The sequence below is a fragment of the Microtus oregoni genome, unplaced genomic scaffold (genome assembly GCF_018167655.1).
Source record: "Microtus oregoni isolate MIOR12 unplaced genomic scaffold, Mior012 000005F_ref0000423, whole genome shotgun sequence".
Classification (NCBI taxonomy): domain Eukaryota; kingdom Metazoa; phylum Chordata; class Mammalia; order Rodentia; family Cricetidae; genus Microtus; species Microtus oregoni.
In genome coordinates, this window is record NW_024543064.1 from 41,571,248 (window position 1) to 41,687,601 (window position 116,354).

General features: G+C 44.9%; 3 protein-coding genes across 10 annotated transcripts; 1 reads left to right on the forward strand and 2 right to left on the reverse strand.

Moving 5' to 3' along the window:
* Positions 1-452: 452 nt before the first annotated feature.
* On the reverse strand, positions 453-52,754 carry Ndc1 (NDC1 transmembrane nucleoporin). 4 transcript variants are annotated; one of them, XM_041652596.1, is made up of 18 exons: positions 52,520-52,754; positions 51,492-51,612; positions 48,030-48,131; positions 45,337-45,511; positions 44,501-44,639; positions 41,483-41,591; positions 40,530-40,581; positions 37,252-37,387; positions 35,425-35,517; positions 33,187-33,268; positions 29,300-29,455; positions 28,433-28,480; positions 28,229-28,344; positions 25,575-25,625; positions 23,669-23,732; positions 22,734-22,834; positions 6,367-6,527; positions 453-2,846 (listed from the first exon to the last, which is right to left on the reverse strand). In XM_041652596.1, the coding sequence occupies exons 1-18, from the start codon at positions 52,574-52,576 to the stop codon at positions 2,783-2,785; spliced, it is 1,827 nt and encodes a 608-aa protein (XP_041508530.1). In that variant the 5' UTR covers positions 52,577-52,754; the 3' UTR covers positions 453-2,782. The 4 variants fall into 4 exon arrangements, with proteins under 4 accessions (XP_041508530.1, XP_041508529.1, XP_041508528.1 ...); XM_041652595.1 differs by having other exon boundaries at positions 28,433-28,669; XM_041652594.1 differs by having other exon boundaries at positions 28,433-28,672; positions 52,520-52,752.
* A 2,953-nt stretch (positions 52,755-55,707) lies between these two features.
* On the reverse strand, positions 55,708-86,667 carry Yipf1 (Yip1 domain family member 1). Of its 3 annotated transcripts, XM_041652186.1 has the most exons (11): positions 86,530-86,617; positions 86,219-86,287; positions 85,415-85,493; positions 82,960-83,120; positions 77,386-77,466; positions 77,079-77,166; positions 72,889-73,005; positions 67,601-67,767; positions 67,092-67,274; positions 61,648-61,764; positions 55,708-55,936 (listed from the first exon to the last, which is right to left on the reverse strand). In XM_041652186.1, the coding sequence occupies exons 3-10, from the start codon at positions 85,443-85,445 to the stop codon at positions 61,675-61,677; spliced, it is 918 nt and encodes a 305-aa protein (XP_041508120.1). In that variant the 5' UTR covers positions 85,446-85,493; positions 86,219-86,287; positions 86,530-86,617; the 3' UTR covers positions 55,708-55,936; positions 61,648-61,674. The 3 variants fall into 3 exon arrangements, with proteins under 3 accessions (XP_041508120.1, XP_041508118.1, XP_041508119.1); XM_041652184.1 differs by lacking the exon at positions 86,219-86,287 and having other exon boundaries at positions 86,530-86,667; XM_041652185.1 differs by lacking the exon at positions 86,530-86,617 and having other exon boundaries at positions 86,219-86,523.
* Positions 86,668-94,321: 7,654 nt separating this feature from the next.
* Positions 94,322-107,690, forward strand: Dio1 (iodothyronine deiodinase 1). 3 transcript variants are annotated; one of them, XM_041652925.1, is made up of 4 exons: positions 94,322-94,658; positions 101,205-101,348; positions 103,922-104,121; positions 106,858-107,690. In XM_041652925.1, the coding sequence occupies exons 1-4, from the start codon at positions 94,322-94,324 to the stop codon at positions 106,948-106,950; spliced, it is 774 nt and encodes a 257-aa protein (XP_041508859.1). In that variant the 3' UTR covers positions 106,951-107,690. The 3 variants fall into 3 exon arrangements, with proteins under 3 accessions (XP_041508859.1, XP_041508861.1, XP_041508860.1); XM_041652927.1 differs by having other exon boundaries at positions 94,322-94,466; XM_041652926.1 differs by lacking the exon at positions 101,205-101,348.
* The last annotated feature ends 8,664 nt before the right edge of the window (positions 107,691-116,354 follow it).

Sequence of the window (116,354 nt, forward strand, 5' to 3'; positions counted from 1 at the left end):
ATTGGTAACTGATGAATATGTAAAGTGATTTGATTTAAAAGATGATTGAGAGTTGGAAGAGCAAGACACCTCTACCGCCCAGCTCCCTAGAGGTGAAGGTCAAACTAATTAAGTAAAGCCGACAGAAGGAACTGTTAGCTGGGGAATCAGGTCTGTTTAGAAACACTATTCTGGCAAGAGAAGAAACCTCTGTTAAGAGACAGCTTTCAGCACCTGCACTCTTTGTTTAGTTCTGTAAGAAAGCCAAGACAAAAAAAGGAGAGAGAGAGCACGCGCAGAATGCATGCTCTTTGAAAGTACTAGGAAACGCAGATCACCCAACAGACCAGCTGGTTAAGGGCAAAAGCTGGTTACTCAAAAAGTTAAATCCTGTGCAGGTTTTATACCAAAAACTCCGAGGCTAACCTGCAATGGCTAAGGAAACACAGAGATTCAGACTCCAATGAGCAGTCTCAGTTAAGAATTGTCATTTTATTCTTCAACCAATTCAGTATCAATGACATACAAAAGGATATAAACAGATTATCATAAATAGTAACAGGAAGACACACAAACACTCATGAAGAAATCCAGCACAGGATCCCAGTGTGCCTTCTCCATGTCTACTCTCCAGTATAAGGTTTATTCTACAAGCTTCCCACGACTCGGCAAAAGCAGCTTTGTGGTTCTCAAAGTCCCATTAGAGTCGCCAACACAGGTGCTGATAAAATCATGTTTGTACTCACAGCCAGAGGAAGGTTTTCAAAGACTGATTTTTCAGGCCATCATATCAGTAGACTTGTCATCAGGAAGCAACTTCACCAAAGGAAATGATTCTCTCCTCTCGGCCTCCCTCAGGTCCTCCTTTGTGCAGGAAGAAGGTGCCTTTTAAGAATACCCTCGCCCACCAACAGAGAATGGAGAAAAAGGCTGACCCCCTGCCACCTTCCAGATGCAATGCAGATCTGAAGGGAAGGGCAGTGTTGTGGTCTCTATCTCATACACAGCAAGCACATCCAGAAATATTCATACTGCTATCAAATACATTTTCACCCAGAAGACGTGGAAATGGGAAGAACCTAAACCGAACCAGACATTTTGTAGAAGTAAGTCAAAGTTTAAAGGAATCGCTCTCTTCTGTGAGTTACATGTGAGTTATGGAAACAGAAGATTAAGGGCTTGTCTCCTGAAATGCTGCCGTCAGAAGCAGTCAGGGAATATAAGAAGCTTATGGCTTTAATTCACAGAACACAACAGTTCCCCATTATCTAGCCATGCTTCTCTGGTCATCTCTAAGAAACTAACACACTGGAAATCCAACTTTCACACTGAAAAAAGCATCAAGCAACTTCATACACAAGGTCGAAGGATACTTTAAAAACCCCAAAACCTGACAATTGGGGAATTGTTCCGTAAGGAGTCTTTTAAGCCTAGCAGGGTTCATTTATAATTTGCCGTGTGCTGTTTGAAGGGGTGACAAGTTTTGGAGTTAAAATACACTACCATAAAGACATAATACGTCAGTGACAAAGGCTAGGCATACACATCACATTTCAGATTCATTCACAATACAGTGCTGACTTTAAAGGAAATCTTTTGAGGACACTAGAGGGAAAAGATAAGAGGAAAGGATTTGATTTATGAAGGAGGATTTAGTCCAAAGCTAGTCCAGTGAATATCTACCAGCAGGACCTCCAATGTTTTATCTCCAAAGAAATGATCTAATAAGTCATAAAATGAGCACATGCACATTTGGGACATACACGCTCCTGAGTACAGTGTGCCTCGGACATACTGGCTTCACTCGTCACTTGAGGACTGTGAGTTTCTGGCTTTAAAGATTGTCCTATTATATTTTAATTAGCCAGTTAACACGGCTGAGGCTGCTCCCTGTGTGAAGACAGACTAGACTTACAACATAATTTGATCTGGTAAAGACAAACAGTAGGGGAATGAGAAGTTTCCAAGATCTTCTTACAAAACCTTTTCCCTCATTTGAAAACCTCTGCCAATCGTCTAACGGTGTTTCAAAAAAGAAAGCAAAACTGGCTGGAAAATGCCCATATTCTCATCGTTTACTAGCATAAAACAAATGAATTCATAGATGTTGCTCAATTATTTCTCAAAAACCAAATGTGAATGTTTAATCGTGTAACTTAAGAACTCGATTTTTCCACATTCCTTTATATAGAGTTAGCATCTGTAAATTGAGACTCTTTTTTTGGACAATCATGCAAATTTAATTTGTCCCTGGAAACAAAAACACAACCTAACAGATTAACAAAATATGTCCTGTAGACAATATTTTTACTGTGAATTTTTCTCCACTGTTACCATTTTTATCCTTTAGTAAACAAACTAATCTTAAGTTTACGTATTTTGAGTTTACAAAGAGCTAAACTCTTAAAGCGATTAGGAAAGACTGTATCAAGTCACCCCACTTTAACTTCTGAGCTGGCTCCACTCTTTTCAAAAGTTAATTCTAAAAAAAAGTGAATAATTATTATCAAGTTATATGAGCGAGAGACAGCTCGGCTGCCATAGATGCTCCTGTAAAACTGAATGAAGATTTTATTATACCACACACACAAAAAGCATTTGGTACAGAAAAGGCAGTTTTCGGTTATTCTGCTAAGAATTTCTTTCCATGATTTCTCCCATTAAAGTATAGTTTTCAAAGCAAGCACCACGACAAAGGAAGCATCTAATTAGTCCATTTTCTTCTGATCCAAGAATGCTGAACATTTACTGTCCCATCTGTAGTTGTATCAGCAGGGTAATGAACACAGTTTATATTACTTAACTATTCTTTGAACTCCAAGAACTGTTGAAGTCTTTTCTGATGTTCTGCAGATGCTTGCACAGCACTAAATGAAACATAAATGCAAAGCATAAGCTTTATTTTACATTAAGCATATTAAGTGAACCACAGAGCACAGAGTCAATATTTTTCAAAACAATTAAAAATGAATAGAAATCTTCACTTATTTAGTACTTCTGAAAAGGCTGGATGAAAACCTTTTTCAATCTAATGAAGGCAAGGGCTTGCATCGGGCAATGGCATGTTTCTACCGTCTGAAAGACCAGAGCAAATTCAGACTGACAAGTGCAGGCATCGCTCTAACCTGCTCTACTATGGAACCTGCTGTGCAGAGTTCCAGGCCCTGCAGTAGATTTTCTGGATTTTATTATTTTATTCAAACCAGATTCAAACATTATCTTTGAATTGTGGAGTATTTGAATTGCCTTTAATATAAAATCCTTTAAACTAAAATGTTTGGTTAAAACACAATAGATTCCATTAATCGTTTTCAAAGGTAACAGCTTGGTGGCTTGGATTTATTTCTCCCTTTGAACATACACTATGTTATGGATGGGGACTCAGTTCTCCCTCACAAAAGCATGTTATCTTGGCAGAATGCAGGCAAATACACCCTACAACTAGTACACAACTTCTTTGTAAACTTTTGAACAAAAATTGAATATAACAAAAATGTTGATTTTTCTAGTTTTTTCTTGTTGTTTTGAAACAGAGTTTCTCTGTGTAACAGCTCTGGCTGTCCTGGAACTCACACTGTAGACCGGGCTGGCCCCAAACTCAGAGATCTGCCTGCTTCTCCCTCATGAATTAAAGATGTGTACTGCCACGACCAGTGGTTTTCTAGCTTCTTTTTTTTTTGGGGGGGGGGGGATCGAGACAGAGTGATAGGGTTTCTCTGTAGCTTTGGGACCTGTTCTGGTACTAGCTCTTATTGACCAGGCTGTCCTTGAACTCACTGCCTCTGCCTCCTGCCTGAGTGCTGGGATTAAAGGAGTGTGCCCATCACCACAACCGCCCAGCTTCTAGTTTTCATTAAGATTCCAGACACCTGAAGATCACCCTTTTCAGTACCAAAGAAGTCCTGTTTTAATGCCTTTGCTACAGATTATCCTACAATGCCTCTTTATCATCTCTGCTTCCTGATCCCCAAAGAAACTCCAATGGAGCCACTTCACTGTGAAAAATGCCACCTAGGGAGGTACTCATGAGGTGGCTGTCACTAACTAACCAAGATCTTGCCCCTTAACTCTCCCTCCACTAGAAGGTAGAGAGTTGTTCTAAGCTCTGCCACTCAAGTACAGTTTGATGCTATAAGCTGGAAGTGAACCAAATTTGCCTAATTATGAAACAATGGAGCTGGCTACAGTGGCTCACATCTGTGACCCCTGAAATCAGGAGGCAGAAGCAGGCAGAGCTCTAAGTTGGAGGCTGGCCTGGCCTACATAGCAAGCTCCAGGACAGACAGGTCTACATAGAAAGACCCTATCTCAAAAACCCAGCTTCCCTCATCTGTATCTGGTTCTCAGGGCAGAGCTCTGGGTGAACTCACACAGGTAATTACACAGGCATAACACATATTGATGCTGGGCTTTACATAGATAAATGATCCCATTTTTTTCCTCTATCAACAAAAAAACAAAGCAAAGTCGGAGCCTAATACCATCTACCGGTTCATCTACAGGGACCACATGACTCTCTAGTTAAGAGTGCAGACACTAGTCGGGCGGTGGTAGCGCACGCCTTTAATCCCAGCACTCGGGAGGCAGAGGCAGGCAGATCTCTGTGAGTTCGAGGCCAGCCTGGTCTACAAGAGCTAGTTCCAGGACAGGAACCAAAAGCTACGGAGAAACCCTGTCTCAAAAAATAAAAAAAAAAAAAAAGAGTGCAGACACTGCAGCTAGAACCAGAGTTAGCAAGATCTGGTCTGAATGCTGGCTCTATAACTGGCTACCTGGATGACCCAACCTTGGCTAACCTGCTTCAGGAACTTCCCCACAACGACAGACAGCAATCCTGTAACCAGACATAAACCCACATGTTTTCGCAACTCCAGAGCTAAGACTCTTCCTATTGTTCGGCTCTGTCCTAACTTTGCTCATCGGTGTCAGTGACATAAAATATAGCTTTCCTCAGAGGAAAGAGAAAAACAGAACTTCATCCTCAGAACTCTCAATCAGCCACCTACCTACCTTTCTTAGCTAATAAACTCTTATCTCCACCCCTGTGTGTCCACTTTGGCTGTCAGTAGACACACACACACACACACACACCTACTCATCTTCTATCACCAGTGAGGACATTGGGAGCACATCCTATATGCCAGCTCACATCCTAGAGGCAGACTAGTGCTGTAAATGGAAAGAGGGCAGATTTTGGGGGAAGGTGAGAAAGGGTTTCCCTGTGTAGTCCTGACTGTCCTGGAACTCACTGTAGACCATGCTGATCTTGAACTAAGAGATCCGCCTGCCTCTGCCTCTCAAATGTGGAATTAAAGATGTGCACCACCACCTGGCCTGAGAAGACAGAATTCTTGGAGCAAGTATGACCGCCTTTCAGATTCACATTCTGGTATAAATGTGCTATCTGACAAGACGTAACTGTTCTGTGCCTCCGCTGACACACCCATGTAATTAGGATAACCCCTGTCCCTCACAAAACTGTTTAGAAAAGAAACAAAAAGCTACAATCCATGCCATCATATTGGACAGCAAAGGTATGGAAGTTAATACATAATTTTTGTTTGCTTTTAAACAAATAAACGTCTCAATGATCATGGGTCATTTACAGTTCTTTTCTATTCTTACACAGAACCAACGTGTGCCAGGAATATTTGCTACTGCTACTCCCTTGTGCCGTGGAAGCAAAAGAAAACCAAAGCAGGCGGTATACAGTATTCTGTTACTGACTGCATACAGAAAGGCGGGACAACCTCTCATGCCCTCTAGAACTAATTACAATAAACACGGCTTAGTTAGGAAACCAGTATCCTTCATCCTGTCCAGCTAGAGCATTTCATGAGAGCGAAGCAGTAAACATCAATGAAAACTAACTATAAACAGGCCTGGCATTTGTGGTTTCTCTCTGGTTCAGTTTCTGAAGGTGTTGTGATCTGCCGGTGTTTTTCCAGCATGATTCACAAAGCGCCACAGCCTCATTTATGGAATATTCTGCTCACCCAACTACCCAAGTCTTAGTTTCCTGACCAAAATGTAAAAAGAGAATTATTTTTAATATGCTTTCTGGAAAGGCACTCAGTATTTTTTTTCTCCTTTAAGTATCTTTTGGTAACTTAAATGTATCAAATATATCATTCATATATTTGATTTGATTCATATATATATATATATATATTTGTTGCTTTTACAACTTTCTATCATTTGAAAGACATTCCCAAAGATAATCATAAACAAAAATTTTAAACATAAATACCAAGTCTATATGTAAGCTCTACTCTCAGAGAACCATCAAAGACCTATAAGAAAACTTTCAATCCGCAAGCCTTCTTGTAGCCAGCTCTCAGAACTCCTGAGATAAGCTATCAGAGTGGATCAGATGGGTAAACTTACTTCAGATGGTCACCAAACGTTGTAGCTATGCGGTAGATAGCAGTTTTCAGTGAGGCCCTGAAGGCAAATCTTAATGTTTTGTAGGAGGAGTCCACAAGGCTTCCTGAAATTCGGGGTGGTTTACTAGAAGCATGAGGCAGCTTGAAGTACTTGTCGACAGCCTAGACCAGGAAGAAAGAAAACACAGTTCGGATCATTGAGAAAGCCAGGGTAGGCGAGCCTTGAGATGTCGCAGTGGGTAAAGGCACTTGCTGTAAAGCTGCATGACCTAGGCTCACTGGAGATCACTCCCCAGGACCCACACAGGAGAGAAATGACTCCTACAAGTTGCGCTCTGACTTCCTCATGCCCTGTTCACACATATAAATGTAATAAATAAATGAATGAGTGAATAAAAATTTTAAAAGTTAAGTCAGTCTAACAAAATTTTTATTATAGATAATGTACACATCTACAAAGTCATGTATGTTCTTCAGTGAATCAGTCACAACACTTTGAAAACAGCTGTCCAGGACATCTCAGGTTTCCAGGGCCCAGCGAAGTCGCAAGACCCCATACTCTGCTTATCACTGGTGACGGGATGGCTTTAATCCTGATCTCAGCAAAAAGGACCAGAAGAAAGCCATGAGTATGCTACTTTTCTCTTTCTTTTTAATTCTAAATTAGGTTTTACAGTTCTAGAGGATGAGCGCCAGTGAGCAGTAGTAGTACATGGGACAAGAGAGCGTACACAGTGAAACTCATTTTATTTATGGTTGATACAATTAAAAAATGAAAGCGTAAAGTCTTTGAAAGGCCAAGAGCAAATAATTTAATTTTTTTTAAAGATTTATTTATTTATTATGTATAAACATTCTGCCTCCATGTATACCTGCACGCCAGAGGAGGATGCCAGATCCCACTACAGACGGTTGTTAGCCACCATGTGGTTGCTGGGAATCGAACTCAGGACCTCTGGAAGAGCAGTCAGTGCTCTTAACCACTGAGCCATCTCTCCAGCCCCCAAATAATTTAATTTTTAAAATTTATTTTTATTTTATGTGCATTTATTTTATTTTATACTTATTTTATGTTTTGCCCATATTTTTGTCTGTGTGAACTTGTTAGATCCTGGAGTTACAGTTGTTAGCTGCATTTGGATGCTGGGAATTAAATCTGGTCCCCTGGAAGAACAGTCAGTGCTCTTAACTGCCTCATTTCTCCAGCCCAAATAATATAATTTTAAGATAGCAGTTATTACAGTAAGAGGAGAGAGAAGCACAGCTGAAGGATGTTAGCCTACGGTGGCCAGAGTGCTCGGTAAGGAGGACGTCATGGGCCGGTACTCACAGCCACAGACAATCACCAGGACTGAAGTAACCCCAGCCATCGTGTTTTGAATTTCAAGAGCCCTTGTATGTCATCTTGTTGTTCTTTCTTATTTTAGCACCCTATTTTTGCTCAAGGATATGCTATCCCTTATTTCTGTGGATGCTGATGATAGTTCTTTGGTTTTTGTTGGGTATTTTTAATACTTTCTTCCCTTGGTCTCTATCAGCCATATTAGAGCCTCTCCTCAGAAAGCTGGAGCTGTTTGGCTCCTGAGTGCAAGTGGAACTTCCCAAGGAGCTGACTAAAGCTTCCCGGAGCTGACAGGCTTCCTGGAAGGTGATCAGCATGGACTCTGAGGTGAACGCCAGACTCAGTCATCTCAAGTCTTTATCCCTAGATCACCCCGAGAACAGTCGTCTACTATCCTGTGTGAAGGGCTGGGCCCCAATGTTCAGTGGAACTCACCTTGTGCACAGTCCAGGCCCACTTCTGGCCTCTAGAGGATGGCCATCAGGCTGGGGTGGGGAAGGAGCAAATAGCAGCAGAGAACCTAGGTCCTAACTGGTTGGTTTCTGAACCTCCTTTGGGTGCCTGACCTTGGTTGCAAAGGTAACAAGTGCCCGTCCCACTGCCAACTTAGGACCCGCCTCTGGGGTCTGCTACACCTATCAACATCTGCTTTCCAGCTCCACAAACTGAGCTGCTATTGATCCTGCCACTGCTTATGGATTATGTATTTTAACAACTCTTTTACCATACCCTAGGATTTTGGAAAAGGAACAAAATTTAATGCACATGTTGAATGTATCCTGGTAACTTCAAGCCCAATCATTTGTTCTTTCACAATGGTAACTTATAAGAACTATTTCCTAAGACTGGGCATAGTTCAAATACTTTTAGGCAGCATGGGAGGTGGTATTCAGAGAAACACTTGAGCAATATTAAATAACACTGAGTTATAATGGAGAGGTTATTCTCGTTATAATTTCCTCACACACTTGATTTCATGCTGTTTATACCAAGAAAAAACGGCCATCATCCTTTACAACCTGGATCCACTGAACTTGTGACTTTTACAGTCTACTTACATCACCTCCTGGATTCCATTCCTAGTACCATCCACACGTAAGCATGTATGTGCAGGCACTTGCACACGCACACACAGGCACACACAAGCCTTTAATACACCAACAGAAGAATGACATGATAATGTGAAATAACTATGCAAACTAAGTCAGAATATAGAGGTAGCAAACTCAATTTTTATCCCATATTTTACGGTTTTAGCCTAAAAGCAAAAACAATTCAGGGTGCTACTATACAATCCTGACAGTCCTGGAACTTGCTGTGTAGACCGAGCTGGCCTTGAACTCAGAGATCACCCACTTCTGCCTCTTGTTTGCCGCTAAGGCCTGGGCTCACACACCTGGCTCATTTTTCAGGATGTAAGATAAGATGCACCTGAAATGGGAAATACCCTCTGTAGGCGATTAGCTGCCCAACAGCGGCCATGCAAAATCTTGTCCGTAAGTGTCGATTTTTTTTTTTCAGGGTGAGGTTGAATATTTATTCAGGGGGCTATGAAGGGGGAAGGGAGAACGGGGGCAGAGAGAGAGAGAGAGAGACAGAGAGACAGAGAGAGACAGAGACAGAGAGAAGGAGAAGAAAAAATCCCTTAAGTGCTGATTTAAAATCTAAAGCATATCCCTAATAGGACCAAGTGCATCAAATAGTTCTAGCTATTGTGTTTGTAGATCAAAATACAATTATAGTTCAATTTCAGAATATTGAAGACATCACAGACATTTCCTTTGCAATATAATTACAAACAACTTCACTGTGAGGTTTATAAATACAAACCCACAAGACCCATACAAGGACTGCAATCACCTCATGATCGCCCCTTTTCTTTTCTGAACAACTGTATTATTTGCTAGGCTCTTGCAAATTATGTTAAGTTTGGTACACAAATATTATATAAGATGAAGGAAAACTATCATGTATCATCTTTGCAGAACAGATGACTACTTTATAAAACATTGTAAGACCAGAAAAAAATATAATGGGATGTTCTTCCTGTTGAGTGACTCGCTAGTGAGACTACCATATATATTCTCCATTTTTCTTAAAAATATATTGTTCTGGGGCTGGAGAGCATTGCCTCCTCTTCCAAAGGTCCTGAGTTCAATTCCCAGCAACCACATGGTGGCTCACAACCATCTGTAATGGGGTCTGCTGCCCTCTTCTGGCCTGCAGGCATACACACAAACAGAGTATTGTATACATAATAAATAAAGAAATATTTTGAAAAAAAAAATATATTGTTCTTGCCAGGTGGTGATGGCACACGCCTTTAATAGCAGCCCTCAGAAAGCAGAGGCAGGCAGATCTCCGTGAATTCGACACCAGCCTGGTATAAAGAGTGAGTTCCAGGATAGGCTCCAAAGCTACAGAGAAACCCTGTCTCAAAAATAAAATAAGATGAAAACAAAAACTATTCTAGACCTCACAATATAGTCCAGCAGGTAAAAGAACTTACAACCAAGCCTGATGAATGAGTGCAGTTCTCAGGACTACATGGTTAAAGTGGCATAGACACCTCATATACGTACACAAAAAGTGCAATAAATTTCCTAAAATATAAATTGTTCTAGAGCCAGGAATAGTGACACAAGTTTATAATTGTGTAGACAGGTGGACTCCTGGAACTCAATGGTCATTCATGCCAACAAAGAACCCGTATCAAAAAGAAAGTTGAGGATATCCTCTGGCCTCTACAGTGTAAACATATCACTCACTCACTCACTGACACACACACACACACACACACAGAGAGAGAGAGAGAGAGAGAGAACACCATTCTGTCTGAAGTCTTTTTCATGTCTAAAATGACACATATGACATGGTGTACTTGTGCAGGTCAGAGGACAGCCTCAGGTGTCAGACCACACCTTCCACCTGAAGACAGTTGTTACTGTAAATGCTAAGTCAGATGGCCAAGGGACTTTCAGGAATGTTCCTGTCCCTGCCTCCCATCTTCTCATAATCAGACTGAGATTAAAGATGCAGACTGAGGCTGGAGAGATAGCTCAGCAGTTGGCAAGCACTAGTTGCTCTTCCAGGACCAACGTATAATTCCACACCCATACAGCAGTTCATAACCTCCAGTTCCAGGAGTTAACACCCGCTTCTGGCTTCTGCAGACACCAAGTATACAAATGGTATACAGACATAGATGCAGGCAAAACACCCATACACACAGAATCATTTCTTAGTAATAATGAAGAAAGTGATGTGCACTACCATGCTCAGCTTTACACGGGCTCTCAGGATCTGAACCAGGCCCACATGCTTACACAGCAAGTGCTTTACCCACTGAGCCATCTCCCCAGACCTGTCTGTCATTCCTGGAGAGGGTCTTTCTATGCTTCGGAAGCCCATCCGTAGCTCATGAGTGGTGCTGGCTGGCCTCAAACCAGCATTTCTCCTGCATCAGCTGCCCAAGTGGTAAGATTACAGGCTGCACCTGCATGCCTGCTTTCCAATTCGTATAAGACCAGTGTCATCAAAACCATGAGATTTCAGAGCCATGCTGCCAAACCCAACAGCCACTAGTCAGCCATAGCTGCCGAGAACTTGGCTATGACAGCACGAAATTGAGATAAGCTGTACCATGAGCAACACATGAGATTTCCAAAGGAAGTGTGGAAAAAAAAGAACACAAAATACCTGCCAGAGAGTTGTGCCACACATCTGTAATCCCAGCATTCAGGAGGCAGAGACACGCAGATCTCTGAGAGTTCAAGGCCAACCTGATCTACAAATCGAGTTCCAGGACAGCCAGAGCTATGACACAAAGAAACCCTGTCTCAAAAAACCAAAATAAATAATAAAAAACCCACACAAAAACAAATTTATCCTGATTACAATAAAATGACTGAGCTAAGTAAAATAAATTAACACCAGTTTCCATTATTAACAACTACAGCCTGTTTATGTAACTACTAGCAAATGTAACCTTACAGAGATGAGCTACTCCTGCCTGGCTCTGCACTCTTCTGGTCTGTCTAAGTAACTGCTGCAATAGAGTGGCACTATCCTCTGCCATTCTCAACACAAGGTTTTGGCTGCTGTTTCTGAAAAGAAAGAAAATTCTTTATTCAGGATAAGAGAGATGGCTCAGCAATTACAAACACTAGCTGTTCTTGGAGAGGACTGAGGTTGGTTCTCAGCACCGCATAGCAACTCACAATCACCTGTTACCCCAATTCTAGGTGCTCCAGTGTCCTCTTCTGGCCTACATGGTGCTCATATACTCATGTAGGTAAAACATTCATACACATTTAAAAAAAAAACTCTAAAAATTTGGGGCTTTTTGTTTGTCTGTGAGACATGTGATACTGGCTATGCTGGAACTTGCTATCTAGACCCTGCCTGCCTCTGCCTCCCATGTGATGGGACTAAAGAGATGCACAGCACACTCAGCTAAAGAACTTTGTAAAAGCCATGGGAAAAAAAGCATATTCAACAAATGGTGCTAGCATAACTGGATATCAACACGCAGAAGAATGAAAATAAGACCCATATCTATCACCATGCACAAAATTCAAATCCAAATGGATCAAGGACCTCAACATAAAGCCAACCACACTGAACCTCATAGAAGAGAAAGTGGGAAGTACACTTGAATGCATTGGCACAGGAGATCACTTCCTAAATATAACCCCAGTAGCCCAGACACTGAGAAAAACAATTAACAAATGGAACCTCCTGAAACTGAAAAGCTTCTGTAAAGCAAAGGACACAGTCAACAAGACAAAATGGCAGCCTACAGAATGGGAAAAGATCTTCACCAAACCCACATCGGATAGAGAGCTGATCTCCAAAATATACAAAGAACTCAAGAAATTGGTCATCAAAACAACAAATAATCCAATTTAAAAAATGGAATACAGACCTAAATAGAGAACCCCCAACAGAGGAATCTAAAAGGGCTGAAAGACACTTAAGGAAATGCTCAACATCCTTAGTCATCAAAGAAATGCAAATCAAAACAACTATGAGATTCCATCTTACACCTATAAGAATGGCCAAAATCAAAAACACTGATGGCAACTTATAGTGGAGAGGCTGTGGGGAAAAGGGAACACTCCTGCATTGCTGGTGGGAGTGCAAATTGGTACAGCCCCTTTGGCTATAAGTATGGCGATTTCTCAGAAAATTAGGAAATAACTTTCCTCAAGACCCAGTAATACCACTTTTGAGTTTATATCCAAAGGATGCTCAATTGTGCCACAAGGACATGTGCTCAACTATGTTCATAGCAAATTGTTTGTCATAGCCAGAACCTGGGAACAATCTAAATACCCCTCAGTCAAAGAATGGATAAGAAAAATGTGGTACATTTACACAATGGAGTACTACAGAGCAGAAAAAACATCGACAGCTTGAATTTTGCAGGAAAATGGATGGAGCTAGTAGAAAACATCATTTGAGTGAGGTAACCCAGACACAGAAAGACAATTATCACATGTACTCACTCATAGGTGGTTTTTAAACGTAAAGCATAGAAAACCAGACTACAAACCACAATCCCAAAGAAAGAAAGAAAGAAACAAACAAACAAAAAACTCTGAAAACTAAAATTTTTTACCACTCCTTTGGTGGCAGAAACTGACCTGAACTTACCTCGTGTGGCAGAAAACCCTGACCCGAGCTGACACAGGTTATTTATAGTCCTCATTCCACACCCCACCCACTACACGTGCTCAGCTACTTCATGGGAGGAAAAAACACTTAGTTTTCTTCTTAGGGGATCTACCTCAGACACTGTAAGGAAGGTAATATAGTATGTTTAACCCTAAAATGGCACACTTCAAAGGAATTTTAGAGGCCGGAGAGATGAGCAGAGCTTGATTCACAGAATCAACACAGCAGCTCACAACTGTCTGAAACTCCAGCTCCAGGAGATTCTATACAGACATACATGCAGGCAAACCACCACTGCACATAAAATAAAAATAATGATTAAAAAAAAGAATTCTTAATCTAAATTCTAAAATATATAATATGGCTTGGGATACCATAGTATCTTAGACCTGTATTCTACCTATGGGAAGTCAAACTAGATTCCTCCTTTTAACAATAGGTATGTTTTCTTTAAGTAATTAAGCTAAAAGGAATGACTTAAACTACTAAATAGATAAAAGCTCAAGTGACTAAGGAGGGCTAGAACAATGAAGAATGTGGTGAGGAGCGACTACAGTCAAATGTATGAAGGTGGCTTAGCAGCAGGTTCAGCACAGACAACTGTGGTTCACAACAACCAACGCGCTACCTACAGTTAGAACTAAACTTTCGTCAGCCATGACTCGCATGAGCATCCACTGAGCACGTCTTTTATGCACTGAACATGGTCCTTGCTCTCCACTCAGATGACTACGAGTATCTCTGATGAAGAAGAGTGAGCAGTAACACCTAGAACAACATCCTTAGAGAAAAGTTTAAAGCTGCTTACACTTTGGGCCTAAGGAAGCCTACAGAGAGGCTACTATTTTGAAAGTAACTGCCCACTTAATTTCCACACGGTTGTACATGAGCTAAATGTCTCCAAGAGGACAAAAGGGCCTTGGACTGAAAAGCACTCTTAGTACTGACTTGGCTAAAATATGACTACAATTACTGTGTGCCAGCACCTGAGGGAGTGCTTCAAAAGTGTCATCTCAAATAACAATGTGCTATAGCAGTTAACAAGCTATGCTCACACCAAACCATACTCTCAGCTCCTCAATAAACCATTCTAGACCCCTTATAGTTATTTCTGATAATCCTCATGATTATGTAAAGTACAGAAATAGGAATATCACAATCTAAAATTTAGAAGTCCAAAATATTTTGAAATCCTGAAATGCTCCAAAATGGATTTGGGGCTATTTCAGATTAGAGACCCTCAACCACTAAAGTCTATCCAAATATTCTGAAATCTGAAAATCTCAACCTCAGGCGGCATTCCTCAGCCACTGTCTACCTTGTTTCATGGGGGTGTGGGGGGGCTCTCAAGCGGAGTTAGGAGGACCAGTGAGCCCCAGGATGTCATCTTTGGACTAAAAAGCACCACTGGCTGTTCTGTGGTGGCTGAGGATCAAGTTCACACGCTCACACTTGTGTGAGAAGCACTTTACTGACTGAACTATTTCCCCTCCAGAACCTGAAACCCTTTCAGTACCAAGCATTTCAAAAGTGAGAACTGACATGAACAAGGCACTGATCTCAGAAAGCAGTGAACTCTGGATATGAATGTGGAGCTGTCCCATGCTGTGTCTCCTAGACTGCTTCCTTATAGCAGTCTCTATACCAAAGGTTCTTGGGAATTTAGAGAAAAATGTTCTTTTTAATTCAAAGCACTTTTCCATAGAGAGCCCTGTCCTCCAGCAGAGGAGTGACGACAGCACAGTGGTGGGCACAAACTGAGTGGCTGAGCCCTATGCAGGGGTGGTCCATTTCACCATCCACACCTCGGGAACTACTCACATCATCCAGATATGTACCCTGGGATACACCAGTCCTAAAATGTATCCTTTATACATTTCCTAATTTCTAACATGGATTTGGAACCTCTAATTATTAATGGAGTCTTGTCTTTGGTTTTGTTTTCCTGAGACAAGAGTTTCTCTGTGTAGCCTGGCTATCATGGAACTCATTCTGTAGACTGTCCTAGAACTCAAGAGATTCCCCTGCCTCTGCTTCCCAAGTGCTGGGATTAAAGGTGTACACCACTCCCACCCAGATAATGCAATCTTAAATGCAAAGAAATGCAAAAAACATCTTTTCCAATAAAACCCAACTATGTTTGAGTCCAGATCTGACACTCTGGCACTTGTCTTAAGAAAAGAAGTGAAGAAATGTATACCTCTGCCAAGCCTTCAAGAGGGAATCTGATATGTTGAGTCCTAAGCCCAGCTGCCAATTCTGACTCAACCACTTACTGGGTATGATCTTGATTGAATAAATCATAGCAATATGTCTTTCAAGAGGAATTCAGTCGTGCAAAACAAGCCCTGTTTCAACTTCCCAAGCTGTTACAAACATTTTCATAAAGCATTTCTTTTTGGAGTATTACACACAAGTTAGGACAAACTGCATAAGATCCTAGAGAAATGAGATATACACCCTCCTGGTGAAAACTCTCTGGGCCTTTATGAAACTGACATTTCCACTGTCAACTTGATTGGATTAATGATCACCTAGGTGACACACCTCTGTGTGTGTATCTGGGAGGGATTTCCAGAGGTTTAACTGAGGAAGGATGACTCGCCTTGAATGTGGGTGGCACCATCCCAGAGACACAGTCATGTTCAGACTAAATAAAGAGGACAAAGCGACTAACAAATGACCACTGGCGTTCTCTTTTGCTTTTTGGTTTGTACCATGGGCAAAGCTGCTCCCACCACCATGCCTTCTTTGCCAAGATGGACTGTGTGCCTCTGAACCCAAGCAACCCCTTCCTCCCTTTAAGTCGCTGTTTGTCAGAGTCACAGTAATAAGAAAATTAACTAATATACCTTCAAACTTAAAGCTCTGGCCTGCAAGAATGTATATTTTTCCACCTTTATTTCTTCCCAACTTTTTTGTCTTGAAGGAAGCCATTGGCCACTTTAATCCATTTCTTTTTCTTTTTCTTTCTTTTTTTTTTTTTTAGTAATTTTACTTTATTTTATGTGCATTGGTGTGAAGAAGTCAGATCCCCTGGAACTGGAATTACAGACAGTTGTGAGCTGCCATGTGGGTACTAGGAACTGAACCTGGGTCCTCTGGAAGAACAGCCAGTGCTCTTAACTGCTGAGCTACCTCTCTAGCCCCCCCTTAAATTCATTTCTATGCCTCATTTCCAAAACTATCTTAGTTTAGGGACAGCAAGATGGATCGATGGGTTAAGGTACTTGCTATCAACCTTGTTGAACTTAATTTGGTACCTGGGACCCATATGGTAGCAGAAAAACAACTCCTGCAAATTGTCTTCTGACCTGCATCATACAGGCACGTATGCAAGCATGTATAAATACACATACTCAAACGTAAGACCCCCCCCATCTTAGTTACATTCTGTCACCATTCTGCATTTCTATGAATAGAATCCTTATAACAGTAACTAGGTTTTGCTGTTGTTTTTGTTTGTTTTTGTTTTGTTTTTCAAGAAGGAATTAATCTGTGTAGCCCTCCCTGACTGTCCTGGAATTTGCTCTGTAGACCAGGCTGGCCTCAAACTCACAGAGATCTACCTGGCTCTGCCTCCTGAATACTGAGATTAAAGGTGTCCCACCACCACCCAACTTCAGTAATCAGTTCTTGGTGTGGCTCTGTTTTAGCCTGCAAGCTTCTGTTGAAAAAGAATCATGTGTGTCTTTTCTACTCTGTATGTCATTACATGGTAACTCCTAGATAGTTAAGTATCTGTTAGATAAAAAGATCTGTGAATGGAATAAATTTTAATGTCTAAAATCAAAATATAACTTGCAGAAGATGAGGCAAAAAGACTATAGGACTGACCTCCTGTATCAAAGTGACACTGTCTTTTCAGAATGAGGCTCTCTGAGACTGTTAATGTACCATGCTCTCCAGATGAACCAGACCGGGAGCTTGATGGTGCAAGTGGTCACACAGTGTGAAGAAATACAGTCTAGACACACAACTGTCCACTGACTCTTCTCCCCCGCTACTGGGGAATGTAGCTCAGGGATTTGAACATACTAAACAAGTGCTCTACCACTGAGCTAATCCTCAGCCCTCTTGATACTCTTATTTTGATAGGGTCTCATTAAGCTGCCCAGGCCAATCTTGAATTCATTTTATAGCTTAGGTGAGCAATAAAAGTTGCAGTTCTCCTATCTCATCCTCCCAAAGAACTGAGATTTTGTGCCTGCACCAATAGGCCCAATTTGACCAAAAAGAAGAAGAAAGAAGGAAGGAGGAAGAAAAAGGAAGAAGAAGGAAGGAGAAGAAAGAAGAGAAGGAGGAGCAGGAGAAGAAGGAAAAAGAAAGACGAAAAAAGAAGACGGGAGGAAGAAGGAGGAAGAAGACAAAAAAAGAAGGAGGAGGAGGAAGAGGAAGACGACGATAAAGATGGTATTTTTTTTTTAATTTTATTTTTTTTATTGAGAAAAGGAAAAAAAAGTATCTGCCTCCTCCCAGCCTCCCATTTCCCTCCCCCTCCTCCCCCCTTTCTCCCCCTCCCCCCCCACTCCTCTCCCCCTCCCTCTCCAGTCCAAAGAGCAGTCAGGGTTCCCTGCCCTGTGGAAAGTCCAAGGTCTGCCCCCCTCCGTCCATGTCTAGGAAGGTGAACATCCAAACTGGCTAGGCTCCCACAAAGCCAGAACATGAAGTAGGGTCAAAACCCAGTGCCATTGTCCTTGGCTTCTCATCAGCCCTCATTGTTCACCATGTTCAGAGAGTCCGGATTTATCCCATGCTTTTTCAGTCACAGCCCAGCTGGCCTTGGTGAGCTCCCAATAGATCAGCCCCATTTTCTCAGTGGGTGGGTGCACCCCTCGTGGTAAAGATGGAATTTTTTAAAGGCAGGATGTCACTATGTAGTCTTGGCTGTTCTGGAACTTGCTATACAGACTAGGCTGCCCTTGAACTCTACCTCCAGAGTGCTGGGATTAAAAATGTACACCATCATGCCTGGCATCAAAATAGTTCAATGGTGTATTTTATATTATACATTACCATAACTTAAAAATTTTATAATTAATAAATATTCATCTTGGCCTATAACATTTTACCTCTAAGGACCCCTTTCAAAGACAGCAACAAAATGACTGAATTTCAACAAGAAGACTATACCCATTGATAACAAATTACCATGAACTCAGTAATGCTCTCATAGGAATTTCTATTTTAACTAACCAAAACTGCATACAAAAACCTCTGGGAAACAACTGAGTATGTTAGGATACATGTTAACTAATTCAGATGGCAAGGATGTGTATGAACTTGTGAGTCACTTGAAGTAACCGCAACCTAGAAGGATGGTGTGGCCACCAGCAGGATGCTGGGTACCCATCTCTCCACTCCTTGCCCTCTGGATAGCTGGAAGAGTGAGAGCCTCCCCATCCTTTTCATTTGGCCTTTAATGATTCATAGCTAAATGACTGATACTATTGACTGTGAGAAGTTAACAATGCCACACATACCTCCCTTAGTAAGAGCCAGAAGCTGATACTACACAACTTGCCTTACATTACAGAGACACTTAGAAATTGCTCTTTAGTATGAACAACTATCCCTTCAAGATCACAGAACATAAAATAGAACTAAGATGACTCACATAACATCTCTGCCTCCTCAAAGTAAAGAAGCAGTCATTATAATCAGCCCACTGCATCAGAAGTGCCACTCAATTCAAGGCCCTGAAGAGATGACGTCACTCATTTAGCCAGCAAACAAGCAAATCAACAGGCATTCAACAAGTATTCTAATAATAAGCACCTATCACTTGCCAGGTATCACATGCTAGGAGTATGAAAACGAGACAACATCAATCCCAGCCTTTATTCTGACTTGGCGTCTTGGCATGGGAATTACAAAGTGGAGACAGAAGAAATATGAAAAGCATGTTTTAGACAAAAATAAATAAATAAATATAACAGAAAATAACAGTCATGTAAGAAAGGAAGTCATCCTTGAAGAACGGTCGTTCTATAGCAGATGGCTCAAGGTGGAAGGGCAGAATCTAGTGTCAAAATGAGAGGGATCCCAGGTGAGAAGCTGAAGTAATAATGCAGGGCCTGAAGAAAAGTTGGGTCAGGAATGATGGTTAAAGAATTGATGGGTAGCAGACATAGGAATTTTGCAGTGTGGGAAGGGACTTAAAAATACAAAGATCTAGTACTAAAGCAGTTAAAGCATCAAACTAGGCCTAACCTAGAAAGGAAAATAAGCTGAAAGGCAACGAGAGGGCAAGGAACCAGAGGAAGACGGCTGTGCTCAGAGTAAGGGCTCCCTCCCAAAGCTCTAAATTAAAATTTAGCATTGGCTTTAATTATAGGGACATCAAGTCACAGTAACTCGCAGTTTCTGTATCAAATCTGAGTCCCGCTGTTGCAGTTATCCTGAAATACCATTCATCTTATTACTGCTTCAAATGACGACAAAACGCTAACTCACGGACAGAACACCTACTCAATGAAACAATCAGAAAGCACACAGCGCTACAGCATAAACTCCTATCTTGATAATTACAACGCAATATAATTCTTTCCTTTCTAACTCTATGAACTTTGAGGACATTCTTGGACTGGTCAGATGGCTCAGCAGGCAGGAGTGTTTGGGTGCAGGCGGAGACTCTCCGTGAGTACGACAGAAAGACTGTCTGTAATACACGAGACTCACAAAGGAAGTGTCCTCTGATTCTCAACTGCACAGCACGGCTTCTTTGCCTCTTTCTGTTCCACCTTTCAACAGTATTTTCCATCTCAACTCCTTTGTTTTCAAGGAAAGGACTGAGATTTGACAAATCTGGGATTTTCATCCTCCCACCCAAATATACGAGTAACTGCAACCCACATAAATAGACTGGTCTCCAAGTAAACTCTGAAGAGTAGGGATTCTGACAGTGGGGGAGGGGTGAGCAGTGTAGCTGCAGCACAGAACACTGGTGGGCAGTGAGAGATCTGTGCAGTCAGTGAGGTCATCTAGTGCACTTGTGGCAGCATTTACTCAATTACAATGGGTTCCAGTTGGCACGTTCTAAGGAAATTAAACAAAAAAAATATTAAGATACGTTGCATACTTAAAGTTAAGTACTGTGCCAAGAATCTTGTTCCTATTACACACATACACATATAAGTTGTACATAACATACTATAGATCATGAGCCAAAAAGTTTCAAGAATAGAATCATTCTCTCAAGAATCCTAAGTGGGATTCCCAGGACACGATGCCAGACAGGGTCAAAGACGAGGGATGTGAATCTGCTACTCTCCTTGAGGCCTCTCCACTGTCAATACCATGCAGTTAGCCTGCGTTCAGGATCTAGCTCTGCCATCTCTGAAGTTTGTGTGTAAACTCAGACATGCGTTACTGTACAAGTGAGTCTCCCATATGTGTTCAGAGCTATCACTGACTTCACAAGATAGAAATGAAGATGTCTGAGGACAGAAAACATGCCCGAGTCTCTGCTGCCCTGCTGTACATTTAAGCACTGCTGGACTGAGAGTGGGTGGTGCATAACTTGGATGGCAAGGGCAACAGGATTAGGACTTTATCGGGACATGTGTGCTACCTAATGAGACCCTATCTCAAAAGCCCCCACACCACACCCCAAAAAAACTCAAACAAAATATTCAAAGCAACAACAGTAATAAAAAGGGGGGGAAAAAAATCACTGGTTTTATTATGACTTCTTAAGTGGTGATATGAACTACATTTTAAACAACACACTGTGGAGCAAGCTTTTCCCTCCTTTCCAAAAAGGTTCCCAAGACGGAAAAATGCCAACAGTTGTTACTCTTCAGGCCCAGCTAAGCAGCTCCTACAAAGAGCCTACTGCACCCAAACACTATTTCTAAAACCCCCAAGCTCTCTGTTTATACTTCCCATGGCCACAATAACAAAAGGTAGCACAAAACAAATCATTTAGATTAAGAAAGAAAGGGCTAGCTGTGGTGGCGCTTGACTTTAATCCCAGCACTGAGGAGGCAGAGAGGTGGATCTCTATGAGAACTGGTTGCCAGGAACACAGAGTGAGATCCTGCCTCAAAACCAAAACAAAACAAAAAATGTAAAATAGAACAAAAAAGAAAGGAAGCCTTCTGGGCACAGCTCTCAGAAGCAAAGTTTGAGGCCAGGAAATTCAAGACTACATAGCAAGAAAAAGAAGTAAGAAGGAAGAATGGGAAGGAGGGAAGAGGGGAGGAAGCCTGCTGGAAATCAGGAAATATGGTTTTGTTGTTTCTGCCTTCCTGTAAGTACAGGACTAAAAAGGCCTGTGGTGAAAACCAACTACCACACCTTGAGATGGACACCCAGTGGCCTTAGCTGTTGAGCCAGTGGTCAACAGGGAACTTATCTGATTGGATGACGAAGTCACATGCCACTTTCAGCAGCTCTTGGCCTGGGGAATATACCTCCACTGGCAAAATGCTGGCTGATCATATATGAAGCCCTGGGTTTGATTCCCAGCACCACACAAAACTGAGTGTGGAGTGGAGTATGACGGCTTACACTTAGTACTCCAGCATTTGGGAGGTAGAGGCAGAGGATCAGAAGTTCAATGTCATCCTTGGCATATAGTGAGTTTAATTAAGGCTAATCTGATGATGGAGGAAGGTCACTGGCTAATAAAGGAACTGCATTGGCCCATTTTATTGGTTAGAACATAGGTAGGTGGAGTAAACAGAACAGAATGCTGGGAAGAAGAGGAAGTGAGCTCAGACTCCACAGCGCTCCTCTAGGGAGCAGATGCCTCAGAGAGACGCCATGCTCCCCGCTCCCGGGAAGATGCACGCGATGAAGATCTGACCCAGGATGGACGTAGGCTAGAATCTTCCCAGTAAGACCGGTGCTACACAGATGATAAGAAATGGGCTAGTCCAGGTGCGAGAGTTAGCCTAGAAGAGGCTAGATAGAAATGGGCCAAGCAGTGTTTAAATGAATACAGTTTGTGTGTTGTTATTTCGGGCATAAGCTAGCCAAGCAGGCGGCCGGGGTGCTGGGGACGCAGCCCCGCAGCTCTTATTTCAACAATCTGAGATATATGAGATCTTGTCTCAAAAGCCAAGACAGAATCCAACTTGTACAAAATAGCCTATCTACCAGATTCCAGCAGTCTACCACAGAGTAGGCTTCTTTAAAAGTTTCCAGTTTCTTTTTAAGTTTTAAGCAAATGAAGTTGTTCTTCTTGTTCTCTCTTTTAGATTGTAATTTCCTAAGGGTGAAAACAGAACCAGGATCTTACTTTCTAAGACACTTTGTTACTGGACTGGAGAAACAAACAGAAACACAGGACACTGGAGGAGAGCCTGCACCCACACCCAACATGGAGACATATCACTTACCTCCTGCAGGGTCAACAAAGTATTAAGGATAGCTGGAAGTGTGGTCTGAACAACTCCAAATCTATCTTCTGTAAAAGATGCTGCTACTAAGTGAGACAGACCTCAAGGGGAGGAGAAAACAGAAGCAAAATTAGACAAACCCACCTGACTATGTCTATTTGAGAAGATGCTGATAGTCTAGATATAAAGAGAACTACAAAGAAGAGCTGTAACACAAAACTGGACAGGTCAGGCAGTGGTAGTTCACGCCTTTAATCCTAGCACTTGGGAGGCAGAGGCAGGCAGATCTCTGTGAGTTCAAGACCTGCCTGGTCTACAGAGTGAGTTCCAGGACAGCCAGGACTGTTACACAGAGAAACACTATCTCAAAAACCAAAACCAAACAAAACAAAACTGGAAAAAAGATGAACAAGCCCTAAAAAGTATTCAACTGCTTTAGCATCAAAGAACAAAACATACAAAAAATCGAGGCCTGACAGCCCTTAGGACACTTCCCATGGAGTGATCTAGACAGGTCTGCCTGGCTCCTTGAAGCACTGAGAAGGTAGTGTCTATAAGGTGAACTAGTTCTTTAACAGCTAAGTTTTCATATTTCAATATAAGAGACCATAAGGTAAACACTATCTACTGGTTGCACTTTAAGTATAGAAAGACATCGTTATTTACATACAGGAAAAATTCTACCCAAATCAAACCCCATCTAGGCTTGTATTTGCGGCTCGGTGGGAGCACTGGCCTAGCAGGTATGAAGCTTTGGGTTCTGCCCCAAAACTGGCAAGCCAGGGAGGAAGAAAACTATCCATATAAAAAGATAAATATATATCTGAAAATTCAAGGATTGAGAGTCAAATCCCAGAAGTAATCACTCATGAACCAGACTTCAAAATTAACTGATTAAAGTCAGTTATAGATTATAGTTCAAAGATGCTTCTTACCTTCCAAAGCCCAAATATGCATTTGGGCATCTGAAAAAACAGCCTGAATGGAGGCCTCTGGGTGCTACAAATAAAACAAAAATATTTAAGTAAAGTTCCCTGTGCAAAAACTGCCATTTTACCAGTTGTATGATCTGTAACAGTAAGACTCACAGCTGCTCCCAAAATTTAAAAACTGAAATAATTTCTTATATAAATTTTAAGTACAACAGAGCATCCAAACTTACTGTGTAACCCCAAGCCTCAGTGTCTCCTACCTATGATCGATCCGGTCCACCCCAGACGATCAGCACAGTGATCACTCAAGGAGAGCTGCTAAAGCTCTTTTTAAAACAAAAGAACCTCGGAACCATGGGTTACTTCTCTTAGACTGTCTATTCCTCTCAACCCAATACAAAGAAAACCTATGAGACTTCCTTTACTATGCTTTGCATAGGCAGCATGGAACAACAACCGGCCTAGCTAAATAATGCTAGCAGGGCTGTGCTGCAAGAACTCTAATCCTAGCTACTAGGGAGGCACAGGCAGAAAGGTCAAAAGCCTACATGTGGTTCAAGACCAACCACAACTTATTGAGACCATCTCAAAACCCAAAGTAAAAACAAGCACGCTGGCTTATGAAAGTTCCCAGTGGAGCCTGGGCTCATTACAACGACTCTCAATTGTCGGCATCTTCACTATACAGCACCGCCCACAGCGTTTCACAACAGCTCTTACAGAACTAGAATCGAACAGATACTCACTCACAGAGGAAAAGACTCTGCTCAGAGCAGAAACTTTCTTCTCCATAAAATGAGGCCAGCGGACCACGGTTAGAATTACAGGAGGGAGTTTAAGAAAGTGCATGCCACACGTAAGACACTCAAAGTAAGTTTGCTTTCCCCTCTGGAGACCAAGAACAGTAAAACTCCAGAGAACTCTCATCCCTTCATGAAGGGTAAGACACTTGTTGCTAAAAGATGGTCCTAGGTAGACTGTTTTTGGAAAGGCAATTGACCATTAGGCAGATCTCCCCTTCGCTTGTAGTGAAGAGGCTGAAATGGCTTCTGCATCAGGGCTGCTCAGCTCTGCTGCCATCATCATGTGGCTGCAGAGAGTACAAGTGGGTGATGATAACCTTTGCCTGTATGTGCTGCAGGCTCCATCAGCCCGTTCACTAATCCTGCAGTACGTACAGACAGAGCGGTAAGACTTGAACACTAAAAGCAAAAGTACTCAGTCCTCTATGTGGACAAAGGTTTGGTTTAAGGATTGACACAAAACCGCTACACCTGGTTTCTGCAACTGAGATTTACTACCCAGGGACAGCAAAAATAAGTGGCAGGACAGTTGAAAGGGCTGTTTACTTGTTTGGAAATTTTTAGGTTTTTTTTTTTTTTTTTTTTTTTTGGTGTTTGGACTTTTTTGGATAGGGTTTCCCAAATTGCCAGGTCTCACTTCAAACTCTCAATCCTCCTGCCTCAGCATCTGGAGTGCTGGGATTACAAATGTAAGCCACAATGCTAGCACAGAATGCAACTTCGTGGCCTGAAAGGTAACGTTTTAATCCACCAAAAATTCAACCTAACTCATCTAATTCAGTCTCCTCTCTTCAAATACCAAATAGACCACAAAGATGTGAACGGGAAAATGAGTCATGAGGCACCAGAAAGCTCAATTGCTCACCAGTAAGCACGGAAGGCTCAAGGCTGCCAGCAGCCACAAAGTTTCAGGGAAATAACTATCGAGTCAAGCCCCAGGAATCGTGGTGTGACATGTGTGCCTAGAGAGAGGGCTGTCCAAATACAGAGCAGTGTTCTCAGCACGGCTTGCTGAGACTGTGTCTATAAAATACAAGGCAGATCCTCCCTGCTACCTCCCACTTCATTTCCTCAACCCATTCAACTCTGTCATTTTCTATTCTTACCTTGCTAAAAAAATACATTATCAGCACCCGTTTTGACAAGAAATTCTTAATCTGAGTTGGAAAAAAAAGAATTAAATGGTTATTCTTTCAAGTCTACTCAAGCATCATATACATTTCTAAGTTCTTCCTGCAGAAGAGTTTTCTAAATGGAAATGTAGCAGTGAGCAATATTTACAATGCCCTATGTAAGTAATAACTCTGTGCTATGGACTGGATAAACATGAGGGCCACCTAACCTCAACTGTGTTTCCATGTACAGGCACTGAATACCCAATTACAGCCTTGCCGTAATAGAAGGAAATCTAAGATGTTTGGGTAGAACTTTTTAAAACCTATTTCTTTTCTTAGTTCAATACAACTGCTATCTTTTTAACACCCCCTCCAAGACATTTTTCTAAAGGTGACATTTACAGAAAGTAAGTTCTCTTATATCAGACTCTAAATCACCGAGTTGAAAGTCAGTCTATGCCTTGTCATACTCTCACCCAAAGCCACACTAAGTCACAGGGATGTGGGAGGCAGAACTTGTCCAGTTACTATACTAACTAGCAGGACTGTACTGTGTCTCATCAGTTCCTTTACTCGACATAACCTCATCATCTCATCAGCAAACATGTTTCTATGTCTCCCATTTAAAAAAGTAGATTCTTTCAAGTCCTTGACCCTTCAACTCCTTCCAGTTACTGGACATTTTCTCTCCATTTAAGGCAAAAGTCCTTGAAAGACTGGCTTCTTAGGAGGTATTCTCCCCTAATCCCTCCTGGCCCACCCTTCTCTACCTAAGAGCTCCTGTCAAAACTCAGCAAGATGGTTCAGACCTATAGCCTCAGAAACTGAGATTCAAAGACTGCCTGACTGGGCTACAGAGAATATTTGAGGCCAACTTGGGCAACTTAGGAGAACTTACTTGTCCCAAATGAAATAAAAACGGCCGGGCGGTGGTGGTGCACACCTTTAATCCCAGCAGAGGCAGAGGCAGGCGGATCTCTGTGAGTTCGAGGCCAGCCTGGTCTAGAAGAGCTAGTTCCAGGACAGGAACCAAAAAGCTACGGGGAAACCCTGTCTCAAAAATGAAAAATAAATAAATAAATAATAAAAATAATAATTAAAAAAATAAAAATGGGCTGGGATGTAGCTCACTGGGTTCTGTTCCCAACAGTGGACCTGGTAACCCACTCCCTTGCTCCCCGTTACCCCGTCACTCCTACCCCATGCTGAGGCTGCTCTGAGAAATGTGCTTTTCTCACCTCAGTTGCTGCTCCTTAAGAGTCTTTTGCTATTCCCTCATCTCTTTGACCCTTTATCAGTCAAGGGTCCAGCTTAGAGCTCTTTCCTTAGTGGCCACACTCAATAGCACTGAATCTTGAGGCTCTGAATGCTGTCTGTACCCTGATGACTTCCAAAAGCACATTATCACCCCAGAATCTTCTATGTTCCAGATACACATCTAATTTCCACTTGCTTTTCTAAACAGGTATCTCAAAGTTGCCACATCCAAAACCAAACCCCTAAGGTCTCCACTTCACCTCTATTATCTCTTCCTGCAGTGGTAAACTGCCCCAGTCATCTGCTACTATGCAAGTCCAGTGCCTCGGCCAAAAGCCTTGGAGTGAATACTGACACTTTCTCCTGCATACCAAAAGCACATTATGGGCAGGTTCTATTAAAACATGTATCCAGACCTTGATCATACCTTACAGCTGCCATTATAACCCCATGAACACACACCACCATTCCCACTATATGACTGCAGCGGCTTTTGCACTGGCTCTCAGCTCCCATGCCTGCTTGGCAGTCAAAGTCCAGAAAAGGATAATCTCACCTCAACCCACTATGTAACAGCTCCTTCACAATGAAAGTGGCATTATAACATCCTATGAACAAAACAGTATGGCGGTTTTCCATCTCACTGAGGGAAAAGGCCAGTTTCAGCACCATCAAGCGCTACTCTGGAGCCTGCCACCTCTCTGAGTTCACCTGCGTACTGACCACTGTCCCTCACCCTGCTCCAGGCACACTAGTTCCCGCTGCTCCTCACACAAGCCAAGCACACTTCCTCCCTTGGGTCTGTGAGTCTTCTGATCCTCCCTTCTGCTCTCATATTGTCACCTTTTCAATGAGACTTCTCTAACCAGACCACATAAAACAGTACCCCCTCCTTTAAGTACTGTCTTACCTGCTCTACTTTTTTCTATATAAAACTTAAGACATCAAAATTCTTTTCAAGTATACTTTTCCTATCTTGGTCCTGCTCTATCAGGATGCAGCTTAGTGTTAACAGCATGTCACAGTATGAAGCAATGTTTGCCCTTAATAGATCCCAGAACGGCTCTTACATTAACCCAATTAGTGGCATTCTACATTAAAAGAAATATAGAGTAATATATTTTCTTACTCATCTATTTCCTTTACTAAGATATAAACATATGGGAAGGACTTTAATTGCTGTTTAACCCGGACCCTAAAACCCAACTATCTCTTAAAGAATTAAGTCATGTGAAATGCATTATAACTTAAAACACTCAAACACTGGTGCTTTCACAAGTCAATCTGACACTTGAAGCATAAAACAAACAAACAAAAAGCTATTACTGCTGTGAGATCCTTAATGTTACAGTGATGCAACTATGAAACCTATAAATCTATCATCCTACCTGTTCACGTTTGTTCTGAATCCATGAGTAAACCACACTGGGCTGTCTCACTGTCTTACGCTCAGCAGTGACAGAGGTACAAGGAGAAGGATTAGAAAAGTCAGACATTTGCTGATCTATTAAAAAGAAAAGTTAAGATGAGAACTTAGGCTGATGACCCTGCAACTGTGAGACTTCACATTTTAGAAAATAAACAGCTCTCACCAGAAGCGTGAGTCCACAACCGCGGCCCTCTTCTTATCAGCTGAGGACCTTGGGGAGACCCATAGCAGGTGTTCACATCAAAGATTCCAGCCATTCGGTTCACTACACTGGAGCCAAATGGGGTTCCAAAAGGATTTGAAGCATCGGGCGTGGATAATTTTGGAGAAAACAGTGATGTTTTAACTAACGGTGGCACTGAAGGCATCTGGCTAGATTTTGGTGTCTGAAAAGTGGTTTCTTCTGTAAAAGAACAGATGCAATGCAGAGGAGGCAACATGGCCCAGGCAGGCCAACAGAGGGTCTCAATTACACACCCTGCCCCCTTTAAAGCATTAAACCAAAGCACAGTGGACGGCTTCTGTTTGGATTTAAGTCCCAATGTTCAGATTTTATTTTTGTAATCCAGGAACCACTGCACGATTTTTAGATTTGTTTGTTTTATGCATTATTATTGTGTGTGTTTAAGAACAGCCACATGTGGAGAGGTCAAGCAACAACTTTTGAGAGTTAGTTCTTTCCTTTCACCATGGGCTCCAGGGTCAAAGCCAGGTTATCAGGCTTGCGCAGCAAGCACCTCTACCTGCTGAATCACCTCACTAGCCTATAGCCACATAATTCAAAGCATTTTATTAACTGGAAAATGAAAAACTGTATCTTTTTTAATGCTCAATGACTTGCTGCTTTTCAATCTACAATATCAAAGGTCTATCTCTTTTAGTCCCGTATGACATCTGGGATTTGCTGTCATGTTGGATCAATCTCAGCTAAACATATAAACCTCATGCATGCAAATAACCAGGAATTAACTACTGCACTTTCCTAGAAAATAGAAACGTTTTTCTCCTCCCGTTTAGAACTAGGAGTCACCTGGGGAAGTCAGTTTCTTGGGCTCCACTGAGTATGATGAAGACATCCTCCCATTTGTAGCAGCAGCCTCTTGGTAGAGAACCAGCTTCTGAGTCATATCATTTAATAGACTCAAACACTCCCTCGAAATGGCAGTCCAGTTATGAGGATGTCCACCTAGGATAGCCAAACAACAGCTTTTAAAATGTAAAACACACTGTACTCACTTCTCAAAGCTCGGACCCACTTTCCTCAGTTAAGCTACTATTGGTAGTCATGACATCAACACACAGCAGCTTAACAACTGCTTGGTTCAATCGATTTGCTCAGAAGTCTGCAAACAAGAATTTGGATTTTACTCTTAAAAGCTCCCAAATTGGCTGCCAAAACTAAGTCAAGTACTAGGCCATGTTTTTTTCAAAGACCAGAGTTACTTCACTAGAAATGCTGAAAACTGCTAAGTCTGTGAAAAACGAACTAAGGCAAAGAAAGCTAGGATGCAAAATACTCCAGTGGTCGCTCCACTGGCTGGTTGTTTGCTGCTTCCTTACGTTTTCATTCATAGGCGTTCTTCCTCATCCACAGTTGCACTATGTGTTTCCCCAGTCAACCACAACCCAAAAATAGAAAGCTCAAAAATAATTTTTAGGTTTTTAAATCAGGTATTCTGAATAACATTATTTAATCTAGTGCCATTAATGATAACTAACTGCCTGGGACATTAACCCAGCTCACACCTGCTACCAGAAAAAGGGGAAGTGATGTAGGAGGGTCTTCTGTTTTGTGTTGATTTCATTGGTTAATAAAGAAACTGCCTTGGCCATTTGATAGGCCAGCCCTTAGGTGGGTGGAGTAGACAGAACAGAATGCTGGGAGGAAGAGAGAAGTAAGGCAATCGCCATGCCTCTCCTCTCTGAGTCAGGCAGATGCCATGAAGCCAGCCGCCAGGTCAGACACGCTGAATCTTTCCAGGTAAGCCACCACCTTGTGGTGCTACACAGATTATTAGAAATGGGTTAGTCAAGATATGAGTTAGCCAGTAAGAGGCTAGAGATAATGGGCCAGGCAGTGTTTAAAAGAATACAGTTTCCGTGTAATTATTTTGGGTAAAGCTAGCCGGGGGCCGGGAGCTGGGAGGCGGGAAGCAGCCCGCAGCTCCCACCATTAGTTTCAGCCTCTTATTGGCTAATTCTCACATCTTGCCTTAACCCATATTTAGTAATCTGTGTAGTACCATGAGGTGGTGGCTTACCGGGAAAGATTCAGCATGTCTGACCTGGTGGCTGGCTCCATGGCATCTCTGCCTGACTCAGAGAGGAGAGGCATGGTGATTGCCTCACTTCCCTCTTCCTCCCAGCATTCTGTTCTGTCTACTCCACCCACCTAAGGGCTGGCCTATCAAATGGCCAAGGCAGTTTCTTTATTAACCAATGAAATGAACACAAAACAGAAGACCCTCCCACATCACACATTTATGCTGCATACACCACCTGCTAGGCAGTCAATAAGTAATCATCCAGATGATCTGACTGAGTGTCATGGTATCAAATGCTGTGTTCAAATACCCCTACTTTATTTAACAACGGCTCCACGGTACAGGAGTAGCAACAGTACCAATTTTACCATAGTATATTAGTAAAATTATTCTCTTTTCTTATTGGTGTTCATACCTTAAAGTGCATAATTTATACATTTTATCATAGGTATACAAGTATATATACATTGGGAAGCACATGGTACAGAGGGCTCAGCACCATCCACGGTTTTAGGTACCACTGGGAGCGTTGGAACATGTACCATTGATAAGAGAGAGACCACGTATAAGAGCCAGTATTTGCACCAGGTATGATGGTGTAGCAGGCGGATCTCTGAGTTCAACATCAGCCTGGCCTACAGAGCTAGTTCCAGGACAGCCAGGACTAGAAAGGGACCAATGTTTCAAATATTAAAAAGAAAAAGGAGAAAGAACCAGCATTTGTTATTATATCTCTAGGAGTGATTTGGCTATTTGATAATGATCTTTTTTGAATTTTTAAAATTGATTTTAAACTTTATTATATTAAAAAAGAGGCCAAAAAAATCATACACAAAGAACAAGCAGACCCAGACTCTACAACTCAATTCTGTGTACTTACAGAGTTTACAGATGTGCTATAATGCTATTTAACATGAACTAACAATTCTCATTATTTAAAAAATAAAAATATCTTCTCATCTATCTGTCTTTGATTTTCCAAGACCTTTGTCTACTTCAGCTATCACATAAAGACCAAGCATGGTCCATTACATGTTAAGAACAGCAAAAGCAATGTAAACTTCTCTCATCTCATGTCATTCCTTCCCTTGTCACGTGGATTACTCTTATGCTCCTTTCGTATCCTGTAAGGGGACCATCACCTAAGCAGCAGGCACACATGACATTGTCATCAGTAGACTGATGCACTGCACTGGTAACTCAGGACAGCTGGGAGCTGTGTAATATTCTAATTAGATTTTGATCACATGCCCCAGAACAGTTCTCAGCAGAACACATGCTATTTTGTCAGTCACTTGGATCTCCAGAAAAATAACATATGGAAGACGAACCCAAGTGTGACGGAAAAGCAACGCAGCCGCCTGCTCTCCACAACAGCAGCCCTGGATTTCTCACCACTAAAAAGAGAGCAGCTCTAATCAACTATATTTTTATATAACTCTTTTACAATCTGGAAATTGGCGAGTTAAGCAAAATAATGGAGAGCTAGTTAGAAAGTAGATGAAGGTTACCCAGGCTCTTTCCCATTGGGGCTGGACCACTTCCCTGCCAAGAACACAGCAAGAGCTCTAGCACAGTCAGTCTTGAGCTGCCTAGCGAGTACAGGAGAGAGTCACTTGCCACTATGAGAGCCAGTCTGTCTACCTTTTCTTCTAAGGGAGGCAGAGTAACCTAGCAGGAGCAGAGAGCTCTGTCCATGGAACCAAATAAAAATCTTACTCCAGTTCTTACTCCCATCTAGGAAGGAAGCCATCTGGTTCTTAAGGTCCTCAACAGCATTAAAACAGCTGAGATTCTTAGCTCACTTTTCTGCTAAGACACTTAATACATAATTTCCTCAGGTTCAGGTATTTAAAAAGCTGCAAGAAATGAATATCCACAAATAAATAAACATTTTTCCTGGTGACATAAATTCTACCTATAGCATATAATTCATGTAAGATTTCGCTCATTCTTCTTCTAAGGACTCAGGATGTGTGGTGTGGATGAACTACATTTCTCTTCCAAAAGTTTGGAGCACTCTTAGTGCTCTCTCACACTCACACACACACTACACTAACACTCACACACACACACACACACACTCACACACGCGTGCGCAGTGATATTTTGTTTGTGGTTTAACAAATAAAACTTGCTTGAAGATCAGAGTGTGGAGCTAAGCCACTAGTCAGTCAGAGGCCAGGCAGTGGTGGCACACACCTTTGAATCCAAGCACTCAGGAGGCAGAAACAGACAGATCTCTATGAGTTCAAGGCCAGTCTGGGCTACGTGAGATTGATCCAGACTAAAAGAGAAACAAAGCCAGGTGAGGATGGCTTACACCTTTAATCCTAGTACGAGGAAGGTGAAGACAGGAAGGGATAAGGCTGGGTGGAGAGAGGAATATAAGGTGGGAGAAGATAGGAGCTCAGTACATTCAGTCTGAGGATTCCTAGATAAGATCGTCCATTTGGCCTTAGGATTTGGTAGGGAGTAAGAACTGCTCTGCTTCTCTGATCTTTCAACTTACACACCCTAATATTTGACTCCAGGTTTTATTATTAAGACCAATTAGAATTCACACTACATACGCACACACTACACACACACACACACACACACACACACACACACCTGTGCACCCATTTAAGTCTACTACTCTCAGCAATACCTGGTTGACTGAGGCTAAAAACTTCTTGCCTTCGAGAAGGAGAATATTGAGAAAGTAACATCAGGTCTTGTAAGGCCAAATACTAAAAGGAAAAAAGAAAGAAAGATGTTGAAACTTTAACAAAATCATACGTAAGAACTAGACTCATTACATAACCAAGGAGAAATCAGATGGACTTTTTAAAAAAAGAAATATTACAGAACCACAACCTTCTTTTCTGGATCCCTGGAACTCTCTTGCCTCTACGTCCCTATACACTGCAAGCTCCAGCTACATACAAGAACTACAAAGCTCTATAATTTTATACTCTGTAATGGAAAACTCTGATATAGTTTCCTTCTGTATAAACTGAGTTTCTATCCTGCCTGATTGTGCAGCCATTCAGTCCCAAAGAAACATAGGGAGGCTTAAATGATTATAAACTGTTTGGCCTAATAACTCAGGCTTATTATTAACTAGCTCTTACAACTTAAATTAACCCATAATTCTTGTCTATGTTTGGCCAACTGTTTTGGTAGCTTTTATCAGAGAGGCATCTCATCTTGCTTCCTCTGTGTCTGGCTGGTGACTGACTCTATTTCCTCGTCCCAGAATTCTCCTAGTCTGCCTGCTCCACCTACACTTCCTGCCTGGCTGTTAACCAATCAGTGTTTATTAACCCAGTATGATTGACAAATCTTTACAGTGTACAAGAGCAGTTTCCACAGCACTTCTGGAACTTTCTCTGTCCTCCCACACATACTCACAGCTCTCAGCTGTGGCACTTCCACCTGTTGCTTCTTCTGCACCTACTCACCCCACTATGAGACCCACAGGGACATTATCTTGCTCACTGCCAAACACAAAGGCAGAGCCTAACACATAAAACACATAGCTATTGCTTTTTACTGAAAATCTACCTTCTGCCTGGCAAGCTTCTTTATTAAAGTATTCCAAAGCATTGTTCCTTCTAAGAAGCAGCCTCGGATTGGAACCACGGGGAGTAAGTGGCACCATTGCATTTGCCAGTATTAATTTAGCTGTGCTGTGTGTCTGCCTTTTCCATTAGGTTATGCTATGTCTTAGTCATCGCTCTACCCAATGCAACCAGCAGTGCCTGACACTTGCCTACTAATAAAGATTTAGTGAGTAGCCAAATGAGTAGCTAACGCTTACAATTAGTGCCTCAAAGAATCACCTTCTTATTTGTCTATAGCTTCTCTAAGCAATGACAAAAACAATGGGTTTCAACCATTTTTTTAAAAATATTTGTAAATTAGTAAGCCAGCTGGGCATGTTGATACGTGCCTGGGTCTTAGCACTTAGAAGGTTGCTTAGGCAAGACAATTGAAAAGTCAAGTCTAACCTGACCTACATAGCATGATCCTGTCTCAAAAACAACCAAAATAATACAATAAATAAGGCCCAATGATCTTTTAGCAGGATAAGATATATACTGTTAAATTTTTCTCATTTAGTTTGATTTGTAAATTTCCTTAACTTTTATGATTATGATTTGTTTCAGAATTATCAGTAATTTAAATATCAATATACAACTAAGCACACTATCTTGGAGACGACAAACACCGCATGAATAAGTGTGTCTTGGACCTGCAATGTAAAGACTCACCAGTGTTTTTGTGTTATGGCCAGGAATGGTTTGTGAAGATTATGTATTTAGCTGGCTACCACTGCTTGAGAGAATTGTACGTGTTTTATAAAAAGTTAGCTAGCTTAGCTGAGTGTGGTGGAGCAGGCTGGTGGTCTCGATTACTCAGGAAGCCGAGACAGGAGAACAGGATAAATCCAGGAGTTCAAAGCCGTCCTGGGAAACATACGCACATAGCTGGTGCATACACAGGGCACTTTACTCTTGTATTTAATCAGTTGAAATAAATTTTTTTAAAAAATGCCATTAACAAGTAGGTAATGTTTATAATACCAACACTAGAATATTCTAGACCAGTGGTTCTCAACCTTCCTAATGCTGAGACACTTGAATACAGTTCCTCATGTTATGATGACCCAACCACAAAATTATTTTTGTTGCTACTTCATAACAGTAACCTTGCTATTATGAATCCTAACATTAAAAAAATCTATGCTTTCCAACAGTCTTAAGTGATCCCTGTCATTCAACCACAGGTTGAAAACCTGTTCAAGGTGCTCAAAAAGTCTATCAAAGGCTTAGCTGTCCTAACTATTGCCTCAAACTCTCTAGGTAAGGCAAAGGAAACTGAAGCTGCACACTTCTGGTACCTTTATGATGAGAGGAGGACTGCTGTTCAGGACTTTCGGGAGGCAGTCATCCGATTCCTCTGCAAATGGAGGCTGAACAGGGAACACATAAGCCTGTTGGATACAATCAGATACAAAGAATGTGAAAGGAATTCGTTTCATGACCTTGTTATAATCAGCGAGTGCTGACTGAGATTACAGAGACAAATACAGTCAAATCAACATCTTCAGTGTTCCTTGCAAACAAAGGCACTGTTTAAGTAATGTTACTGTAGGAGCTGAGAGATGGCTCACAGTTAAAGCACTGGCTGCTCTTCAGAGGATCTTGGTTTGATTCTCAGCAGGCATACTGCATGGATGTAAGTGTCCTTAATACCAGTCCCAGGGGACCAAATGCCCTCTTCTGGCCTCCACAGACCCCAGGCACTCATATGGGATGCAGGTATACATGCATGCAAAACACACTTATATGTACAAAAAGTTTTAAATAAAAAATATATTTTCACTGGACAGTAGTGGCACACGCCTTTAATCCCAGCATCCAGGAGGCAGAGGCAGGTGGATCTCTGTGAGTTCAAGGCCAACCTGTTCTAGGGAGTGAGTTCCAGGATGGGCTCCAAAGCTACAGAGAAACACTGTCTCAAAAAATGAAAACAAATAAAACAAAATAAAGATAAAAAATAAATATATTTTCTAAAGTATCACTGTCCTGATTTTATCAAACTGATATCTATTAACAGAAATAAATTCCAGGAACAAAAACTCTGTGACGTCACTGAAAATGACCAGAGATGGTAAGATCAAATAGAATACTTCTTTTCTGTGACAGATACATAGATGATTTTTTTAAAAAATGGCAATCCTTCACTTAAAAAGATTTTTTTTTTTTTTTTTTTTTTTTTTTTTTTTGGTTTTTCGAGACAGGGTTTCTCTGTGGTTTTGGAGCCTGTCCTGGAACTAGCTCTTGTAGACCAGGCTGGTCTCGAACTCACAAAGATCCGCCTGCCTCTGCCTCCCAAGTGCTGGGATTAAAGGCGTGCGCCACCACCGCCCGGCTACTTAAAAAGATTTTTGTGGAGCTAGAGATGGCTCAATAGTTAAGAAAACTGGATGCTCTTACAGAGGACCCAGGTTCAATTCACAGCACCCATAAGGCAGCTCACAACTGTCTGCAACACCAGTTCTAGGTGATCTGATATCCTCACACAAACAAAACTCTAATACACATGAAATAAAAATAAATTAATTTAAAACAAAAATTTTTGTGAAGCTGGAGGAATGGCTCAGCGGTTGGAAGCAATGGCTGCTCCTCTGGAGAACCAGGTTCAATTCTCAGCCCCCACATGGCAACCCACAACTATCTGTAATCCCAGTTTCATGGTATCCATAGCAACAGACATGCATGTGGTACACATAAACGAATGCAGGCAAAATACCCATACACATAAAATAAATCTTTTAAAAGTATTTTTGTGAGAATTGTCCAGATTAATTCAATTTTCAGAATTTCTTAATAAATTTCAAGATGTTTTTCAAAAAGCAAATATTGTATAACTGCACACTTAAACTTTGATAGTATCTATTTCAATAGCACGCAAAATTAATTTAAAATCTAGTCCCAACTTGTACTCAAAATAACCAGGAAGAAAGCCAGGTTTTAAGTAGAGCATAGCAAATACTATCCTGTTTAAGCCCAGTTACTCTGTGAGCACCAACTCTGTTCCTTAGAAACAGAGAGTCAATGACGAAACTGAAACTAGCTAAGGAACACGGCTCTGAGCAGTCATCTGCTGGAAGCACAACTTCCTATACTCTGAAACACAACATTAACAAAAAACAAATACTGACCTCTGTGGCATAGATTTTGAAGAGTATCCATGAGATGTACCAAGTCATCAAGAGGAAGACACCACAGAGCCAAACATGGTAGAGTAACGAGACATTAAGGAGGCCGCCTATCGTGTCAAGAGGCCTGTGAGCCTGCCTATAAAGACAGTAAGTACCATTAATTCCCACGGCAAAGACAAGGACTCCATACTGAGAAACACACCCTATTTGTTGGTACCCTTCTAGAGCTATTTCCCTAACATTTCCTCAGAGGTATGTAGGGGAGCCATAGGGAAAATGCTGGCAGGAACTGGCCTTGCAGGTCCCTGAGTTCTAAATCTGCAGTACCATTTACTATGGAAGTCAGAGCCATGTCTATAAGCCTATTTAGCACAGGCAGAAACTTATTAATGCTAATTCATGGCTTGATTCTTTAACCCATTACATGTCTGGGGAGCAGATATGACAAGAGGATTTGAAGGTTAAGGCCATCATAGTCTCAGAAACTTGTGGATCAGATATCAGCTCTGTGTATATGGCATATAAACAGTTTCAGAGTATTGCACACGTTACAAAAACAATGATCTCTGCTTTTTAAACGACTTTAGAAACTATTAGAATGCTACAAATCCTTAAGTGATTTAGTTAGTACTTCTATAAATCCTATAATCACAAAACTAGCAATTGTACAAAAACAGGATTTGAATCTGACCACAACCTACACACTGCTGTTAGATAAACCGCCACCTATAACCATATGTTCATCTTCATTTTCCTTATCCATAGAACAGAGTCTAATGTCTTCATTCAGACTCTTCAGGCGCTCACAAGATGTCATCACCTTACAACAGGATTGACCACCCTGTGCTTGGTATTCGTGCGGAAGGCCAATACATGACAGAATTATGTTTAGCAAGTAAATACTGACTGAGGAGGGTCTGACTTGCACGAAAGAAGAATGTTAGGAGAATAATTGACCATATTATAAGTTTTTTTGAGTGAAAGAACAAAAACTTAAATTTCTATTAAATATTGTTTTTCTCTTTCCAGTTGACTCAGGCTGCACAGAAGGCTAACCGAATACATGGCCTGTGCATTTGGTTTCTCATCTAGTAACTAAGCAGAGGACAAAACTAAATTTTACCTAGGAACTTTAAAACTAATTAAAATCTGGGGATGGAGAGATAGCTCAATGGTTAAGAATACTAGCTGCTCTTCTAGAGAAGGTCCTGAGTTTAGGTTCCAGCACCCACATGGTGGCTCACAGCCATCTACAATAGGATCTGATGCCCTCTTCTGGTGTGCAGAGCACTCATACATAAATTATAAAAAAATAAAAAATTTTAAAAATTATTTTTTAAAAATTGAAATGTACAGTACCTCTAAAGTTTCGAGATATGTCAAAATCCCAACTCTCTAAACTCGAACCTAGTGAATTCCACATATGATACAAGTCTCACAGTGAAATAACCAAAATCAAAAGGACGCACAGAGAAGCTGATTCTATCCAGCAACGACACGGTAAACCCTTTATGGTCTGTTTATTTGAAACAGGATCTCTCTGTATACCCCAGTCTGACCTCAAACTCATGGTCCTCCTGCCTCAGCCCCGACAGACCTGGGGTCGCAGGTACGCCCCTCCACCCACAGATGAACCCTTCGGCTGTGGGCAAAGCATGCGTGAGGTAACTAAAACAGTGCACTCCGGCGCTCCGTCAGCTGACACCTTGCTCAGTTACGGTCGTGTCATAGGCAAAGTGAAAGAATGACACATTACTAGTGTCTAACTTTTTTCCATATTTATTTGACGATTAAACCATCGTTATATCATTAAAAGTTCTGAGAGAGCCGGTGGTAGGGCTCAGTGGGTAAAGGCATCACTACCAAGTCTGACACCCAAGTTTCATCCCCAGACCCCACATGGTAAAAGGAGAACATTGTGGAAGGACAGAACTCCCAGAAGATGCCTCTGATGGGCACACATACTCACATTAAGTAAATAAATAAATGTTAAAAAAAAAATTCTAAAAAATAAAAATAAAAAAAAATTCTATGAGGAAAAAAATTGCATTTATTTGTTTATTTATTTACTTATTTGTGGTTTTTTGAGACAGGATTTCTCTGTGTAGCCCTGGCTGACCTGACACTTGCTCTGTATATCAGGCTGGTCTCAAACTCAGAGATTCACCTGCCTCTGCTCTGAAAAACTGGGATTAAAGGCAAGCACCACCACTGCCCAATTTAAAAAAATAAATCCATTTATTTTTTAAATAAATCATAGACAAGATGAACAGAGTAAATTTTATGACATATAATAAATGACAAAGACAGACATGGGCCACACAACTCAGAAAGCCCACTTTCCTTTAGTATGAAAGATTCCTAACAGCAGCAGCAACAAAATGGATGGCTATTTCTTAGGACAAAGAAGGACAGGAGTATTCTTTTGGTTTTAGGATCTTGAGACAAGATGTCACTATGTAGCCTTGGCTGGCCTTAAACTCACTATGTAGACCAGACTGGCCTCAAATTCATAGAGATCTGCTTGCCTCTGCTCCAGAGTGCTGGGATTAAAGCTATGGATTATATCCTTAAACTATGGGAACCACATGCATTGAAAAATAAATGCACTTTTTTTAATATGAGAACTGTATGCATGTGTAAATTCATGAATCTTGCTCTGTGTAATAAGCTGGCCTGGAACTCACAGAGATCTGCCTGCCTCTGCCTCTGAAGTGCTGGGATTAAAGGTGTGCGCCATCACTGCCTGGCTAAAAAATGCATTTATTTTTTAATAAATTATAGATATGATGGGCAGTAGTCTCACTGTGTTGATATGGGTGCATGACTCAGAAATTTTATGAAAATTAATGATTTAATCTTAAAGCCTACATTGGAAAGATTAGGTAACTTCTAGCATCTTTAGGGGGTTATAGTGAAGCAGATAAGCCCAATGGGGCACAATATATGGCACTAAACACCCAAACTTAAGTATGAGGAGCTGAGACATCTAGCTCAGGAGAGACTGGTGGGGAAGCCAGAAAGGGGACAGCAGCAAGGTAAGCTCAGCCTTCACCTGACCCCACAGTGGCTGCTAAGGGGTGTGAGCAGTAGTGTGGAGTTTCCAGCCTCCATACAGGACAGGGCATGAGTCAGCACCTTGTTACACCAAGCACCTACATCTTTTCTGCCATTTCTTATTTCAATTTAAAGAAAAAATTAAAGGAAAAACCTAAACAAAGCATCTAGAAAGTAGCAAAATTTAAAAGGAAAGAGATGTAAAATTAGACTTGGCTTACTCATCTATGTGAAGGTCCATAGCGGTGCTAATCCAAGCTTTGGGAATATGGCCTGCAGAGAACAACACCAAGACAGGAACATGAGAAGTCAGAGTAACAACTCTTCAGCATGCTTTAGACTACGAGGTTCAAATACACAAGACCTCAGTTAAAATGTTAGGCTGTCTGATTAGAGATGGAGAGTTAAAGAGAATTAATTCCTAAACACTGGAAATCCTTCCACTGTACAACTGTAAGATATTCAAGTCTTAGTCACCATGGTTATTAAAAACAAAGAAAGGCAAGACAACTGTGACGAACTATATGTAGCACTTCCAACTCTTCAGTACACGATACATGTGGCTAACAGATGCATGCCATGAACTGCGACCAATTCCATCACCCCATCTCAGATCCACAGGTGAGCAGTCACTCGTCCGACTCTCACTCACACAGAGCAAACTGTGTAGCTGTGTTGCTTCTGAGCTGGTGAGTGGCTCAGCAGGGAAGAGCTCGGCCCCAGAACCCACACGACAGGAGACAACCAACTCTTGCAAGCGGTCCTCTGACCCTGCCAAGTTTACTATCTTTAGCTGTGCAGCAGAGCTGTTGACTGACCACTGTGCAACAGATCTCTAGAACTGTCTCACCGCATGCACGCCTGAACACTTTGCCCTTAACAGCCCCTCCCCTTTCCCCAGCTTTCAGCCTTCAGAACCACTGTTCCATCCTGGCTGCCTTGTGCAGCATCTGGTTTTCTGAGATGAACACAATAGTGAACAGCTTATGTTGTTTTGCAACATAAGAGATTTCTCTGTTTAACGAATATTTTACATGTATATATCACATTTCCTTAAAATTCCCTTAATTGATCAAGCACAACTATAAAAAATATTAATTCATTAAAGAGTAACTTTGCAACTGACATTTTATATATATAATAATATACTATATTAGAAGGTAGAAATTCTTACCAAAAAAATAATACACAATGCAGAAATTTCTGACCACAAACAGGGACTCCACACAGCTATGTTTAATTAGTAAGAGAAGCGATCTTCTGAAGCGCAAAAATTTATACTGCTGTGGAAAACGAGAAAAAAGTAAAGGACACATTCAGTATCATTCTGGGATGGACACTCCAGCAGAGGCAGAAGCTGAAACACAATCATTAAGAGTGAGGGTTGCAGCTAGACGGTACAGGAGCATGCCTGTACTACCACCAGAAAGAGTTAAACCTCAACAAAACAAACTATAACTGGGAGCCCATGAGATAATTCAGTGAATAAAGCCGCCTCCTGCCAAGCCTGATGATCTGCATTTTAGGCCACAGGAGACCCATATGGTACAAGTTGTACACACACACACACACAGAAATAAAAATGTAATTTAGAACTTAAAAACCCACAATAATTGTGCAATAAGACAAACTATTCTAGTGTTTAAATAGTTAATTTTTATACTCCATAACTAAGATCAGAAGTAAAAACACTGACAATATCAAGGAAACAGCTAAAGTATCTCACCACTCTTTAGAGGCGGAGCGGAAAAGGAATGGGCCTGTCTTCTCTCGTTTCCTATCAGCTCACCCTGCTCTGATCACCAACTCAACACGCACAAGACAAGACCACTGTGCATGTGCAATGTTCTCAGACAGTGGAAAGCCTAAGCCAGCGTGCTCCTTCGCCTCAGCCTTTCAGGAGGAAGACAGCTCCAGTCACCCAGATCCATCATTTCAACTGTTATCACCCTATCTTCGCCTCTCTGACCCCACTGTCCTGCCACCCTCAAAAAACGGTGCCCACCCAGGCAGACAGCTATACATTTGTAGCTGTAAAAGATGTCCCAAATATACATTTTGGCTAAATATTAAGATTTTAAAGCTAGGTATGGTAGTAGTACATGCCTGTCACTAGCACTTGGGGAGCTGAAGCAGGAAGAGCCAGAGCTCAGGACTAGCCTGGGCTATGCAGTGAAACCCTGTCTAAATATATATATATTCTTACAAAGTTACTGTGAAGTGAGAGTTTATTATTTCAGAATAAACTTTTGATCAAAAGAAATTACAAAAAGTCCTAAAATTTAGCATTATATGGTAGAAACAATCATTTTCAGCATTGTCAACTATTAGCTCCTGTGTGCACTGCACATCTGTGAGGTGAAGTAGACGGTCGACGTCACCTGGAGGTCCAGCAAGACGATCAGAAGAGTTTTCTCTGACACTTAATTTTTTTCTCTTTCTCTGAATTTGCTGTATTTGGACTTACGGTCATGTACAACAGAGTGTTCCTGTATGGAATTTTCAAGATGTTCTGGGTGCACCCCTACTTTTAAAATCCATCTTCACGAACGTACAGAGTTCCTAAAAAGGAAGCTCTTTTTCACACACAACCTCAGGAAGGTAAGGATCAGATCCTCTGAGGGACAGATCTTCTCACAGATGTGTTCTCAGCAGTTCCTGATCACCGATGCAACAGGCGTGTGACACGTTAGCTGAGAGAACCCTCGTACGCGGTTCTCAAGGACGAAATTCACTTTAGCACATGATTGCTTTACACCTCACTTCTTTTCCACCAGTGAGGGAGCCAGTGGGAAGAGACTGGGTCGAAAGCTAATTCCAGTGCCCAGGCCTCACAGCCAGGCCCAAAATGAAGTGCATAAAAACACAAGCAGAAATAGCGGAAACACATGCCTCAGCTCCAGGCTGTATTCCTATAGGTGTGGCTTTTGTTTTTTAAAACCTCTGTGTATGTGTCTGTCAGTCTGTTCATCTGTCTGCAAGCAGCCATGTGTCAAAACGCACATTTGGAGGTTAGAAGATGACTTTTGCAAGATGGTCCACTGTGGGATCCAGAGTCAGTGCAGATCATAAGATTTGTGCTCCAAGTACTTTTGCCTGCCGAGTACCTCACCTGCTTCAGATTAAATTTTTTAAAAAACTTAGTGAATGAGCAGGAAAAATGGCTTAGTGAGTCACTTGTGTGTCATCCAAGCCTAAGGGCCTGGGTTCAGATCCCCCACACTCATCATCTAGAGTCAGAAGTGGCAGTGTATGCCTATGGGCTTAGCATTACACAGGCCAAGACAGGAGGGTCCCTGGAGCTCAGGGGCAGCTACTCTGCCAGAAAATAAATTCTGGATTAAGTAGGGGATCTTGTCTTGAAATCTAAAGTCAAAATCAATTGAGGAAGACATCCATCTTCAATCTCTAGCCTCAACACATGCAAGTGAGCAAGCATACACATGTATGCATTTGTGCAACACTCACACCCTAACTGAAACTACACCTTACTACACCACTCAAACCAGATGAAAGAGTTGTATTTACACATCCATGTCTTATTCTAAAAGGGTCTTAAATCACTTGCACATCCCTAAGCAGATGGATACCCCATGCCCTTCACATGAATGTTGTCATCCTCCTCTAGCCTGCTGGACCACAGCAAGCGTTACCACTACCAGGAAAGGCAAGAGCAGGAGCAGCATGCTCAGAGTGGCAGCAGGAAAGGGTGGCTGGAACTCTCAAAACACACCGAAGTCTCACAGACACAAAGGTCTTCCAAACTGCCTTTTGAAGATTTTGGCGCTAAAGAGTGTGTGTGTGTGTGTGTGTGTGTGTGTGTGTGTGTGTGTGTGTGAGAGAGAGAGAGAGAGAGAGAGAGACAGAGACAGACAGAGAGAAGACAGACAAATTTGGGTGGGAACAGGTATTTGTGGAGTCAGAGGACCACCTCTGTGTGCTGTACTGCTCACCCTGCACCCCAGGGTAGCTGACCTCTGAGCTTCGGGAGTCCTCCAAGCAAACTGGGATCAGACACCTATGCTACTGCACTCTCATGGGATCTGAACTCGCAGTCAGGCAGTTTTACGCACAGAGTTTTATTGACAAATTCCAGTTTTACTGATCAAATCTTGACTTAATCAGATAAAGTTGGCAATATGTATAGACATATTAGTACAATAGGTAAGGAAATGCTCAAATTATATCTTACCTGTATAATGGGAAACGGGAGATAATTCATGTTGTTAATGAAATACAGAAGACTGTAGCTATAGCCCATGAATGCTCCAGCCAGGAGGAAAAACAGGTGATGTTCATTCATGCAGGTTTGGGCAGCAGGGCTATCTAAGCTGAGGGGAAAAGTTAAGCAATTAATTCAACAGTCAAAAACACATTATTGTTTTAAGGCTACTTGCCAGAAGGCAAGATTCCAAGTTAATCACTTAAGAAATGCCTCAATTCTAACAAAATGACTCACTTTAGGTAAACAGAAGCAAAAGATTAGCAAAGCATTTTCCCTTGACGCACGAGATCCTGACTATTATTGTTTCCTTGGAAATCTGAGGTAAGAATGTGCACAACAGTCATTTTGCTTCCAAGGCAAGTTGACTTCATCTGCATGCACCTAGTGGAGGTGTTGGAGCTCTGGGCTTCTCATGGCTCTAACTGGGCATCCCTTTCTGGGCCTCTGGACGGTGTCCTTAAAGTTCCCGGGAAGATATGAAATCAGGGAGCACCACACTGGACCTTCTCCCATTATATCTCTATCTGCATCCATGGCTATCATTCGCAACGCTCAAGCAGCTGACACTGTCCCTGAATCACTCCCAGAGACCCCACAGCACCTCACAGCCCCTTCCACATACGAATGTCTTTAAAATTCGCTAATTTCCCAAAACATAAACTATCACTAACACTTCATCCACAGAAACAGGAACTTCTGTGAGAGCCTAGAAGGCAGAGCGTTATACTACTGATCTCCACAGGGCTCCTTTGACTTGGTAAGCAAACACGGTTCCTAGAAAGAAGAAAAAACACTTACTATACCTCTCAGTCACAGTACAGGGAACCACGAGAAAACTGTACTGGCCCTTGGAGATGATGGCCGCACACCACGCCACCACCATTCCCATGGCAGCATGGATGAAGGAGTGCATGAGCTGCTGAGGGTGAAGGATCCTCCCTATCAGGGCCAGTCGGGAGCTGGGGATGGTGGGCACAACTGTAGAGAAAGCACAGCACTGTGGCTTTGTAACCGCAACCTGAAGCTGGAGGAGCTTCACTTCCCTCTCACTGAGAACACCCACCCAATGAAAATCCAGTACAGGAAGCTCTTATGCTAACAACTCTAGCTTTTAAAAAATTGAAATAAAAAGAGGCACACATACAAGAAAAACCAGGGAATCTAGAGATGAGGACTTAAAGGGACATAATTAACATTTTCCATTTTTCTTGTTTTTGTTGTTGTATAGATGGGGGTCTCGTGTAGCCCAGACTGGCCTCACACCACCTATAGAGTGGAGGATGTATCTGAACTACTGATATCCACCCTTGCCTGTCTCCTGATTACTGATGTGCACCCATACATATGGCCTTTTCACTTCTTTAAATTACTATTCCCAAGTAACTAATATAATGCTAATTCTGACATTTTCCTAAGTGCTATAAAATAATTTAAAGATAGCTCCAAACTGCCTTTATTTCAGCATTTGAAACTCACTATAGAGTTCATCTCTGAAAAATAAGCCACAAAGACAAAAATCACAATAATGAATATCAAATGCTTATAGTTATTACAAATTATTTATTTGCAAGGGGTCTATGTAGAGGTTAGAGCCAGCCCTCTCCTTTCCCCACTAAGCCTGCTGACGAGCTTCTATATGGATATTTCAAGAAGTTCTCTGAAGTGCCCTGGAGGACAACTGTGGGAATGTCTAGGCTGCCTGACACAGACACAAAGAAAAGAGGTGCTGCAGATGCTGTGTGCTCAAGAACGAAGTGTAATGGAAGGGAGCTGCCATCATCTCCTCTCCCCACTAAAACTGCCCAGAGCCAACTATATGAACAACTTCCTACTGTGACAAACCCTGCCATGACACTCAACATTCTTTCAAGTTCCATCTTCTCCCTAGAAAATCATTTTTCTTCTTCGTCATCTGTTTAATACAACTCCTCCTTCAAAGTCTGGTCCAGCCATTGGCTCCTCTAGGCCGCTCCCACACTGGGTCAAAGATGGCCCCCTAGACTCTGTCATACCTGCCCAGTGTACCTGTGAGCACATACACTTCACAGACCCTCTGGAGCAAGCTGGGAGCACATGATGCTTAACACACAGTACAAGCATAAGCCTACTCCTACAGCACACGCCAACACAACCAGTGAGGCCTTGAAAACATGGTGCACACCTTTGACCCAGCACAGGCAGGCAGATCTCTGAGTTTATAGCCAGCCTAGTGTACAGAGCAAGTTCCAGGACAGCCAGGGCTACACAGAGAATCCTGGTGTCAAAAAACACCAAAAAATAAATAAAATAAAAATACTAACTTGAGCGCCCTCACCTGGCCCACCTACATACAGAAGATGACCCAGGAGCATAGGAGAGAGTGTGAGAACACGGCCCATCTGTCAGGGAGCTCTGAACAGGATTAGAATGGACAGAGACCCAGTCAGCAAGAAACACTACGAAAGCAAAGAAAAACAGTATGGTGCAACATCCAGTCAGGACTTCAAATTTTACATACTGCTTTTTTTAAATATAGAACTTTCTTTTTAATACTAAAAGCTAAAAGGAGAGGAAAGATGTCATGGAAAACAAACAAATAAATAAATAATCTGAATAACCTTAAGTGACAAATTCAGGAGTCTAAAAAGGTAAGAAAGGAATAAACTGAGTAAAAAATGCCCTGGAATCCAGGATTCTACCAAGGCAAAGCCCATTTTTTTTTTAAATTAAATATTATAAAACTACAGACTTTGTTATTTGGTGGGGGTGGGGGGTGGAAGAACCTCACAAAGCCAGTGACATAAGCTTGTAATCCTAGTATCCAGGAGGCTGAGACAGGAGGATTATAAATTTGAGTTCAGCCCTGATTTGGTTCTGTACCCCATAAGGAATTATTTCATAATTCATTTGCTAACTCAGAGCTTTAAGACTAACTGTGAACTATTAAAGGGGTTACGTCCATTTTTTCAATGTGGTTAAAAGTAAAATCGATTATAAATACCCAGTTTTGAGACATGAGGACACTCACTCTGCTGGCAAGCAGTCCAGCACCACCTCCTGACCCTTTCATCCTCCCAACAAACCTTACCCAGTGGCCAATGACCTATGGCCTGCGGCCCCTGGTGCCACTACTCCGCTCTGTCTTTATGACTGCCCAGTGAAGTGTCTATACCCAACTTCTGTAAGCAGACTCACACAATGTCTCTCATAAAAGCCCTAAATGTATCTTCAAAAGAGAAACACCAAGATAATAGTAAGTGTCACACTGAAGAAATAATAGGACATGACTAGGAACACATTGTTAAAATTCTGCCCTGGGTAGAATAAATTATTTTTGTTTTGTTTTGAGACAATGTCTTGGCATCTAACCTAGACAACTGTCTAACCCAGCACATGGCTACAACTGGCCTCAAACTTGTAGTGACCCTCCTTCAAACCTCCTTAGCGCTAGGACTGCAAGCACATGCCATACCCCTGATGTTCAAACTTTTAAAAATATTAAAATTCAGAAACCTACCTGTATAGAACTCCACATTTAAAATACTTATTATTATAATTACCACTGACAGCAGCAGGAGGTAGAAGATGACACGGGAACTACATAAGTCATTGAACGAATCTAGAAGACAAGAAATGAATTAGTGCAGCCCATTAGGTCTTACAGTTCTGTCAGTGCACGGCAATACAAGAGCTCAAAGTACAACCAGCGCTTTTAACTTTGTGTGTGCCGAAGTCTGTGTGAATGTATGTGTACCTGTGATACTTGTGTACCTGTGCACACAGCACAGGACAGAGAGCATGAATCCCTCAGAGCTGGGGTTACAGGCACCTATGAGATACCACCCTGGTCCCCATGATTACACAGCAAGCACCCTTCACCACTGAGCCATCTCAGAAGAATCCCCAACTGTAGTCTTAACATTAAAAGTCTGCCTTTTTTTTTTTTTGTTTTTTTTTTTAAGCATTTATTTGTACACTGCTGACATGTCCAATAGGACACAAAAACTCCAAAGGGAGTTATTTAGACTTTGTTCTGGGTACTGGAAAAAAATAGTATTAGAATTTCTTTTAAATAACACAGATGTCAGTAACAGAGAAAATACAACCATATGCAAACATCTCACCACGAAGAACTACACAGCAACATACCAAGTTTATTTTCAAAACATAAACAGAATTTTTAAACTCTACTTAGTAAATGCAATTAGTGCCTACAGCTAAAGTCAAAGTAACATGGGAACAGTGTAATTTAAAAGTAATCTAAAGGGCTAAATAACAAAGACCAGCGATGTCCCCGTGAAAACCAAAACACTTGCATTTCAGAGTAACCCAGCAACCAACGTGCCTCCAAGTTCAAACTATGCATGTTACTGTCTAAAAATAATGAACAAAAGAAAGAGACATGGGACATGTTTGCTGAGCAGACTCACTTAATAATGAAAGCAATTACTTTTCAAAGTAGAATTCAGAGACCAAGATTAACTGCAGCATTTCTTAGGCCTCCACAATTAATCAGCTGCCATCCACTAGCTCACGGGTTAGTTTCGTCAGTCCGGTGTGCCTTAGCAAAGGCTGACACACATCAACAAAAGCATGGCTCTACCGATTAATAGCAATACTTCCAAAGGCCAAACAACACAAAATTCTAACTCCTTGATGGCTGGCAGTTTCTTAGAAGAGAAGAAAAAGAAAGGAACATATTCTGGAAAAAAAATTCTCAAAGTAATTTGTGAATTTGTGTTTCTTAATATTAGAGAATATTTTCAAGATTTCAAAACCTAGTCTGACAATATTTATGTCTTTTAACTTTTTTGTTTTGTTTTGTTTTTCAAGGCAAGGTTTCTCTACGTAACAGCTCCGGCTGTCCTAGAACTCACTTTGTAGACCAGGCTGGCCTCGAATGCAGAGATCTGCCTGCCTCTGCCTCCTGAGTGCTGGGATTAAAAGTGTGTGCTAACACTGCCCAAATTAAATATTTTTGAAAACTGTCTATTATTTCACACAGCAAGAAAACAAATTTGAAGTCAGAGACTTCAGTCATTTGCTAGCTGGATATTGAACAGATCACGTTAGCCTGAACCTTAGTTTTGAATTCACAAAGCACATACAACACCACCTCATTAAGCAGCAATATAGGAAAGAGATAACAAACGTAAGGTATTTAGGGTCTGGCACACAGTAATGGCTACGACTGATATAAGTCAATAACTACATTTCAATAAACTCACTGATTGCTTTAACTTATTTTTGTGTGGGCATGCTTGCTCCTGTGTGCACACCTGAAGGCCAGAGGGTGATACCAGGTCTCTTCCTCTGCTGCCTTCCATCCTATGTTTTGACCTAAACCTCTCTCACTGAACCCAGAGCTCCGCAGCTGGCTAGGCTGGCCAGTGAGCTCCACCACAACGCTGGGGTTATGATGCATGACACACACCTGGCTTTATGTGTGTGCTGGGCATCTAAATTCAGGTCCTCACGCTTGAGCAGCAAGCACTTTATCCTCTCAGCCATCTTTCCGGCTCCTGAATGTCCTAATTTCATTTTATATCCAAAGACCCCAACAAACATTTCAGCCTGCTTCTACCTTTCCCCCTACGTCTCATTCTTTATTTTGGCCCCTCTATCTTTGTTGACCACAGTAAGAAGGCAGTATTCCTTCAATATTTATTTTTTTTTTTTTGGTTTTTCGAGACAGGGTTTCTCTGTGGTTTTGGAGCCTGTCCTGGAACTAGCTCTTGTAGACCAGGCTGGTCTCGAACTCACAGAGATCCGCCTGCCTCTGCCTCCCGAGTGCTGGGATTAAAGGCGTGCGCCACCACCGCCCGGCTCCTTCAATATTTATATAGCTTCTGTTTTGTCACTCACTGCTTCTGAAATAGTTCCTCCATATGAATCCCAGACTGACCTGGAACTCAGTGCCTCCTGCTACAGCCCTCTAAGAATTGGGTTATAAGAATGTGCCACTAAGCCAGGCGGTGGTGGCACACACCTTTAAGCCCATCACTCAGGAGGCAGAGGCAGCTGGATCTCTGTGAGTTTGAGGCCAGCCTGGTCTACAAGAGCTAGTTCCAGGACAGACTCCAAAGCTATAGCTACACAGAGAAATCTCGTCTCAACAAAACAAAACAAACAAACAAAGAATGTGCCACTAACTAGTTTGTTCGGACATTTTTTTAAGACTATAAGTCACAGTTTCTATCTACAATTTTAAAAAGATGACAGGGAAGTACTCTTTCTCTAAAAGGTAAAAAAAAAAAAAATCAATGAATCTGTCAAAAGAAAAGACAAACAAAAAATAAGGAAGGGGGAATGGGGCTGGAGAAAGCTCAGCAGTTAAGAGCACTTGCTGTTCTGCCAAAGGACCTGGGTTCAGTTCCCAGAACCCACATGGTGGCTCACAACCATCTGCTACTCCAGCTTCAGAAGATCCATAGGCACCAGGCGTACATGTGATGAACACAGATAAGTGCAGGTAAAATACTTATATACATAAAAAATAAAAATACATCTTTTTTTATTTTAATTTATTTATTAAAGATTTCTGAGACTACATAAATAGCTAGGTATGGTAGTATACACCTGTAGGCCCAGTGTCACTGGGGAGGCAGAGGCAGGATGATATAAATTCACTGGGACATTTAGAAGAAAAATACATCTTTTTAAAGGAAAAGACAACGGACAAGTCTTTATTTGTGTGTAGTCTTTTTCTTTTTCTCACTATATGTCCCAGTGAATTTATATCATCCTGCCTCTGCCTCCCCAGTGACACTGGGCCTACAGGTGTATACTACCATACCTAGCTATTTATGTAGTCTCCTACTGAGCTTTGTTCGGTCATCACACAAAATCTGACACACTTACTGATTTTTATATAACAAAATGCAGTTTATCTTATGCAGGGTGTGCCTTTACCTTATCTAAAAGTGAAGGTCTTGATGGATCAACAATATATAGGCAGTAACCAGAGTTCCCCGCTTACCTGACAGCCACTGTATAGGATGGAACACATCAACGCTGCTGAAGATTATAAAGGCTGTGGTACAGACGGGCAGAAGCAACACCGACCAAATGATACTTCTAACTATCCTCCAACCCAAAACCTACAATTGAACAGAACTCCTCAATCATGAAGTCCGTTACATTAATTAGCTATGCAAAGCCTGCCTTTTCATATAGGCTACTAACATTAACCACTACTATTTATATCCAAATCATAGTTCACTCTCTGTAATGTCATATACCACTAGCGAACCGTGGACTGTCAGCGACAGAGTCAAGTGTAACACCAAGTGCATTTAAGGTGAGGGTGAAATCATCTTTTTTTTTTTTTCTGGTTTTCTGGGTGCACACACGTGCTCACTAACACACACATGTCCACGGAAAAAGAAAACACGGGAATAAATTCTACAGGATTTAGTGTGACTGGTGATACAAGTGGTTAACAAACAGACCCAAATATCCTTTTATTTTTAGCCTGGGAAAGATTACAGTACATCCAGGTAGAAACACTATCGGATTGCAGTTCATTCCAGATTTTAAAAAAAGAAGAAACACTATTGGAAAAGAATAATACTATTCTCTTTCCGCCCATACACAGAATCGATGCAGGGACAGTCTTAAACCAAGAATATATGCTCGGTTGGGTTCTTCCCAGCCCCACCGTCAGCTAAGGCCACACCACATTGTTATTGCACAGGGCACAAACTCCCATTTCGCAACCCCGGGAATCAAGGCATTTATTATGCAGCAGCTCGAATCACTAACATTTTGTAATACATCTTTCCTACCCTGTCCAAATTCCCATTCGACTCATCCCACCCGCGCTGACCAACTTCCACTTCGGACTCCAGATCAACACCCCAAACCTAACTTCCACTGAAGACACCCCCACAGCCTTGCGCCCAATCCCGAAGACAGGCCACTTCCAGCCAGGCGCGCCACACGGCCAGAGCCTGCCTGCCCGCCCAGCCACAGGGAGGCAGTGAGCGTCGCCGCGCGCTAACTCACCCGCCAAAGGATGTCCCGCGCCCCGCCGACGCAGGGCCCACTCGGAGCCGTGGCCATGGAGATGGCGGCCCCTGCTCTCAAGCGTGCCGGGGACTGAGTGCACGCCCGCCACCAGTGTTCAAAGACAGGAAGGCCCCGTGAGGACCCAGCTGGGGCTGCCCGAAACACTGCCTGAGCAGAGCCCTCCACAGCCGCCAGACCATCTCTCCGCGGAGTCTTCTGAATAGGCTCGACCGGCCAGAACTGTCTTTTAGTCACATGTCCCCCGGGGGGTTGTGACTCGAGGAACCGTACTCTGGAGTTCAAAACGTCCTTACGAAGCAGGGTCCATCGGGGCGCCAAAAGCAAGGGACGGCGATGCTGCATTCTGGGAACTGTAGTCTCCACAACCCCTGCAACGCAAAGGGAGGAGCGTTGCATTCTGGAACTTGGAGTTCCAAAGTATAGGCTCGAGATGTAACGTGAAGCATGCTGGGAACTGTAGTCCTTTTTCTTTTTCTTCTTATTCTTTTCTTTTTCTTTCTTTCTTTTTTTTTTTTAAGATTTATTTGTTTATTATTGTATACAATGTTCTGCCTGCGTTCCAGAAGAGGGCATAAGATCTCATTACAGATGGTTGTGAGTCACCATGTGGTTGCTGGGAATTGAACTCAGGAACTCTGGAAGAGCAGTCAACGCTCTTAACCTCTGAGCCATCTCTCTGCCTTCCTTTCTCTTTCCTTTTTCTTTCTTTCTTTTTTTTAAATAAAGCTATACTAGTCCTGGGAGTGAGTAAGGATATTACACATTCAGAAATAACTGAAATGTGATTTTTTTTCAATCTTTTTTTTTCAGAATGCCACCTTTCTAAAAAGTGAAAGCAAAGGATTCTGCAGCCCTTTTTTTAATACTCAGTAATTCACTGAAATTTTTTTAAAGATTTTATTTATTTATTATGTATACAACATTCTGCTTCCATGTATGCCTACAGACCAGAAGAGGGCGTCAGATCTCATTACAGATGGCTGTGAGCCACCATGTAGTTGCTGGGAATTGAACTCAGGTCCTCTGGAAGAACAGTCAATGTTCTTAACCACTGAGCTATCTCTCCAGCCCCTGAAATCTTTTTTAATGGATTTTATTGCTAAGAAAAGTGTGTTTTGTATTTAACTCGAGCTATAACGGTGACTTGATTCTCTTGAGCCTCTATTTCTTCAGGTGTAAAACAAGGATAAAAACACAACACAACATCCTGTCATGGGGTGAAGATGTAAATATTATGCTATAAAAAGATAACCACTGAAGGGGGTGTGGCTGAGTTAGTAGACTGCTTTCCTAACGTGTACCAAGCCCTAGGTTTGATCAACAGCACCCCAAAATCATAGCACGGTGGCACATGCCTGCAATCCCAGCACTCAAGAAACTGAGGCAGGAGAATACAAAGTTCGACCCCTTAGACAGTGAGCGTGAGACTCGTAGGAGTACATGAAACAACGGCTTCCATGAAGAGGAGATTGCCATGGACAGCAAAGCGCTTGCCATGCAACTGTGAAGACAAAAGACAATCCCAAACTCAGGTGAAAAAGCTGAGCACAGGTAGGAATTCATAATCCCAGTGGTCGGCATGTGGAGATGGGGTGATCTCTGGGGCTTCCTGGCCAGTGAGCCTAGCCCACTCTGTGAGCTCCAGGCCAGAGAGAGAAGCAATGTGGAAGGAGCCTGAGGAACAACACATGAAGCTGACCTTGACCTCTGGCCTACACACACGCATGATATTGTTTTTGTGCTTTAACAAATAAAGCTTGCCTGAAGATCAGAACATGGAGCTAGCCACACTAGTTAGCCATAGAGGCCAGGCAGTGGTGGCACACACCTTTAATCCCAGCACTAGGGAGGTGGAGACAGGAGTGATATGGCTGGGCAGAGAGAGGAATATAACACAGAAAGAGACAGGAGCTCAGGATTCAGTCTGAAGTTTTATAGAGAGACCATACAGTCTGAGGAATTGTGGAGACAGCATCTTGCCCACTTTGGTCTGAGAATTTGGTAGTGCTAAAATGTTGCTCTTGTGGTTGGTTCCTTTACTCCTCTGATCTTTCAGCATTTACCTTGATATCTGACTCCGGATTTTTAATATTAAGGCCAATTAGAATTTGTGCTACACACACACACACATGCACACACAGCTTCTCACTAACTCAAATTCCCCTCATTTTGTGTGCCCTTTGTTTCATTTAACCCACCAGCACTTACTAAGCCAGGAGCAGAGCCAGGCGCTGTGCTGGGTGCTTCCGTCTGGTACACAAGCTTCACCTTTGGTCACCGTCTGCCCTCGTGGGCATTCGACCAATGCGCCTGGAAGAGCTGGTTACTAACATTCAGTTTACATGTTGTGCTTGGGCACTGGACCAAGACGGGAAGTAGAGGTCTGAGGAACTGAAACTGGGGGCCGCCTAAGAGATGCTTCAGTGGTTAAGAGCACTGATACTCTTCCAGACGACCTGGGTTCAATTCCCAACACCCACTTGGGGGCTCACAACTGCGTAACTCCAGTTCCAGGGAACCTGACACCCTCGGACGGCTGAGAGCATCAGACATACACACTGTACACAGACATAATACAGAGAAGACTACACATAGAATATTCAAAACGTTTTTAAAAGAAACTACAACTTACCTGCTCGCAGACCCCTCACGGCTCCCCCAAGCATTTGTTCTCTGTTTTTATGGTGCTTCTGCTTATGGGGGGCTTCAAATCCCTTTATGATTCTGCTTAAAGTGGATTTAGTCTCAAATCCCATGCTTCCAACTGGGCACAAGGGACACATGTGCAATCATAGGACTTGGGAGGCCGAAGTAAGAGGATCACAGGTTTAAGGCTAGCCTGGGTTACACAGCAAGGTGCTGTCTCAAACAAAACAAAACAAATTCCTTCATCTTACTAGACTATGTCTAAATGCTAATTTCTGTGAGGATGTCCCCCAGACATGAGGTGTACCACTCTATAAATTGTTATGGGGTTAGGAGAGAGACTGAAGGCTGAGGCCTTACTATGTTGTCCAGACGGGCCTCTAGCTCCTAGACTCAGTGATCCCTACCTGAGCACTCCTCCTGCCTACACACTCCGCCACCTTTCATTCCCAGACACAGCATACTTTCGTCACAGCGAGGATCAGAACGTGGGAAAGAAGAGCTGACGGACACAGGTCGAACACCACTGCATTTTATTTCCGGGGTTAGACTTTCAGGGCCTCACACACGCTAGTCGCTAGACACAGCTCTAGCATGTGACTGTTACCCCCAGGCCAACACACTTAATTCTCGTTAAACAGGTTACAAGGCTTCAACACAACCAGAGTTCCCTGCTGACGTTGTCCATCCTGGCTTCTGACGGTGGATGTTGTGTCCAGAAGAGCCACACACCACCAAACATGAGAACTGGAAGAAAAAAAAAGTGAGGTTCAAGATCAAGATCCCAGGAGATAGGCAGCAGAAATGGCTCTTCAACTTCAGTCACAGGGCTGCCTGCCACTCCCACCCCGAAGATCCCGAAGTTAGGCCCTGAGCTTGGCACTGGGAGCTGACTATGACCCAGTTAGCATCCCAGGTCCTCAATCTACCTCCAAGAAAGGGAACAAAGGGGACAATTGAGAAAGCGATAGTCCAAGGTCTGAACAGAGATTTTTCTGGGTGGAGCACTGCTGCCATGTCTGGTAGGGAAAGGACAGGCTCCTGTGTGTGATGGGGGGAAACCTGCAGGCTAGAGGATCTCAAGGGGGATTCACGAAGAATTAACCTGAGATGGGTCAGGAGAAGTGGAGAAAATAGGATCAAATGTATAAAACTCTCAAGGAATTAATTAAAATACTATAATTTATTTTCAAGAGAGAGTCTCACTACATAGCCCTGACTGGCCCGGAATCTGCTACGTAGACCAGGCTGGCCTTGAACTCAGAGATCTGCCTGCATCTTTCTGCCCCTCAACTGCTTGGATTAAAGACACACCTAACTATTTTTTTAAATGGTGGGGTGAGAGGGAGATGGGGGGGGTGGCTTGCAGCATAATGTCAAAGCTGATTTCATAATAAAAGAACTAATGTGTAGAAACCTGGGAAATGGTTTGTACCTTTAACCTCTGAAATAAGCACTCCGGGGACAGCAAGATGGCTCAGAGGATAAAGGAACTTGTTGCCTTGATCAGTTCGTTTCCCAGAACCCACATGGTAGGAGAGGAACAGCTCCCTCGGGATGTCCTCTGGCTTCCCACACAGGTACCATCTCTCTCACACACACACACACTCACACACCCCACACACACACACACACACACACACACGCATGAATTCATACATGTATACATACATACATGAACGCATACAGGCATGTTCAAAAAGAGAAAGAAGTGGGCACTGGTGGTGTGAGGATGCAACTTATGACCCCAGCTGTCCGACCAGAAGGATTATAGTTACAAAGGCCTGGCCGGAAACCCTCTGTTCATCTATTATTAAAGCCCTCGTCACACTGCACCGTGACTGCTGGCTGCTCTCCTTGGAACACATACACAGAACACCGCCTGGGGGAGGGTGCCTCAGCCCACGGGGGCCTTCCAGGCAATCCCACAAGCAGGCAGACCTTCCCAGGTAGTTTCTGGACTTTCCCAGGGCCTTGACACAGGAGAAACAGCAGCGACGCTCAGGTAATAAGCTGGTGCACAAGAAAGGACGGCTGCAGTTAGCTCCTTTAGTGACTTATTCAGGGGCAGCTTCCCTGCTTACCAGTAATTAGAGGCTCCCCTAGGATCCGGTGCTCCGGGGAGAGAAGAGGTTAATGTTCTCACAAGAACCCCATTCCACGCTAAGCTGTCCTCATACACAGATTTATATAGGGAAGGTTATTGTTGAGATTTGAAGCCATTTTTCTTCCGTGAAAGCTAGGAGCCCGGAGCTTACAGTAGAAGACATTGCCAGCTCGTAAATCCACAGTGCCCGGGCCTCTGAACAGCCCCTCTTATTGGCAAAGCGACGGATGCTCTGCCAGGGAGGCTGCAAAGAAGCCGTTCATCACTACCTCATTTGGAGACCTGACACCTAAATGGAGCTCCCCCAGCTTACAGATCTGTGCACAGCCCAGGGGAGCCAGCTCTGTGGACCCTGCACCGACTCTCTGGAGGGGTACAGCACTGGGGCTAGGCAATGGTTGCCTGCGTTCTTTCTGTCTCTCTCTAGCTGGACTCAGAGTTTGTCGTTCAGAGATGTGTGCCTCTGGGGTATCGCTGTGTCGCACTGAACAACCTGGATCGTCACCTTCCCCAAGCCATGGGATGGTGACTACTCCAGAAGAGAGAACTGTGTCCCGAAGGTGACACAGTTCAAACAAGACCTGCCTGTAAAGCCTGAGTCTTTCAGGGCTCAGCTGACAACCTACCTAACCACGCGGTGTGACCTGTTAGGTTGGATCACGCCATCAGACTGAGGATCTCGGAGGCAGAGACTGTCTTTCTAAGTCCCACAGAATGGCCTTATCGAGTATATGAACAGTAGTGAAGCCCTGAGCTCAGCGGAGAAACCATCATCCCTAAATGCCTTCATCTCGCAAAGGCTGGCTCACCCTCCCTACATGCACTGGTTGCCCGCGCTGTTCAAGTCAGCCAAGACCCAGGTCAAGCACTACAGGGTCCAAGTCAACCAAGATTCTGTCCTAGCCCTGAGAACTCTGGCCTAAGGAAGGGACCTGCCCTGCCAAGGCCCTTCTTCATTAACATCAGAAGAGTCCATCTGCAGGATAAGCTGGGTGAGTGATTAGGTCCTGATGCAAACAAGCCACAGTGTGTTCCTGCAAAGGAAGGAGGCCCCACACCAACCACTTAAGAGTGACAAGAAAACACTAGAACTTCTTTTTATATTTCCTCAAAAACTTAAGTCTCAATAGTTACCATACGGATTGACAATAGTATACTTAAGGCATACATCATGGGTTTGCATCAGGTAAAGAATGGAAAACAGCCTCAACAATGGCTGTCTCATGCCCTTGTGAGAGCCCCTCCCCCACCTTCAGTATGGGCTAACCTGTGGCTTGCTTCTAATCGGCAAAACGAAGCAAGGGAAAGACTTACTTCTGGGTCTATGCTATGTAAGACAGTCACTACCATCTTTGCTAACAGACTTATTGACCCCTTGTCCGTGTCTGGCTTTGATGAGGTTTGCGATCACCTGAAGAGACCCATGGGACAAGGAACAGAGGGTGCTTCAGCCACAGAAATTAGACCCCACCACCAGTTCCAGGAGTGAAGCGTTCTTCCCCGGATCTGGCTTCTGGATGAGCCCCAGTCCAGCCCGCAAGAAGCCACGGCCTTGTAAGAGGACCTGAAAGTGAGGAAGAGGCTAAGCTGCGCCCAGATTCCCTAGCACGCAGAAACTGGAGGAAGCAGAAAACAGGTAATGGACACACGATCCAGACTCGCCACAGGCAAGACATGCAGTCAAGAAACAGGCACTACTAACCACAGCTCTCTAGGCCAGACAAGAGGGTACCCCAAAATTCTGAATGGCAGCAGTGTGGCCCACAGATTTCGATTGTAGAAAGAATGTCATCTCTAAAAATTGGGGCAGATGGGCAAACTCAGGAGCTGTCTCTCCAAGACCTGGGTTCAAGTTCTGCTTCACAATCAGTCCCCATACATCCACCCTCCTATCCACGCAATCATGGGCAAGCCTGGTAAGGGAGGCCGAAGACACAGCGACCTGGAAAGTGGTCTGAAAAGCAGACTGTGACAGGTGTTAGTCTGCCACCACACTCAGGTGACTGAGAGCAAGGAATTGTACACTCTGGGCCTTAGCTTCACTGACACAGATGAGGACGGAAATCCACCCTACTCTGCCCTTTGATTCTAAGCTGCGTATCCTTGAAAAGAAAGGCAGGCATCAGTTAGGGAGCCATTGGAGGCTTCTCTGACCATCACATCCTGTTAATTTGAAGGGCTTACAACTGGAATTCCTCAATGAAGAAAAAAAACTCCCATACCTTTTAGGAAAAGGAGATAAAGTATCAGAGCAAAGTCAATGGGGTCCAGCAAATTTCAATATAAATCACCAGCCATTGTCAGGACAGTGGCTTTCATTTCACTACTGAGTGCGTAGCTTCCAGGAGCTTATAAAAACTGTCTCTAAGTTTCCTGACAATCTTCTCATACAAGCTGTGTCGTTCTTATTTTACAGACAGGTTACCCATGGTTCAGGCGCACCTCATAGGTGGGAACAGGCTTTAGCTCTAGTTCGGCCTGACTACTAGCCCGCAGGTCGTGGCATAAATCCTTTGCCCTGAGACAGCAGCTCAGGCAGACAGGAATGGAGGGAGAGCCGGTCTTCACAGACTAAGAGGCCAAGTGTGCTCACAAACACTAACTGAGCACTCACTGTGGGCCGCGAGGTTATGTGGTGGACAAGGAAATCCACTGCTTGTTCTCAGGGAGCCAATCTAACCAGGGAGTCACACGGGTACACGGAGGACAAACGATGGCTGAAAGACTGAACCTATTAGCAGACAGGCAGACAGACAGACAGATGGACAGACAGGGTCCTGAGCACAAGAATGGAGTACGCATAGTGTAAATAGGAGCAGCAGGTAAGTGATGTCTGTGGGAAGGGAAGAATGTTCTAGACAATGGAATTGCAATAGCAACGGCTCAGCGTGGGAGCAAACACGGGAGACCCCCAGGCTCCTGTCAGCCCTGAGAGGCCTGGGTGGTTCCCAGATGAAGTTGCTTCAGTCTGTGACTGTCAGGGAGGAGTGGCTGAAGGGTGGTGGGTGGCATCTAGGTGAGTCTGGTCACGACAGATGGCACAATGCCATAGTCAGAACCAGCGCTGGTACCACACAAGAAAGCTTCCCCTGTCCTGAGTGAAGCCGGAGGCACTTTAGTGTTGGAAGGTGCCAGTCACCATGTGACATGGTGGAAAGGCTGTGTGGGACCACGGGAGACTGAGTCAGAAATAGCTTCATTTTACTGATTTTACAACCTGACCTTTTCTTTCTGGTATCTTTCAAATGTTCCTCTTGACTGAAGGTCTAATTCCCTTCACAACGTAAGTGTGTAAATGCCACTGGTAACACACTCGTCTCTGATTCTCTAGGAGGGGGCTGAGAAACCAAGCTGGGAGATCCTCCATCTTGTCCTGTCATCTGGAAGAAGATAACGCGATGCTGGATCGGAGAGTCGTGACCGAAGTGTGAAAAAGCTCAAGAAAAAACAGACAAGAAGCGCTGCGTCCAGCCCTCGGCTTTCCTTACCCTTCACTAACATGTGTTAGTCTGTAAAACTAAAGTACAGGTGGAGACCCAGATGCCTGGCCCGAGAAACCGCATCCTAATTTATCATTGCCTTTCTCCACCAAAACTCACCATGGAGTGTACAATAAAGTGTTTGCTTAGCTTGTACAAGGCCCTGGGTTCAGGTTCAGTTCTCACCCAGAGGGAAGGGTGGGGGAAGCACACTAGGCACGAGGACACACACCTGTAACGCCAGCGTCTGAAAACCAGGGGCAGCAGGGTGAGGATCAAGAGCTCAAGTTCAAGGTTATCCTTGGCCATGTAGTGAATGAGAGGTTACTCTGAGCTACCTGGAAACTTGTCCACCAAAAACAGGCTCAGCCTTGGTCTGCTAAGGAGGGAGAACAGGAGGGGAAGCATAAGTTACGAAGCTGGGTCCTTTGTTTCTGCACTCTAGCCCACTCAGCTAACCATTCATGGAGGGATAACTTCAGAGGCCCTGAACAAACGAGGCACAAAAGTTCAGAAGCCTTTAGAGGACTCCAGGGGGTCATTCAAGAGAGCAATATGGGTTTCAGAGGCTGGTCTGAGAAGTCACAGAGGTACAAGGAAATCACTGGGACAGTCAGGAAGTGAAGATGCCCTCCCTGCACTGGAAAAGCACACAGGAAGCAGAGAAGGTGTAAGGACAGAGCAGGGACTCCACTGCCCGGAACCCGAGAGCCCGCGCTTCCAACTCTGTCAGGGCGACGGCACATGGACTTCAAAATGGAATTTTCAGCAATAGAAACCTACCCACATGAAGGTGTGCAGAAAGACACAGGATTAGCCTCCCATCCTTCAGGCTAACACAGAACTGTTGCCCCTGCCCGTTTGTAACGTACCCCACAAGATGAAAATTGTGTTCCCTGTTAGCTGGACTTGGATGCTGCAACTGCCTGGTTGGGAGTGGCTGTAGCTGTGGGGAGGTGGTCCATCTCTGGGGCATCAAAGAAGTAAGCCTGCAGGAAGGAGACACACGAGGGAGCCAGGTGAGCATGAGTCTTTGGGGCCTCTCCCCTCCCCCACCACGAGTCATCACACCGAACTGCTGCCACTGGTAGACCGTCTGTCAGTCCTTCAGTCTGTCTGTCCGTCTCACTCACCCAACCTTTTAAAACTTAGTTCCCTTTCACTGGCTGCACTACGCTACATTGTGTGCCTGAATCTTCCCAACGACCCCGAGGGCTTGTTATGGTGATCCTCACCTGACAGGTATAGAAACTGAGGCTCACAGAGACTGCCCTCGGGTCAGTATGCCCGGATGAGCAGTGGAGCCAGGACTCCAGCTGTGCTCACCTGACTCCGAAGCTCACCTCTGCAAATACTGAGCCACACAGGGCCTGTCTGTGTTACCTGCATCTCATCAGGTTTGGCGTGATACTAAGTAGCCAGAAGCTTCTGAGCTGGCTGTTGCTAAACTAGTCGGCTGGCTCTCTGCAGGGACTTAGGAAAGAAAGTGCGGGGCACGCTGTGTGTGACAAGCGCTTCCACTCCTCATCCAGTTTAGCTGTCAGGAATCAGGAGGCAGTGGGAGAGAGAAGGCAGCAAAGATCTTCCCTCCTGCCCTGAGGTGTGAGGATGCTCATGTTAGCCCAGAAAAACACCCATCTTGTTAGCCTTGAGCTTCCCTTCAAAGAGTAGGTAAAACTTACTATGCCAAGGGCTACCAGAGACTCAGAAAGGTGAAAAGGTAAAAAAGCTTAACTATTTTCAGCAGCTCTGCCCGTACTAGCCAGAAGAGGGCGCCAACATGACATGCTTGGGCTTCCCAGACTGTTCCAACCTTGAAACTTAATCTAGTTTCTCTTTGCTTTATAGCCCATGTACCCCTCTAGCTTATCAACTCTTCAGAGCAAACTTACTTCTCCTGCAGCTGTTTTCTGGCACAAAGGAAGGAATTTCCTCTATTTGGGGGACACGAGTGAGTCAGGGGCCAGAGAGTACCCTATCGCGGGCTCCTCAGGGCCTCTCCCAGAGCCTCAGAGCTGAATGGTCTGGGTCCCTCATCTGCACTAACCACTAACACTGTGCCTGCAGATAAGCCCCCCTACCTCTACAGTTCTGTCTGTAAAAGATTGATAAGATGGTGTCTAAAAGACATTCTCTTCCAGTCTACACAGCCTGTGATCTGGCACAGAGTCTATACCCAACCCTGCCCATCCTGAGCACTGTGGGCCACTAGGCACTGGTGTCTCTGAGGTAGATGGTAGCCGTTCAAATGGAGGCTTGTCTGACTCTCGCCGAGCCACTGAGGACCCACTCTCTGGGTGCTCCCTTCACTGTCCCCGCTGGGTGTGCGCCTTCGGGAAGACCTGGAGATCATTTTCAAGTACAGTCATGGGGGAACCTCGGCAGGCATGGGGTGGCCACACACATCACTGCGCTGAGACAAAGACGCCAGTCCAGCTTCCCCAGGGGAGACTGAGAAAGCTGGGCTAAGCTGTCTGGTTCAGTTGGCACCCCTCAGCTCAAGCGACTCCCCAGTCGACTCCTTCTCCCACTTTCAATAACAAGAATGTCTTCTGAGTCCAAGACTAGACATAGTTTTCTTCCTCTCCCTTTTATGTGTGTGTCTATGTGCATGCTTACCTGTGTGTGGTGTGTAGACACACATGTACATGTGTGTGCAGGCCAGAGCTTACTCCTCTGGCACTATCCTTCAAAAGCACACCCATTCTCTCACTAGAACTCAGCAAGCAGGCTAAGATGACTGGCAGGGAGCCTCAGAGTCCTGCCTCCAGTCCCCTGATGATGGGCTCACAAGCTGTCCAGAGACACAGTGGCTTCTCACGAGAAGAGCCCTTCTCCTGGTGGACACCTCTGTCCACAGTCCAACGTGCCCCGGTTAGGCGACTTTTCGGAGCTGAATGGAATGTGCCCTTCTCCTCCCTCTGCTGCTCTACCAACTTCTCAGCCAAGTAGACAATGTGAAAAGTTCAGGGCACAGATGGCCCGGGGAGAGGGCCCAACGAAGGGCACGGTCACTGTGAAACAAGAGCCTCGGTCAATTTATGAGCTGTGTGACCTTGGGTCACTCCTACGAGGGAATTAGGTTACAATTTGCAGCAGAGTGGCCCTGGAAACTTCTGCTGATGCCTTTGACCTGAAGAACCCTCCTCAGGAGAGGGGTTTCCTGCCATATGCTGACTCTCACTGAAGCCCAGAAAGAAAGGAAAACTGAGGTTATGATAGCTAAGATGCCTCAGTTTACATCACCGAGCACCTCCCTCCCTGATCAGAGTTCTTTCTACTTCGTAACGATGCTCTCTTTTACAAAACTATTTTACTTTTAGATTATATTTATTAGCATAGGGGGAAGCACAAGGGACAGAGTGCAAATTTGGAGGTCAGAGAGCAATGTAAAGGAGTCGGTTCTCTCCTCCCATCATAGGGGTCCTGGGGCTTGAACTCAGGTCATGAAGCTTGGCAGCAAGCAATCCCTCATCTCATTGGCTCTCTTCTAGAAAATTCTACCGCAGCAAGATGGGCAAGAAAATTCTACCTCCAGTACATTACCTGAGAAGGGAGAGTCTCGGGCACTAAAAGGTCCTGCAGGTCCTAACACAGCTACCACAGGCTTTTTCTTTCTTTTTTTTTTTTTAAGGTAAGGCCTGCAGCTTACGCTGGCCTCCAGCTCCTTATGTAGCTGAAGACAATGCTGAAGTTCCACTCCTCCTGCACCACGACACCCAGTTCATGTGGCACAGGGAAGCAAACCCAGGACTTTGTGCAGGCTGGCGAGCACTGTATCCACAGAACTATATCCCCCAACCCCAAAATGGGTTCTTTCACATTTTAATTTGATTTGTTTGGGGTGTGTGTGTGTGTGTGTGTGTGTGTGTGTGATATGAAGTAAGTGTGTAGAGTCACACATGCTACGTTCATGTAGCGAACAGGACAGAACATCATGTACTTTCCGTTTACTGGTTTGAGATAGCAGCCCTCACTCAGCAAGGCTGACTGAGCAGTGAGGTCCCTGGATCCACCTGTCTCCAACCTCCAGTGCTGGAGTCCCACGCACATGGAGTCATGCCCAGCTTTGCTTCCTCCTGAATCAGGGTCTATGCTAATCAGGGTCTATGTAGCTCTGACTGACCTGGAACTTTTTTTTTTTTTAAAGATTTATTTATTATGTATACAACTTTCTGCCTCGATGTCTGCCTGCATGCCAGAGCAGGGCACCAGATCTCAGTACAGATGGTTGTGAGCCACCATGTGGTTGCTGGGAATTGAACTCAGGACCTCTGGAAGGGCAGCCAGTGCTCTTAACCTCTGAGCCATCTCTCCAGCCCGGAACTTTTTTTTTTAATATTTTTTATGGTTTATTTAACTTTTTATTTTATGTGCAATGGTGTGAAGGTGTCAGATCCCCTGCAACTGGATCTTCAGACAGTTGTGAGCTGCCATGTGGGTGCTGGGAATTGAACCCAGGTCCTCTGGAAGAGCAGTCAGTGCTCTTAACCACTGAGCCATCTCTCTAGCCCCCTGACCTGGAACTTGCAGAGATCTGCCTGCCTCTGCCTCTCAAGAGCTGGGACCGAAGGTACATGCCACCATGTCCACACACCAACTTTTTATGTGGGTGCTGGGAATTCAAATTCAGTTCCTCAGGCTTACAGAACAAGCGAGTTTACCCATTAGGCCACACCCCACCCCCTCAAAACGGGCTCTTCTTTTCATATTTATTTATTTCATGTGTAAAATGTTTTGCCTGCATATATGTATGTATGTGTACCACATGTGTGTCTGGCGCTCATGGAGGTCAGAAGAGGACACTGAATTCCTTGGAACTGAGGTTACAGATGGCTGTTAGCTTCCACATGGGGGCTGAGAACTGAACCCGGGCCCTCTGGAAGAGCTGCTAGTGCTCTTAGCAGCCGAGCCGTCTCCAGCCCCTGAAATGTGTTCTTAATGATAATGGCACTCCCTCCTCCACGTTCAATGTGCCCTGCTCCTTTCTAGACCTCATAGACTTAAAAATGGCATTTCCAGCTGGGTGGTGGCGGCATACGCCTTTAATCCCAGCATTTGGGAGGCAGGCGGATCTCAGGGAGTTTGAGACCAGCCTGGTCTATAAAGTGAGTTCTAGGATAGCCAGGACTGTTATACAGAGAAAGCCTGTCTCAAAAAACCAAACAAACAAACAAACAAACAAACAAACAAAAAATGGCCTTTAACCCCCCTCCAAAATAAAAAGCAGCCCTTCCTTCCTTCCTTCCTTCCTTCCTTCCTTCCTTTCTTCCTTCCTCCTTACCTCAGCCTACCTGACAATGCCAAAAGCACAGAGGAGGAAAAAGACGTCGATAGGAGGCAGTAGAGAGGACAGAGGGTCCAGAGGGACATCGCAGTATCTCAAGAGCTTGGGCATGTCTCCTCAGGCTCCAAAACCAAACAAACAAACAGCAGCTCTACAGGTCGTCAGTGGACAAGCTCTATGTCACGTCACATGCTTCCTGTGTATTGTTTTGTCTGACTCTCAGGACAATCGATGCGGGAAGATGCCAGTCAGACCACAGATGAAGCAATAGGATTCGGAGGAGCACAGAGCCGTGGCCAAGCTCACACACAGCCACCACACAACAGAGCTGGCCTTCTGCTGGGTCTGCTTGACTCAGGAGCACACGCTTTTCCTGAAAGTATACCTAGACACAGGGACTCAAACAGTTCAAACACTGTGCCCCTTAGCAAAAATCCAGGTGTCTAATTTGACTCCAATCTTAAGCTTCCCACCCATGAAATCTGTTTTGTCCCCTTCATTCTAACCAGCCAGATGTCCAACATCTGTCTAGCCATGGACAGGAAACCAAAAAGGCACCAGCAGGCAGAGCCCCTCCCCCAGCCCTGTACAGAGACATATGGTCACTCATCCCTCTGTGGCCAGACACTGAATCTTAACCACATCACAGAAGCCAGGAAAGCCACACGCTACATACAAGTCCTCGCACCTTTGCCACCTTCCTTCTAGGACGATCTTGATGCTTAGGTCCCAGAGTCAGTTTGAAAAGAGCCACTGCACCTAACAGCTTGAGGATTTTGCAAAGCAAGTGTTGACCATTTGTGTATGATGCATACCCAGAGAGCTGGACGATGGTTTGTCAGGTAAAGATGCTCGTGGGGAAGCCTGCTGGTGTGAGCCTGACCCCCAGAGCCCACGTGATGGAAACAGAGAACTGAATCTAGCTGACCTCTGACCTCCACACATGTACCATGTGCACGTGCCTACACTTGCACATCCACTATGGATAAACGTTTAAAACCACACCAAGAGGGTACAGTGACAACGTACCAAGCAGCCCACAGACAGCAGCACGTGGAGCAACAGGATTGTCACAATGGTGGCCAGGGCGACGCGCCGGTTATCCTCACGAACAGCTGGCCAAAATGTCACTGCCAATACAGATCCCGAGATGCCCAAGGCAATCATGACAAGGACCCAACGGACAGCTCTCTGGGGAATGATCCACAGTACCTGGAAGAGGAGAGAGCATGTGGTTGAGCTGCGGGGTGTCTCTTTCTTCCCAGGACGTACGCTCACAAAGCCGCTGAGCCCATCAGCAGCTGGGCACGCACCGCCATGCATGCTACCAGCACGCAGGGGGGTGGTGCTAACCCAGGGCTCCGGACACAGCCAGAGCCCTTGCCTTCCTGGCACCCATTCATCTTGTTCTTTAAATTCAAAAGGAACCTCCAGGGACAGGGGAGCAGCAGGCTGGAAGTAACAAGGCCCCGTGGGATACTCTGTTGAATTTTTCCACCCGAAACAGCATCTTTCAATCTACTTGGCACGGTACTCACCGCTGTGGGGATATAAATGAAGAGAGAGTAGCCGTACACGCACACGATCTCCAGAAACGAATAGGAGACGATGTTCATCACTTTGCTGTTTCTCCACATGAGAAAGCCCCAGAGAGCCAGAGGCACGAGCCAGGCATAGGCATAGATGATGGTGGCCGCTATGGACACTGCAGATGACAGATGACAGAATACTTCCGTCCCCGAGAAGCCTCAGCAAGCACACTACCTGGCTGCATCACGTGCCTTTGTTCTTTTCTTTCGAGACAGGGTTTCTCTGTATAGTCCTGGCTATCCCAGAACTTACTCTGTAGACCAGGCTGGCCTTGAACCCTGAGATCCGTCTGCCTCTGCACCTCAAGTGCTGGGATTAAAGGCGTGTGCCACCACCACTTGGCTGTGTCACACCCTTTTTCTGCTCTGTGTCTGCTGGACCTGGCACAGCACCTGGCACACAGTAGGTGCTTTAGAAATGTTTTTCGATCTAATGAATCCCTAGCATGTACCTTTGTGGTGGTGACCAGTGTCTCCTGTATGGTTTTATAGATCTTAGTGACTAAAAACTAGTCACTGAAACAACTGAATTATGTAACTGAAATACTTGGGAGAGCCATTCTAAATGTGTCTAAGTACACTGAGCTTTTAGATCAAATAAAATCCAACGATTCCCCTGAAAGAACACATTTTCCTCCCTAGCCAAACAAGAGCTGACACTGATTTCTTTAGCAAGTGTATTAAAATGCCCTGGGTGGAGATTAGCCTGCTCTGCATGCCATCCAGCTTGCAATCGGTCCCTAAATTACAGAGTTCCGGCTCAGGCGGGCCACCACTCTGCTATGTTTCTTCCCGCGTAAATAACTATGCATTGGCAGCTGATGCACCTGTTAGCAGCTCCTGGGGACCGACAATGGACGGTCTCCTGGTCTCCTCTCCTCTCCTGAAGAGCGCCAACTCCCAGGACTGGAGTGACAATCCTAGAGCATGCTAAGCCAAGGCACATGCCCTGCCAACGTGAAAATCAGCAAACAACTCAATTAGCACCTCCTGTAAAAACAGGCCCATGCTAGCAATTTCAGTCAGACTCTGGTGAGAGCATGCCATTGTCCAGAGTCTTTAAGGGCTCTATGGCGTTTTTTTTTTTTTTTAAGTGTATTTATTTATTATGTACACAACATTTTGCCTCTAAATTTGCCTCCAAGCCAGAAGGGGGCATCAGATCTCATTATAAATGATTGTGAGCCACCATGCAGTTGCTGGGAATTGAACTCAGGACCTCTGGAGGAACAGTCATTGCTCTTAACCTCTGAGCCTCTCTCCAGCCCCTCCATGGCAGTTTTTTCTCACGCTGGAATACCCTGATTGAGCCACACACAGTTTTGCTGACAGAATCCCTTTTCTTTGGGTGGGAAAAAGAAGCAGAAGGAAATTCTACCCTGGCTGTAGCTACTGTTTACTAAGCAGTGGTTGGACATCAGACCCTGCACTCAGAGCTTTATGAGAGGCAACACGGTGTCTGAGGCAAAGCAGATTCCAAGTCACGGGTTCTAACCCGAGGCAAAGTAACTCTGGGTGGAGAGTTACCAAACACTCCTGTTCAGTTTCCTGTCTGCAAAATGGGACTAAGATTACCTTATGAGGCCATCAGGAAAATCAAACAAGCCAACAGAGGTGAGAACTATTCTGAGCAGGGACTGACCGACAATACAGATTCAGTTAAGAGTTATGTGGGGGCTGGAGATGGCTCAGCAATTAATAACACTGGCCGCTCTTCCATAGGACCCAGGTGTGATCCCAGCACCCACACGATGGCTCACAACTATTTATAACTCCAATCCCAGGGGATCTGATTCCCTCTTCTGACCTCCTAGGGTAACAGGCAAGCAAGTGGTACACAGACATACATACAGGCAAAACACCTGTTTATATAAATAAATTTTAAAAATAAATAAACGAGGCTGGCCATTGTGCTGAATGCCTTTAATCCCAGCACTCAGGAGGCAGAGGCAGGTGGATCTCTGTGAGTTCAAGACCAGTCATGTGAGTTCCAGGACACTCAGAGCTATACAGAGAGACCCTATCTCAAAAAATCAATCAATCTATCTATCTATCTATCTATCTATCTATCTATCTATCTATCTAAATAAATAAATAAATAAATAAGGTTTTGGGCCAGGCATAGTGTCAGAGCTTGTAAGCCCAGCATTTTGGTGGTAGAGGCAGGAAGATCAAGAGTTCAAGACCACCCTCAGATACACAGTGAACTAGAAGCCAACCTGGGCCGAGTAAAGTCTTGTCTCAAAAGAACAAGGACTGGGAATGAAGCTGAGTGGCAAATACGTCAAGACTCTGGGTTCAATTCCCAACATCACACCACACACAAAGGATTATAATCTAAGTTATTTTTAATGATTTAAGCACATGACTGTAATCCCAACACTTGGAACTAAGGCTAAGGCAACACAATGACAACTTTATGGCCTGAACTATACAGCAAACTACGTTAAAAATCAAAACTACCAGTGCTGGAGAGATGGCTCAGTGGTTAAGTGCACTGGCTGCTCTTCCAGAGGACCTGGGTTCAATTCCCAGCACCCACAAAGCAGCTCACAACTGTCTGTAACTCCAGTTCAAGGGGATCTGAAACCTTCACACCAATGCACATAAAGTTAAATTTTAAAAAAAATTTCAGTGTTTAAAAAACCAGAACTACCCACTTTATGTTATTAGCTAGTGTATAGACATAGTATCTCGTATCATATCTATGTCCTTTTAGGGAAGAAAACAGGACCAGAGATGTCAAGCATTCTGATCAAAGTGACACAATTAATGGTCGGAGCAGAATCTAACCTCAGATATGACTCATACTTTTAAAAGAGTTTTAATTACTATTAATGTATACGTGGTGTTTGTGTGTGTGTGCGCGTCTGTGTGAGGGTGTGTACGTGTGGGGGGGTGTGTCCACCAGACACCTTTTCAGGAGTCAGTTCTTTCCTTCCGCTGTGGTTTCTGGACTCAGGCAAGCGCCTTCCCCAACCGAGCCAACCACAGGCTTACAACACCCACTCTTCACGTGAGCTGGGAGAATGGTCATGGGAAGAGCAAGGATCACCTTCCTGCTCTATCAGCCAGCACTTCCTGTCACCAGGTGCCCAGCTAAAGGGCTAACAACAGTAAGGACCCTTCTGTGTTCCAGCGCCCTCCCCAGGCAGGGAGGCCACTCTTTCTTCTCTGTTGGTAGTTCTACAAGAACCTGCAGGGTGGAGGTTAAACTACTTACAGCAACATAGCCGCTGTCTTGTTCTGCCAACCACTAAGCTACCTGAAGGCAATGCCCCTGCCTCTCAGGGAACACGACCTAACTTTACAGTCAAATGAAGACTTTTCTAGTAACTAGGACTGAATCTATGTCTGATTCTATGCTTACAGGGACAGAAGGGAAGAAAGGGATATAGTAGGTAAAAGGGGAGCCAGGCACTGGTGGCGCACACCTTTAATTCCAGCACTCGGGAGGCAGAGGCAAGTGGATCTCTAGGTTCTAGGCTAGCCTGGTTTAGAGAGGAAATTTCAGGACAGCCAGGGATACACAGAGAAAAACCTGTCTCAAACAAACAAACAAACAAAGCAAAAAGGGAGAAAAAGAAGGATACATGGACTCCGACTCTCTCTCTCTCTCTTTCTCTCTCTCTCTCCCCCCCCCCTCTCTCAATCCCCCCTCTCTTTCTCTCTCTCTCACATACACACACACATACACACAATTTACATAGAATAAAGGGGAGAAAGAGAAGGAAGAACACTTGAATGTGCTCACATTAATAGAAGCCTTTATACATAGACACGCACATAGACATGGCAATAATTATATTTATTTGATTTCTTTCACACACCACTATTCTAACCTACTTACACATCCAAAACTTTCTTCCACTGTGCAGTTCATGTTGTCCTAGAACACACTGTCTGGACTAACCTCAGACTCTTGATCCTCTGGCCTCTTACAGGGGTGAGCAACCACACCTGGCTCAACTCTTTATTCTTACGCCAGCCCTACTATGTGAGTTTTATCATTTCTGTTTGGCCAATGAGGAATCTGAGACTCAGAACACTGCCTCAGAGGCAGAAGTGAGTGAATGGCAGGGCTGGGACCTATGGCCGGTGTTCTGTTGGGCAGCCTGTACTCTTATCCAGGCTGCACACAGTCTCCTAGCAGGGTGTGCATAAGGAAGGACACCCAGGCCTTGATAAAATCTAATAAGGCCAACTTTCCTCACTTTGGGCTGGATGTCACCTGCAAGTCCCTGTAATCTGTTTTCTTTTCACTGCCAAATAGTGGTTGTCATTGCTTTTAATGGACAGGCATCAGTCCAGTGGGCAAACACTGATGGCAAAGCTGAGTACTGAGTTAGGATTCCCTAGATGCCATTAAAGCTGGATGCAATGGTGTGAATCTCTGACCCTAGTACACCTTCAATGAGACGGGAGATGAAGACAGGGGAACCCTGGAACCTGACAGGCCAGCTAGTCTGAAGCATGCAGCAGTCAACATAACACACCTTAAACAAGGTGGTGAGGACCAACACCCAGGATGACCTCTGACCTCGTGTGTAATGTGGCACACATGCTCAAACTCATACATGGGCACGCATTCACATACTATACACATACACACACAAATCAAAAAAAAGGTAGAGAAAGAAGAAGGACATTTTAAAGCAAGAGTGTTGTTTACAAGCCCACGCTGGGGTCTCGTTCTGTGTGACCCTCTCCAAGTCTTGACCACTGCAGACTTGTCAGCAAAACCGCCAACATGACAGGCACCCATTTGGCACAGTTACTGTTTTCCCACGATGCTCGAGATGCCTTATAATTAGGAGCTACAGGCATCTTAGCTAGCTGAGCCTTCAGAACATAAAGAACAATGGCTCTGCTGTTTGTAGCCCCCAGATAATGCAAACGCTGCTGCAGCCAAGCTTCATGCACACTGTGTTAGTCATTTTGTATATTTTTAGAATAAACTCGAGTCACTCACTACTCAGTCTGACAGCTTCCCTAAAAATCATATAGATTTACAACACTGTGAATATAGATGTGCCACTGAATAATATACATTTAGGATGGAAGGGTTATATGCAATAGATTTTTACCATCGTTGGGAGGACTGTGAATTATACAGATGCGATGTGGAGCTGTATTTGAGAGCAGGGATGCGGCACCTAGAGACTGGACGCTGTGCTCAGAGGGTAAAAGCTCACAGAGACAGTCCATACCCTAAATGACTTACACACTATACCTACCTTTCTGGAATTCGGGCACATAATGGTATGTCTTCTCTCCCAGGTGGATTAAGAAGTTGGAAAGGTTTCCACTGATTGCTATGGCAAAGACCAAGGTGGCACATATCCAAAAAGGGCCTGCAGAGAAAGCAACAAGAAGACACAGAGAGAGGAGATGAGGCACTCACAAGTTTGAGGACAACCTGGTCTTCACAGTGAGTTCCAAGTCAAGCAGACAGCCCACAAGATGCTACTGCATACATACAAAAAAAAAAAATAATAATAATACTTCCAAGTTCAAAAGAGAATACAGGGAAAAAAGCAAGAAGCTTTCTTCCCTCTCATTCCAGCCCAGCACTTACATCCCAAGAGCTCCCAGCAGTTCCTAGAGAATCCTGCCAGAAACAGTCAACACTATATATAAGTGGTTTTGTGTATACGCGTGTACATGCATGTGCGTGCATATTCCATACAGACGACATAGTCCATGCACACACATCTGGCTGTGCCCCTTTCCACTTTCACCTCAGAAAAACAGAAACTCCTTTCATCGTGTGCTTGAGTTCTTTATTTGCTCTGTTTGGTTTTGGTTTTTTAACACAGGGTTTCTTTGTGTAGACCAGGCTGCCACCACTGCCCAGCATGCTTGATTTTTTTAACACCATCCTCTTCCCCTTCTACCTAGAAAAAGTATTAAGGGGTCTGGAGAGATGGCATAGCAGTTAAGAGCACTTGTTGCTCTTGCAGAAGACCTGAGTTCAATTCCCAGCCCTCCATAGTAGCTCACAACAATCTATAACTCAAGTTCTGGGGGATTCAACACCCTTCTCTGACTTCTGCAGGTACCCGGTATGTCTGTGGTACACACACATGTGGAAAGGCAAAATACTCATACATATAAGAAAATAAAACAAATACATCTTATTTTTTTTAAAAAAAAAATTGGACAGTGATGGTGCACACCTTTAATCACAGCACTCAGGAGGCAGAGGCAGGCAGATCTCTGTGAGTTCAAGGCCAGCCTGGTCTACAGAGGGGATTCCAGGACAGTCAGGGCTATACAGAGAAGCCCTTCTGTCAGACGAGACTGACAATCTGTGTGGGGCTCCCCAGCACCCATGTGAAAACCACACACAACACCATGTGCTGCAGCCCCAGATTCTGGTGGGAGAAGGGGCAGGAAACAGAAACAGGGCGATCTCTGAGGCTCCCTGAACAGGCAGACTAGCCAAAGAGATGAGCTTCAGATTCAGTGAGAAACCTGCCTCAAAAAACGAAGGTAGAGAGTATTCCAGAAAAAACAGCCAGTGTCACCTCAGATTTCCACACAAACACATATGTATGCACATGTGCACATGCCTGCATGTATGCACACACAACACACATATATATCACACACACAACACCATACACATACAAAAAGTAATTTACTATGTAGAAAAAAATGACAGTTTTTAAATTGAGAGATTTAAATTTTTCATTTTCACTAATATTTGGCAGTATCTTCAGAGCTAATTTCAGACACCTTGAAATATCATAAAGTTAATACAATTACTGCATTTGGGGAGAATAACAGCTGGATGAGGGCTTTTCAAAGGCAAGTATTCGACTCCTGAAGGTGGGAAAGAAAGGGAACCTGGGTAATCAGTGACCCCAAGGAGCCACCAACACCCAATTTCTGCAAGTCACTTGCTTCCTCTCGAAGAGTGCTGGTGCTGTGCCAGGGTCCAGGCAAATCTCACAGCATTATTTTTAACTTCCTACACCACAAGAGACACAAAAATCAAAGCAAAATCTACAAAATCTTCACTACCAAAAAGCTTAGCAAGGGCTGGAGAGATGGCTCAGTGGTTAAGAGCATTGGCTGCGCTTCCAGAGGCCCCGGGTTTGATACCCAGCACTCACAAGTGTCTGTAATTTTGGTTCCAGGGGATGTGATGTGTATTATATGATTAATTTTATATTGTGAAATATTTGTAACAGAGAAAAGAGCAAAGAATAATAAAACAAACAGGTGTACATATACTGCTTTAAAAGTGTCTTTTTAATAGGGCTGGGGAGATGGCTCAGTAACATATCTGATATGAAAGTGTAAGGGTCCGAATTTCATTTCCTACCCTCATGTGAAAGGCCACACACAACCATGTACACTTGTAATCCCACTGCTGGGAAGATGGGGCAGGAGGGTGACTGGGATTGTGATCAGCCAGTGCTAGGGAGACAGAGGTAGGAGGGGGACTGGGATTATGACTAGCCTGTGTAGCGAGATATCTGACCTACACTGTGTAAAGATATGTTACTCAATTGGTTTAATAAGAAGCTGAACAGCCAATAGCTAGAAAGGATACCCAGGCACAGAGGATGCTGGGAAAAAGAAGGACAGAGATACCACGAGACACAGAGCGGGCAGTATGGGCACTACGTAGATGAGGTAATAAAGCCACATGGCAGCACATGGATTGATAGAAACAGGTTAATTTAAGTTATAAGAGCTAATTAGAAACAAGTCTTAAGCTAATGACTAAGTTTCCATAATTAATAAAAAATCTCCATGTAGTTTTTTGGGAGCTGGCAGGTGGGACAGAGAAACACTAGCTACAAGCTGGTGCTTGGGGGACGGGAGCAGGAGGGGTACCGGGATTGTGACTAGCCAGTGCTGGGGAGATGGGGGTAGAAGGGGTACCAGGACAGTGACCAGCCAGTGCTGGGGAGACAGGGGCAGGAGGGGTACTGGGACTGCGACCAGCCAGTGCTGGGGAGATGGGGGCAGGAGGGGTACCTCAAATAATTAAGGGAAGAGAAATTGAGGAAGACACCCAATGCTGACCTCTGGTCTCACATATGGTGCTCACAGGAGCGTGTACAATCAACTGTTAGTGATATCAACAACAGCATTCCCACCCTTCATCAGCTTCTTCATTTGTCATTATTCTCAGATCTATCCGTGCTGATGCTTACAGATCTCACTCTAAGACTACAGAGGTCCTGCTTGCCTCAAAGAAAAGAGTGAAAAGCAACAGAGAAAGATTCCCAATGTCAACTGAGTCTTCACACACATCCAGAGTGGCCCACGTGAGGACACGCACGAGGGCAAAGGACAACGTTTGTGAGTTGGTTCCTTCCTTCCACCACTGGGTTTTCAATATCAAAATAAGGACACCAGCTTTGCACAGCAAGCACTTTTACCCATGAGCCATCTTGCCAGCCTGGTTTGGATTTACTCACTTAGGAAACACACCTCTGGGCAGCTGTTGAGGACATTTCCAGAAAACATTAACTGCAGGAGAAGAGCTGCCCTCAGAACGGGCAGCCCAGCATAGGAGTCCAAGGAAAGAACAGCGCTGCCTTCTTGCCTCATCTCCCCTCAAAGACAAAAGGCCATGGTGTGCAGTCCTTTCCTCAGGAGCCCTGGGTGAGCCTCTGTGTTTTCCTCAGAAGCAAAGCAGTCAGGGGTTACACCCATTCCTTAGCCCATCCCTGCTTTAGACTCAATGGAGAGCCACTGTCACGCCCCTCACCTCCCCCCCTACACACACACCCTGGTAGCTGAGAAGGAACTCAGTACATGAGTAACAAAGCCGGACCTGGACTGGTTACTTTTCTACTGTTGTGCTAAAACACCATGACCAAGGCAACTCACAGAAGACTCAAGCAGGCTTATGGTCCATCGCCATCACAGCGGTGAAGTGTGGCAGCAGGCAAGCCGAACAGCTGTGAGCTCGCAGGCTGAACCACAAGCAGTAAACAGAAAGAGCGAACTGGAGATGGCACATGGCTTTTGAAATCATAAGGCCTGCCTGAGTGACATACTTCCTCCAGCAAGGCCACGCCTCCTAATCCCACCCAAACAGTGCCACAAACTGGGGACCAAATATCCAAATGCCTGAGACCACAAAAACCTACTGCACACTCACCCCACCCCACCAAACCCTCCATGGAGGAGAATCAACAGAACTCGGAAAGGCCCACCTGCCTCAAGCCTACACCAACGTCACCTGAAGACATAAAGAACGATTAATGCAGCTGCAGCACTCACAAAAGATGAAATTCTTCTCCCCCAAAACTCTCTGCAAACATTGTTACTAAACCTCACAAAGTCAATAAGACATTGTACACTCCACTAGCAGTGCAATTCTCTAACCTTCCAGGCAACCCCCACGTTTACTGGAACTTAGCAGGATGCGGGAGGGAAGCAAGGGCATAGTACATACCGTAGAGATCTGGGTTGCTGCGGACATACAGCCTCACAAAGTTCTTCCCAGGAACCGGCAGCAGAGACCCTTTTATTCTGTCAAAGACCTGCAAGGTAACACAGCAGTAATTCTGCTGAAGGTTCATTTTCCTTAGGATTTAATCTATGCAACTGAGCAACTAAGCTCATCATTTCAGCTTTTCTCACAGCGTTTTTATGTGCAGGGAGCCTTTGTGTTTAGAAAGGCCACTTCCAGTACAGCGGCTCTCACATGATGGCTGCTCTATCTCAGAATGGAAAATAAAGAGTGAAGCCAGTTCACGAACCTGGTAGGTGTCCACATCAAAGAATGTCTGATAGTATTCAAATGTCCAGAAGGGAGAGCTTTTCTTCTGGCCAGCAAGCAACTGTCAGAGGGGAAGGGAAACATGGTTAACTCCAAGTAGACTTCCCAATTTATTTTTCTTTTAATTATTTACACATATATTTATATATATTTGTATTTCATATATATGCATATATTTTATACATTGTTTGCATATATGTCTGCACATCAAAAGAGGGCATTGGATCCCATGTGCCTTAGGGTTTCTATTGCTGTGAAGAGACACCATAACCATGGCAACTCTTTTTTTAAAAAAAAAAAAGATTTATTTATTTAATATGTATACAGTATTCTGCCTGCATGTATGCTTGCAGGCCAGAAGAGGGCACCTGATTTCATTACAGACAGTTATGTGGTTGCTGAGGATTGAACTCAGGACCTCTGGAAGAGCAGTGCTCTTAACCACTGAGCTATCTCTCCAGCCCCCACGGCAACCCTTATAAAGGAAAGCATTTTAATTGGAATGGCTTACAGTTTCAAAGATTTAGTTCATTATCATCATGGCAGGACACGGTAGTGCACAGACAGATATGGTGCTGGAGAAGAAGCTAAGAGCTCTGTCTGCATCCTGAGCTGCAGGCAACAGGAAGTAAACTGTCTCCCTGGGTGTGGCTTGAGTATATGAGACCCCAAAGCCCGTCCCCACAGTGACACATTTCCTCCAAGGCCACACTTTCTAACAGTGCCATTCTTTGTCGGCATGCTCTTAATTAAATAAATACTGTCTTCCTCAAGCAGAGGTAATTATTCCTGCCCAAACACTTGACACTCCAGGAAGAAAGAGGCATTCTGATAATTGAAAGAATTGGACATTAGTCACCTAGGAAGTCTTTCTGTAAATGAGAACAAAGGGTAACGGTTATTCTCTTTCCTTTTGGCTTCAGTTTCTTCTTTTTGTTTTTTTTTTTTAAGACAGAGTCTTGCTATGTAGCCCAGGCTGGCCTTAGATTTAGATTCTCCTGCCTATACCTCCCTAATGGCTAGGAGCGCTGGGGTTGCAATATGCCCATCATACCCATCCATGAAATTATTAATTACTTATGTCATTTAATATTTTATAATTTGATAAAAAAAAAGTAACCTCTTAATAAATTATGTGGCCAGGAATGGTGGTATGTGCCTGTAATTCTGAAACAAAGAAGACAGAGGCAGGAGGATGAGAAGTTTGAGGCCAGCTTCAGTACACAATGGGTTCAAAAGCAGCATGAGTTACAAGAGACACTGTCTCAAAACAAAAGTTTTTTATATTTATTCATTTCTTTTGTGCAGGAAGGGTGCATGGAGGTCAGAGGACAACTTTGTGGAGTTGCTTCTCTCCTTTCTTTCCACCTTTGCATGGGTTAGAGATCACACTCAGGCTACCTGGTTTGTGCAGGAGGCACCTGACCCATAGAGCCATCCTGGCAGTCCTAGAGCAAAAAAAAAAAAAAGGATTTTAAAAAAACAATGAGGCAGGTGCATCTGTCACAAAAAAAAAACCAAAATAATAATAATAGTAATAATAATAATGAAAGCCTAATTAATTAAAAGGTGACAATGTGAACACCTTAAGTTTCCTCTCAGAGGCCTGAATTATCTGTACTATGGCTCCACTTCTGACCCAGCTCTGTGTTACGATGGCCCCAAAGTGAAAAAAATTAAGCCAAATTAAAATTCTGTCCAGCAGGGTACAGAGACACATGCCTATACTACCATCACTCTGGAGGACTGCCGCAAATTCAGAGCTAACCTGGTCTGCACAATGAGTTCCAAACTAATCAGGGCCACATAGCAAGGCCCTGTCTCAAAAAACCAAACCAAACCAATTCTATCCAATACATCCTTTTTTTAAAATATTTATTTATTATGTATACAATATTCTGTCTGTGTATCTGCCTGCAAGCCAGAAGAGGGCATCAGATCTCATTTCAGATGGTTGTGAGCCACTATGTGGTTGCTGGGAATTGAACTCAGGACCTTTGGAAGAGCAGGCAATGCTCTTAACCTCTGAGCCATCTCTCCAGCCCCTTTCCAATACATCCTTGCACCAAAAACTTTACAGGCTTAAAGGAAGCAGCTATCTAGTTTCTTTTTATAGCTCAAGGTGTCCCCTGTGCCCATAAAAACTACAAAATATAAAACTAGAGCCCACTACTCCCCTTCAAGACTGGAGGCACTGACCCCAGTGCTCCACAACCAAAGCTTGGAAGCACTGCTAAGAAAGACAGAAGGATTTTTTTTTTTTTTTTGAAAAGTCAATGTTCAGTGCTTGGCCCCTACAGTCAGACAACACCCAGAGGATGTGGGGCTCCCTCTAAAGGGGTCTGCAGCCCCAGAAAGTCACCAGTCCTCTTGGTCAGCAGCTGTCTGAGGTTGGTCTCTAACCAGGAGCCATTCTGCAAAGAGGAGGGTCATTGAAAAGGGAATACCCCCATGCTTCCAAGGAACGACATGGCCATGAGACTCTGGTATGTCCCAGCAGAAGAGCCAACACACAACAAAGGTTAACAGAGCCAACGGGCTTCTCACAGGCTCTAAACAGCCCTAAGGGACCTCAACTAACCTTAACATTAGAGGAAAAAGGATATTTTGGGCCACCTTCTCAGGCTTAAACACAGGAAAGCACAGTAGAAGATGGAAAACGTAATAAGATTTTAAATCAGTTAGAAGAAAAAGCAAATCTAATAGAGACTGATCGCTGGCCACAGTGGCCCACACTTAATTCCAGCATTCAGGAGGCAGAGGTAGGTGGACCTCCGAGTTCCAGGCCAGCCAGAACTACATAGACCCTGTCTCAAAAAAGGAAAATAAAATGAAATAAGACAAAATGGGAGAATTATGTCAGCTGTTTATTTTAGGATCTGCTCAAAAAGAACACCAGTGTCCAGTGTTGAGTGAGAAAAGTTGATGGATTCCAACAATCTCTAGTCACTTCCTTGTAACTTTACCTACAGCCATGAAAAGCTTGGATCCAATTCTACTGGTTCTTCTACAAATGGACTTCGAGTTCTTCTTACCAAGTTACCACTGTGGTTTTGTTTTGTTTTGGTTGTTGTTTTTTTTTTTAAGACAGAGTTTCCCTGGGTAACAACTCTGGCTGTTCTGGAACTCGCTTTGAGGACTAGGCTGGCCTCAAACTCACAAAGATCCGCCTATCTCTGCCTCCTGAGTGCTGGGATTAAGGGCATGTACCACCATGCCCAGTTGCAATTATGTTATTTTGATAAATATTTTTTCAGCTGTATAAGCTAACTTTCTGTTGTCTCCTTTGAATGCCTATATTTGAACTATCTGGAATTAGTAACTACAAAGGTCTTTAGGTCTACAGAGGGTCCTGATGTCAGGGCTTGGGTCCATAATAGAAGCTATTCCTTCATGCTGTGCTCTTTGATGGTTGATGGTCATAGGTCACACAAAAGCATAAATATCTTCATTTAGCCTTCTGCCCAGCTGAATTCTTTTCTGTGCTCTACCCTAGGGCTAAATATTTGGTTCTTTTTTTTAACATTTTAGATTTTTTAAAAAATTTTATTCTTGTTTATGAATATCTGTGTGTTTACCACATTCACGCAGGTACTCACAAACACCAGGAGAAGGTGTTGGATCTCCCAGAGTTGCAGGTATAGGTAGATTGGGGTCCCCTAATAGGGGTGCTGGGAATCAAATGCTAGTCCTTTAGCAGAGCAGCAAGTGCTCTGAGCCACCTCTCTCTAGAGTACTCGGTTCTCTTTAGGATGATGTCACATACCCAAAGGCCACTTGGTTGAAAACTGTCCTGTTCTTCCAACTTGGTTCCTACTCCCTGAGGCTGGCCCTCGCATGGCTATGATTTTGTTAGTAACCCATCTTCTGTCCTGGCCTCTGTAAACATTCTGGAAACCTCTAAGAAGAGCGTGAGGGCCGGGAGATGGTGGCGCACGCCTTTAATCCCAGCACTCGGGAGGCAGAGGCAGGCGGATCTCTGTGAGTTCGAGACCAGCCTGGTCTACAGAGCTAGTTCCAGGACAGGCTCCAAAGCCACAGAGAAACCCTGTCTCAAAAAAAAAAAAAAAGAAGAAGAAGAGCGTGAGGCAGGGAACTGCAAGCAGGCAAATAAAAACAAGAACAGGAAGCTGTGGGCAAACTGGTTCAGACCAGTGACCACACCTGTGCCACTCATTCTGACCAAGGACAGGACTGTCCCTAGACTTTCCTAGTTTTGTCTTTGAGATAGTCTCATTCTGTAGCCCTCACTAAGCTGGCCTTGAACTCTCAATCCTCCTGCCTCATCCTCTAGAGCACCTTGATTTAAGGTACACACAACCATGCAGGCTTCCCCGAGCTTCATTACACGGCTGAAGTAAAACAGCAGCATTTTAATAGCCCCGTCAGCAGGAGCTATAACGCACACACAATCATGTGTTGAGCCACAAGCACGGCTGCATATCTACACGGAGTTTCTGTCCTTTCTCAGAGAACACTCGACAGTTAAAATCTTCCCTCCAAATGAGATGTAAGCCCTTGCTCCTGGCCACTCTCCCAGTGGGGCAGCCCGCGGCTCACTTCTCCAACTCCAGTTCTCCGCAGTCTCCTGGATGTCTTTCCATTGACGGACTCACATTCCCATCACTGCAGGGCTAGGCAGTGTCTGGTGTCCATCCTACTTGTGACAAAGGACCCACGAGGCTGGTAGGGGTCCCCAAGAGCTGCACGGTGAAGCCAACGCTACATACTGAGCAAGTGTCCCTCTCAAGAGTTGTGGGCATAATTCAACATGTAGAATACTGAAGAACTACTATTCCCCTCACACACTCCAACTGTGCCCGTGGTCACAAAGACCCACTCGACGTAAACACCAGAGAGACATGGACCGAGGCCTCCATGTCTCTCTGCAGCCTTTGTTCTCTCCTTCACCTACACCACTTCACAAGTCCTGCCGAGTCCACTCCCACTGCTGCTGGTCAAGACCATTTTGCTTGGTTCCATCAAGTCTTCTGCACTCTAGTCTGTCTCCCTCCAACGTCTATTTAAGGCCACCAATTCTAAATTATCTTCAAACTCATCTAGATAGATGGTTTGGATCGTCCACTGGCTCCTGATGACTTTCAGAATGTATGAGAACAAACTAGGTCCTGGCCTGTCTGCAGCTTCACCTCCAGCCTTTGTGACCCTTCGCTCCAACACAGAAGACGAGGCTGTTCCAGCCCTCACCATGCTCTTTCACACCTCTGTGTCTTACTAAGACCGTTCCCTTTGCATCCATCCCCCTTGCCATCTTTCCTCTTCCAGTAGGTTTAGCCAGGTGCCTCTGACCCCAGAATGCCTTCCTTAACCTCCCCTCTGGCTCCCCTGACCCACACCCCATACACAAGTGCTTCCCACAGGTGATGGCCTGTTTACCTGTCTGTTTCCCCCACAAAGTGATGTCACGGGTCACACACCTTTGGGTCACCACTGCCTGGCACTGTACCAGGCACACAAAAAAGTAACGAGTGAACGCATGGACGCTAAGCTCTGAGAAAGGTAAAAGGAACAAAACTGAATGGTAAGTTCAAACCTCAGTCTCGTGGGAGTCGTTTCCCAGCAGCTCATCGTCCTCTTCCCTTCCGGAGCCTCCTCGGGGTCTGGGGTGGGGTCTGGAAGTCTCATCGGGGTCCTCGATGTTTATTGTGGTAGCATCTGGATTTGCTGCTAGCAAAGTGGCTCCATCGCCAAATTCTGAAACCAAGCAAAGCACAGGGGCCTGGAGACCGTTTCATACTCACAGCCCTGGTGCTGGGGGTGAAGCTCAGGGTAGAACGCACGTCCAGCGTGCCTAGGGACCCGGCTTCCGGCCCTCATGCTTCTTTATCATCTCTGTTCTGCTACGGACCTTCTCTATGACAAGCAGAAGAGGCTTTGAAAACAAGCTCAGCACTAGGGAGGCTGAAGCTGGAGGGTTTCATTCGAGATCCACCTGAGCACACAACATGGTGAAGAAGGGGAATGGGGAGCATTATCTAAAGTCTTTAGTAGGGTACCGGATCCATCTGAACATCTCTGATTCAAGTAAGTCCTATATAATCACCATAGAAACCATGAGGACCAACAACAAAGCGGAAATAATAGAATAGAAATCACTCAGCTTATAGCTGGGTACGGGTGCACACCTTTATCCCAGTACTTGGCGGGGGGAGGGGAGGGCAGAGGCAGGCAGATCTCTGTGAGTTCAAGGCCAGCCTGAGCTACACAGTGAGTTCCTGCCATGATGACCCACAGACTCTCTGGAGTGTAAGCTGTGCATTCCTGCCACAATAACCCACAGACTCTCTGGAGTGTGAGCTGTATATTCCTGCCACAATAACCCACAGACTCTCTGGAGTGTGAGTTGTGTATTCCTGCCACAATAACCCACAGACGCTCCTCTGAGCTAGGTACTTTCGTCAACCTCAGCCCCTTAAGCAAGGCTGGGATGGTGAGACTTCTGACAGTCATGTTTTCTTGTCTGCCTCTACATTCTGACCTATCAGAAGTTCCTTTGCTTCCATCTTTTCCTAGTACAGTGACTTCTGGAAGGCTCCTGAACTCCACCCTGTCATCTCAGAAAAGCCTTCCATGGCCTGCCTGGTCTACAAGAACTAGTTCCAGAACAGGATCCAAAGCTAAAGAGAAATCATGTCTCGAAAAAAAAAAAAAAAAAAAGAACAGCCTTCCATGCTATCCTCAGTACCACACGCTCTTTCCTGAAGCCAGAGTCCTTAATATCCATTTTTATAGCTTCATCTTCAGCATCACTGGCCTCCTCTCAAGTCACCTCAGGCTAACAACCTCCACTGCCCAGTCTATGAGCTGGAACACAGGCCAACTTTTAGCCCTTTAAAGAGAGAAAAAAAACTTAAACAACCTTCCTCCATCCCCAGAGGCTTTGCAAACACCATTCACAACACCTGCACTTCCTCGCACAGTACTTCTAGGAAGCATGGCCAACAAAGGGCTCTTCAGTGAAGCGAGAGCTGAAGAAAGCGAGGAGGAGCAGAGTGAACTCTCTGGAAGATGACTTCCAACAGAAAACAGCACAACGGCCCTTAGCTGGGACTCTATGAGGTCACAAGCTCAGTGTGGCAAGGGAAGAGAGGAGAAGAACATGGGCTAAGAAAGGATAATGAAAAGATCAGAGGCAGTGAGTGGAGGCTGGTTTTCCAAGCTTCCGCTTCCGGTGAAATGGGAAGCAAGGAGCCCGAGAAGGCAGGGCTGTAATTTAGGCACACAATGACAAAGACGACCATGTACCTTGAACCTGATGGGATGAAGAGGGGGCGAGAAACAGCCGGAACAGCCGGACACTTGATTTACTTTTATTTATGTTTGTGTGTGTGTTTGGGTGAGTGTATGCCACCTGTGTGTGAGTGTCTCTGGAGGACAAAACGGGGCATCAGATCCCCCGGAATTGGATTTACAGGCAGTTGAGAGCCACTTGATGTGGATGAGTGCTGGGAACCCAACTCAGGTCCTCTGAAAGAGCAGCAAGTGCTCTTACGGGTGTCAAATACAAGGTAGAGAATTACGGTTGTGACAGTGTTTGCCAAACATCAAATCTTCCTCAGACAGTGGAGAGTCTGTGATGTCACCCTGCCTGGGTTTAAGTCCTGACTCCTGGGCGGAGAATTGGATTTTTCTTTGCCTGTTTCCTTACTAAAAACCCAAGAAGAGTGATGACTTTATAAACTCGAAATAAGAAGGATTACATAAGTTGTCACTCATAAAGTATTTGCAACAGCGTCCGTACAGCAAGTGCTTAGAAAACACAAGGCAACTGCTATGCCCAAGTCATGATGCCTGCTGCCAATCAGAAGAATTCTGTGAGGAAAATGAACAGCTGGGACGGTCAAACTAGAAAAACCTGGGTGTGGCCAACAGCTTCTTACCACTATGTTTGAAATAAAATCCTTTAATGTATGTGTCAATAATAAAACCCACTGCCGTGGCTGCGGAAGCCATGACCGCAGGACAAAGGTGGGCACCCACTGCCATACCTTCAAACTGTAAGTCATCTGCGGCTGCCATTCAGCCAGAGGCTCTTTCCCACGGATGAGGAAGAGAATTTCCAGGGGTCTAAAACAAAGAAATACATAAGCTTAGGAAAACAGAACAATCTACAGTAAGAAATCACAGTAAAAGGAACTTCTACAGCCAGCTGCAGCGGCTGGCACAAACCCCAGCACTCGGAGACAGAGGCAGCCTGCTCTACACAGTGAGTGCCTGACTTAAAAATTAAAACTGTATGCACACTTCGTGTGGTGATGGGAATCAGTTCTCTCCTTCCGCCATGTGAGTCTCCGAATAGGACTCTGACTGTGCTTGGGGACAATCTCCCCTGCCACAAATGCCTTCCCTTGCCTATTTTCAGGGGGTTCTGGGAGTTTATTTAAGGACTATGTCTAAATATCAGATATTATTGAAGCTGTTATAAAGGAACTGAAGGCTAGAGTTGTAGCTCATTTGAAAGAGAGCTTGCCTAGCATGCTGGAAGTCCTGGGTTCAATACCCAGGACCTGCAAAATCTCGTGTATGCCTGTAATCCCAGCACCTAGCGGGTGGAGGAAAGTGAATCAGGAAGTTTAAGGTTAACTAAGCTACTTGGTGAGGCCTGTAAGGGTTACAAGAGGCCCCATATCAACCAAAAACAGACTGGCTGCAAGGGTCACTCACTGGGTAAATGTTTAGGGACCAGGTGAAGCCTGGGGATGGAAGCAAGTGGAAGGGGAACTAGGATTTGGAAGTAGTGATGGGGAAGGCACTCCAAGGCAGCCAGTTTTAGATGCTGGGGTCAGACAGACCTGGGTTTGAGTCCCGATTCTGTTGCTTCTCTGCTGTGTGTGCGCTCCTCGAGGCCTCAGCTTCCTCATCTGTAAAATGGGTTCATGATGGTGTCTAGACCATGCAGTAAGATAGTGAGTGTAAGGTATAGTGCCTATAGGGTGCTTAGCATAGAGCCGGGCAATTTGTAGGCTTGAGTGCTGGCTGGCGACCCTGAAGCCAGGGACCCAGGGGATGTACAGGCCGGCTTGGGGAGAGGGTTGCTGAGCAGTAAGTGGCCCGGGCAGGCAGGAGGTTTCCCCAACTGGCCCAGAAGCCCCGACGGCCTCACCTCGCAGGGAGAGGGTCCAGTTGTCCAGGGAATGTTGGGGCCTGGGATGCTCAGCACTAAGGGCCTTCCAGCCTGTTCCCGGAAGCCGGAGATCCGGGGGAGGGAAGGGGTTTTCTCCGCCTCCTCCGGGCAGAGCACCGCCCCCTCTCTTAAAGCCAGCGCAGCCCTGGGAGACTTCCGAGCTGCAAAGCTCTACCAGCCGGCCCCGCCCATCTGAAGGACTTAAAGAGACAGACACAAGTAGGGGAAATCTCAGGAGTTCGGGAGTGTTTTACTCACTATTTATACCTTATAGAGCAATGAAAAATAATCGAGAAAAGAAAAAAAATAGATCACTAATTCCAGTTTTCTCTGGAAAATTTAACCAGCAAGAAAGGGTCCATTGCAGTCTGGCTTCTGAATAAAAGGAGTCCTCCTGATCACTGTGAGCTTGGGCGATGGCTACGGATGGCCTCCCTCAGCTGTGCCACCCAAGTGTGGCAAACAGCAGGACTCAGAAACATTGGAGTGGTCTGGCAAGCAACCTTTGGCCGGTCTCCTGCCTGGACCTGGTTACTGTCTACGAGCTGCTCCGGACTTCGGGGACCGCCTCCTCCTCATAGAGAAAGCTGCCTTCTCCTCCTGTTGCTCTATTAATGCCCTGGGCTTCCCTCTGCCCTAGCAATGCTCGCCTGAATTGCTACTGTTTGCTCATCTTTGCCAGCCCATGAACACTTTGAGAACAGAGACTTGGAATGAGACCTGGAATGATTGATTCTGTTCTCTGGGTTGCCAGTACCAGGCAAGGGCGGCAGCACACAGTTAACTGTTCACTGCTCTAACGCCGACTGAAAGGGTCTAAATATAGTTCTTGCTGTCTGGAGCAGTGTAAACGGCAGACGCTTGATTCACTACCCACACAAAGAGACCAGTGTCTTTGGCTTCACCACACAGGGTACTTCCCATTTGACTTCTAACATACTCTGCTTGTTAATTATTGTTGATAATGGTTTTTTAACTGGCGAGCAGTCAGATGTAATAACACATTAGTCATTATAATTCATATGAAGGGGCTTTTAAAATAATAATAATGATAATAATAATAATAATAATAAAAGGTTTTTTGAAACAGGGCTTCTCTGTGTAGCCCTGGCTGCCCTGGAACTCACTCTGTAGACCAGGCTGGCCTCGAACTCACAGAGATCCACCTGCCTCTGCCTCCTGAGTGTGTGCACCACCACACCCTGTCACAAGAAAGGGTTGTTTTTGAACAGACATCCTGATCAGGCTTTGTCCAGGCAGAACCTCTAATTCTTGGAGCAATGCTGTAAACTTGAAGGGACCACCCTTCAAGCCCATCACTGAGGAAAGCCAGGGCAGAAACTCCAGCAGAGCTGTGGAGGAGTGCTGCTTACTGGCTTGCTTCACATGGTTTGCTCAGCCTGCCTTCTTATATACATAGCACCCAATACCACTTCCCGGAGCGGGGGAGGGGTGGCAAAACCCATAGTGCGCTGGACCCACCCACATCAATCATTAATCAAGAAAATGCCCCCACAGACTTGCCTACAGGCAATCTGATGGAGGGAACCCCTCATGTAAGGTTCCCTCTTCCGAGATGACCATAGCTTGTGTCAAGCTGACAAAATACCAGCCAGCACAGTGCTATGCACACTAGACAGTAGGCAGGAAACTGAGGTCAGTACCTCCTTCAATTCTCCGTGTCCCATGACCCTTATCTGTGGTGGCTTCAGCAAGAGTCTTCTCATCTATCTCTGGTGGGGAACCATGAGCAGTGTCCCAGGTGGGGACCTCACCCCCACAGTTTGAAGGACAATATCCCTCACCTGGCGCTGGGCCAGAACTGAGCATCAGGCATTCTCCATCGTCTTTTATCTTATTCTTTTAAGACAGGGTTTGCCCCTGAACTAGGAGGAACTCATTGTTTTGGCTAGGATAGCTAGAAAAGCCTTAGCCTATCTCCACACAGCCCCAAAGGCTGGGGTTACAGACATGCGTAAACATGTCCAGCTTTTTTTTTTTTTTGACAGCGTTTCTCTGTGTAACAGCCCTGGCTGTCCTGGAACTCACTTCTTAGATTCATAGATCAGGCTGGCCTTGAACTCATAGAGATCTGCCTGCCTCTGCCTCCTGAGTGCTGGGTTTAAAAGTATTTGACACCATGCTTACCCCGAAGACTGTCTTTTCTTAATGTCATTGGAAGCCTTGAGAAAGAAGGGTCAGCCAGCCAGCTGCCCTTCAAGGGGCACTGTGGACACTGCAGAGCCTCTGCGGAAGCTGTGAAGGAGACTTACTCTGCATTTTTTGTTTTTTTTTTTTTTCTGATTTTTCAAGACAGGGTTTCTCTGTAGCTTTGGAGCCTGTTCTGGAACTAGCTCTTGTAGCCCAGGCTGGCCTCAAACTCACAGAGATCCGCCTGCCTCTGCCTCCCGAGAGCTGGGATTAAAGGCATATGCCACCACCACCCGGCTCTGCATTTTTTAAAGAAAAGCTGCCTGAAAAATCAGTTTATTGCTAGGATGGGCAAGCATCTAAGGGTACTGAATGCACAGTCTCTTAGATGCTTCCATCAGAGTCACAGTGTGACAGAGAAGGGGAAACCTGAGCACTGGATGTGGACGACCGGATGAGAAAGCCAGACACATCTGTCTAAGCCCTACTCCCAGTTCTCCTGGGTCTCCCAGAGAGGCAGAAGCAATTCATCCCATTGCCCAAGGAAGAAAGCTCCTCTTTTGATCCATACTGCACATTGTAACAGAGTTCCAGGCAGTTTGTTACTGCCACAAATACCCAAGAAAAGCAATTTAAAAGGGAGAAGGTTTCTGTGAGCTCGTGGTTCCACAGGTTTCAGCCTAAGGTGATCTGGATGCATTCCTTTGAGTCTAAGATAAAGAAAAATATCATAGTGGCATGAGCATGTGGCAGTGGCTGCGCATCCCATGGCATCCAGGAAGCACAGATGGACAGACAGGAAGAAGCAAGATGCTCTTGAGAGATGTGCCTCCAGTGGTCTGCTTCCTCCTACCTCTGAAACCTCCCCCCATCTCTCAATAGTGCCATGTGATTATGATCCATCCGTGCATGAATCTGCAGATAAAGCCAGAGACCTCATGATCTAGTCACCTCCATAAAGCCCCATGAGCTGGCAACCAGCCGTTGACCTGCTAGCCTCTGCAGGGATTTCTGATTCAAAGCACGAGAAATAGTAATTTGTTCAGCATTGCTTCAGACCAAGGGATCAAGTTAATTGGAAAGAACTTTCAGCGGGGACATTAGACGTTGGATCTGCTTGGAACTCAGGCACAGAGGCAGTCAGCCTTGCAGAATTGTGTTATCACTTGTTGAGGTTACGGCTAAAGCACAGTTGAAGAAACCGAAGGGATGGCAACACTGTCCTCGTCACAAAGCACATGGCATTAAACGAATGGCTTCTCAATTATAAAGGGCTTTGTTGGAAATATGTAGTGTTCAGAGCTCTGGAAGCCACAGGGTGTATTGGGATATTTGATCACACTGTGAAACCCAAGACTGGGCTAATAAAATCAACCTTGGGTTGGGAGGTGGAGCCAGCAACTAGTTGACAGGATTAGGCAAAGAGAGTGTGGAGGAGCCAGGAAGACAGATGGAGAGATGCACAGGTAGGAGCAGCGAGGGACTTGGAGTTTTGAGGGTGTTGTTTGTTTGGTTGGTTTTTTGGTTTTTTTTGGTTTGAGATAGCTGGAGAGATGCTCTCCGGCTGGGTCTCTAGTCAGAAAGGAAAGTCAGCTGAGTGCTTCTCAGCCTCTCAGAGCCAGCAGGTTTTCACCCAAATGTCTGCTGACACCTGAGTCTTAATGGTAAATAGAATGATAGAGACTTAGTTAAATTTCAGGTGCAGCTGCTAAGCTAACAGAAAAACAACATCTGGCACCCAACATTGGGCATGACCTCACAAATGAAGAAGCCATGCCAGCTGGTACCACCCACATCAGCTGCCACTCTCTTGAGACTCTGCTCCAGCTGCCAAAGCCACTTGTGGGGACTCCTCACTGGAACTCCAGAGGGCAGGCTCATTCTTGAGAATTGCAGAAGGGACCCTGAGATCACCACTGAGAAGTCGACAGATTTGGTGAGACACCTAGGTGATGTGAGATATCCTTATGTATATATGTTGCTTTTATTGGTTGATGAATAAAGTTGTTTTGCCCAATGACTTAGCAGAGTAAAGCCAGGTGGGAAATCTGAACAGAGATAGAGAGAGTAAGCAGAGTCAGAGAGACACCATGTAGCTGCTGAAGGATAAGGATGCCAAAACTTTACCGGTACATAGACCACAGCCTCATGGGGATGCATAGATTAATAGAAATGGGTTCATTTAAGATGCAAGAGCTAGTTAGGAATATGTCTGAGTCATTGGCCAAACAGTGTTGTAGTTAATACAGTTTCTGTGTGATTATTTGGTTCTGGGAGGCCAGGAAACACACGAGCAGTCTCCGTCTACACGTGGGAAATTCTTAAGGAGAGAGTTAAGTGCTATACAAGAAAAGGCACCCCCAAATGTAGATGGAGATTTTTCTCCATCTCACCGATCCCTCTGAACTGGTTTCTCTCTGTCCACCAGGCCCTTGCAGCCACTTATGAAATAACCACTTTGAGACTTCTCAGTTACAATTGTTTGGCCAATGGCTTAGGCTTCTTACTAGCTAACTCTGGCTTATAAAGACCCAAAAGAAGCCTTCTCTGATTGTTTAAATAAAGATTGACTTCAGCTATAAATAGAATAGTATCAGATCCTGAAGTCTGTGTGTGTCTGTGTGTGTGTGTGTGTGTTACTTACATCACTGCTGTGAAAAATGCAAATTTCAAAGAGAAAGGGTTTTTTTTGGCTCAGGGTTCAGGGTCACAGTCCATCATGACAAGGAAGTTGTGGCAGCAGGGACTTGAGGCAGTGGGTCACACTGCAACGCTAGTCAGAAAGGAGAAAAGGAAAAATTCATGCTGTTGCTCCTAGACAGGGAATGGCACCACCCACAGTGGGCAGCTCTTCCTGCCTCATTTAATGCAGGCAGATAACCTCCAACATGAATACCTAGAGCCCACTCTCCCCAGGTGAATCTAGGTTCTCTCTTGACAATTAAGACCAGTAAACAGCTGACTAATGAAATTAAAAGCACAAAATCATTTATATTAACATCCAAAAAGTAAAACAACTCAGTATAAATCTAAAGACATATGAACAAGATCTACAGAATTCTGACAAAAGAAATCAAAGAACAGCTGAGAAATCAGTGTGTCTTCCATGTTCACAGACAGGAAGACCCAACAGCCAAGATTTCCATTCTTCTCAAGTTGATCTACAGATTCAATACAACCCACAGCTACAGTTTATGTGAAGCAGGAAAAGATCTTAGAATAGTTATAATAATAATTAAGGAGAACAAAATCAGAGGACAAACATTATTGTACTTTAAGATTTATTATAAAGATACAGTAATTTCTAGGTATAGTGCATACACCCCTATGATACTAGCACTTGGGAAGCAAGAGTAGGGAGGTCAGCCTGGGCTACATAGGGAGACCAACCTGGGCTCTGTAGGGAGACTGTGCCTCAAAAAGACAAATAAATGAAAAACAATCAAGATAATGAGGAGACAAGCCTAGACGGGGAAAGGCATTTGCAAAAGACACATCTGAGAAAGAATCTTATGCAAAATATTCAAAGAACTCTGCAGACTCAATAAGAAAATGGACACCTGACTTCAAAATGGGCAGAAGATGGGGCTGTAGGTGTAGCTCAGTGGTGGAACTCACCTAGGATGCACAAAACCCTCAGCATGCATGTGGTGCACAGAACCACAAATAAAAATCAAAAGCTGTGGTCAGTACCTCATCCAAGAGTAAAGATGTTCCACTTAGAGGTGCCAAGGTGTACATTTGGGAGAAGGTGTTTGCTGCCAAGCCCAATGACCTGAGTCCAATCCCTGGGACCCACATGCTAGAAGGAGAGAACTGACTACCAAAGTTGTCCTCTAACCTCTATCCATGTGCCAAGGGAAGCATGGCCCCTGCCACACATGCGCACACACAACGCACACATATATAAATGTAATTTGATTTTTAAGTGATACACTACTATTGTGTTTGGTAGATTGACTGTATTAAATGCATTTTCAACTGTGACTTGCCGCATATTTATCAGGATATAATTTATCTGTTATCAAAAGGTGCTCCATATCATATGTATCAGAGACTTTCAAATTGTAATGAGAGAGATGCCAGAACACACATACAAGAATAGCAAACATCCAAAATACTGACATCATCAAACACTGGCAAAGGTATGAAGCAACAGACGTGGACCCTTGCTCACTGCTGGGGGAATGTAAAGTCCCCCTGACACGTTGCAGGAGAGTGGACACTTAACAAAACCAAGCACAATCAACCATACAGTCCGTCAGTTGCACCCACTGATGGTCCAAATGAGTGGGCAAACTGTTTCCATCCTCATGTGATGTTTTTATCTGCTTTATCTATGATCTTAGGAGCAACCAAGATGTTCCCCAGTTGATGGATGGGTCGAGTTTGGTATAGCCTGACAATGGGAAATTATTTACAACTTTCAGAAGAAATTGGCTAAAAAGGCAGGAAACTTAAATGAATACAACTAAGGAAAAGAAGGGAAAGAAAAGGCTACAAACTGTGATCCTGACTACATGAAATTGAGGGTATGGGGAGGGTCCAGGCCACACCCTCTCCAGAGGGCTCTGTCTCTGAAACAGTCAACCGTACATTATAAGTGTGATTGAGAAAACTAATTTTCATTACTGAAAGAACCCAATTTTATTTTATTTTGTAGCTCTGGGTATACATTCCAGAACTATATATATGTTTTTTTTTGTTTGTTTGTTTGTTTTTTTGTTTTTTTTTTTTTTTTTTGGATTTTTCGAGACAGGTTTCTCCGTAGCTTTTGGTTCCTGTCCTGGAACTAGCTCTTGTAGACCAGGCTGGCCTCGAACTCACAGAGATCCACCTGCCTCCGCCTCCCGAGTGCTGGGATTAAAGGCGTGCGCCACCACCGCCCGGCCAGAACTATATATATGTATATGCCTGGCTATCATGCTATCATTGGGTCCTAATCCCAGCCACTCTTTATGTGATACACACATGGTCAAAGATAGCTAACATTGAAAGCTACTCATTTGTAGGAGATTTTTTTCTTTCTCTTCCTTCCTTTCCTCCTTCTTCTTTTTTTCTTCTTCTTCAAGACAGGTCTCACTATACAACCCTGGCTGACCAGGACCTCACTCTGTAGACCAAGCTGTTTTCAAACTCACAGAGATCAGCCCGCCTGCCTCTCCCTCCCAGATGCTGGGATTAAAGGTGTGCACCACTACAGCAGCAAGAGATCTTTTAACAGGGTCTCTTTTTTGTTCTTAAAAAAAAACACTGTATTATTTTTATTGTACACTATTAATTGTATAAAATAGTGGGATTCATTATGGCTCAACAAAGTCCCTTTCCGTGTGATCTTTTCAAGTGTTTGTTAAAAAACAAAATCAACCATCGGGACACCAAGAATCTCTCCAAAGGTAACAGAACCTGAGAAGATAATAACTAAGCGAGAACTCTGCACATTTGGCAATTTTCCAGCCAATTGACAGCAAGGCAAACACCTCTGTCCTGTCTGCCACAGTCCTCTTGTCAGGGTTGGCTGCTGTGCCCTGCACCTTTGTCCAGCTCCGCCCAGCGCTGTCTGGCTGGGGCCCCTCTTGTCTGTCCATCCACCTTGGAGTCAGCTCTACCCCTTGCTGAGATGGGGCTGCCCTGGCTATGGCTGTGGCTGAAGCGGCTAGGAATATTCCTGCAGGTGGCTGTGGAGGTGGCTGTGGGCAAGGTGTTGATGACACTGTTCCCAGAGAGAGCCAGGCGGAACATCCTGGCCATGGGTGAAAAGACCGGCATGGCCAGGAATCCCCGATTCTCCCCCGACAACTGGGTCCCGACCTTCTTCAGCATCCAGTACTTCTGGTTTGTCTTGAAGGTCCGGTGGCAGAGACTGGAAGACAGGGCTGAGCTTGGGGGGCTGGCCCCTAACTGCACGGTGATCCGCCTCTCGGGACAGAAGTGCAACATCTGGGATTTCATTCAAGGTCAGCAGGCTGCTTCTGCTGGGGGCTTGGAGCAGGGGGGCCGGTGGGATGGAGAAGTAAATTGGAAAACACCAAACTTTCTATCACTACTCAGGCTGCTCCTGTGGGGCTTCCTGTCCTCCTGCTCAGGGGCGGAATTCTCCGAGGTTTTCTCTCTCAGCTGGTATCTGCAGAGTTCATGTCACAAGCCATCCACTCTGGCTTTCCAGCCTCTTGGTGTAGGCAGTTCATCTTTATCTGATGAAATCCTTTTCAGGCTCTAGTCTGACATACAGTGCCACTTCCTGCAAGAAGCTAGTCCTGACTTCCCCAGGTTTCCCTTGTTATATGCCAACCAGCATCTTCAGCTTTACTTAACAGCACTGAAGGTTTGCAGCTATGAATGGGCACCTAAGTTTCACCTGCCACCCTCACTAGCCTATAAATTCCACAGCAGGGACCATAGCTGCAACCCACTACAGTGCCCCATGTCTGATGTGGGCACAGAGTAGCAAGAGAAAATCTCTCAGCCCTCTGGCCTCTTCCCCATCTGCTATAAAGGTCTGTCTGGGTTCTGGAAGCCCTAACTAGTCCTCACTGCTCCTCTCTCTGACAGAACTCTCTACTCAAGTTCCTGACTCTTTTCAGACTCCACTTGACGGCTGCTAGATCACGTCATCCTAAGTTTGCGGGGATGGGGGTGGGGGGTGTCCTGTGGCATCCCACATCTACATTCAGAGGATCCCTGGCCTCAGACTGGCATTCACTGTCCTCCCTGGTCAAGCTTGGAACGTTCACCCTAATCTTTCACGAGAACTCCATTAGACCAATGTGGGGCTTTGCCACCTGGGCTTGGCTTCTCTGTGCCGTTGCAAACACCATGAAATGATTTGGAACACCGTGTGTGTGTGTGTGTGTGTGTGTGTGTGTGTGTCTAGCCGCTTTCCTCTATGCACCAGCTCTCATCCCTCATCCTCTGAGATGCCACCTCAGATCTTTCTAGCGACAGAGACGCTCTCTCCCTTCTGGATCCAGGGTTCTCTACCTGACCTTCTCCTCAAAGAACTGCCACTTCCTACCTGGTTCCCACCACCCCTGCTCCCCACCAGCAGAGCTCCTCAGGAAAGAGCTGTGCCGGACTCAGTTAACCCCCTGGTTTCCGAGACACGGGGGTAGCCCAGTGCTTTTCAGTGCATGTTCTTTGGGACCCAAGCCCCTCGGGAAAGCTTCACTACATAGAGATCCCCAGCCAAACCAGTATGGAAACCCCACATCCTGTGTCCGTTCCTGTGATGACATGAGACAAGAGGGCATGTGGCGGGTCCAGAGAGGTTTGAGACTTAAAAGCAGATCTGTAAAACAAGCCCCCACTCCCAACACTCCTCTCTCTCTTCAAGGAAAGCCTTTGCGCAGTGGGCTGATTCCCAACACCACCCTTTGGGAAATGCTGCTCTGACCGTGCCCTCTTGTCCCTAGAAGGGGAATGGAGAGACCTAAGAGGCTGAGCTGACTGACTGACTGATTGAGTGGCCAATCAGACCCAGGATCACACCTCTTACTCCCCTTTCTCAGTGAGCCGTCCCTGCCCGCGCCAGACTGTCTGCTAGACCTCAGGAGCCTAGGCAAGACCCTGCTCCTAGGCTCAAGGGCTTTAGGGCTCCACAGCACAGAAGGACGGAACAAGATAATTCAATGATCCTGTGAAATACAGGGGTCAGGGAGGGCCAGGAGGGCGGGAGGGTCAGGAGGACCTGACTGCCTTTAGGACTTGGAAGGCTTCCTGGAGGAGGTGTGTTTAGAATATGAGGAGACTGTTCAAAGTAGAAGAGGAAGGGCAGGTCTGTCTGTCCCCTTCCTCCCTCCCCCCTCTTCATTAATGATTTTAAAGTATAACATGAAAAGAATCTTAGTCAGCCAACAGTTTGCACACGAGCACTGACGATAAGGACAATGGGCCAAAGCAACAGCGAAACCCTGTCTCGAGAGAAAAAAAAAAGAAAGAAAAAGAAAAAAGAAGAATAGGAAGAGCAGCTTTTATGCTGTGTCTGCTGTGTGCCAGACACTGGAAGAACAGAGCAATGTCCTGGGTGTTTATCCGAAAATCAGGTCCTTGAAAGTCACCCTGCCTCAGGGCCAGCTCACGGAATCCAGGGTATCAGTTAACTGTCCACTCTGACTTAAAAAGACTTCAGCTTTCCAGGCATGGCAGCAAACACCTGCTGTCCAGCACTAGGGAAGCAGAGGCAGGAGGATTGGAGTTCAGAGCCAACCTGGGATGTGTAATGAGAGCTACATTAAAAACCACTGGTTGGGGACATGCTCAGTGGTGGGGCAACTTCCCTAGCATACCCAAGACCCTGGGTCTGATCTTCAGTACAGAAATAAGAACGCGTCAGGCATGGTGATAGGTGCCTGTAATCTTAGAACTCTGGAAGTGGAGGCAAGGGGATCAGAAGTTCAAGGCCATACTACCTTGAGAGTTGTAGGCCACCATGGTCTACATGAGATGCCCATTAAAATAAAGAAAGTGGGATGTGGTGAGCTGGAGAGATGCCGCCGCAGCTGAGAATGGTTGCTGCTCTTCTAGAAAGCCCAAGTCTGGTACCCAGCACCCACGTCGGGCAGTTCACAACTGCCTGTAACTCTAGTCTCAGGGGATCTATCTACCTCTCTGTTCTGGTCTCTGCAGACACTCGGACACATGTACACATGTGTGTACACACACACACACACACAAATAAGCCCTTTTTAAGAAAAGATAAAGGAGTGTACACTTTGTGCCTGATCCCTGCAGCTGCATCAGAGAAGAAACCATGTGAGAGGCCGAGCTAGACCACCTAACCTTCATTTATAAAACGGAGTTGGCTTTCAGCACCTTGACCCGGTGTGCCCTGAAGTCACTGGCACTGGTGAAACAGACATGAATGCCGCTGGCCTCTGCCCCAGCATGCCAGAGGGAGAAAGATGGCCCTGAGCAAGGATGCACACACACAGTATGTGTGCACTCCTGAGCACCACACACGTGCACAGCGTAAACTTGGGTCTGCAGTCTCTCCAAGTGCACAGAGGACGGTTTCTCTAGGGGACAGCCTGGACCAGAGGCTCAGGCGCTGGCCCGGGAGGCATGAGCATGAGCCCAGCCCAGCGGCACTCTAGAACGGTTTCCTAGTCATGCAACACAGCCGACCTAACTTCAGGTCCTTACCTGACACCCTCACGATGTGGACTGTGGCCTGTGGACACCAGCAGGACACCAGACATGAACACCCATCCTTCCCCTTTCTGCTGCCAGGTCAGCGGGGCACCAAGTGTAGACTTTGACCACCCCCCCACTACTCATCACCATGACGACCACTCTCTGGATAAGTAAACAAATGAGTCTGTCCCTTTTAGGGCCTGTTGAATTTTTGCCCACTGAAAGCAACATTCCGGAAGACTAACATTTCAAGCTGGTCTGACCTGAAAGCACTTTTCTTATCTGAAGAGCGAGTCTCTAGGGTCATTACAGTCCAGTGATCAGCCACTCGTCAGTGTGACTGGCCTCGGAGCCTCCCCTGCTAAGGCCAGGGCCTCCTTGTCATGTGGTAAGGGATCATCAGGCAATCAACTGTCTGAGAGAAGGCCCCACTCTGGGACCTCCTCGGGCCACCTAGGAAAACAGTCTGCAAGCCAAACAAGGAGGGCTTTGTGTCTGCAGAGAAACCAACGTGACTACTTCTCACCCTGAAGGCTGAAAACTTTTTTATTTAGCATGTGTTTACATGTACTCATGCCACAGTGCACACGTGGGATCAGGGGACAACACAAAGCAGCACGTTCTCTCCTTCCACCACGTGGGTTCTGGGAATCTAACTGAGGGTGTCAGGCATGTCCGCAAGCACCCTTACTTCTGAGCCATCTTGCTGGCCCCGTATTAGAATATTATAACCACTCATGCTTCTCCTTTTTCTTGACTATTAGAACACTCAAGGTCAAGTTACAGCTCTGTCATAATGAATGCACGGTGGCCGGGGACTCAGCTCAGCATGTTTGAGGCCTTGGGTTCGATCTCCAGCATCGCCAAAAGCTAAGCTGAATTTCCAAAGGCACATAGCACCCGAGAGCCTCTTTGCCCTGTTTTCTCTCCTGTTCTACACTTCTCAGAAGGCCAGGATCTCTTCCCTTGGTTACTATTTGCTATTTCAACATACATGCAAGCTGCTTCAAATCCTGTGCAGAAGAAGGGAGATGTGTAACTGGTGACATGAAGTGCAAGTCAGCTGAGGAGCCCTCTGCCACCATCTAGCAGCCTGTCCTTGGGTTCTGCCTGCCCCCTGTCTGTGCGTTAGCTGATTCTCCCACCTCTCCAATGCTGCCCGCCCCTACCTGTGCACTAGCTGACGCTCCCACCTCTCCAGTGCTGTCCGCCCCTGCTGCTGGGGCAGAGGGCATTCCTGCTTCTTCTGTCTTTCACATAGCAAAGCTGGGCACTGTCTCATCAGTCACACAGAATAGGGAATTCCACATGAGAGAAAAGACTAAGGTCAGACGGGCAAGAATTACAGCAAACACCTGCCACCCTTGCCTTACAGCTCCAGGACTTCCCACTGCAGCTAGAATAATACCCAGCGGCTCCTGCTCTGGCCCATGGCAGTCTATGCCAACTCTGTCCTTGGTGCCCCCCTGCCAGGTTCCAGACAGTGGTCTTGCAGGGCCTTAAACAAACTGGGCTCTGTACCTCCTTGAGGACTTTGTCCATTGACTGGCTTTGCCTGGAATGCCCTTCTTCCATTCCCAGGGCTGGTTTGTTCCTGCCCTTCCCCCTCTCAGGTTGAATGGCCGCTCCCCAGAGGCCCTCCCTGCTGCACATGTCTGCCCTGGGTCATTCCTCCAGGATCTCTTTCTTAACATTTGTAACAGTTTCACAACACTTCACTTACTGTCTACTGGCTTGTGGCTAGTCTCCCTGCTGAACACACCTCACTGAACATGGCATCTGATGGCCTTCCCCACAAGCTTGAACCTCTGCGTCCAGCTGGGTTTTCATCCTTGCGTCTATATTTAGTTATTAAACCTTGTGGGACAGTGGATGAGCTCTGAGGGCTTGGACCCTCAGCCCACACAAGTACAGCTTTTTTCTGAACGCCTGAGGCATGTCCTCTGGGTCTCTGCTATTGCTGGGTGTGCCTTCCTGCTTCCACAGTGGCTGCTTCCTGCTTCCACAGTGGCTGCTGCCACCTTCTGCCCCAGAAGGGGCAAGATCACTGACCAGGAAAGGCAGGATCTGCTATGTTCCTGGCTGAGAAGGTTTTGGTCTGGAGGGGATGGGAGACACATGCAAAAGCCCACTGAGCTATGGGGCTACAAGATGACCATGGGGGGCCTGTTCTCACCCTTCCAATGTCCTTGGCTTAGGAGAGGACGGCATTAAATAGCAGTGTCCCAGCTGATGAGAGAGACCACAGAAAGCATGAGGCATCTGCTAAGCAAATTTAGCAGCATCAGCTTTGTTTCTGAAGATTTCATTTTGCAGCAGGTCCCACCCCTGTTCCCTTTGAGATGCGCTCTATGCTGTTTCTCTACCCGAGAGCTCAAGGAGTAGATACAATGGTGTACATTTGCTGAGGGTCTAGTTTGTACCACGTACCGTATTAAGGTCTTAGCAGCATTAGTTTACCTAATCTTCATAATGATGCTGTAAAGTGTGTATTCTTTTAAGATTTATTTTTTTATTGTGTGTGTATGTGTGAGTGCCTGTGTATCTGTATGTGTACCAGCTGTGTGCCTGGTGCCGTAGAGACCAGAAGAGGGAGTCTGATCCCTGGAACTAGAATTGCAGGTGGTTGTGAGTCACCTAATGTCCTCTAATGTGGGTGTGGAGAACAGAACCTGTGCAAGGTCAGGAAGGGCTCTAAACTACTGAGCCATCATCCCAGCTTCCTGTAGAATGTGTATTATCATGTCCATTGTGAAGGGAAACTGAGGCACTTTTCATAGAAAGAGCACTGACTTCTAAGTCCATTTGAACTTCACTGCTGACCTGCTGTGTGTGGGTGCTGAAGCAAGTTCATAAATTTCAGATGCTTCGTGAAAATGAGAGAGAATTGCCAGGCCTGGTAGTGCACTTAAGAGGCAGATCTCCGTGAGTTCAAGGCCAGCCTGGTCTACATAGTGAGTTCCAGGCTAGCCAGAGCTACATAGTGAGACCTTGTCTCAGAGAGGGGGGTAACTGCTCACCTAGAATATTAACAACCACACTGCATGGGGGATGGATATCTGCCTACTTTATAAACTGCAGTCTGAGGGGAAGGGACTCTTCTGCTATTTTAATTACCATCTAGCATCTACAATGGTCACTGAGACCCCTAACAAAATGTCTGGTTTCAGGGGACAAAAGCCAGGTTTAGCCCCCAGTAGCCATGGTGTGTAGGCTTGGGCGCTACACTATGCCCAAGACTCATCCAGCAGGGACAAAAGGGACTCATCCCACAGGGCCAGAGAGGACAGATTTGCACGCAGGAGGGAAGATGCTACATGCAGAAAGAAAACTGTGCAGGTTGTAGCGCCCAATGGCTCCTTCTCTTGCAGGCAACCGACCGCTGGTGTTGAATTTTGGCAGCTGCACCTGACCTTCGTTTCTTTTCAAATTTGACCAATTCAAGAGACTTGTAGACGACTTTGCCTCCACAGCAGATTTCCTCATCATTTACATTGAAGAAGCTCATGCGACAGGTACAGAGACTCTGCCTCCTCTCCTCCCACCCCTCTCTCTCCCATCCTCTGAGCCCACCTTATAGTTGGCGGGGGAGGGGGAGGAGGAGGGAGGACCAGAGAAGCCCTGCACTGGCTCTCCCACCACCTCTTCCCCGCCCCACACAGTCTGTTTTTAATCAGGGCACACAGAGCAGAAGTTTGAAGAGGAACATAGACAAGGGTGGAGGGGGTGGGGGGGGCAAGGGTGTGTGTGTGTTCCAGGGAGGGCAACTGGTTTGAACTCATTTACAAGGAATTGAGACCTGCTGTGTCACAAATGAACATGGCTGCCCTATAGCTATTTTTCAAGATATAGCCTAAGATCAAAGAGACATTATGCCTGTCTGGATCATAGCTCACCAAACTTTAGGGAGGCCCCAGGCTCCTAGGGGCCCTGTGATGGCGGACACCTTCACAGATCTGGATTGAGATCTAGGAGATGACTGCCTCTGGAGTGAGGACCACACTCAGAGGAGCACTGCTATAGGATAGCTCTTACCCGAGGAAGCTTCTGTTCTCGTTCACATCTGGGGGACAACTAAAATATCATGGGCTAGTAAGGGCGTGGGTATGCGCATGCTCTTCTCTGCAGTTTTATGTGTGTGTAAACTTCTTCATGATAGAATTTCTAAAGAACAGCTTAGGCAGCAGGAGCTCAAGCACAAGGCACAGTGACTCTCTTTGTGAGCAGTGGGCCCTGGGCAGTCCACTGAGATCTATGAGAGTCTCCATAGCTGAGATGAGACAGGGCATGGACAGTCCCCAAGATGACAGAACTGATTAGGTCCTGGGGTGGCACTTCTCAGACTTCCATAAGGTCACCTGGAGATCCTACTAGGATGCAGGAGGACAGGAGTGTGGCCAGGTGGAGCCAGGGCAGCTGGTCCAGGGACCACACTTTGAGGAACGGAGTCGGGAGGACCCAGCTTTTATTTCCAGAAGAACAAGTTGCTAGCTGTAGTGGGGGTGGGATCACCCCCAGCACTGGCTTGTGGTTCTGATGCCTGCTGCACTTTCCCTGAAGTCAGACCCAGCAAGTCCCACCCTTTCCAGAGCCCAGACCTGTCCATCTGAGCCACAGAGGAAAGGCTTCCTGTCGCTGCCCTGCCGTAGTCACCCCTGCATCTTGCTCCCTTGCGGCAGACAGTTCTTTCTCCCCGCCTCATACTCTGAGATGTTTTTTTTTCTTTTTTTTTTTTCATTTTGATTTTCGAGACAGGGTTTCTACGTAGCTTTTTGGTTCCTGTCCTGGATAACTAGCTCTTGTAGACCAGGCTGGCCTCGAACTCACAGAGATCCACCTGCCTCTGCCTCCCGAGTGCTGGGATTAAAGGCGTGCGCCACCACCGCCTGGCTCTAAAATGCTTTTTTCTGTCAGTTACACAGAACTGGACATGAACTTGAGAGAGAAAGTGTGCAGAGTCAAGTGTCCACCAACCCTAGCCAAACTCGGTTGGTTGGCTTTCCCATGTTTATCCAGCTAAGATGCATGGGCACAGGGCACCAGGGTGTGGTCACAGACTGGGTTTTAGACCTGGGTGTGAGTCCTACTCCATCACATGCTGGCCATATGACTTTGGTCAACCTTCAGGCTTGTTTCTCTGCCTTAGAGACCATGTTCAACCTGCACTGGCTCTGCACTCAAGCTGGTGCCGGAGCCAGCAAGAGGGAAATAAGGTACCTGCAGCTCCTCCTTCCTGTAGGCGCTCAAGCTGGAAGACGCTAAGGACCCTGGGATCGAGCTTGAGAGTGATAGAGACCCATCAAAAAACCTAGGCAGGAGAGTGGCAAGGCCAGGTTTGCATACTGGAAAGAACAGCATTGTGAGAAAGAGTTAGGGAAGGGAGGTTGTCTAGATTCCACAGTAGTAGGGTTTGTTGTTGTTATTGTTGTTGGTTTTCCCAGACAGGGATTTGCTGTGTAGCCCTGACTGTCCTGGAACTCGCTCCATAGACCAGGGTGGCCTCGAACTCACAGACATCCCCCTGCCTCTGCTTCCCAGTGCTGAGATAAAGGCGTGTGCCACCACTGCTCAGTCACTCAGCCAGGGTAGTATAGTAGTTCTTAAACTGTCTTGTACATTAGAATCACAGAGAAGACTATGAAAACACACACTTCAGAAACTGTTCCTCTATGGCCTAGGGCAGGACTGGGAATTCCGGTGACTAACAGCCTCCCAGGGGGCCACACACCTGGATAACCACTGCTGTGACCTTTGGCTTTAAATGCAGTTGAGGCACCAGCAACCTCAATAGCTACACTCTCCCTGCCCCCCTCGACAGGCTCTTCCTTCCTCTATCAGAGCCCGGCATAGCTCAAATGTAGGCTAACAATCAAGAAACACTTTGCCCAACCGCGTCTCATTGAAGACCCGAGGTCTGTCAGTCAGCATCCCAGGTAGCGCGTGAGTTCTCTGGTAACCCCTGTGTGGCCTCGCATTTCAACTCTGACAGGAGACTTGACTGATCTGCTATGTTCAAAGTGGGTGGGACTGAGACCATGGTCACTGTGTGTCACATCCACAGGGCTGCAGCCTAACCTTCCTCTTGCAGATGGCTGGGCTTTTAAGAACAACGTGGACATCAGGCAGCACCGGAGCCTCCAGGACCGCCTGCGGGCGGCACACCTGCTGCTGGACAGGAGTCCCCAGTGTCCTGTGGTGGTGGACACAATGCAGAACCAGAGCAGTCAGCTCTACGCAGCTCTACCCGAGAGGCTCTACGTGGTACAGGAGGGCAGGATCTGCTACAAGGTGACCTGGGCTCAGAGGTCCAGGGAAGGGTAAGGGGTTGGTGTCCCAGGGGCAGAAGAGGGAGAGCCACACCTCATTGCTTCTCACCGTGTGACCTGGGAAGATCCTTTCACCTCAAAGCCTTCCTGTCTTTTCTGTTGCAAAATGAGATTGGTCTCCACCCAATGCAGTGTGAAACGTGTCCCCGAATTGCCAGTATCTGAGCAGAACTGTAACCTCCTGCCTCAGCATCCAGAGTCTGGCTTAGTCCTTATCTCTTCTTCTTGTTTAGTATTTATTATTTATTTTATTACTATTTATTTATTTTATTATTTGTTATTTGAGACAAGATTTCTCTACATTGCTCTGGCTGACCTGGAACTCACTCTTTATCCCAGGCTGGGCTTGAACTCACAGAGATCCACCTGCCTCTGCCTCCTGAATGCTGGGATTAAAGGTGTGAACACCATGCTCAGTCTTTATTTTTAATTTTTTAAATTACATTTTTTATTTATCTTTCATGTGTGAAGGACAGCATATGTATGTCACTGTGAGTGTGTGTGTGTGGGGGGGGGGTGGTCAGAGTGTAACCTGTGGGAGTCAGTTTCTTCTTTCACCAGATGAGTCTTGATAGTCAAACCCAGGCCATCCAACTTGGCAGCAGGCCATTTACCCACTGAGCCATCCCAGGGGCCTTTGGCTTTAAGATGAGTGGGAAAATGTTTCTATTTTATCCATGGTGCTCAGGGAAAGGATAACTTGCCCAAGTCACCAGGCAAGCAGAAGAGGAAGGCTCTGGAGCTGTCACTGCTGAGAAGGACCTGGTGACTAGAAGCTAGAAATGAAGTAGGAAAATGACTTGGAACCGAGTCAAGCCAGCCTCCTAGCAATGGTTTCCTAGCCACAGTTCCCCCCTTAAGGTCTCTGTCGTAAGAGGGTAATCATAGCTGTGACTCATCAGGCACAATTTGCCTACCCAGAAGGTAAAAGCTAAAATGTGTAGTTCTGAGTGGATTTCAAACCTTGAGAACAGACTAGGAATGCCTAGTCGCATAGATGACAAGCTGCCTCTACAGTCTGCTGGTAAAACAAAGAACAGTCTACAGATGGAGCCCCAGGGTGCAAGGGTCACAGTAGAAGACCCATCTTCCCTTCTCCCTGAAACCTCATCTTCTGATGCCACTATTAAGGCAAACTGGGCACCGAGTCCCTATCCTGCTGGGCAGGTAAAAGAAATGCAGAATGCACTTAAAATGACCCCTGACTTACGTCAAAGGGATCCGTAGACTAAAGGCTAAGAAAGATCCAAACAAGAGCAGTGGCGATGGAAAGATGGGTCAGCCATTAAAGAGCTTGCCACACAAGCACAGGGCCTTGAATTTGGTACCCAGATCCCATGTGAAAAAGCTGAGCCCAGTGGCATGCATTTGCAATCCCCATGCTGGGGACTGGAAACAGGCAGATGGACACTGCCCTGGACTGACAATCTCACACAGACATCGTTACTGGGTTGCCAAGACTGTAGACAGGCAGATCCCTGGGACTCAGTAGCCATGGAGTCTAACCTAATTGGTAAGTCCCAGACCACCGAGAGACCTTATCTCAAAAAACAAGGTTATAGCTGGAAAGATGGCTCAGCTGTTAAGAGCTTGTTCTGCTCTTCCAGGGGACCTGAGTTCAGTTCCCAGCTCCCACTGCAGGCAGTTCACACCCTCGGGTAACTCCAGCTCCAGGGGTTCTCACACCTTCCTTTGGACTCCAGGAGTATTTGCTCTGGAGTGCACATCCCCCTTTCTATATAGAGGATGGGAAGAGAGAGTCAGAGAAAGAGAGAGAGAAAGGGGGAGGGAGAAGGAGAGAGAGAGGAGGCGGTGACATTAAGCTGCTGAGAGCTCTAAGATCCAGAGCAGAGGTCAGTGAAGCTTTTCTGTCGATGAGTAAATATTTTACTTTATGAGCCAAGTTTCTGAATCCACAGCAATTTGACGCTGCTGTTAGAACACCGGAGCTGTTGAGAGCAACATGGAAATGAAAGAGCGTGGGTGTCAGGATTGATCTGGCTCTCAGATTTCAGGTTTCCAGCTTTTGGGGGAAGCACAGGCTTTTCTGAGGATTTGGCCTGCTTGGTCCTTGAGCTGCATGAGGAGGGAAATTTGTTGAGAATATCGGAAGCAGGTGTGGGTAAGGTGTGAGGCACATTAGGGCAAGGCATGAGGGGGGAGGAAATTAAGCATTTAGACAGCCAGAGAAATTCATCTTCCCCCAAAGGCCAAGAAGAGTCACAGGAAGGTTTTGAACAGGACAGGCATGATCTGATTAGATCTGCACTTTAGAAAGATCACTGGTGTCTGTGAAGAGAGAACAAAGGGATTGGGGACCAAAGACAGAAAGTACCACAGTTGCCCCAATCAGGATGGAGAGGATTGAGTGAGGGCGGAGGGTCTGGGGAGTCAGAGGCGGTTCTGCAGAATGGAAAGAACTCAATGTGAAGGTTGGTGTTGCAAGGACTTAGGGTTTTGTCCCCTTCTCCTAAACCTCTGTCATTTTGCCTCTGGCCTCCCTCCTAATTCCCTGCCCAGTCTTCAGGTTAAATGTTGGTGACACTCTCCACAATTTCCCTGAGCAGCGTGACCTACCTCAAGGCTGCATCTGCCCTGTGTTGACAACTCCATAGATATCATTAGCCCAGATCTCTCAGCCAAGCTGCAGACGTGACATTGGATGGGATCGATGACACCTAACTCGTCTCTCTTGCAGGGTAAACCTGGCCCTTGGAACTACAATCCAGAGGAAGTCCGCGCTGTCCTGGAAAAGCTTTGCACTTCATCTGAACACACGCCTCAGCTCTAGAGAACCAACAGGGTTCCCCAAGCTTGGCACTCCCCCACCCCAGTCCAGGTGTCCTTTATCTTTGACCTGTGTTCCCAGCTGAACTACCAGCTCAGATTTTTCTGATCTAAACAAATAACTCCCAGGGAGGCAATGTAGGTCGCAGCAGACAACCAACACAAATCGTTACAACCAAAAAATAAAGCAATACTGAGCAGTTGGCAAAAGTCAATGCTCGGCTCCGTGCTTTTCCCACAGTGGAGACCAGCGCAGTGCGCAGCATCCTCCGGCAGCAGGGCACTGAAGCGCCACCGGCAGACTTCTGGTGTAGTGACTCTTCTAATGGTGTCAAGAGCTCCGACGTGGCGTCCTCGACATTCAGCCAATCCATCTGACCAAATTTGTCACTCTGAGAATCAATCATTTAAAATGCAGAACAGTTCTGTTTGTGTGTATTTTTTTTTGTACCAAGCAGGGGTTATATTTCTACTTGTTAATGAGAGAGAAAGTGTGAACCAAAGACAATAGAAACCCTTTCCTGGCCAAAAGATTGGAATCAGTTGGTATCGTTAGTGGTAGGTGTTTCCATGGCAACACATATCTAATTCTCCTCAGGTTCTCTGGTGCTGACCAGAAGCTTCATAACTTTCACCAAACCGAACACAGGCACCAGCTAAAGCTGCCATGCAGGCCCTGTTGAAACTCTGTCCCACTGACTCACATGTCTCTTACTGGTCCTTCGTGTTAGATGACATTGGACTGACGGGCAACCATGGGTCCACCTGTTGTGACTGCTTCTTTTCATATTTGCTTATGATGGTCACAGTGTAAAGTACAAACAGCTGTGACTTGATTTTTAAAAATGTCGTAAGAGGCAACAAGCTAACAACAATTAAAATCTGTCTATTTTGAGTGGTGTCAGTGTGATCCGTACATCTTCTTTTCTGACTTGTGTTGGCCTGATCTATCTTTTGTGATACCCACATGTCACTTCATCAGCTGAACTAACATAGGCTGGAGGGGTTTCGTTCTAGAGGAAGAACACTCACACATGGCCTGTGTCAGATGTGGGTATTGTCTTGTGAGAGTTGCTGGAGGAGTGTAACTGTTCATATCACAACAAAACATCTTTAAAGGTGATGAGAGAATGCACGTGGGAAACACACCAGCATACAAACAGCTTCTCCTTGACTTTGCCTCGGGGGCTACACTTTAAACATTTTAATGTTGCCTTTATTTATCCATTTGGGTGAGGCAGGATCTAGTTATAGAGTCCAGATTAACAGTGAATTCACAATCCTCAGACTCCAAGTAGGAACCGAAGGTGTGTATAACTGTGTCATACCATTTTACACTTACATGTACTTGGTTTATTTCATTTGAGACAGTGTCTCACTTATCTCAGGCTGGCCCCCAACTCTAAGATAGCCACAGCTACCCTCAAACTGATCCTTCTGTCCCCACCTCCCAAGTGCTGGGGATAAAGGCGTGTGCCACGATGCTTTACTGCTTTACTTTCAAAAAAATTAGGCCAGGTATGGTGCTGCACACCTTTGATCTCAGCACCTGGGAGGCAGAGCCATAGGCAGGTGGATCTCTGTGAGTTCAAGACCAGCTTGGTCTACATAAAGAGTTCCAGGCCATCCAGGGCTATATAGTGATACTGTATCTCAAAAAGGGGGTAGGGCTAGGAGGCCCTGTTGGTCAGAGGTTGCAGTCTCCCATGGCCTGGCAGCTCTCTCTGAGCTCGGCAACATGAAGGACTCCCTCTCATTGGTGGAAGGTGCCCCATTCTCTACCTGACCTTATTTGGAGATCTCCCAGCCCGGATGCCTGACTTACCTGGGTATGACCCTTGATGCAATTCATTGCAGAAGTCTTCCTCCTGCTGCCCACGGTAATTAGACATGTGTCAGGAGCTTTACAATAGGTTCATGCTTTCACAGATGATAACTGAGACTTGTACTAGGAACTTCACGAGAGGAGCATGCTGTTTAATGCAGATTAGGTGATGCCTCAGCCACTGTCCCCATCCTTTAAATCTCCCCTCACTCTGGAATCAAGTTGAGCTAGCTCGCTGAAGCAATATCCCAGAAGGCTCTTTCTGTCATGTTCAGAGACCATACAAAGTTCTCTGTCATTGCTTCTGCCCCTTTGTCCTCATGGACTGGTGGCCAATGGACCACAAGGAAAAAGGGAACCCCAGGTAGTTGAGAACTCCTTATTCTTATAGAAGGCCTGGGTTTGTTCCTAGCACCCATTCAGTTGGGTCACAGCCACATGTATCTCCAGCTTCTAGGGGTCTGATATTCTCCTCGATCTACAAGGGTACTCCAAGATAACACAACAAACAGTCACACAGACACACATACACATACTCAAAATAAAAATCTTTTTTTAAAAAAAATTATTTACTATGTACACAGTGTTCAGCCTCCATGTATGCCTGCTATGTACACAGTGTTCAGCCTTCATGTATGCCTGCAGGCCAGAAGAGGGCACCAGATGTCAGTACAGATGGTTGGGAGCCACCATGTGGGTTGCTGGGAATTGAACTCAGGACCTATGGAAGAACAGTCAGTGCTCTTAACCTCTGAGCCATCTCTCCAGACCCCTCAAAATAAAAATCTTAAAAAATAATAAATAACAATAATAATAAAGAGATGGATCAGTGGTTAAGAATCAATCTTTGCTGTTCTTGCAGAGACTATGAATTCAGTTTCTAGCACCCTATGGTAACTTACTGGCGTATATAACTCCAGTTATATTGGTAGTGATGCTCTCTTCTGGCTTCCTTGGGTACCAGACACACACACATGGTACACTTGGTACACATACATGCAAGCAAACACTCATACAAGCCTCAAACTCTAGGGTCGCCATGGCTATTCTCAAAGTCCTGATCCTCCTGTCTTCCTCCCAAGTACTAGGATTATAGACCTATGCCACTCTAAAATAAATTATTTCTTAAAAAGTAATAGTGCTGGTGTGTGGTGCACGCCACTTGAAGGATGAAGCAGAAGGATAAACTGAGGCCAGCCTGGGTTACATAAGACTCTGTCTCAAACAAAGCCAATAAAGCCCTCCAAATCAGTTACTAATTACTAGTTACCATAGGCACCTTCAGATGTATTCTCAAGTTCTTCTATCCCCTTTCTTAGTTAGGGTTTCTACTGCTGTGAAGAGACACCATGACCATGGTAACTTTTATAAAGGAAAACATTTCACTGTGCCTGGCCTACAGTTTCAGAGGTTTAATCCATTATCATCATGCTGAGACGCATGGCAGCATGCAGGCAGACATGGTGCTGGAGAAGGAGCTGATAGTTCTTCATCTTGATCAACAGGAAGTGAACTATTTGCCACACCAGACGTAGTTTGCTGAAACTGAATCTCTAGACCAGGCTGGTCTTGAACTCACAGATCTGCCTGCCTCTGCCTCTCAAATTCTAGGATTAAATGCATATGCTGCCACCGCCCAGCTTTAAGCTTTTCTTTAATTCCTTTTTACAAGTTGAAAACCTATCTGGTCGGGTTCTTGCCCTGAAGTCACCACTCCCTTTATTTCATTTCTTAGTTTGTTTATCTCTCTGAACAGAGAATTTGGCTCCATTACACTTCTTGGCTCAGCTTGCTCAATTTCATTATAAATCTTTATAAGCATGAACACTAGTAACCACATGACAGAGTCTACACTAGGCTGTCTTGAGAGTTCATTAATTCATTAATCCAACTCTCTTCACTTTAGCCTCAGGCAGACTCTTTGGACAAGGACAAAAAGCAATCACTTTCTTCACCAGCTGCAAGTCCACCAGAAACCACTCCCCTGTCATCAGAAACTTCTGAGGGTCTCGTGCTAAACACAGGAAAACAAGTTGTTTGCTCAGAGCAGCTGGCAGGGGGGTCACAGGAAATTCAGGGTCTGGGGGTCCACAGTCCTCAACATATACACACATGTATTATATATTCATATATGTGTATATATATATATGTGTGTGTGTATATATATATATATATGTATATGTAAAGCTAACTGAGTAGGAAGGAGTGAAAGGGGTAGTGGAGACAGGGTGCCAGTAAGCAACATTGGTCCATGGTCTCTGATTCCAGGTTCCTGTCTGGAGCTCCAGCTATGACTATCCTCAGTGATGGACTGCGACCTGGAAGTGTAAGAGGGAAAACCTCTTTCTCCTCCATGTTCCATTTGGTCAGGGAGTTTATTACAACAACAGGAAAGCAAACCACAATGGCATTTCAGGAGGCTAGAACCACACCGCAGAGAGAAGCAGGGAATGTGACTGCAATGCTTGAGCTTGATTCTATCTGATTGATGTAGTGCGGTGGTGGCTACGGTGGTGGTGGTGGTGTGCGCACGTGCGTGTGTGTGCGTGCGCACGCACATGTGCTTATGTATGTGAACTTGCTAGATCTAGATTCCAAGAATAAACCCATTTTGCTTGCCTACCATCATGAGTTCAGTACTAATGACCCATTTAGTAATATTTAGCTCTCAGAACCACTGACCTAAAGGACAAAATTCATTACTGGTTACCACTCTGGTTAGTTAGCAGCATGAACCTGGGAGAGTGGGCCTAAAACTGAGGCGGAGTAAAGTCACAAAAGCCAACTTGATTCAGAGCATCAGACAAAGGTATACCCTGAAGGCTAAGAAGAGTCATTTGAGAAAGGGGTTCAAGCACAGGGACAAGCCACATGTGGCAAAAACATGTGTTTCCATAGAAATGTGAAGAGCAAGAGCTGAAGTCAACCCAGTCCTGTCCTCTACACCTGGGAGGAGCATGAAACACATTCCAAGAACGAGTCCGCGTTTTTTGAAGACGCCGAGGTCACAAGACTCTTGTTTTCTTGGCCTTTTCTCACACAGCTGCATTCCCGAATTGTGTTTTGACACATTACTACATATATGCTTCCTTCCTTCCAGTACTTTTTCTGGTTTGTTAAATGGGATCAAGTCTAGACTTCTGAATGCTGGACAAGTGCTCTCCCATTGAGCTACACTCACGGTATGGGTCTGTCTTTGAAGGGAGGGCTCCTGCATCACCATCTGCTTGTCTGTGAGGCTTTAACAGATACGAGTCATCTTACCCAGAAATGCCCAAGAGATTATCCTCCACCTGAGTGTTGGGCTGGTGCACACAAGGACTGGTCTGAGTGGAAGCCACTTTGGTCAATCCCAGCACTCCAGGCCCCTGGGTTCCCTCAGCTCAGCGTGGTCTAGCCTGGTTCTGGAGAAAATGAAGTTTGTGCACAAAGAGGCTCATCGGCTGGAGAGGTGCCACTCTGAGGGCCAGAAGCTTCAAAAGAAGTACCCAGAGCAGCCCTGGTGGTAGTAAAAAAAGCTTCCAAAACTTGGATAGGAGACTGAACAAAAAATAGCTGTGCCTTCTCCTCTTATAGTTGGTCAACTCTTTTGATCCTGAAGCAAATGCACCTGCATCCTACCTTGTTTCCCTTTGTGAACAACATCACTCCACCTGCCAGGCAATGGGGCAGGTAAACCAGGAGTACCACGAAGACATCTTTCCATATGCTGCCCACAGTTACCAAGGGTCTGCAGTCTTCAAAGCTGCTGTCTGAAGAAAGGAGAAGCCCCTTCTTTGATTCAACCCTCACCTCCCCCTTTGGGAGGAAAGACCATCTTCTTTCTTCAGGACCCACCCTTCAAGCTTGAGGTTGTCTCTCTGGGCCCTTAGCAGGTGTAATGGGAAACCCAGGCCTCCTGCACTTGTTTTTGTTTGTCCTCCATTCCTGCTCTGCTTCTTCATTGTCAACCCTTGTGACATCCAAGGATTGTTTTGTTTCTATTCCCTTGCTAACCGCCCAAGGAACTCAGAACCCTAACAGTTCCTTCTGTTTCACTACCTTCCTTTAGGGCGGATGGAAGGGAATGAACTTAGAAAGGCAGGGGACACACAATAGAGGCAACCACTAAGATGAACTGGAAATAAAAACAGTATACACTGTTAGCTAACTATATTAAAAACTTGGGCCTGGGATTGGAGCTTAATTGGTAGTATCTCTCAGCATGAAGGAAACCCTGTATCTGATACCTAACATCCCATAAACAAGGCATGGTAGCTCCACCCTATAAGGCCAGCATTCTGGAGGTAAGGCAACTTTTCAGTTTAGGAACTTGGTGAAAAGAAAACCCTCAGCATTTCTGCTACTGAACATGAAAGCAATTGCTCTAGGTCATATTTCAAAAACCTCTTGGCTCCATGTTACAGGAAAATACTCGAAAGCTGCACAGGCGCTATGATTATCTGGTTCTTTCCCCCACCAGACGTCTCCATTCACACTGCCCCAGGTGGGATGTATGAGCCAGTACTCACCTTCCCACCAGATGTCTCCATTCACCCTGCCCCAGGTGGGATTTACGAGCTGGTACTCACCTTCCCATCTTTGAGAACAACATGGCTGCTCAGGTGTCTTTCTGACTTCCTTTGCTCACTCTCAAACCTTACTTTTCAGTACCAAGTCGGTGTCGCAGATTTTGTAAGCAATTCATCAGAAATCCTAAGAGCCTTAAAACCCTGGGCTGAGGAGGTATCTCTGTGAAAGAACACTTGCCTAACAGCGTGAGGCTGGGTCCTGACTCCTCCCTGCAAACAAAATAGCTCACCGTACACCTAACATAAGCACAAGATGTCTTCTGAGGTATTCCTCCCTTGGAGCCCTACACTCAGGGGTTCTCATCACATTCTTCCAAAAATATATGTTCAAGCTGCTAAAATACAATAAAGGTTTTCTGGGGCACTATTTTTACTTTCATCCTCAACAATCTTAAGAATATATAAAGGTAGGCTACCATACAGAACCCCCATATATCTAACAATAATTCACGGATATACTTGCTTCAATTATTTTCAAAAACATTACTAAAAATCTAATTAGGCTGTAGTGTAGCTCAATAGTAAAGCACTTGTCTGGTGTGCTCAAGCCACAGAACAGTAAATATCCCTGCTTCTGTGTTTAAAATTAAATCCTAGCTATTACTTTATTTTTTTACCCACACATAGTTCCATGAATAATTTTTGAAATACCTGGACAGCTTTTTATAATTTTTTTTTTTTTTTGTATTCTGAGACAGTCTCTCTCTACATAGCCCTGGCTGTATTGGAACTCACTATGTAGAAAAGGTTGGCCTCCAACTCAGATCCACCTGCTTCTGCCTTCAGAGTGCTGGGATTCAAGGCAAACGTCACTATGCTTGGATCAACAGGCTTTTGAAACATAAGCTCCATCTAGGGTATCTAGAAAGAAATACAATACCCATTTCACAAGCAAATATCCCAATTTATCTCTAAATTATCTTTTCCCAGTTGTTTTGTTCAAGTCGCCTCCAGAACAAGACCCATACATGACCGTGGCTGAAGGAGCTCTCGCGTCTTGGAACCTAGGGTGGAAACCCTTCTTTAACATTTCCCACAACACAGACAAAGCCAGGTCACTTGTGTTTGGCTTGGGATGGGCAAGGGCAGACTGTAAGGACAGGCAGCTCCAGAAGCTCCCAAGCACAGAACGCCTTCCCATTCCTACACAGTCGATTCAGGTTAAGCTTTGCTATCTGTAAACCACTGGCCTCAATCCCAGACCCAAGCTGGATTTGCTACAAAACATTGCTGGCCAGAGGAGCAACAGAGAAGAGCCTTAAAGGTTCCCACCAAGGCAATTAAGTGCTTAGTCTTTAACTATATTACTCTTCATCTCATTGGCCAGAACTGGTCACATGGCACTACCCAAAGAAGGCTAGGAAGTCAGACAGGGACATTTCAGTTAGCTGCATTAACGGCCGCCGTCTGTCTGTTTACCTTTCTTCAGCTACCCTGTGAATTTACTGAAGACAGAAGTTAATTCTAGAGCACAATTAGATGACTCAAATTGTCAGTTTGGCCAGAGTATCTCACAGGCTGCTCTACGCTACTCCAGGAGAAACTCGGTATAATGGATTGCAGCATTACTAGCCCCCACGCTCACCTCGCTATACGCATGCCCTTGGGTAGATAGTTTTATTGTGGCACTGGTCTTTGCTCTGTGACATGATTGGGAATGAGGGCAGACGTAAGCATGCCTGTTCGGGCTCGCCTCGCCCTCTTGCTACTTTTTAGAAAACTGAAGAGGCTGGGGGTAGATCACTGAAGGAACTTCCGGGGCTGAGCACTATCCCAGCTGAAGTCACCTAGGTCCAGCAAACCTTTGCTACCTAGACTAAGTTGCCAGCTGACCAAAGAAATCAGCAAATAAGGTGCAAACTAGGAAAAAACCTACCAGGATTGATGGGTGAAGCTGTTGCTTTCTCCAGGACATTTTGGGCTTATCTGTAACTAAGCAGAAGCTAGCTTATACATACTTCACTTAGCCCAAAGAAGCCAGTAAGTGCCGACTTGCTAGGAAGCTAGGGAAGACTTGCAAGAAGAAAACTCAGGGAGGAGCCAAAGCCACAGCTTGAGTTCTTGTTGGGGAAGAAGTCTTTATCCTGTTAAGACCTCCAGACATCTAGGCAAGGCCTAGCACTTTACGGAGTGTAATCCACTTTACCAAAACCTACCAATTTACATGCTTAGTTTATTAAAAGTGAACACCTTCACAGAAGCACCCAGAATAATACTGACAAACCTCTAGTCACCATGGCCCAGTCAGCTGATAAATAAAATAACCATGACAAATACACTATGTAGGGGGTTGAACTTCATCTCCCCAAATGACATGATAAAGTCATAGTAACTAGAGGCTATGAGTATGGCCTCACTTGGGTCCTTCAGTGCAGTTATAACCAGTTAGGATGAGCTCATACTGAGTAGGGTAGACCCTTAATTCAATATGACTGCTGTCCTTAGAAGGGGAGACACATGGGGACAGTCAGTCAGAGGGAAGAAGGTGTATTTTGTAATTGTTTTATAATTTAGTTTTTTGCTCCATTTGTTATTTAAGTAAAATAAAACAATAATAAGACATAGTCAGAAGTCTTGATCAGTATATCCACAATGTTCCTTGTTTCATAAAAATATAAGGACTTAATGCCAATAATGACTGTTTTGGGAAAATAAAGATGTTTTTAAATTTCTTTGACATCTTTTCAAATCATAAATAAGTAAAAAAATTCATCAAAATCAAGACAAACTATCAAAAAACCAAAAACACAACAATAACAAAACAAATAAAAAAAAACAAAAAACAAAACCAAAAGCCCACAAAGCTTGATTTTAGTGTGGCTTGGTCCCGGGACTGTGGTCACACCTTCCCTTCAATCTGGCAGGGTCCCGGGACTGTGGTCACACCTTCCCTTCAGTCTGGCTGGGTCCTGGGACTGTGGTCACACCTTCTCTTCAGTCTGGCTGGGTCCCAGGACTGTGGTCACACCTTCTCTTCAGTCTGGCAGGGTCCCAGGACTGTGGTCACACCTT

Excerpts from the sequence above, each read along its gene's own strand:
- Ndc1 (XM_041652594.1), bottom strand. The coding sequence starts at position 52,576 with ATGGCCACGGCTCCGAGTGGGCCCTGCGTCGGCGGGGCGCGGGACATC. Across the intron at positions 37,388-40,529 it reads ATGGACCTTCACATAGATGA|GCAGGCTCACAGGCCTCTTG; the intron begins GTAAGCCAAGTC and ends CTGTCTTTATAG. Across the intron at positions 33,269-35,424 it reads GTCCTCCTCTCATCATAAAG|TATTTGGCCTTACAAGACCT; the intron begins GTACCAGAAGTG and ends TTTTCCTTTTAG.
- Yipf1 (XM_041652184.1), bottom strand. The coding sequence starts at position 85,445 with ATGGCAGCCGCAGATGACTTACAGTTTGAAG. Across the intron at positions 77,167-77,385 it reads TTGATGTGGACACCTACCAG|GTCTTTGACAGAATAAAAGG; the intron begins GTTCGTGAACTG and ends GTTACCTTGCAG. Across the intron at positions 67,275-67,600 it reads TCATTTATATCCCCACAGCG|GTACTGTGGATCATTCCCCA; the intron begins GTGAGTACCGTG and ends CTCCTCTTCCAG.
- Dio1 (XM_041652926.1), top strand. The coding sequence starts at position 94,322 with ATGGGGCTGCCCTGGCTATGGCTGTGGCTGAAGCGGCTAGGAATATTC. Across the intron at positions 94,659-103,921 it reads CATCTGGGATTTCATTCAAG|ATGGCTGGGCTTTTAAGAAC; the intron begins GTCAGCAGGCTG and ends TTCCTCTTGCAG. Across the intron at positions 104,122-106,857 it reads AGGGCAGGATCTGCTACAAG|GGTAAACCTGGCCCTTGGAA; the intron begins GTGACCTGGGCT and ends TCTCTCTTGCAG.